This window comes from Oncorhynchus clarkii, chromosome 30 (assembly GCF_045791955.1).
Source record: "Oncorhynchus clarkii lewisi isolate Uvic-CL-2024 chromosome 30, UVic_Ocla_1.0, whole genome shotgun sequence".
Lineage (NCBI taxonomy): Eukaryota > Metazoa > Chordata > Actinopteri > Salmoniformes > Salmonidae > Oncorhynchus > Oncorhynchus clarkii.
In genome coordinates, this window is record NC_092176.1 from 998424 (window position 1) to 1142602 (window position 144179).

Sequence of the window (144179 nt, forward strand, 5' to 3'; positions counted from 1 at the left end):
GTGGCTGACTTTGTTAGTGAGTGCACTGATCAAACTTCTGTTTAAATAGATATTCTACACTGTCAAGGCAATTAATTATATGCATTGGCAATAATTAAAGGAAACTAAGAAAAGATAGCATTTTAAAATACATATTTCTATATTTAATTCTATATTTTGATTTCCCCATCCCTAATAATCAATGGTCCAAGGTGCCCCAGTACTGATGAAAACAGAGATGTGTAATTCAATCACTTACCACAGTGGACATGAAACTGGACCCATACGATTTTGCTTAGAGAAATAGCTGCAGCATCTGATCCTCAAACACATAGATCAGTCACAGACCTATGCCAAACTAGATTTCTCCTTCGCTTTCAACACCTTCCAACCCTACATCCTTCAAGCCAAAATGCAACAGCTGTACAGTGGACATTTAATCCATACCCCATTTACTGGTATCACTCCTTACGTACTTAGAGCTTCCAACAGTTGTTCGCTAGTAAAAGCGAACAACAATTACAAATCCCTCCTGGTCTGTATCCATCAACTCTGAAGCAAAGCAGGGCTGATTGAGCTCTGTTGTCCTTTTCATTTTACACACCAATAACTAAATGGGTTTGACCACCAATCATGATATCATGCATGTAGCTCTCAGACGACACCTAAAAGGTGCTTCATGTTCCTCAGGGCCAACCAGTTTTAAAACCTTGTGCTCAATTATCCAACTTAACAGGCATTAAGGAGAACAGTGTAAGGTCTATAGGGAGTGTTGATGAATCATTCTGTATCATGACACAAGCCGAAACCCAGATGCAGACACAGGAGGCAGATGGTTGGTTGGAGTCTTACAATATGTATTAATCCAGTAGGGGAAGGCAAGAGAATGGTCATGGACAGGCAAAAGGGTCAAAACCAGTTCAGAGTTCAAAAGGTACCAAAGGCCAGGCAGGATGATCAGGCAGACGGGAAAGAAGTCCAGAGTCAGGCAGGGGTCAAAACCAGGAGGATTATCAAAAAGAGAATCGTAAAAGGAGTACATGGGAAACCACACTGGTTCTCTTGACGAACATACAAGACAAGCTGGCACAGAGAGACAGGAAACACAGGGATAAATACACTGGGGAAAACAAGCGACACCTGGAGGGGGTGGAGACAATAACGAGGACAGGTGAAACTGATCAGGGTGTGACATTATGGCGTGTGCAATGTACAGAGAATTGCAATTACTGAACACTGACTATAAGGTGTGTGCAATATACAGAGATCACGTGTGGGTAATGTGTTAATTAAGAACATACATACAAAAATAACTTAAAGTTATAAGTTAAAGTTATTAGTGCAATAACTGAAAGTGATGGACTGTATTTGTAGGGGAGGAGCAATAATGAGCCAGATGTGTTTCTTGTTGTTCTGGCTCTGTTCAGTTTGTCACAATACACTTTTGTACGCAAAGCAAATTTAAATCACTATAAATATCTAATCTAATGTTATGTAAATTAAGGTTCCAACAGTATAATGTCTGATAAAAGTGTTAAATAAAGAGCATGTTGAACCCATTTTTGTACATTTGTATGTTAAATATCATACACAAGAGGGCAGTGTTGAAACATTAAAGTACTTCAGTGTCAAGAACTTCCTGGCTTTCCAAAACAGTTGAGCCTCAGCCTCTAAACAAATGTTACGCGTAGTGGAATATTCCCTTTGAAACAGGACAATTCTCTCATGGAAAAAGTTTGTTTATGGAAGTTGTTCAAAGGCCATTGGCCTCAATGTCTGTCGTATCATTGTTTGAGATCTCATTGTATTAGAAGTAAAGCAAATTACAATATAAAGTGTTGTTAATCAATGTGGTTCTCTTTCAGGTTCCATACACTGTTCCCGTTAGCATTAGGAGGTTGAACCATTCATAATGCATAATCCAAGGCTTTTATTTCCTCTCCTCTTTGAAGTGTTTTGTGGCGTTATTATATCCAGGCTTGACTAGTAACAACGTTGATGTCTTTTGCGAGCTATAATTACTGGATCAGAGGTAGGAGGGCAAAGCCAAAATGTGCTTGAAGTACCAGTGTGGCCATCCTTTGATGTTTGAGGAACAGAAATGCAGCCCTTCCACAAGAGAATTTCCACAGAAATATCTGAGAAAGCCATATGCATCAAACCTTAATGACACATAATGGCAAATAAAACAGTCATTATTTATAGAGTGAACCATTAGCATTTGGCTCCAGTAATTGTAAAATGGTCAATTATATCATTTTGGTGAATTAGCGTTCTTTAAACACCCCTTTAATGGTGAGCTTTGTTCCTGACATGCATGTGTGAAACTGTCCTCACTCAGCAACTACAGAGGACTAGGCCAACCGTACCATGATGATGACATTGCTTTTGTTATCGCCATTTTTGTTAGATTGTGTGAGTTTTGAATTCATCTTCTCTTTGTTATGGTTACAGCAGTGTCTGCCGCATGTGTTAATGTCCTAAGTGAAAGCGTCCTTGGCTGCTTTTGTTGTTGAGTCACCTGGAGGTGTCTGTGTGCACTTCAAGTGCAGCATCCTGAAAAGGTGATTGGGGCTGTGGGAACAGTTACTGTATGAGGAAGAAGGGCTGGCAGCAGCAGGATATCCCATCACATTGACTGCACCCAGTTCCTGAAACGCTTCCCAGCAGCAGCGTCCAGGAAGAGGTCGCCAGGGGTCAAGCAGCCTCCTCCCACTGTCATTATCCTTCCATCACCTGCCTGACATCCTTGTGCTGACAACAACAGAACACTAAATGTAGGATCTTTATTTGATCACCCTGTTGTTGCAGGAAATGCAAACATGTAGTGTATTAAAGGTTTAAAAGGCTTCTAAAGTTTGTAATTTCCTCAGAAAAATGTCAGACTTGATTTGCCCTAACAAAATTTTTTATCAACCCCTACAAAAATTGTAAAATTAAGATCCTACACCTGTACTCTTTCACAGAGGATAGCTCAAGTACCGTCTGCTGCTTACTCTTTTTGTTATTCTGGGTAGTTACTTTGTGGCTGTCTATATCTGAGACTTAAATAAATAACACATCAGATGATTTGATTAATTAATTTTGACACTGAAGTTCCATTTACATTTTAATTCAAATGAATGTTGGTAATTAACAACAATATGGAGTATAATTAAGTACTATAACATATGCATGTTGTATAAGGTTAGCCATCCAGGTGAAATGTTGTTAAATGATCATTTTCAATTATGCAAATGTATGTAAAAATTAATTATTTCAGTCTTTACAGCACTAACATACAGTAGGAGCTGTTACTCCAGTGGCAGATGTCATTCTTTATCTCTAAACCACATTGGGTTTTGTTTTGGCACCAACTTGGTTTCTAACAGGTTAAAATATTTTTGAAATTCAAACGTTTTATGGCTAAATTTCACAGCACTCTTCGCCTATGGTTATACAGTCTGTATACCTTTTGAGTGGAGCTATGACTTTGTTGATTTTCCAGTTCTTCAAATGCCTTTGTGTCATTCGTTGTCTGGCAGCCTCCCTCTTGTCTCTGAAAATGCAAAGTGAACAAGGCTTAATGAGAAGAGGAGAATATTTTTACATTATTTAAAAATAGGAGATAAGCAGATGCTCTGAGCAAATCTTACTCAGATACTGCACTCTCACCAACGTATCTGAAATCTAGTCGAGAATGAAAGACAGATGTGCAGAGAGTATTTCATTCGTGTCCCTTCTCTAGATACTGTAGATATTGTTTGATTCATACATTTATTCATAAATGTATTGCCTCAGCGATAATATGAGGGAGAGAAAAGGTGATTTTGTAAATTAACTTATTCTGATGAAAAGCAGTAATAGGAACATTAACTGAAACGACTTTCTGATATATCAAACCATTGCCAGGGAATATAAATATCTCAAATATAGTGAAGATGAATTGATTTCCTTTGGCACCAAGCTGTTTGTTGTCTGTTTACTGAATATGGAGCCATCACGGTAAATCATTTGATATCAATAGCCCACTACAGCACAAAACGGTGTATACCATAACAGTAGATGTATCCTTTACATCTTAAAATGATCACAAATGTTTCTGTCCTAAAGGTAAGTGACTATATAATGACCGTTTTGTTTTGCATTATGGACCTTGAATGCACCTCAAAATGGTCTAGTGGTCCATTATCTTTAAGGTTAGTTGGTTATTATCCTTGGTGATTTATGCTGTCCATGTAGACCCTCACCCACAATGACCTACCTTGCTTTCATCTGACACATCAATCATTAATCAGTTCAAAGTCAGGTCTGTCAAAAGCCTAATCGTGATGTTTAATCATGGGTGGATATCAGTTTCTGCAGACCTCTACTCTTGATTCCTTTGGTTAATTTAAAACATTGTTGCAGTTAATATACAGTAGAGGTCTGCAGATAGAACATGGTGAATGTGCACTGATTTCAGAGCAGAAACCCATGCTTTCCACACGTAGCACCTTCACCTTAGTTTCAACCATGGGCAAAAAGCACAAAGCTGCAGATCATGGAACAAAAACAACAAGCTCCCTAGACCAATGAGAAAGAATAAATGACTCCATAGACAGTTCCTATGATGATAAAATATGCAGTGGCTCTGTTGAATGGGTGGAACACACTAGCCTTACATGCACATTCACATCCACGTTGAGAGAGTGACAGAAAGGAATTGGCTGAAAAATGTATGAGCACAATCGTGTGTTTGCACTGGCAGGATTATTTATTCAGCAAGGACTGAGCACTGTTGTCATTTAATCAGCTGGTTTACCCACAGCTAGCCTCCCATGTGGGGCTGAGACTGGAGATGAGGCTACTGGAGACTCCCTAACCCAGGGAGTCAAAGATGCACATGACACACAGAACCAAGGCAGGACGGGTCCTGGTCCAGTTACCCAGTAATCTGAAGCATATGCTTATTTTCTGCACAAGGTCCATTTTGAGAGTCATGATGGCAGGCAGGTGCCACTGTAGTCCAAAACACTGGCCTCTTTAACTGTCACTCCTCATTATAGGGACTCAGAGCAGAAACACTGACTTATTCATGCTTCTGCCAGCCTTGGTGCATGCTCTAGCTCAGGCTCAAGGTGCAAGTTTCTGAGTGAATGTCTACCTCAGCTTTAAATCGTTTCACCATTATAGTTCACCAGCATTTCATTAATTTAATATGCTGAGGTAGATGTCTGCAGCTTTGAGTCAGAACTCAGAGTTCATCTCCGAAAGGGCTGTTTTGCAAACTGCAACATTCGTCTAAAATGATGATAGGACAATATATAGTGACTGGAATAGCTGTACATACAGTAAAACCATCGACAGTAGGCATAATTGGAAAAACTAATCCTGGATCATCATCGGCAAGATCCATTTGACAGATGTGTAAAGTACTTAAGTAAAAATACTTTCAAATACTACTTAAGTCATTTTTTGGGGGTATCTGTACTTCACTATTTCTATTTTTTTACAACTTTTACTATACTCTGCTACATTCCCTATGAACATAATGCACTTTTTACTCCCCACACATCCCTGACACCCAGAAGTACTCGTTACATTTTGACTGCTTAGCAGGACAGGAAAATGGTCCAATACACTCACTTATCAAGAGAACATCCCTGGTCATCCCTACTGCCTCTGATCTGTTGGACTCACTAAACGCAAATACTTAATTTGTAAATTATGTCTGAATGTTGGAGTGTGCCCATGGCTATCAGTAAATTACAAAAACAATAAAATTGTTCTGCCTGGTTTGCTTAAGATAAGGAATTTGAAATGATCTATACTTTTACTTTTGATACTTAGGTATATTCTAGCAATTACATTTACTGTTGATACTTAAGTATATTTAAAACCAAATACTTTTTTAGACTTCTACTCAAGTAGTATTTTACTGGCTTTCACTTTTACTTGAGTCATTTTTACTTTTACTCAAGTATGACAATTGGGTACTTTTTCCCCACTGCATATTGGTAACATACTATTTATCACTTTCAACACATCACTTGCACACACAGCGGGTAGCTGTTATGGCTTAGAGGAGAAAATGATCATATTGGGATTTAGTAGAATGTATAAAGATGGTAAATTCTTATTACCTGTGCAGAATATAAATGGATTGATATCTTGATATCCTGTTACTGAGAGTATGGTGGCCTATGTGTTGATGAGAAAACGTTTTCACTGCAATTTTCTCCGAGACCAATTAAATGTTGTGAAGCTGAGAGGGTGTTAAATAATGTCATCGAATGAATATTTTTCCTGTCACAATGAGATGACTGCTCTGATCATCGTCAAGTGCCATTTATACGTGTCTGTCTGTCTGTCTGTCTGTCTGTCTGTCTGTCTGTCTGTCTGTCTGTCTGTCTGTCTGTCTGTCTCTGTCTGTCTGTCTCTGTCTGTCTGTCTGTCTGTCTGTCTGTCTGTCTGTCTGTCTTTTCAGAAGATCCTCCACCTGTAATTCATAACTTCATTTCAACTTGTCATGCATGCTGTGCTCCAATGTTTGTTATACACATAAACTGGAAGCTGACACATCCCCTTGTGAAGTAACACAAGACTATTATTCTAACTATTCCACAGTAGGCAAAAATTAAATATCTAAAAGTCGTAATTGATGATCACACATCATTGTGTAGTTTGTTGAACCAATATGTGCTTACTCAGACAACAGTAAGATAATAATGACTGGCTCTTGGAGCATGGGTGAATGTTTTTCTCTTGTCTCTAATACTGCATCTGACAGGGCCCCATACAGTTCCTACATAAACTCAGCAAAAAAAGAAACGTCCTTGTCTTTCAAACATTATTCGTAAAAATCAAAATAACTTCACAGATCTTCATTGTGAAGGGTATAAACACTGTTTCCCATGAACCATAAACAATTAATGAACATGCACCTGTGAAACAGTCGTTAAGACACTAACAGCTTACAGACGGTATGCAATTAAGGTCACAGTTATGAAAACTTAGGACACCAAAGAGGCCTTTCTACTGACTCTGAAAAACACCAAAAGATACCCAGGATCCCTGCTCATCTGCGTGAATGTGCCTTAGGCATGCTGCAAGGAGGCATGAAGACTGCAGATGTAGCCAGGGCAATAAATTGCAATGTCCGTACTGTGAGATGCCTAAGACAGTGCTACAGGGAGACAGAATGGACTGTCGAACGTCCTCGCAGTGGCAGACCACGTGTAACAACACCTGCACAGGATCAGTACATACGAACATCACACCTGCGGGATAGGTATAGGATGACAACAACATCTACCCGAGTTACACCAGGAAAGCACAATCCCTCCATCAGTGTTCAGACTGTCCGCAATAGGCTGAGAGAGGCTGGACTGAGGGCTTGTAGGCCTGTTGTAAGGCAGGTCCTCACCAAACATCACCGGCAACAACGTTGCCTATGGGCACAAATCCACCGTCGCTGGACCAGACAGGACTGGCAAAAAGTGCTCTTCACTGACGAGTCACGGTTTTGTCTCACCAGGGGTGATGGTCGAATTCGCGTTTATCGTCAAAGGATGAGCGTTACAACCAAGGCCTGTGCTCTGGAGCGGGATCGATTTGGAGGTGGAGGGTCCGTCATGGTCTGGGGCGGTGTGTCACAGCATTGCAGGCAATCTCAACACTGTGCATTACAGGAAAGACATCCTCCTCCCTCATGTGGTACCCTTCCTGTAGGCTCATCCTAACATGACCCCCTAGCATGACAATGCCACCAGCTATACTGCTCGTTCTGTGAGTGATTTCCTGCAAGACAGGAATGTCAGTGTTCTGCCATTGCCAGCAAAGAGCCCGGATCTCAATCCCATTGAGCACATCTGGGACCTGTTGGATCGGAGGGTGAGGGCTAAGGCCATTACCCCCAGAAATGTCTGGTAATTTGCAGGTGCCTTGGAGGAAGAGTGGGGTAACATCTCACAGCAAAAACTGGCAAATCTGGTGCAGTCCATGAGGAGGAGATGCACTGCAGTACTTAATGCAGCTGGTGGCCACACCAGATACTGACTGTTACATTTGAGTTTGACACCTCTTTGTTCAGGGACACATTATTAAATTTCTGTTAATCACATGTCTGTGGAACTTGTTCAGTTTATGTCTCAGTTGTTGAATCTTGTTATGTTCATACAAATATTTACACATGTTAAGTTTGCTGAACATAAACACAGTTGACAGTGAGAGGACATTTCTTTTTTTGCTGAGTTTAGCTGTCTCATTGCCACAGCAGCTAACAAAAAGGAGGTCCAGACTTAAATCTAACCAAAGCCTGAGCAACCTGATACCAGCCTCATGATTTAGATTAACAATGGCCAACTCCAGTATCCTGGGATCTAGCCTCTGTCAAGAAGCTGATGCATCAGTGGCTGTGTCTTCCCAGAGCGGCACCATATCTTCCATGCGTAAAACTCAGGATTACTGTAACTAGGATGGCTGTATCTTCACACAAGATAAGCTTTGATACTGTACTGTACATGGACATATTTTAAGAGTTCAAGCTAGCCCAAGTGTATAACCTACTGTAAGTGTATTCATACCCATGCAAAACATGTGGACTGGGAAATGTTCCGTGCAGCCTCAGAGAATAACATCGATTTATACGCTGATTTGGTGAGTGAGTTTAGAAGAAGTGCATTGGAGATGTTGCACCAACTGTGACTATTAAAACCTACCCTAACCAGAAACCATGGATAGATAAAACTGAAAGCACCAACCACCGCATTTAACCATGTAAAGATGACTGGGAACATGGCTGAATATAAACAGAGTAGGTATTCCCACCCCAAGGCAATCAAACAAGCAAAGTGTTGGTATAGATACAAAGTGTCGTCACAATTCAACGGCTCTGACACGAGACGTATGTGGCACGGTCTACAGGCAATTACGGACTACAAAAAGAAAACCAGCCCCGTCACAGACACTGACGTCTTGCTTCGAGACAAACTAAACACCTTCTTTGCCCGCTTTGAGGTTAATACAGTGCCACCGACATGGTCCTCTACCAAGGACTGCGGGCCCCCCCTCTTCTTCTCCGGGGCCAACATAAGTAAGATATTTAAACGCGTTAACCCTCGCAAGGCTGCTGGCTCAGACGGCATCCTTAGCCGCATCCTCAGAGCATGCACAGACCAGCTGGCTGGTGTGTTTATGGACATATTCAATCGCTCCCGTGCTTCAAGATGGCCACCATTGTTCCTGTACCCAAGAAGGGAAAGATAACTGAACAAAATGACTAGGTAGCACTCACTTCTGTCATCATGAAGTGCTTTGAGAGACTAGTCAAGGATCATATCACCTCAAACTTACCTGCCACCCTAGACCCACTTTAGTTTTCATACCGCCCCAATAGGTCCACAGACGATGCAATCGCCACCCCACTGCACACCGGTGCCCTATCCCATATGGACAAGAAGAATACCTATGTAAGAATGCTGTTCATTGACTTAAGCTCAGCATTCAACCCCATAGTACCCTCCAAGCTCATCATTAAGCTTGAGACCCTGGGTCTCAACCCCAGTGGTGTCAGGAAAACAACCTCTCACTCAACGTCAACAAAACAAATCAGATGATCGTGGACTTCAGGAAACAGCAGAGGGTGCACCCCCCTATCAACATCAATGGGACAGCAGTGGAGTAAGGTGGAAAGTTTTGGGTTCCTCGGCGTACACATCACGGACAAACTCAGGAGGCTGAAGAAATTTGGCTTGTCCCCTAAAACCCTCACAAACATTTACAGATGCACAATTGAGAGCATCCTGCCTGGTAGGGCAACTGCACCGCCATCAACCACAAGGCCCTCCAGAGGGTGGTAAGGTCTGCACAACACATCACCGGGGGCAAACTACCTGCTCTCCAGGACACCTACAGCTCCCAATGTCACAAGAAGGACAAAAATATAATCAAGGACAACAACCACCCGAGCCACTGCCTGTTCACCCCGTAGCATTGGATAGAAAACACTCTGAAGTTTCTAAAACTGAGAAAATAATGTCTGTGTGTATAACAGAACTGATATGGCAGGCGAAAACACGAGGGAAAAAAGTTTTTGAGGTCACAGGCTATTTCAATGCTAGCCTATGGGAAAAAAACAAACAAAACTCCATATTGCAGTTCCTATCGCTTCCACTAGATGTCAACAGTCTCTAGAAAGGGTTTCAGGCTTGTTTTTTGAAAAAATGAGTAGTAGTAGTAGTAGTTTCCAAGGTGTACCTCATTAGAAAAGGAGTCTTGTTGCGCGTGTGAATGCGGTGTGCGCTCTTCGTTATTTATCTTCCCTATTGAACATACTATTTTCCGTCTTAAATTGTATTTTTTATTTAGATATTAGAGTACCTGAGGATTAATTTGAAACATCGTTTGACTTGTTTGGACAAACTTTACCTGTAACTTTTTTGATTCATTTGTATGCATGTTGAACGAGTGGATTACTGAAATCAATAATGCCAACTAAACAGACTTTTTGGGATATAAAGAGGGACTTTATCGAACACAAGGACCTTTCATTGTGTAGCTGGGACCCCTAGGATTGCAAACAGAGGAAGATCTTCAAAGGTAAGTGATTTATTTTATCGCTATTTGGGATTTTGTGATGCCTGTGCTGGTTTGAAAAGTATTTTGATGTGGGGCGCTGTCCTCAGATAGTCACATGGTATTCTTTCGCCGTAAAGCCTTTTTGAAATCTGACAACGCGGTTGGATTAACAAGAAGTGAAGCTTTTATACGACGTAAGACACTTATATTTTCATGAATGTTTAATATCACAATGTTTGTATTTTGAATTTCACGCTCTGCAATTTCACCGGATGTGGTTGTAGTGGCACTGTCACGCCCTGGTCTTAGTATTTTGTGTTTTCTTTATTATTTTGGTCAGGCCAGGGTGTGACATGGGTTTATTATGTGGTGTGTTTTGTCTTGGGGTTTTTGTAGGTATTGGGATTGTGGTACAGTGGGGTTGTCTAGAATAGTCTATGGCTGTCTGGAGTGGTTCTCAATCAGAGGCAGGTGTTTATCGTTGTCTCTGATTGGGAACCATATTTAGGCAGCCGTATTCTTTGAGTGTTTCGTGGGTGATTGTTCCTGTCTCAGTGTTTGTTTGCACCAGAATAGGCTGTTTAGGTTTTCACTTTACTTTTATTGTTTTGTATTGTTCGTGTATCATCTTCATTAAAGATGTATTGAATTAACCATGCTGCATTTTGGTCCTCCTCTCCTTCGATGGAAGAAAACCGTAACAGAATCACCCGCCACAACAGGACCAAGTGGCGTGGTGACAGGCAGCGGCAGCAGGAGCAGCGAAATACAGATTTCTGGACATGGGAGGAGATATTGGATGGTAAAGGACCATGGGCTCAGCCTGGAGAATATCGCCGCCCCAAAGAAGAGCTGGAGACGGCGAAAGCGGAGAGGCGCTGGTATGAGGAGGCAGCACGACGACGTGGATGGAAGCCCGAGAGTCAGCCCCAAAAATGTCTTGGGGGGGGGGCTCACAGGGAGTATGGCGACGCCAGGTAGGAGATCTGCGCCAACTTCCTGTGCTTACCGGGGGGCTAGAGAGACCGGGCAGGCACCGTGTTATGCTGTGGAGCGCATGGTGTCTCCAATGCGGGTGCATAGCCCGGTGCGGTACATACCAGCTCCTCGTATCTGCCGGGCTAGAGTTGGCATCGAGCCAGGTAAGGTTGGGCAGGCTCGGTGCTCCAGTGCGCCTGCACGGTCCGGTCTATCTAGTACGACCTCCACGCACCAGCCCTCCGGTGGCAGCTCCCCGCACCAGGCTTCCTGTGCATGTCTTCTGCCCAGTACCACCAGTGCCAGCACCACACATCAGGCCTACAGTGCGCCTCGCCTGTCCAGCGCTGCCGGAGCCTTCCTCCTCTACAGCGCTGCCGGAGTCTCCCGCCTGTCCAGCGCTGCCAGAGCTGCCAGTCTGCATGGAGCTGCCAGAGCTGCCAGTCTGCATGGAGCTACCAGAGCTGCCAGTCTGCATGGAGCAGCCAGAGCTGCCAGTCTGCATGGAGCAGCCAGTCTGCATGGAGCAGCCAGAGCTGCCAGTCTGCATGGAGCAGCCAGAGCTGCCAGTCAGCATGGAGCAGCCAGAGCCGCCAGTCAGCATGGAGCAGCTAGAGCCGCCAGTCAGCATTGAGCAGCTAGAGCCGCCAGTCAGCATGGAGCAGCTAGAGCCGCCAGTCAGCATGGAGCAGCTAGAGCCGCCAGTCAGCATGGAGCAGCTAGAGCCGCCAGTCAGCACGGAGCAGCCAGAGCCGCCAGGCAGCCAGAGCCGCCAGTCAGCCAGGATCCGCCAGAGCCGCCAGTCAGCCAGGATCCGCCAGAGCCGCCAGTCAGCCAGGATCCGCCAGATCCGCCAGTCTGCCAGGATCCGCCAGATCCGCCAGTCTGCCAGGATCCGCCAGTCAGCCAGGATCTTCCAGATCCGCCAGTCAGCCAGGATCTTCCAGATCCGCCAGTCAGCCAGGATCCGCCGGTCAGCCAGGATCCGCCATTCAGCCAGGATCCGCCAGTCAGCCAGAATCTGCCGGAACCGCCAGTCAGCCAGGATCTGCCAGAACCACCAGCCAGCCAGGATCTGCCAGAGCCATCTACCTTCCTGAGCTTCCTCTCAGTCCTGGGCTTCCCCTCAGTCCCGAGCGTCCCCTCAGTCCCGAGCTTCCCCTCAGTCCCGAGCTTCCCCTCAGTCCCGAGCTTCCCCTCAGTCCCGAGCTACCCCTCAGTCCCGAGCTTCCCCTCAGTCCTGAGCTACCCCTCATTCCGGAGCTGCCCCTCAGTCCAGTGGGGCCCTTGGTTAGGGTTACTAAGCCAAGGTCGGTGGCGAGGGTTGCCAATCTAAGGACGCGATGCATGCGGACTAAGACTTTGTTGGAGTGGGGTCCACGTCCCGCGCCGGAGCCGCCACCGTGGACAGACGCCCACCCGGACACTCCCCTATGGGTTTAGGTGTGCGGCCGGGAGTCCGCACCTTGGGGGGGGGTTCTGTCACGCCCTGGTCTTAGTATTTTGTGTTTTCTTTATTATTTTGGTCAGGCCAGGGTGTGACATGGGTTTATTATGTGGTGTGTTTTGTCTTTTGGTTTTTGTAGGTATTGGGATTGTGGTATAGTGGGGTTGTCTAGAATAGTCTATGGCTGTCTGGAGTGGTTCTCAATCAGAGGCAGGTGTTTATAGTTGTCTCTGATTGGGAACCATATTTAGGCAGCCGTATTCTTTGAGTGTTTCGTGGGTGATTGTTCCTGTCTCAGTGTTTGTTTGCACCAGAATAGGCTGTTTAGGTTTTCACGTTATGTTTATTGTTTTGTATTGTTCATGTATCGAATTAACCACGCTGCATTTTGGTCCTCATCTCCTTCGACGGAAGAAAACCTTAACAGGCACGCTAGCGAAACTCCGATCCCAAAGAGGTTATAACCGCTGCACCAACGTATAGGTACTCACACGACCAACGGACATGGGAACAATAACTGACAAAGACAGAGGGAACAGAGGGCACATATGTAACATACTAATTAGGGGAAATGGGAACCAGGTGTGTGTAATCAGACAAGACAGTCCGGGGTTGGTAATAATGAATCCCGTTCAGTGAAGCCTAGAAAGCCAGTGACGTAGACCTCCAGATCTGGTGAACAGAATGAGCAGCAGTACCGGGGGGTTCCGTGACATGTAGTTGTTGGGGAATTGTTAGATTACTTGTTAGATATTACTGCACTGTCGGAACTTGAGACACAAGCATTTCACTACACTCACATTAACATCTGCTAACCATGTGTATGTGACCAATACAATTTCATTTTATTTGATTTAGATTTGATTGGATATCTAAGGGTTTCAAGCTAGTATAAGCATATGTTTTGTTTTGTTTTATTTGTCCTGTTATTTCCATTTAGTGATGTCATCCGTATGGTTATGTCATGTTTGTATACATTGATTCTGTAATGGTGGCAGCCATGGTATAAATAATATTACCACACATAATTACAGGTGTGACATCATTCATAATCTCGTTAATTTATGTAAAATGCACTTGACCTTTGCAGCATTATACCATTTCATAATTAAAATCATTTTTTATGTTGTCCACACTATCAAATAAATGTAGGCCGGGAACAAATGGCACAACAACTTGAAAGAGACAACAGTCTGTAGGCCTACTCATTTATCTGGGATAATAGTTTATAATCTTTTGGCCATTGACACACACACAATGATCCACCTGCATTGTAATTATGTAATAGTGAGTTACTCAAATTGCAGACTTGAATTTGCCATAATTCAAGAAGATAAAGGCGAAATGCTGTCATAAATCAGTTTACATTACTGGACTGGAACCATGAGGAAGGTGTACATTGTAAATTATATCAGCATGTCTAAATACAATTTGTTGCAGCAAGCATCTGTCCAAGTGGCTATAGTTTATTAAGGGGCATAACTAATGCAGCCACCCCCATTGGGCTGTTATTTCATAAAGCAAACACTCCTGATATGAGCATGAGCCATTATGAATCCTTGGCCTTCTAGCTGTAAGCACCTTGTAACATATAATAAGCCTGATTTCAGTGTGTCTTGCCTCAATCTAGAGTATGACATGTTTTTGTTTTTCGTGTAGTAGACATAAAAACAAAAGTAGCTGCAACTTCAGAGGGATTTGCTGTTATTCTGATAATTGTTTTTAGGTATTTGTATTTCACCTTTATTACGGAACTCGCAAAGAAATGGGAGTACGATGCGTAACTGTGGGCATCATCATTGTCACAACAATATTGTTTCTGACAGTTTCCGTGCAAGCCAGATAGGCTTGTGCTTCACGTTTCCATTGCCTATATAAATGTAATAGATCGTTTGTTGTTATTTCTCTTAAACGAAAATCATTATCTGTGCATAATTATTCTATTTGGTCATTTAGGCTATAATGATTCGATTTTTGCATTTATGTCAATGTCTTTTCATGGAATACCAGTGTACATCTAAAAAATACAGTCGTCATAAGAGGCACCCATGAAACAAAAGATCCTATTCCACCAGCACGCTCCAGTCTAGGGTTTATAGCTCCTCCCTGTGTGTAGCGGGTGACAGCTGGGATCGCTGTGCACTAGTAAGAAGGCTTCATCTCCAAATAGGATGACCAGCAGCTTTTGTTAGGGGACTGAGTTCGGTTGCCACGAATGGTTCGGGAACGCTCCATTGTTAATTCTTGAACGCCAGGTTGGTCCTGCTCAGCTTTCTCAAATGAGTTTTTAAAACCGCTGGATATTCCGATTTGAAGAGGTGCGTAGCCTACAAGAGCGGCATGTAACAAAAAAAACCAAGAGGTTTAGAAAAGTAGCGTTCGCATAGTTTTTTTTATCTCTCGAAATGAGCACTGTCTGAACTGCTTTTTGAGCATTCGTTTTAATGGATTAAAGGACGAGCAATACATTTACCCCAAGGCATATCCATTCATGAGCTGAAGGTATTGTATTATGATTTTTAACCTTGGATGTGCATAATAGTAGCCTATTTCCATAGAGCCTATAAACTATAGCCTGTTTTCCAAATCACTATAGGCTATTACAAGTGCACAACGCATGTATAACGAGGTAGTCTAGGTCACTTCAGTAACTTTATGAAATATCTGTCTGTTGCAGTTAATCAATAACCATTCATTGGGAAAGTGTAGGATTATCTTGTAAAGATAATAGGTATTTTGGCAATTTAAATATAGAATGTTTGTGCGTAAATAAGCATTTACACGAAGCCTATTATCCAAGCTGTCACGGGTCCATTCAATATCATTTGGAAGAATTTCGACGTGCCTGTAAAGCTTCAGAAATTATAGATTATTATTGACAAGTCTCCGACAATTTTCCCTAGGTGGTGAAATCGTCTATAATTACAACGCCTGTCAATTATGGAGACAAACTCTCCCTTGCTTTTACTGTGCTGTGAACTTAGGCTAGCAGGACTCAACATTATAGTCTACTTAAATCATCTGAGCTCTCCTTCGTTGTTGGGCTCTCCATGGCTGCGCAATGAGATACAATTGTCATGTGTGAGAGGACAGACGGGATTTTAGATTGTCAGTGTTGGCTAAACGAATATCACCTGTGTCTTTTCATGTGGAAAATAAGGTATTTTATCGCAGCAGGTTATTTCAATGTATTGGCCTTTATCATTCTTCAACACATCATACATTATTTATTGATGTGGATTTAAATATACAGTAGCTATTTCATAAATGTATTTTCACTTTTATTTTACCACAATTGGGTCCAACTGATTTCTGACTGACATTTCTTTAACTGATGTACTGTAGATGGTTGTAGTTACACCACTTGTCTCTCTGTCTCTCTCTGTCTCTCTCTGCCTTTCTCTGCCTTTCTCCTCTCTCTCTCTCTCTCTCTCTCTCTCTCTCACTCGCCCTCTCTCTCTCTCTCTCTCTCTCTCTCACTCCCTCTCTCTCTCTCTCTCTCTCTCTCTCTCTCTCTCTCACACACACACACACACACACACACACACACACACACACACATAGAGAGATTAGGAGTGAAGCGTTGTCCACAAAGGTTGTGTTTAGTGACTACAGGATTTATGGGCCATTTCAGGGATGGTCATTGTTGTAATTCCTCCATTCGGCATCAAATATGTGTTACATGTATGTCATGTATTTCCTTTAGAAAGAGATATAACTGGTGTGAGCAGCCATATATACTGGATGCTGAGTTTACCCATTATTTTTTACTAGGTGGGCAGGGAGGCCCCATGCAACATGCTAACACCTCAGCTCTCTCAGCCAGTTTGAATATGTCTGGGGTTGCTGTATTTACAATGGGAATCTAGTCAAGGATAAGGGATGTTTCTCAATATGTTGAAACCTCCCATTTCCTGTGTGTTTATAACAACACAATTAGGAATAGTGCTAAATGGCTGTGATATTTTGGGGGAATTATTTGTAAGATGGGATGGTCTTGTAAAAACATTGATAGGAAAAAGAATAGTCTATGATCCATTATTTCATGAAATCACTGGAAAAAATAATTGATGCGTTCCCATTCTCGGCACTTCCGCATGGATATATAGTGTAACAGTAAAGTTGAGATGAGATACTGTAGAGGATATGTACTATGGGTATCTCTGTGAGATATACACTACAGCATTCTTACAGTGATGGGCAATAGTCCTGGAGCCATTTTGAAACACCTGCCATGATACATTGTTTACAAGACATACTCTGAAAGCAGATCATCCTGCCATTGATGTATGTGTACATGTGTGTCTGCCACTGTGTGACTGACTACATTTGGAGAAAGCATTGTTTTTTCTTCAAAGCAGACAAGAGGAGAAACCAAAACACCAGCATGCATTGTGGCGCCTCTATTTGGAGCAATGCTCTGTGGGACATTTGATCTGCAGCTTCCCAACAATAGCAATGAGGTTGGCATTGTGTGTGACTGATGTGGATTTGTCACACTTGTGTGCTTGGATCCGCTGTGCAGGGGTGTAGGTTGGTATTTACATTTGTCAGTCAAGGATAGATAGACGTGCTTGGTCTTGAATAATTGATCAATGGCATGCCTATGTGTAATGAATTGAACTCAATTACTCAAAGCGAGGCCTTGTTAATCATTGTGTTCTAATTTAGTGACAATACTATAGGTCCAACAGAGTTGTCTATATCTTTTATGATTGTATGTTTTATTAATGTGCAGCCAGTGTATTTTTTGTTGTTTAAACAATTTGTGTATGAGAGCATCATTAAAATCCTCACACTCGTCAACATGTGATTTATTTATGATTAACCCTTTATTTATTTATTATTTTTATTGCAGTTGTCTTTATACTTTAATCATTTAAAATTAGGCTTTCATCGCATTTTAGACGGGCTACCATAGTAGTCCACAGATAGCAAAATAATATACATTTTAATACCATAATCCTTTGGGGAAATTATATCCCATGTAGCCCATATTTAACTAGGCAAGTCAGTTAAGAACAAAATCTTATTTACAATGACGGCCTATCCCGGAAGACGTTGGGCAATAGGACAGCGCACAATGACAGCCGGAAGTGATTCAGTCTGGATTCGAACCAGGGACTGTAGTGACACCTCTTGCACTGAGATGCAGTGCCTTAGATCACTGTGCCACTCAGGGGTCCAGTGGCAGGATATAGGCTAAGTTTCAATGTGACATGAACTGTCTTTCACTGTAGCAACTTTCACCTTCTTGACAAATGGAAAATTATTATTTTTTGTGTGTCTGTGGGGATATTTTCCAATAACTCTATTTCCATGAGCAGCTCTGTGTGTGCCTCCTACTGATAGAAAATGTTAAACACCTTGCATCCTCCATCCACCCCCACAATAGAATGGTGTCAAGCTCAGATGAAATAAATAGCATGCTGGTGTTCAGAAGCTGCATGACATTCAGAGAAAGTTTTTTTTTCCCCACACATTATTCCCCATATTGCAAATAACATGACATTGGCATCATATTTAGTGGTAAACCTCCACTCAAAGGTGAAATAGCAAAACCCATCCCATAGTATCAAACACTTGACCATTGCTCTGACAATAATATATTCAGTGAAATCCAACCCCCCCCCCCCTAGCATTAACCCCCCCCCCCCCCCCCCCCCAGCATTAACCCCCCCCCCCCCCCTAGAATCTCAATGCACTATTTATTTTTCTTGAAGTAATAGGCCTTGTAAAATTCCCTTCCCTTAGGCTTGTTAAATTAACAAAATGGAGGTCCTTATTAGTGTCAGAATAGCCAAGGATGTACAGTATGGAGCTGATTTTTGACAGAACCTCTTAAGCCAATGGCTGAATTGGAAGAGTGCCTTTTGACATGCTCACTGTTGCTCTTAAGCAATACTTTGTTCATAGAAATGAATGTGATTGGCAATCCTAGGAGGAGAGTTGATGTAGCCGACCTGCCTGTGTTTCATAGAAGTTATCAGAGATGATCCACCTCTCTGGGATATGTGTTTGCAAACACAGTATAAACTGGCTGAGATAGACAAGTGTTGATAAGGCACCTAATCTGATGCCAGACAACACAGTTTATAGTATGTACAGTTGAAGTCGGAAGTTTACATACACCTTAACATTTAAACTCATTTTTTCATAATTCCTGACATTTAATCCTTTTAAATATTCCCTGTCTTTGGTCAGTTAGGATCAACACTTTATTTTAGGAATGTGAAATGTCAGAATAATAGTAGAGAGAAAGATTTATTTCAGCTTGTATTTCTTTCATTACATTCCCAGTGGGTCAGAAGTTTACATACACTCAATTAGTATTTGGTAGCATTGCCTTTAAATTGTTTAACTTGGGCCAAACGTTTCGGGTAGCCTTCTACAATCTTCCCACAATAAGTTGGGTGAAATTTGGCCCATTCCTCTTCACAGAGCTGGTGTAACTGAGGCAGGTTTGTAGGCCTCCTTGCTCACACACGCTTTTTCAGTTCTGCCCACAAATTTTCTATAGGATTGAGGTCAGGGCTTTGTTGTCCTTAAGCCATTTTGCCACAACTTTGGAAGTATGCTTGGGGTCATTGTCCATTTGGAAGACCCATTTGTGACCAAGCTTTAACTTCCTGACTGATGTCTTGAGAGGTTGCTTCAATATATCCACACATACTTTTCCTATATCTTGCTGTTGTTCTGGGATTGATTTGCACTTTTCCTACCAAAGTACGTTCATCTCTAGGAGACAGAAAGCGTCTCCTTCCTGAGCGGTATGATGGCTGCGCGGTCCCATGGTGTTTATACTTGCGTACTATTGTTTGTACAGAATAACGTGGTACCTTCAGACGTTTGGAAATTGCTCCCAAGGATGAACCAGACTTGTGGCTGTCTACAATTTGTTTTCTGAGGTCTTGGCATATTTATTTTGATTTTCCCATGATGTCACGCAGAGGCACTGAGTTTGAAGGTAGGCCTACAGATACACCTCCAATTGACTCAAATTATGTCATTTTGCCTATTAGAAGCTTCTAAAGCCATGACATAATTTTGGGGAATTTTCCAAGCTGTTTAAAGGCAGTCAACTTAGTGTATGTAAACTTTTGACCCACTGGAATTGTGATACAGTGAATTATAAGTGAAATAATCTGTCTGTAAACAATTGTTGGAAAAATTACTCTTGTCATGCACAAAGTAGATGTCCTAACTGACTTGCCAAAACTATAGATTGTTAACAAGAAATGTGTGGTTGAAAAACGACTTTTAATGACTTCAACCTAAGTGTATGTAAACTTCCGACTTCAACTGTAAATAGTTAAATGTGTACTGTACTTATACAGGTGAGTGACCATGAGTCATAAACGGCACTTGCTGTGAACACTCATTATGAACAACGGTGGCTTCCGGTTGTGTTTAGCTCATTGGGTGCTCATGAGGTGTGTATCGATGCTTGCATAGGACTACATGGATGCTCTACAGCAGCTTGTCCTGGGAGAGTTCCATGACACTGTGTTGACGGGGTGCTTGTTGCGTGCTTTGCAGGCCCTCCTTCCACCTTCTGTGCCTCGGTGTGTGGCAGTGTATCACAGAGAGGAGCGTGCATCTATCCCCCTCCCTAGGCCCATCTCGATTGGCACTGCATTTCTCATCTATTAATCATTGAGGCTGCTCTCTTATTCGGTTGCCATAGTTTCAGGGCCTGATACGGTGTTGGGGTGCCCAGAGAAGGCCAGGAGAGATTTCAGGGCAGCACTCGGATCAGCACTCTCCATGGGTGTCTGCTTGAAAAGGCTAAATGGTTTCCACTTTCATCTCACAGCGGTGCGCTCCCTCTATAGAAGGAGGAAGAAAATGTAAGGAGGCTTTCACAGTAGGCCTTATCCCTGGAATCATGTGTCTTTCACTGAAGAGGCTGATGCTACTGTATGTTTACTGGCGACAATATGGGTCTTATTGTCCTCCTGGGTTTGCAATGGGTGATCTCAGAGATAGAATTGGCCTCCATTATTACACAGAATGTGTTTGGAGAGATTCATTTTGTTGTCTGGTATCACTCTCCACCAAGAAAGATATCAGTATGTTGAGGCTACCAGTGTGTTGAGCATTTGTTTTTCATTCCTCTAAGATGGTCTTTCTTGGCCGTGTTGTACCTCCCAAATGAGTCTGTAATCTATGTTTACTCTTGTAATGGTTTAATGTGGCCATATTGTTGCTGTATCATATTAAACTTTGCCTGTGGTATTTTCAGGGGAGCTAGTGGGCAAAGCCCTCTAATCATGGGACTTTCTTCTTGGCCTTTCATGTGGGCCAAATTAAGAAGAAAGAACCTTGTCATTGTTAGTGCCATTGGGATGTAATCCAAGCCTGGGTGATTTAGACACTGCAATTCTCTCATCTGGGTGACCTTTCTGGAGGGAATCCTACCATGGGTTTATAATGGAGAATTGGCCTGTTTGCTCAATTTACCCATGCAGACGTTTTATGGCTTTAAAGTGATATGATTGTAAACTCAGTGACATAATTTTTTTAGGTGCAGGTGACTGGCGAGGGGGCAGGGCTTGTGGACTATTGTTAGTCTGTTATTTATGTGGAGAAATGCACTGTGTAAAGTGCTATGTGAGGGATGCTGCTCTGAGGCAAGGTCTATCTCGAAAGCTTTGATCAAAGTACACCCGTGGTTAGTAAGTGTTATTTAATAGAGCAAATGTCATTTGTAATGTCCTCCCAAGTCATGTAACCTTTCAGAAGATGACAGATTTTTTGCAATAGTGCTTTATGAGGTACAGTATTTCCAAATTCCTTATTTTACCTATATGAAAGCAATCTCATCAATTGACGGCTTTTACACATTAGTTTATTTAAAGATAAATCAAATTGACATGTATTTTTCATTAGCTCTAAGTAAGGGATGTTACTATAGACATACAAGAAAGAAGGATCAGTCACTGTTGCTGGCTACAAATTTTAAAAAACTAGAGTCTTTTTCCATTTCTGAATCCAATCAGGACAAGAAAGTGAACAATAATACCTCAGTGTGTACATTTATGACATACCTAATGAACAAATTGCAGTCAATGTTGCGTGGTCGTGTGGCTGGTAGGAGACGCACACGACCACAGGGCCCCCAGTGTTTCAGCACTCCTGCCTATCCATCAGCTCAGGTGGACCGGTGGGCTGGGAACACTTATCATCACTCTCATAGAGGCCACACAATGTCCCCCTTGCTCACATTTCACTCAACCCTGATTAAATGTATGGCAGCGGATGCTGCATTGTTCCATGCATAGTGATGTGTTCATTATCTAAATTCTCATCTTATTAGGCAAGCAGCACAAGGTTAGTGTGTGCAGGCGGAGGAATACGCTGTTATTATGAGGCATGTTGCTGTGATTGAGCTCTACATTTTATTGAGAAATGCACAAACAGTATTCACAACACTGTTGACGACTACCATACTTTTACTATGCATTTCAGATGAATGTGAATGCTCTGGCTGCACTAGCCATTTGATGTGTTTAAATGGTAGTATTTCCATCAACTTGGCTCTTTATTGATTATGCTGCTAAGGTAATTGAACACTTGATTATTTAATTGCGTTTGGAGACCGTATTAAGATGCATGGCCCTGTTCTCAGGCGCAGCAGTCGCTGAGAATATGGTTTGACTTCACAAATGCAGGTTTTTCATGAATCTTGTTCTGGAGGCAGCTCTGCAGAACGGTCACTAGCTGGCACAGTCACAAAGTCATAAAATCTGATTTAAACCTAACCTCAACCCTAACCTTAACCGCACAGCTAACCCTGATGCCTAACCCTAACTTTAAATTAAGACCTAAAAGCACATTTTTATTACCATTAATTTTTACAATTTAGCCAATTTTGACATTGCAGTTGGCCTAGGGATAAATCACCCAGTTCTGCCTCCAGGACAAGACTCGTGACAATAAGCATCATCACGCTTCACAAACAGTCTGAGAATCTGTTAGAGCATCCTCCCATTTGTTTTCTTCCACATGCCATTTTTTTATGCGTTCAAACAGGTTCCTCAACGACTGTCCATTTTAAGTAGGTAGTTAATTATGAAAAATTACCATCAGCAATTCATTAGTCACCCCCTCTTAGGTTTCGGTTGGCTCCCCTGTCAGTCGGTTAGTGCATGTGAGCTGATGCAAGGTAACCAGAGAGGAAGGGAGGAGACAATCTACAGGCAGCGCAGCACAGCTCCTGTTCATCATCTGACCTACATAAGAGAAGGATCCTCTGGTACTGTTGTTTCTGGAACAGTATTTCTTTCTACCTGACTTTGATCTCCACTCCTCTCAGGGTGATGCTGTGTGGATTTATTTCCCTCTGTAGGCCCATTGAGGTGTAGCCTTACTGCCTGCATCCATACTGGGCCTATGTCCCAGTGCCAGCTAGCCAGCTAACTAAATTCCCCTGCATGGTGTATGTAGACACTATCTAAAGCAAACACTATTTAATGTGGCCTCGGTAGATAAGATGGGTCATTGCTGTTAAATGGTGGCGCCGTTGTGCAATCACTCAATTCTCACACTAACAGGTGAATGGCTTAATGTGGCCTTGTGTTATACAGGCTGGCTGCTCCTGACTGTGGTTGAGTCAGGAGCTGTAGAAAAGGTCATGTTGTTGAATCAGGGTTTCAGTTTCAATACATTGTTTGTGCAAAAATGACTATAGAAGTAATTAGCCAATGATTGGTGTAAGAGTCACTTCATCACATTCGATGAAAGCGGAGATCATGTCACGTTCTGACCTTTATTTCCTTTGTTTTGTCATTATTTAGTATGGTCAGGGCGTGAGTTGGGGTGGGCAGTCTATGTTTGTTTTTCTATGATTTGGGTATTTCTATGTTTCGGCCTAGTATGGTTCTCAATCAGAGGCAGGTGTCATTAGTTGTCTCTGATTGAGAATCATACTTAGGTAGCCTGGGTTTCACTGTGTGTTTGTGGGTGTTTGTTTCCGTGTCTGTGTTTTTCACCACACGGTACTGTTTTGGGTTTCGTTCATTCCACGTTTATTGTTTTTGTATTCAGTTGTTCATGCGTACATTTTCGTATTAAAAGAACCATGGACACTTACCACGCCGCATATTGGTCCTCTGATCCTTTTCGCCTCTCCTCTTCGGAAGAAGAGGAGGAAATCCCTTACAGATCAATTGAGTTAGTGATTTCTATTTTTTTTTTCAAAAAATCATCTGTTTAACAACTACCTCAAGAACTACCTCAGGAAAATCAGAACTCATGGTAGTGCCAACTACAGTATCTCTTAGGGATGGCTGTGATTGTTCCAGAGTAACAGACAGCCAGAATTAAATACCCAAGGACCCCATATTTCTCAGCTCCACCATGAGTGCAGTAATAAGGTGTGATTTTTCTATCCAAAGTGCTCATTGCTTTCCCTTAAGGCAATGTCGACAGTTATTACTGCATCACGGTAATTTCCATGGCTATAATGCTGGACTAATTGATAGAGTAAATACTACAGCTGCATCGCTCTAAAATATTTCCTGAATGGAAGTATGAATGGAGCGTGGCTTTATTCTTTCCCCACTGTACAATTCCCCACACAGTTTTAGTTCCTAATTCTTCACGCCACCATATTGAAATTGAAGAGAGGTTGCGGTTGGAGGAATATTGATTTTAGCCAATCGAATGTTAGCAGAATCTTGGGTGCTTTTTATAGCCATTAGTAATGATTATTTATTCACGTGGACGCATTGTATTACATCTTGGAGGTTATTGAGCGGACACAGAGATACTAATCAATGAAAGCATTAATACTCCTGTTTGTCCTGTACTCTCAAACAACTGCCTCCTCCCTCCCCCAGAGTCAAAAGCTTTGACAAAGAACTCATGTTGTTCAAATGGGCCAATGTGTTTTGTCATCGTCATGTGGGTTGGTCATAAGAACGGCCTTGCCCTAGTTGCCAATAAGATTGGAAAGAAGAAATCGGCCCAAGAGGAGGTTATTATTCAGAAGGCATGAAAAGTCGAGAAAAAAGGGCCTAACATAGAATAATTAAGGTCGAGTCACATTTTACTTGAAAACAATCGCAAACTACCCGGGGAATAGATATACTGTACGTGTGTCTTGGTATTGGATAACATGGATATAGAACTGAATCCTCAGTCTCTAGAGTTGGGCCCTGATGTTTGACTAGATACCAGAGAATGCTAGTGATAACATAAGCCTTTTATGGCATTGTGACGGTTGAAACTCAAGATGGCAAACCCAGTTATAAAACAGTTGTTGTTGCTGTTTTGCTTAAGTGCCCTTTGGGTGGGTTATGGCATGGTCTGGGTATGTGAGCCACTCTGGTGTCTAATGGGCAGGGCATGGCGTATAAAGTATCTGTTGGACATGTACTGTGGGTCAGATATCCTAGTGGTCAGATGAGTGGCTGATCCTGTGGAAGACAGAGTGATTAGGTTTCCTTCGTGTTGTTGGGGTCCGATGTCTGCTAGAACTCCTCAATCAGTGCCATGTTTGACTATCACATGTATGCAGTATATGAAATGGTGTATCCTACATGTGATATGATGAACAATGGAACTACAACTTGATTAAAGTTCTCCATTTCAGGTTATGTTTCCACCCACCCCATAGGTGAGAATGTAAACTAGAAGTTGATCATAATAACCTATTCACCAACCCCAATAGGCCCATGTTGTGTATAGGGTCAACAACATGATATTTCCTGTGTTCAGGATATGGATGCTGTTGGATGTGGTGGATTATTGTGTCAGAGGATTGATATGATAGAGAATCAGAACAAGGTGGTGGTATTGCATTCACCTTTACATTCTCAAGTGTGGATAAGGAATGGCATCGTTACGTAAAGAGATCTCCATGATTATGCCTGGCCTCTCAGTGCACAGTATGGTAGGTAGTTCTTTGGGTGTGTGTGTGTGTGTGTGTGTGTGTGTGTGTGTGTGTGTGTGTGCGCGCCCCCCCTGTGAACCAACAGTGCTTGCATCCTGTGCATACAGCAGCAGGGCACACAAGCACTCATTGTACACTTCAAATAGCAGTGCTTGAGTACAGACAGTTTTGTCCCCGTGGAGATCTGTCAAGGTTATACGTTATTCCACAGTTTTCATATGGTAATCATTTCTGGACTTTTCAAATGGAGTTGTTTTAATGAAAGTAGTCGTTCATTGTATGCTCCTTAATGGAATGTGACAGCCTGTACTGTTTAGGTGGCTTAATTGGCCCTCCATAGAGATTGAAGGGTAGAAAGGTGAAAGGAAGAGGAGCCTTCCTTATAACACAGCCAACACGCTTCACTGGCAATTCTAGTTAGTATAAAACCCATTGTTTTATTGGCAAACACAGAACAATAGACGGATGCACTGAACTTCCCTCTTTTAATGAGGACATTGTCAAGAACTATCATCATTATAATGACATTTCTGTTGATTTCCTATTTACTGTATACAGTAGCCATTACAATGACGGGGTTGAGGAATATTTCTGAATTCGTTTTTTTTGTTGCCAGTTATGTTTGTCTGTGTGCTTCATCCAGTGAGACATCAGCTGTTTATGTGAGGTTTTCGAATCATTGTTATTAAGTCCTATTTTCCTGGAACCGAGAACACTGATTGACCCCGGTAGGTTTTGTTTATGACACCAAGTCCTAAGTGGATGTGGTTATTGTATGTCTATGCCAGATTAAAGCTATCTTGGCTGCAGAGACCAAGTTAAAAGGCGAGGTGCAAGGCCACAGGAAGCGAGACCTTCCCAGACCTTGCTGAATAGAAAGGTTTTCCTTTATTTGACTTAGTGGCCCTAAATCTCTGTAGCTATTTTAAAGTGATGCTCTGGAACTTTTGTTTAATTTCAACCAGTAGTTTTGGAATTTGTGCCCGTTTTTAGTGTACTACATCATTCAATTGTGTAACGACGTTCGTCTGAAGAAGGAGAAACGGACCAAAAAGCAGCGTGGTGGTTACTCATGTTTCTTTAATGGAGAATGAACGATACATGAAATAACTTAAATCTACAAAACAATAAACGGAATGTGAAAAAACCTATACAGCCTATCCTGTGACAACAAACACAGGGACAGGAACAATCACCCCCAAACACACAGTGAAACCCAGGCTACCTAAGTATGATTCTCAATCAGAGACAACTAATGACACCTGCCTCTGATTGAGAACCATACTAGGCCGAAACATAGAAATGCCCCAAAACATAGAAAAACAAACAGACTGCCCACCCAACTCACGCCCTGACCATACTAAATAAATACAAAACAACGGAAATAAAGGTCAGAACGTGACAGTACCCCCCCCCCCCCCCCCCCCCCCCAAAGGTGCGGACTCCGGCCGCAAAACCTTGACCTATAGGGGAGGGTCTGGGTGGGCGTCTGTTCGCGGTGGCGGCTCTGGTGCGGGACGCGGACTCCACTTCATCATTGTCTTAGTCCGCCTTATTGTCCGCCTCCGTGGCTTTCTCACCATGGCCACCCTACTCAATAACCCCACTGGACAGAGGGGCTGCTTGGGACAGAGGTGGGGCAGCTGCTCAGAACAGAGGGACAGCTCGGGACAGAGGTGGGGCAGCTGCTCGGGACCGAGGGGCGGCAGCAGCTTAGGACAGAGGGGCGATAGCAGCTCGGGACAGAGGAGCGGCAGCTGCTCGGGAGGCCCCTGGCTGACTGGCGGCACTGGCGGCCCCTGGCTGACTGGCGGCCCCTGGCTGACTGGCAGCACCTGGCTGACTGGCGGCACTGGCGGCCCCTGGCTGACTGGCGGCACTGGCGGCCCCTGGCTGACTGGCGGCCCCTGGCTGACTGGCAGCACCTGGCTGACTGGCGGCACTGGCGGCCCCTGGCTGACTGGCGGCACTCGCGGCCCCTGGCTGACTGGCGGCCCCTGGCTGACTGGCGGCCCCTGGCTGACTGGCGGCACTGGCGGCACTGGCGGCCCCTGGCTGACTGGCGGCACTGGCGGCCCCTGGCTGACTGGCGGCCCCTGGCTGACTGGCGGCACTGGCGGCCCCTGGCAGACGGGCGGCACTGGCGGCGCTGGGCAGACGGGCGGCACTGGCGGCGCTGGGCAGACGGGCGGCACTGGCGGCGCTGGGCAGACGGGCGGCACTGGCGGCGCTGGGCAGACGGGCGGCACTGGGCAGACGGGCGGCACTGGCGGCGCTGGAGAGGAGGAAGGCTCTGGAGGCGCCGGACTGAGTAGCTCTCGTAGCGCCGAACAGGCGGGAGACTCCGGCAGCGCTGGAGAGGAGGAAGGCTCTGGTAGCGCCGGAGAGGCGGGAGACTCCGGCAGCACTGGAGAGGAGGGAGCCCCTGTAAGGATGGGCCGGAGAGACCGCCTGGTACGGGGGGCTGCCACCGGAGGGCTGGTGCGTGGAGGTGGTGACGGATAGACCGGGCCGTGCAGGCGCACTGGAGCTCTTGAGCACCCGAGCCTGCCCAACCTTACCCTGTTGAATGGTCCCGGTCGCCCTGCCAGTGCAGCGAGGTGGAATAGCCCGCACTGGGCTATGCAGGCGAACCGGGGACACCGTGCACAAGGCTGGTGCCATGTAAGCCGGCCCAAGGAGACGCACTGGAGACCAGATGTGTAGAGCCGGCTTCATGGCACTTGGCTCGATGCCCACTCTAGCCCGGCCGATACGCGGAGCTGGAATGTACCGCACCGGGCTGTGCACCCGCACTGGGGACACCGTGCGCTCCACAGCATAACACGGTGCCTGCCCGGTCTCTCCAGCCCCCCGGTAACCACAGGAAGTTGGCTCAGGTCTCCTACCTGGCGTAGCCATACTCCCTGTTAACCCCCCCCCCCCAATACATTTTTTGGGGCTGACTCTCAGGCTTCCATCCACGACGCCGCGCTTCCTCCTCATGCCGGCGCCTCTCCGCTTTCGCCGCCTCCCGTTCTTTCTTGGGGCGGCAATATTCTCCTGGCTGAGCCCAGGGTCCTTTACCATCCAAATCTTCCTCTCATGTCCATTTCTCCAAATAGTGCAGCCTCTCCCACTGCTGCTGCTGCTGCTCCTGTTGTTGCTGACTCTGTTGCGTCTCCTGCTGCTCCTCTTGCCGTTGCCCGTTACAACGCCGCTTGGTCCTGTTGTGGTGGGTGATTCTGTAACGACGTTAGTCTGTAGAAGGAGAAGCGGACCAAAAAGCAGCGTGGTGGTTACTCATGTTTCTTTAATGGAGAATGAACGATACATGAAATAACTTAAATCTACAAAACAACAAACGGACCGTGAAAAAACCTATACAGCCTATCCTGTGACAACAAACACAGGGACAGGAACAATCACCCCCAAACACACAGTGAAACCCAGGCTACCTAAGTATGATTCTCAATCAGAGACAACTAATGACACCTGCCTCTGATTGAGAACCATACTAGGCCGAAAACATAGAAATGCCCCAAAACATAGAAAAACAAACATAGACTGCCCACCCAACTCACGCCCTGACCATACTAAATAAATACAAAACAACGGAAATAGAGGTCAGAACGTGACAAATTGTGAACAATGTCATCCATTTCGTATGTTACCTCCTGCAAATGTACATTTTCTGGGCATTTTGATTAATATGTTATGAATCCAATTCGTACAATACTGTATGTTACAAATTTGTTGTGCTTAAGATCTCGGACTTCGTTTTTAAGGCACCCTGAACTTCCCATGCTGTGGGAACATTGAGTCATTGATCTATTGCAGCCCGCTCTGACTGTGGGGATCGACAAAGTGGTGGTTTCACCTTCATATTACAGGTCAATATGAAAGTACATCATGGGAAAAACTTTTAAATTACACCCTTAACCAGGAGTGAAAGTAGATTTAATTTCTTACCGGTACGGGATACCCAAGTTTGAGCACACATTTGTTTTTAATACTACATAACGTACACGGTAGCCTACTCTGCTGACACTGACAAACAGATCAATAAAAACAATGTTGTCCATATAATTGGTCTTCGAAAAGGGCACACACAAATAAAATACGACGTCTATCTAACCTGGTGGAGGAAATTATTATCCAAAAACAAACAAAAGTGACACTGACCCAATAATAAAGTCTGCATATGCACACTCATCGGAATATGGCCAATGTTCTCCGCTGGTGCCAATAAGATAGGCTACTGTTTGCTCAATTAAGATTGGAGTCTTTTCATTGTTATCTCTTTAAAGCAATAGCCATTTGCTTACCTAACAGTTTTTTCCCCCAGTTGTATTTTGAAATATTGCGATATGCCTGGCTGGGTCTCTCTGCTTTTCACTGACAGCCGCAACTCAACAATCATCTATTTGGTATTTGCAGCGAGCGCTGCCCAAGCTGCGGGCCCTTTCCGACAGTAGGCTATGCGATTTTAAAACAATCCACAGCTTTCTTTTTAAGAAGTTAATGATCCTCTGTACCAAATCATGCTTTCTGATGTAGTGGCCTATTTTGAATAATTGTATTTATTTATGTATATACGGGAGTAAGCTAATTAGGATATCTCATTTTGGCAATTTAGTTCAAATTACTTTAGGGAAAGCTTAGCTTCCCCTAGCCTTATGGACGCGCCACCTCCCCCGTTTAATGTGGCATAAACACAACCAGTCATGACAATCAAACAATCACTTAAGAAAGGCGCTCCTGTAGGCTACCCGTCCACTCACAAAATCATTTCACCATCCAAACCACAACAGTGCACTGTGCACCCGCATTTTGATTAAAGGAAAGAGACATCTGTTAACAAACACCAACGTGTATTGTAATTACATTATGTGATAGTCATTAGGCTTACACTTGTAGCCTGAGTTGATGCATGCACTGTTGTCCACTCGCGCCTCGATCTCGGTCTTGTCATCTCTGCCTTGTCCCGTGAGCATCTCGGCCACTCATCTCTGCCTTGACAAAATGTAAGTGTTTTTTCTCAAACCACAATGCAATTTTGAGAGTATACCACTCGGTTTCCAGTCAATTCGCAAATGTTTCATATGGCTGACATACAGAAATATTAAATAATGGTCTAATAGCCTATAGTTTATTGGGCGTGTTGTATTAATTATGATAGGCTCACGTTTTACTGGCGTACCCCCACTATTTATTTTGCCGGGACGCCGTACCAGACCGTACCACCTTACTTTCACCCCTGCCCTTAACTTCATACAGCCCTGTCAACCTTTTCACTCAAGAACTCGCTAATCTCCACATGAGAAGATCATGTTGAATTAGGCACTCTGAATCTGCATAACTCCTCTGGCTTATACTGTTGCAAAATTCAGGTCGGTATTTCTCTGGCGTGTTGACTAAAAGAAGGATACAATTCTCACTGACTGACCAGTGGTGCATTAAATAGCCTGCCTGAGCACGGTTGATTATGAATAACAAAACTGTATGTGTGTCACTTACCACGAAGATAATTATTTTTCACCAAGTGTTTTTGCATCTCTGAGATTTAAAAAGGAGAGGAGAACGTTTTTGTAATGACTTTTTCCGATGTTTATTTTCCTCAGAGTGGTGCACACAGGTCTAGAGTGTGGTATAGTTTGGGATGATGTTACTGGTGTGAGTTAGTACCAGCGACAGTTCCACAGTGGGAAGCCAGCTCTGGTGGGGAGACCTCATGTCCAGATTTGGCCTACATTCCAGACACTCAGTGGTCCGTCTGAATTCTATGGCCTGAGGTGAAAGAACCGGGGGAAAGAATCGAGGTTAGTCCTGGGGTCAGTTTGTATGTGGCTGTGGATGTGTGTGCATATGCCTGTGTAGAAGTAATTTATTCAAGATAGATGTACCAAAAATTAAAGGATAAGCCTGTGGTGCTGTCGGTATTGCTGTAGTGGATATCCAGGTGTATTGAAGCACTTCTCTGAAGTATGATGGAGAGCAGATTAGCTATTTTGGATGTTGTAGGAGGACTGTTTGGAAAATCTACAAATGAAGTTGCGGCATTGTAATTAAAGGATGTCTAAAATGTACAATACTATTAGGATGGATGTGGCACCACAGCAAATATGGTTGTAGGTTGAATTCAGAGTAATGACTACTAAGACCTTCTCTTTCTCTGAAAAGGTTTGAAGTCAAATGGCCATAAAAGCTGTCAACACATTTGATTCTATGGCTTGTCCATCTTGTCCATCTGCAGGTTACGTCACCAGCATGCTGCCTTGTTTATTTAGATAATGGATGTTAAGCACTGTTGTTGTTAGCGTCACTTGGTGATTGATGGGGAAAAATCCACCTCAACTGACCTGGAAAGTCAGCATGCACTGCTGTTTACCTTGTGAGACATACCGAGACAAACAAGGTATTGAATTTCATAACAACGTGTAACTGTGGTATCCAGACGTACAGTATACTGATTTCAAAAACTAGAAGCATTACACTGCACTGTTAACAGTTAAGGCTTCATAGGCATAACTGAGGTTATATGCATGGACTGTTTGGAGGTCCCTCTATTCATTGGTCATGTCCCCCCCCCCCCCATAGTGGTTGGCTAATTGGTCGTCCCGGCTAGCTACTTTTTGTCCTGGGCTCTCAAAAAGGTGTGTGGATGGAGTTATAGAAGGCACACATGGGGGAAGAGGGAAGCAGAGTTCCTATACAACGCTGTGCTGGGAAGAGCTGAGCCGAAGGGGGTCTCACCGGTTTGGGGGAACAGATCCTGCCAGTTGTTGGCCTCCACAAGTTAGCCTTGACCCACATAGCCACCCATGTGTGAGACGTTTCTTTATAGAGCTCCTCTCACTTGAAACATTGAAATATGGGTGTTCCTGAATCTCCCTGCTTGTTTTCTCCACTGGGACCGAGAGGAGGCCCCATGTGGGCTGACATTGTTCCCCCCGACCCAAGGACAATAAGCCAGTTGGCTCTGCCAAGCAGAAGAGTGCTTCATTCTGGGAGAGAGTATTGATTGTTCTATAGGCTGAATGTCTTCAGCTGCGCTAGGATACAGGGAGAGGTCGTTATTGCTCCTGAATCATGGAATCATAGACGTTAGTGGGTCTTTAACATACTCCATGTTGATTACGCTGGTAGAAGAATTATATGTTTTTTGAGGATAATGTATTCTGTGTAATTAGCACCTGGCCTCTAAAAGCACATTCAGAGACATTACAGTGGCTGTGTAAGGGCTGCAAAGCTATGTGATTCAAGAAGGGATATGCTGAATGAGAAAATGGCTAAATTCTCTACTGTTGATTTTATTGTCTCTTAGGCTTTTTACCCATTTAGGAGTAAGTGCTTTAGTGCTTTATTTGTGTGAAGAAGCCAATGACCTAATCTTGATACTTTATCTTAAAGGCATAAAGACTATGAATCAGTGAATTGTGAGCGATGAGTAGGTCATGGATCATTATAATTTACCCCCTTTCCATTTGGCCATGATTAGTGTTCCTGTACAGTCTGAGAACATATAATTGAAGTAAGTCAAGTGATTGTGATGATAACTTAGGCAACCTATAACCCCTCACCCGTTTTACCACCAACAAACCACACACACACACATGCACGCACGCACGCACGCACGCACACACACACACACACACACACACACACACACACACACACACACACACACACACACACACACACACACACACACACACACACATACAGAGGGTTGTGTAGGTTACTTTCTAAATGTAATCAGTTACAGTTAGTAGTTATCTTTTTGGATTACTCTGATTACTTTCAGTTACTTTGAAATGACTTTCCCCTTAAGATGCATTAGGAGAAGACAAAAAATGTATATTACCAATTGAACAACATCTATTGAAGGATAAATCAATGTTAGAGTTTACATAGCTGGCCATAAATGGATGTTGTATTTTACTTTATGGGTTATGTGGGATTCTTCTGACCCATTGCTTTCTACCTCAATACAGAATATAATAATAATAGTCTATACAGTGCCTTGCGAAAGTATTCGGCCCCCTTGAACTTTGCGACCTTTTGCCACATTTCAGGCTTCAAACATAAAGATATAAAACTGTATTTTTTTGTGAAGAATCAACAACAAGTGGGACACAATCATGAAGTGGAACGACATTTATTGGATATTTCAAACTTTTTTAACAAATCAAAAACTGAAAAATTGGGCGTGCAAAATTATTTAGCCCCTTTACTTTCAGTGCAGCAAACTCTCTCCAGAAGTTCAGTGAGGATCTCTGAATAATCCAATGTTGACCTAAATGACTAATGATGATAAATACAATCCACCTGTGTGTAATCAAGTCTCCGTATAAATGCACCTGCACTGTGATAGTCTCAGAGGTCCGTTAAAAGCGCAGAGAGCATCATGAAGAACAAGGAACACACCAGGCAGGTCCGAGACACTGTTGTGAGGAAGTTTAAAGCCGGATTTGGATACAAAAAGATTTCCCAAGCTTTAAACATCCCAAAGAGCACTGTGCAAGCGATAATATTGAAATGGAAGGAGTATCAGACCACTGCAAATCTACCAAGACCTGGCCGTCCCTCTAAACTTTCAGCTCATACAAGGAGAAGACTGATCAGAGATGCAGCCCATGATCACTCTGGATGAACTGCAGAGATCTACAGCTGAGGTGGGAGACTCTGTCCATAGGACAACAATCAGTCGTATATTGCACAAATCTGGCCTTTATGGAAGAGTGGCAAGAAGAAAGCCATTTCTTATAGATATCCATAAAAAGTGTCGTTTAAAGTTTGCCACAAGCCACCTGGAAGACACACCAAACATGTGGAAGAAGGTGTTGCTTTTACGTTATGTTTGGCGTAAAAGCAACACAGCTCATCACCCTGAACACACCATCCCCACTGTCAAACATGGTGGTGGCAGCATCATGGTTTGGGCCTGCTTTTCTTCAGCAGGGACAGGGAAGATGGTTAAAATTGATGGGAAGATGGATGGAGCCAAATACAGGACCATTCTGGAAGAAAACCTGATGGAGTCTGCAAAAGACCTGAGACTGGGACGGAGATTTGTCTTCCAACAAGACAATGATCCAAAACATAAAGCAAAATCTACAATGGAATGGTTCAAAAATAAACATATCCAGGTGTTAAAATGGCCAAGTCAAAGTCCAGACCTGAATCCAATCGAGAATCTGTGGAAAGAACTGAAAACTGCTGTTCACAAATGCTCTCCATCCAACCTCACTGAGCTCGAGCTGTTTTGCAAGGAGGAATGGGAAAAAATGTCAGTCTCTCGATGTGCAAAACTGATAGAGACATACCCCAAGCGACTTACAGCTGTAATCGCAGCAAAAGGTGGCGCTACAAAGTATTAACTTAAGGGGGCTGAATAATTTTGCACGGCCAATTTTTCAGTTTTTGATTTGTTACATTTTTTTGAAATATCCAATAAATGTCGTTCCACTTCATGATTGTGTCCCACATGTTGTTGATTCTTCACAAAAAAATACAGTTTTATATCTTTATGTTTGAAGCCTGAAATGTGGCAAAAGGTCGCAAAGTTCAAGGGGGCCGAATACTTTCGCAAGGCACTGTATCTTTACATTAAAAACCAAAGTCTGTCAGATTTCCAGTCATATGGAAATATAAATTAGCCAAATTGTTTTACCTGAGCATAACCCAAAAACAAAGAATTTATTAGCCTACTCTGTTGTTTATGATTTTGTTTTCATGGAGGACTGATTGCTTCGTGTTGAAAAATAAATTCTGCTCTCATGGACTGGCATACTTTGAGCACTATGGGGAACGTGCTATTTAGATGTGAAAAATGAATGCCATTTGCTATAGGCCTATCGTTTATGTATTTATTGGTGACACTTTGAAATCTCGACAATTTGCAGCCGTTTAAGTCTATCAAAAGTGTGTGAGTTTGCGCATGTGTCCATTAGGCCTATGGATTTAAAAAAAATAATCATCACAAATTAGAATGAGCAATAAAAGCCCCACTCAGGGGTCTTCTTAAATTAAACTTGTTTTTGACAGTATGGAGCACAATACCACAGAGTTTAGAAGGGAGGAACTGTTGCAAGAGCTAATTTTTTGCTTACTGCCCACCGGTCGCAAAAACAGTGATTGAAAGGCAGCTTTAACTTCCCCAAGTCAACCATTATTGGGTTAAAATACACCTATACATTCATGAACAGCCATCCACAACAACCACAAATAGCTAAATGAGAGAGCAGTAGTGTGATTCACATCATTGGGCTATGTAGATCTCAATAATAAGTGATATCCGTATGGCCAGTAGGCCACACCACTGGTGTCATCCTAACCTCCAAGCGTTTATTCAAATTGAATGTATAATCTTTGGATGTCGACAGCAGTCGCACCATTGGAAGACATAGCTTGCTTGGATTGTAGCCTACAAAAGCCTATTCTTGCTCTTTTCCCATGATCCATCAAAACACATTTGGTGTGTCATCATAGTAGTCTCTGATTGTGGTCAGAACTGCAGATTCTTGTCAGCTGCCATGTTTTTGGGGTGACTGTGAAGATCCAACCATTTTCAACGGAGAGTAAAGACTGTGGTTGGGTACCACTTTTACACCATAGAAGCTTAGAAGGACCTTTAAAATCTTTTTACAATGGAGATTAAAGACAGTGGTAGGGTACTACTCTTACAGCATAGAAGCTTAGAAGGTCCTTCAAAAGCTTTTTGCTTTGAAAAATATGTTCCTCACATTGGTTTTCAGTTTTTTTTAAATAGGGGGGGGGTATAAAAACAGGCTTGCAGCTAATACTTTTTTTTTTTTATCTAGGATGATGGGGCTCCAGTTTTCTTTTCCCAAAACACACTCATATATAGCACACATATTCAAACACACGCGAGTTTGTACACACGCAAGCTTGCACACACACACACGCACACGCGCGCACACGCACACACACACACACACACACACACACACACACACACTAGCATGGAATCAAAAGCTTAGAATTAAGCTGTGTGTATGCTGCTTCCCCTTCACTGAAGCCCATTTTGGGGGAGGAAACCACATGAAACAGCCTGAGCCCTCCCACTCCCACTCAGCAGTCATTAAAAGATTAGACAACTTTACTGGATCTTATAATCAGTGATGAAATGCCCAACAAAATGCATTTTGATATCTCAACAAGAAGCCAGAGCCATATGCAGGTCATTACAGACTCTCAAAGCCAGCTGTTGTTTCTAGACCTGACTGAAACTCAAGCATACATTTAAAGTAATTACCATGTCAGAGATCAAAACTGGTCTGACACCACTTTTTCAATTACTCAGAAAGGTTGTTAAAATGCAAATTCAACTAAATGGCTAAACCCCCTGAGAGGGATATAGTTTCTAACATTTCCTTATCTCGTCTTTAAGGGTGAGGGCTGCAGACTAGAGGAATTGACTGTGCTATTCCTCTTTACCCTGTATGAAAGCTGGCTGAGCTTCAGAATCTTGTAATTACAAGGCTGGTACTGGAAATTTCCTTCCCCACACAATTTAGTGAAGATTCCAGAGTCTGCCCTTTTTGTGGAGAAGGAGCCATCTGAGATGTATTGTATAAAATTATATAATGTTATTCTTAAAGATGAATGCTGTATTCTTATAATTGACCTCTTTATGGATAACCAGCACAGCTCTCTCTGTTTATTTAAAAGTTTGTTTTCAATGTTCTAGTATTTGATTTATATTGATGATGTCTTGTAATGTCTATGAATTATGCACGTTTCTCTATGTCTCTTGGCAAATTGATATTACGTAATGATGTTATTTTGCCTTGAGCACTTACTCAGACATGCTATACAAGTTAGTCAGTGCTATTTCTCCAGCCTTAACACCCAGGTGTTTGACTCCACAACAAGATGCCCTCAGATATTGCCACCACAGTGGCACCGCAGTTACAGTGACATCATCACTAGTGGACAGATCCTGGAAAGGTTCACTGGCAGGGCTAATCAGGGCTACTGTATATCCTGGCAGGAGAAAGCCAACTTGGAATCAAGCAGGGAGACGGGGGAGGTGGGAGAGGGAGGAACGCAACGCTGACTGGAGCAGGGAATGCTCTGAGGTCATGCCATAGGGGCCAATCCCGTGGGGCCCACCCTGAATCCAATGGCAGCTATCCTCACCACTCTGGGGGGAATGCCAGATAGCTGGGTCCTGGAGACTCCACAAGCCTTGCACAATGAATGGCTGTATATTAGCTCTTCCCTCTCTCCCTCTGTCTCACCAGTCACCACAGCCTTGAAGGGCATGGCGAGGGTAGTATAACTCTCAGGGAGTTCTTGTGTCGTGTGGAAGAGTGTAGAAGGATGTAAGGAATGTGTCCCCTCAATAGGGAGTTTAGAAGGGTTTTATTTACAGTTTAGAAAGTAAAGGTTTGGTTAACACTTTCTATGAGCCTCCTGTGTATAATGCATTATGAATGCGTTTATATTGTCTTCTATCACAGACACTATCCTCCTTTAATCTGAGTGAATGACAGCTTATGCACAACGCTGCATGTCCTTGTGTTAATTGAACTCAGACTTTGCTGGCATTTATTTGCACTTCCAAGCTTCCATGTTTCAGTGTCTCTCCTTTGTGTTAAGTTAAGTAAACATGAGTGTATATCCCATGTGTCCTGTCCCCCTTCTTCTCTCGTTCATTCATGCCATTGGAGCAGTATAATGAGTTGTAATCAGCAGCAGCCCTGCTGGCCATATTTCATTACACTTTTGGCATGGTTGTGCGGGCGTTTTTATTGCAGCGCCGAGCTGCTCTCAATGAGCTTATGGCAGACCTTGATTAGATGGAGAGCTTGCCGAGCAGCGATGGACGTCACCTTTTTTTAAATAGTTAATCTGTTCCTAAAAGGACAATGACTCCTTTAACCCCCCTCCTCACCGCCCCCATCTTCCCCTGGCCTGGAGTAGCTCATGGCTGAGGCACGCCGTGGATTAAACTCTGTTATCCACTCCCCTTCTGCCTCATATCACACATAGGGAATACTGTTGCCATTTCTTTTGATAGAGCCATCTTATAGGGCCAAAAGCAATAACCATATGTTCCAAAGCAGTCCAAGACAGGAGTACTTCTCCCCCATAGTTACTTTCTCTGAGCCACCACACGATGCAATTAGAATGCACAATGTTCCACGGGACGATTTTACAGCGGCATCATTTCAGAAGCCTGTAGGAATTAAATGTTTAAGATCGCTTGCCCTGAATGAATTCGTATATGAAACAGACAAATATCAACTAGAGAGTAGCAGAGTGTTAGTTCTAAATGGAAAATGTTAATTCATTCAGGCATTATGGAGGTGGCTTAATCTTGTACAGTTGAATAGAGAGGAGCTACTTTGATTTGTTGTGCTGGGGGGAGGGGGCGGGGGGGTCTGTTCCCACCAGATAGAGCCGTATCTTGCAGCCTCTAGAGTAAAGCTTTCACTAATCCCCTCAATGAGCCACTCCAAGGAGGATTCACCTGAAATTCTCGATACTGAAATGTGCCCCTGCATTGTTTAACAATTTTATGCAGTAATATTGATTTCTCCCCCCAATTTCTCAATTTACCCCTTATTTTTATTTGTCAGGCCCACTTTCTTTCAACAGTACTTTCTTGAATAGGAAAGTAATCCCTAGATTATTTGTACTTACTCACAGAAAGAGAAGTGACTTAATGTTGTATACTGTCCTACAGTGAATAAAATGGCCTTAACGCAGTCATAATATTTGCATAGTACAGGAATAATGTGTTTCTTAAGCTGTCACCTTTTAATAAAATAAGTAATGTTGACGTATGTACCACTATGCAAATACCACACTATTATTGCTGTGTATTCAAAGCCCCAGGAAATAATATGTAGCCTGGTAACTTCAGAAGAGTACTCTAAGCCAGCGTGAGTAAAGGACTTGGACAAGGTATTAGGCCTAAGAAATGTCTGGCAGGATGGCTGCTTGTCCATTGTTTCCCCCCAAATTCGCATGTCTCCAGTATTAAATGCACAAACAGTTAAATGTTTTAAGGCAGAGGATGAGCAGGCTTATCTTCTTAAGTCTTAGGGCCTGACACTGCCAGTAAAGCAGACACAGATTTCATTGTTACTGCTAGCAGACAGTAATTGCTATCTGCCCTCCTGGATGCAAGGCTTGTCTTTGGATTAAGCATGTTGGTGGTATGGTGGGGGCGGTTGTTGCATAGGCTGGTTATTACCTCATTGGGGGGAAGAAAGAATGCCGTCTCTCCAAGGACAGTATGGCAGGAGATAGCAACGGATAGCAGAAGATAGCAGGGTAGAGCAGCAGAGGCACAGTTGCTGTTGCCATTAGTTGAGTGGATATTTTGAAACTAATCTGTCTCAAAGAGATAGTCGCTGTGTGTCTTCAATTCCATTAAGTTGATTTACATTATCTACCTTAGGCTTAGGCGGTACACTCTTGGAAAATTAGGTGATATCTAGAACCTTAAATGATACTTCGGCTGACACCATAGAGGAACCCTTTGCAGAACCCTTTTTGTTTGCAGGTAGAACTGTTTTGGGTTCCATGTGGAACCCTTTTCACAGAGGGTTCTACATAGAACCGAAAAGGGTTCTTTCTACCTGTAACCAAAAAGGGTTCGACTTGGAACCAAAAAGTGTTCTCCTATGGGGACAGCCAAAGAACCCTTTCGGAACCCTTTTTTCTAAGAGTTTATATTGTATATTGGAGTATTTTGAAGTACAGACCGTATGATTTCCAATACCGTCCCAACAAATAAAATAAATACATTAGACTTTTTTTTTATTGTAAAAAAAATGTATTGAACCAGTCACAGGGCATGTTTGTTCACGAAGAGCAAATGGCGAAATGATTATCCACTGTTGAGAACCACAAGATTGGTGATGAAGTTACACTTCAAATTCACTACTACTGATTGCCAGCTAAATATTTTATAACTATAAATGAGCTATCTAAGATGTGCCAAATACATTTTCTCCAGCTCAGGGCTCCAGCTACAGTATGCATTTTGTTTGCTAACTTGCTAGCTATAACGTTAGGTGGCTAGTTTGCAATATCAAGCTTCTTGATTACAGCAGAGACAAGTGTGAGTAGCCTTTTGAGATATAACTTAACGCGCTGGGTTGTCTGTTCTTGCATTTAGTTTATGTTCACTTGCGCTTGTTAGCATTTAGCTAGCGACCGCTATGGGAATTCACTAGTACTCTGTTAGAAAAAAATAAATAAAATAGAGCTCCTTGTGTGCACTGCAGATAATACTGTATACAGCAACGGTATGAAGGTATGAAAATCTGGATACCGCCCAACCCAAATGTTCCCCCTGATTTAAGTTGCCTGTCAACCAGAAACATGCAAAATAAAGGGAGCGAGTGAGAGAGAGAGAGAGAGAGAGAGAGACAGACAGACAGACAGACAGACAGACAGACAGACAGACAGACAGACAGACAGACAGACAGACAGATGGAAACTATTCTGTCAGAGTGCCTTAGACAAAATAGCCTTAGTTGGTGCAGTTCACTGAGATTGTGCTCATCCTTGTGGATATTGTGTCTGCATGAACAAACCCAGGCCAGTGTGTTTATCTCAAGGCCCAGACAGGGAAGCCAGCATCCAGCCAGCGATGATGAATCACATTGACAGAGGGAATCAGGATGAAATGTTAATGGAAGTCTACTCGTGAACGTAGCTCCCTATGGAATAAGATGAGGATGTATTCCACGGGGAAAACAATTTATGCAGAAATTGGAATTCATATTGTATTTGTTGGCTGTCGGTTCATGGCGGGATTTATATTGGTTCATTATATGCAACAGCAAGCTGTGAAGTGTATTTTGTATATATGTTGTCAAGGAAACAGCTATATGTTAACCCTTACACAAAAATAGGTGATATTTACAGCATTATTGACATGATACTATACACAGCATTTCCGTTGTCTGGCATCTTTCTTACAAATGAGCTGAATGCTGGTGTGATGACCAACACATGCCTCATCTCATTCATGCACCGTTATGAACTGATACTGTGTTCCTGACATCTATTGAGGTAGTTTAACCACTGAGCTTTCCCCTATGTAGTGTACCTAAATGATTGATCAAACTCTTGAGAAAAGCGCTCGGCCACAGTGTCTATCTTCTAAGTAAATACTTTTTACGTATTCGTCTGGTATACATAAGGGGATACTTTTTAAAGTTTCTCTCCCTCTTTTTCTCTCTCTGAGATATCAAAGTACAGTTTACAGAAGTTGGTTTAAGCTGCTCCATGCCTGGTGTTTATTTGCTGGCAGGCTGGGTTTCTGGCTGAAAGGAGCGGTAATCCTGGCATTAGGCAAACATCACAGAGTGAGGCTGACAGGTTCAGTCTCCTCCGCGTCTCCAGACTTAGGCCTGGGAGCTGCAGGTAGAACGCTGACACTGATACTCCCCATATGCAGGAACGGTCTCTTTATCCAAGAAGGATCTCCATCCTTCATCTTCACTCACTTAGACTGGTGTGAACCCACAGCACAGAACCTCTCTCTCTCTCTTTCTCTCTCTCTCTTTCTCGCTTCACTTTTATCTTCCATACAGTCTGGTCAGACAGGAACTCGAAACGGGATGTCTTTAGATCTAACGCGAGAAGGAGGTAATGGAGAAGGTTAAAAGGTCAACATGAAAGCAACAGGAAGTTGTTGAATTCGGAGGTGGAGCTTGTAGGTTTACAAGGAGGATACCAACAGCTAAAATACGTTTTTTGGGGTGGGGAATAATAGTTTTTTTCAGTGAACGTATCTGTGAATAGTGACGTTGTTCCTGTTAAATGATACCACGATCATTTTTGTTATGGTGTCATGAGGATGTCTTTGCCAATTATGCATAGTGATTGTAAACTACAATCAATTGTTTTTCTGTCAGTTTACCGATCTTCCCCCCTGCATATTATTTCTTTACTGTTCCAGTTATGTACATGTTACTGCCTGCCTTGGGTGTTCCTTGAAAGCAAGGCTAAAGGAAACACACCCTCCTCAGGCCCTTCAGGGAAATGTATGGCCATGATCTATTGCCCCGGCGACTGAAATAATGAAAGATTTCCATTAGAAAAATTTTATGACACGGCCGATATAAGAAGTTATCAATCAAAAATGTCCTGTGACACAGCAAGGAAAATTACTTATTGAAGAACTGTCAATCGTGCTTAGGTAACACCTGTGATGGGAGGGGAGATAAAGTGTATCAGTTCATCCCACCGGGCCATCCGTGTGATTGAGTTGCTGCAAGGGAAGCTTGTATACCCTGCAGTATTCACTGGTTCCAACTAGTAGGGGCCTCTTACTCTGGTGGGTTGCTGCTGTTTATTTTATGTGATAAAACTGTTCACATCACAAGATTCACATTCTGGCCAGGGGCCATGGTCCGAGATGGGTTGCTGTAGTGTAACTTCAGTCAACAGCATGCATTATTAGTGTCACACACGGTTACATTTAGAATTAGCTGGTGTCGTTAGTAGTGGGATAAGCAGCCAAGCATGCAATTAGGCTATGTGCCCGTGGACTTGCACTTGCATTACATCAGTTTGTCTACAATCCTGTAGAATATCTGAAGGATGTTCTTGTTTTTGAAAATGTCACTTTATCTGCTTTTCTCCTCTGACTTTTGTAGTGTAACACACAGTACATGTACGTTGGTGAAACTTCACGATCGATTGCTCTTTGTGGACTTTTCACTCATTTAGAGGAAGCATACACCAGCATCAGTAATCTGCTATTTCCCAAGAAAATACATGCCAAGCTGCTCCCAGTTCCTATATTTGCCTCAACAACACGATGCAGGGTATATTATCGTATTGGGAATGACTGAAATCATACAGCTTAAACAAGTGTTGACTGTAACAATGAAATGGTCTTAACCAATATGAACCAATAATTTTAGCCCCATATACGTACGCTTAAATGGTTTCACTGTATTGCTAATGGCTAATGGTACAGTACAATTGCATCTGCAAATGTTGACATTCAGTGAGCTCTGTGCCCTGATTGGCTTGGCTTGGGCCTAATCAGTCAAGGTTTAGTTCAGTAGTAGAGACACTGGTCTCTAAAGCACAATATCCAATTAGGTGGAGCAAGGCTAAGTCACAGAGCAGGTGAGGGGGTTTGTCTCGTCAGTGCTCTCTCCCCTCCCACCTTAGCAGTCTCTTCACGTCCAGACGTACTACTACAATAGGCTAGGCTGCACCATTCCCACGGTACACTCTTAGAAAAAAAGGTGCTATGTAGAACCTAAAAAGGTTATTCGGCTGTCCCCATAGGAAAACCCTTTGAAGAACCCTTATTGGTTCCAGGTAGAACCCTTTTGGGTTCCATGTAGACCCCGTTCTACATGGAGCCCAAAAGGGTTCTACCTGAAACAAAAAATAGTTCTATCTTGAACCAAAAAGGCTTCTCCTATGGGGACAGCAAAAGAAACCTTTTGTAAACCTTTTTTTTTCTCAAATTCCATTAGGTTCTGTTGTTTTCATTGCAAAGATTGGATGTCCAGTTGTCCAGAGTGCTAGCTGCCACGCTATCTCATTTCCCCTGGCCTGCCTATTAGCTTGAGGAGATTAGCATCGTACTTGTTCAGATCAGATTGCTCTGCTAGAGCAGCCAGCCATTTGCCAAGTCTGTGGGAGTGCTCATGTAGAAAGGGAATAATCCAGGGTTGAGAATCCTAGACAAAAGTCAATATCACACCCATTATAACCACGAGAGAGTGGGCAAAATGTGTGGTCCCCGGTCTTCACACACACAGATGGATGCAACAACTGCTCGTTCGCACATCCCTCTTGAATACTGTGACAACCTGTTTGTTAGCAAGACAAGTGACAGGAAATAATATGAAAAACATGGCATTGAGCTTGTGGAAGTGTAGTTGTGCAGATGTGTTTGTAAACATGGACACATGGTTGGGTTAAAGTTGTTTGCTTGAATCACTCTGATGAGGTTTCTCATCTCAACATTTCATGTTGATGGAGCTATTTTCAGGTTGGAAACGTTGCACACCACACAAGTATATTTCCTCTCTAACTCTATTACTTCGTGGTCAAGGGCTGAGGATGGGTGGCATAACATCATACCTTTCCACTCCACAAATCCCTCATGCATTTATACCAGTCAAATTGATAAATGTGATCTCGCAACTGTATTGATGTGAATACTTTACTAATTTAGGCTTTTGCCTCTGAGGGGAAAAGGCCTGTGAATATATAATTCCCACTGAAAATGAATGTCATTGTTTTATTGTTTTTTCATTTATCTACTGTGAGAGCTCCCTCCAGAACTGACCCATCCCGCAGACTCTTCTCCGTACTCAAACTCATTTTGGGATTCATACCTCGTAGAGTCAACACTTTCAATGAGCAGTGCTCAGCAGTGCTTATTTATTTTGCACTAAACCACACAGCTTGTCTCAGTTACTCGATTGATTCCTTGTGCATGTTTACTCACATGAAGCAGCCGTTCTTGTGCATGTTTACTCGCATAAAGCAGCCGTTCATGTGTTGTGGGGTTTTATTCATTACACAAATTCTGTTGCAAAACGTTTTGGAACAGAAACCGTTTACTCCAAACGGAAAATGTTTTGCAACGAAAACAAGAGTTTTCAAAACAGTGCTTATTGGACATATTCAGGTAGGTCCGTCCCCGTTATTTTTTTTTCTGTTTTCTTCTGAATGATTCTTAAACGGTAAACGATTTATGTTGCATTACGTAATGAATACACCCCTGCTTGATATTGTGAGGTGATGTCGTAGCCCTAGTTTGTTTCCGGACCCTTTGTATTTTTTGGGGACATAGATTTGAGTGTGATGTGAAAAAAATCTACTCTCAGTGCTCAGGTTTAGTCACAGGCACACAACAGTTAGCATCAAATGGTTTGCCAGCAAATTGGAATTATTCAACGTGACAATTCAGAGCCCTATCACATTTACACAGTGTGCTAGGCTGTCAGGGTGTCATCTTTTTAGGTAATTTGACATTTAGCTTTTGTGAATATTTTTGCCATTGTGCCGCGGCTCAGTAAGAGGCTATATTTTCACCCTGCCCTTCTGAGTTGTGCATTTGTTTGGTCAAACAGAATATCAGAGAGGGCTGATGATCTTGGTTGTGCCGCCACATTTAGCTCACTCTCCAGATCCAGTTCCTTAAAAAGGAATGGAATGGAAATACATGGGTTAACAGCATGATTACAAGAATGGCATACATCAGAGAAGAAGACGGAGCTCTATCAGAGGAGGTAGATAATTGGATCAAAAGGGAAAAGTCGTCTGGTACCAAGCAACCTTATCTGTAATCATTTTCCCTTCTGTCCGCCGTCTCAGTATCAACCCGCTCCAGATTGATTAAGTTGTGTGGCCTGTATCATCTTGCGTGATTGGCAGCACTGGGAAAGGTTCTGATATTTAAATGTGTAACCTCATTCTTTTTGGGGCCAATCTTTAAAGCACCAGCCTTCATAAATGATTTTCCAGGCAGAGTGAAGAAGCATCTTGCACCGCGGACCGCTTTTTGCCGCTCCGCATCGGGAGATGAAGAGAGCAGGAGACATGAGAGTGGGTTATATGACACATGGTATTTAATACTGTTTGCTGTGCAGTGCAGTGCTGAAGCTCCCTGGACTGTAGCTGACCCTGTGTTGTCAGTGACCGTCTTGGTTATGTTTACTTTGGCGACGCTCCTGTGGAAAACGCCAAGCCTGCCCTGTTCGGTTCAGTTCAAGACATCCACCTCAGGATGTGTTGAAAGGCCTCAGTGGTACAGTACTGTCAGATCAGGAAAAAAAATCATTGTTTCAGTTTGCTAGAAATTCTCCTCATCTGTAATGTGCAGATCAGTGCTATTGGACTTGAAAGAGAGCCTACAAAGTGTTTACTCAGCCAAGGATCGCCTAATTGTTGTTTTCGATCATCTTTAGAATTAATTTACCCTTGTTGGACAACAGTGAGCAGCAGTGCCAGTCATTATAATGTGTCTTGATCAAGAGGTATACTGTACACTACAAACCAGGCTAATGAGAGGCGGACTGAATTGTGCAAGAGGAAATGGCTGCAGTTTTACGGGCTCCTAACCAATTGTGCTATTTTGTGTGTTTTTTGTTGTTGCGTTGTTTGTAACTTATTTTGTACATAATGTTTCTGCCACTGTCTCTTAGCTTCTGGATATCAGAACAGCGATTAATCACCTCAAACTGGATGAAAATTGTTTCCTTAACGAGGCGGACGTGAAGGATTTACTCCAGATACCGGATCAGACCCAAATCCCTGTCATTCACATGAAGAGAAGCTGCCGATACATGGGATGCAGGTCTGTGTGCCTTGTGAGAATTTGTTGGCGAGTGTGTAACCCGCCTCTTTCATCAGTCCTATTGGTCAACCTGCAATCATTGGAGAATAAACTGGATGAGCTCCGTTCAAGACTATCCTACAAACATGACATTCAAAACTGCAATATCTTATATTTCACGGAGTCGTGGCTGAACGACCACATGGATGATATGCAGTTGGCTGGTTTTTCCGTGCATTGGCAAGGCAGAACAGCTGCCTCTGGTAAGACAAGGGTTGGCGATCTGTGTCTATTTGTCAATAATAGCTGGTGCGCGAAATCAAATATTTAAGGAAGTCTCAAGGTTTTGCTCACCTTAAGTAGAGTAACTCATGATGTGCTGTAGACCACACTATTTTTTCACACAATTTTTTCATCTATATTTTTCATAGCTGTCTATTTACCAACACAAACCGATGCTGGCACTAAGACCGTACTCAACCAGCTGTATAAAGCCATAAACAAACAATTAAATGCTCATCCAGAGGTGGCGCTCCTAGTGGACGGGAACTTTAATGCAGGGAAACTTAAATATGTTTTACCTCATTTCTACCAGCTTGTTTCATGTGCAACAAGAGGAAAAAAACTCTAGACCACCTTTACTCCACACACAGAGATGCGTACAAAGCTCTCCCTCGCCCTCCATTTGGCAAATCTGACCATAATTCTATCCTCCTGATTCCTGGTTACATGCAAAAACTAAAGGAGGAAGTACCAGTGACTCGCTCAATACGGAAGTGGTCAGATGATGCAGATTCTAAGCTACAGGACTGTTTTGCTAGCACGGACAGGAATATGTTCCGGGACTCATTCGATGGCATTGAGGAGTATAACACATCAGTCACCGGCTTCAAGAATGACGAAATTTGGCTTGCCACCTAAAGCACACACAAACTTTTAGAGATGCACAATTGAGAGCATCCTGTCGGGCTGTATACGCCTGGTACGGCAACTGCACCACCCACAACCGTAGGGCTCTCCAGAGGGTGGTGCGGTCTGCACAACGTATCACCGGATGCAAACTATCTGCCCTCCAGGTCACCTACAGCATCCGATGACACAGGAAGGCTAAACAGATCATCTAGGACAACAACCACCCGAGCTACTGCCTGTTCACACCGCTACCATCCAGAAGGCGAGGTCAGTACAGGTGCATCAAAGCTGGGACTGAGAGACTAAAAAATTGCTTGTATCTCAAGGCTATCGGACTGTTAAACACCCATCACTAACACAGAGAGACTGCTGCCTTCATACAGACTTGAAATTATTGGCCATTAACAAATGGATCACTAGTCACTTTATTAATGCCACTGTAATAATGATGTTTACATATCTTGCATTACTCATCCCATATGTATATACTGTATTTTATACCATCTATTGAATTTTGCCTATGCCGCTCGGTCATTGCTCATCCATATACTGTATTTATATGTACATATTCTTATTCCATCCCTTTACTTAGATTTGTGTGTATTAGGTAGTTGTTGTGGAATTGTTAGATTACTTATTGATATTGCTCCACTGTCTGAACTACAAGCACAAGCATTTTGCTACACTCACAATAACATCTGCTAACCATGTGTATGTAACCAAGAAAATGTGATTTGTTTTAAGTGCATCGATGACGTTGTCTCCCAGTGACCGTACGTACATACCCCAACCAGAAACCATGGATTACAGGCAACATCTGCACTGAGCTAAAGGGTAGAGCTGAAGCTTATAAGAAATCCCACTATGCCCTCAGACTAACCATCAAACAGGCAAAACGTAAATACAGGACTAAGATTGAATCCTACTACACCCGCTTCGACACTCGTCGGATGTGGCAGGGCTCAATGCTGTTCATTGACTACAGCTCAGCGTTCAACACCATAGTGCCCTCAAAGCTCATCACTAAGCTAAGGACCCTGGGACCTCTGCAACTGGAGCCTGTACTTCCTGACAAGCAGCCCCAAGGTGGTAAGGGCAGGCAACCATACATCTGCCACGCTTGCGTGGCCAAGCACGACTCCAACACCATCATTAAGTTTTCCGACGGTACAACGGTGGTAGACCTGATCACCAACAACGATGAGACAGCCTATAGGGAGGAGGTGAGAGACCTGGAAGTGTGCCAGGACAACCTTTCTCTCAACGTGCTATTTAATTTTTAACTTTAGTTCATGTAGTAAATATTTGTCTTAACTTAATACCCCATAATGACAAAGCAAAAACTGGTTTGTATAAATACATTTTTGCAAATGTATTACAAATAAAAATGGAAATATCACATTTACATAGGTATTCAGACCCGTTACTCAGTACTTTGAAGCACCTTTGGCAGCGATTATAGCATCGAGTCTTCTTGGGAATGATGCTACAAGCTTGGCACACCTGTACTTGGCAGGTTTCTCCCATTCTTCTCTGCAGATCCTCTCAAGCTCTGTCAAGTTGGATGCCGAGCGCTGCTGCATAGCTATTTTCAGGTGCTGCCACCACCATGTTTCATCGTAGGGATGGTGCCAGGTTTCCTCCAGACGTGATGCTTGTCATTCAGGCCACAGAGTTCAATCTTGGTTTCATTAAACCAGATAATCTTGTTTATTGAGAGTCTTTTGGTGCCTTTTGGCAAACTCCAAGTGTACTGTCATGTGCATTTTACTGAGGATCGGCTTCCGTCTGGCCACTACAATAAATACCTGATTGGTGGAGTGCTGCAGAGATGGTTGTCCTTCTGGAAGCCTCTCCAATCTCCACAGAGGAACTCTCTGTCAGAGTGACTATTGGGTTCTTGATCACCTCTCTGAAGGCCCTTCTCCCCCTGATTGCTCAGTTTGGCCAGGTGGCCAGCTCTAGGAAGAGTCTTGGTGGTTCCAAACTTCTTTCATTTAAGAAAATTGGAGGCCACTGTGTTCTTGGGGACCTTCAAAGCTGCAGAAATGTTGGTACCCTTCCCCAGATCTGTGCCTCGACACAATCCTGTGGCGGAGCTCTACGAACAATTCATTCAAACTCATGGCTCGGTTTTTCCTCTGACGTGCACTGTCAACGGTTGGACCTTATATAGACAGGTTTGTGCCTTTCCAAATCATGTCCAATCAATTTAATTTAGCACAGGTGGACTCCAATCAAGTTGTAGAAACATCTCAAAGATGATCAATGGAGAGAGGATGCACTTGAGCTCAATGCCAATTCTCATAGCATAGAGTCTGAATACTTATTTAAATTAGGTATTTCTGTTGTTGTTTTTTTATAGATCTGCAAAAATTTTGAAAAACCTTTTTTCGCTTTGTCATTAATGGGGTATTGTGTGTAGATTGCTGTGGAAATGTTTTTATTAATCCATTTCAGAATAAGGCTGTAACGTAAAAAAAATGTGGACAAAGTCAAGGGGTCTGAATACTTTTCGAAGGCACTGTAGGGGTACCGTAGGGTGTATAGTAAGGTGTCAAATGATTATTCTGTTTATTATACTCTACTAATCAAGCATTGATTGACTGAATAAGCAGCAGTTTGTGGAAACTGGCTGATCATTAGCTTCCACTGCTTTGGCATCCACCCTGAGGTCTCCCTCCATAGGATATTGGAACACAACACTTTATTTGCCCCATCATCAGATAATAGATGCCATCAGTGGATCCTTCTCACCCTGGGTGGAGCTGTTCAGTTTAGAAGCCTCTCTCTCTCTTCACTACTTTACTCAGTGCTGGGTGTTGTTAGTGTGGTGTGTTCCTGTGTTCACATCGCTGTGTACAGTCCATGTCTGGTCTTGCCAGGCTGATGTCAGGGCTATTCCCACCCTGCGAGAGCTGCAGAGGCTGATGTAAATGACCTAACTGTCAGTCAGTCACCACTGAACTGTTTATCTGTTGGACTCTCATTGGGGCTTCAACCACTACCACTGCTGCACATCTGCAGGTATTTCGTTAAATCCCAGCCTCCTCCTTGCCCATTAGACAACTCGATGGGTAGTGTAGGGTATGCTGAATATGAATGAGTAGGTGTTTAATGGTAGACATGCCACATCTCAGGACTCTGAACAAGATAAACACGCGCAGGAGCTGTATTTTCATGGGGCCCTCTCGTGAACATTGTAGATGAAATACATGTCTGTTATTGTTCATGGTCGCCGCATGTCCCTTGCTAACATGTTGATGCAACAGCAAAGATAATATTGTTAGGCTGGTAATGTATTTATGGAGGAAGTTAAGGGTGTTTGGGACTATGGGCCTAAACCTGGATTGGGTGTGTTTTACTCACAGTGGAGCGGTAGTAATTCCTAGCTATGGCTAGAGCATGGCAACATTTCTTCACTCTGAGAGGGTTCTCTTGTTGTTTAGTATCTGCTGCTGGCTCTCTGCCAGTGTTGGTCTTGATTAGCCCGCCATTATGTTCCACAAAAACAAGAGACACTTTATAATTTAAAGTGTGTGTATAGGGTGTAAGCTTTCAGAATGTCCACATGTATTAGTACTTACAGTAAGAAAAATACCGGACACCTCTGTGCTTTGTTTGTGGTCGTTTTCAGCAGGGATTTTGAGGGATTCTAAACTTCAACCCCCCCATTTGGTTCGGAGGCAAAATAATAATTCACTCTGAAAGTTTGCACATGTGTAATCATTCATCTCAGTCAGTAGTCAGAGGTGGAGAGATGTCATCAAAAGAGCATTTGACACCAAGACTGAACAGACTGAAACAATTTAGTTGCCACAGTGACTGCAATTCAGCAAAGACCACATTTCCCTGGGTTTAGTCGTGTGTGTCGGAAGGTAATGAAAGGGCTTTGAAGAGCACGCTGTAGTTAAATCATTTTGTGCTCAATTTCTTTTCGCTATTATATGATGCCCTGTTGGTTGGTTTTGATGTGACGAAGAGATTGGTTGTGAATTGAGCTCCTCTGTCCTGTGACATGATTTATGACGACTAAGATTAACTATCAAACATTAATTTGTCAGAAAGAACTGTCTGCAGTTAGGAGGCACAACAATGCTGCATTGTGCCCTGTAGTGTCTAAATTAGAAATGTTAAAGTTGTTTTCTGGAACATCATAATCGATTCAGTTCCCATGTATCATTTCATAGTATATTATTCAGTTAGCAATTCTGTGTTACTTTTCTATGTTTGTTGGCTCTGTCGACTCCATTTGTCATTTACAATAGACAGTTCCATAGGAACACTGGCATGTCTCCTGCCCCATCCTGCTCATCAATCAATTATTGCTCGACTTCCTGGTCAAGGTTCATGAAACAAAACAGCCCCCATAGTGGTATATGTACAGAATCTCATATTGGTTTGAAAAAAGAAAATGCACAGGGCTAACAGAGATTCCAAGGGCTTATACCCAGGCCTTCTGTCTATTGTTGTGCCAGCATGTCTATAAAGTAGGTGAGGTGAGGGAAAAAATAGCCTTAGCGAGAAGGAAATTCAACAACCAAGGTCGTTCCCTTGGTTTTATTTGTATTCTCCTCGCTGTTAAAGTGAATCTCCCAGTGAATAATGTTTTCACTCTCTTTCTCAATGAGATCCACAGGAGCATGGAGAGAACCCCCCCCCCATCCCTCCCTCCCTCCCTCTCTCTCTCTCTCTCTCTCTCTCTCTCTCTCTCTCTCTCTCTCTCTCTCTCTCTCTCTCTCTTTCCCTCTTTTTCTCCTCCAACGAATACAGAGCCAGTGAACAAATGTGCTGGGGATAAACAACTTTTATCATACAACCCCCCAAAAAACATCTACCGTTTGGCTCAGGATAAAAGGTCTCTCAATGAAATGCTTATACTCGATTAGATTAACGCTGCAGTAATTGTCAGGGTTGATTTATTGAGGTAATTTGTTGCCACAACACACAAGAAACATCAGCATGGTCACGGGCTGATGTAAATACAGTTAGCAATCAGGGGCCAACTCTTAGATGCTGATAATTATGTACAAAAAATGGTGCTGCCCTATTAAGTCTGCCCCGACACCAGGATCCAATCATATAAGCTCTCCTATTAATTCAGCATATTGGCCAGGATGCAGTCCAGTAGAACTACCACTCCTGATGCTGCTCAGTTAATCACAACAGGTCTACTTCAATAAGACCCAGCCTGCCATCGTTCTATGAAGCATATTACCCTGCTAATCCAATTGTTGTTTGATTACTTGCAATGCAGCTCTCTTGATGTATATATATATATATATATATATATATATATATAGATTGCAGATTGCATATTACCCTGCTAATCAAATTGTTGTTTGATTACTTGCAATGCAGCTCTCTTGATGTGTATATATATATATATATATATATATAGATTGCAGATTGCATCGGCTTTAATTGTTTCATAATCTTTTTTCTTCTCTGTCTTCTCTTTGCAGGCTAAAGTAAAGAAGTTATCGAGGAAGGAACCAGCAGTGCTACAATGAGGTCTGAGGCCTTGTTGCTGTATTTCACGCTACTGAAGATTGCAAGGGCTGGCTTCCCAGAAGACTCTGAGCCAATCAGTATTTCACATGGCAACTGTGAGTACCCCGAGCTGTTTCCAACTCCCCCCAAACACCCTGCTATCCAACCACTACCACCCTCTACCCCCCCTCCCCTTTCACTCTGAGTGCTTTTGGAAGGTAGAATGTAGTTTGGTGCCCAGGGAATAAAAAAAAAAATAGGAGTTAAAGCAGAATCTGAAACGGAGCCCACCCTACATCAAAGGATAATCCTGTATTTTCCTGTTGGGGCTTTCATGCAGTGTGTGATAATGTAAATACCATATGAGGATAAGGTTTATTGAGCTTTCTCTCTGTTTGGGTAGACTCTATATTCCTCCCAGACATGCATCCTCCAGCAACTTCCAGCAACCTTTCTTTGTATCAGGATTTTTAAAAACATATTGCCTTGTGTGGGAGGGGGGGGGGGGGGGGGGGGTTGCTTCTGATATTTATTGTTTTTGTTCCCCCTTCTCACAGATACAAAGCAGTATCCGGCTTTCTTTGGACACAAACCTGGAAGAAACAATACACAACGGCACAAACTGGATATCCAGCTCATCATAATAATGAACCGAACGTTGTATATCGCCGCCAGGTCAGTTCCTGCCCTTTTTCTCGCAGGCCACTAGCTCTCATATCGGTTCGAGTTTTTGATATTCCACACAAAGTCATATCAGATGAGATTACAATGAATTGGGAATATGTGATGCTATTTTAATCCAATAATGTGAGGCCGTTCCTTGTGTAATGTCAGGTAATTTCATTGTACTCTATGTGAATGTTATTTTGATTTCATCATTGAAATGTATTTGGGGGGGGGGCAGGGTGAAGTAGCATATTAATAATAATAATAATTTTGTACATCCCATTTCTGTTTAAGTGGATACGCACACAAAGAAATGGTATAAAATGTAAACCCAAAACAAGGTATACCAGTTCAATTCAATTAAAATCAACTAGATTCAAATCCACTGAATACAATTCCATTGATTTCATGTAAATCAATAAAACAATTTTTTAAAATGTGTGTGTCGAAGAGGCTTAAAAAAAGACACTGACTTAGCCAGACTGGTATCTTTCGGCAGACAGAGGTGCACAGCGGATAAACTATATTCTCTTTTAAGTATGATACTGTTTGTGGCTATTTCTCTTTGTATTATTATTGTGTCTTATTATTATAGTCCATCAGTCTTGCTGTAAAAGTTATTCCAAGCACCTCAAAGAACTTTCTTGCAACCTTGTGGCCCCACTGAACACAGGCTATAAATAACGGGTCTAGGGCTGAAACTGAGGTTGTCTGACGGAGATGCCAGAGTCTGCATCAATAGTTTTCTCCATGGGGAAAGGATATTGATTTCATTTAATTGTGTATCATTCTTTTTCTGAAACTCAAATGTACTAATCAAATCAAATTTATTCATATAGCCCTTCGTACATCAGCTGATATCTCAAAGTGCTGTACAGAAACCCAGCCTAAAACCCCAAACAGCAAGCAATGCAGGTGTAGAAGCACTAGCTTGCTTGGACATGGGAAAAAAAATAATAATAGACCTTACATGTTACAATGTGAACAAAGCCACAGCATTCTCCACTGCATTGGAGGATACAGATGATACGGATCTGTGTCATTTTTTGTATTGGCCTAATTACATAGTAGATTGATTGGATGCTTTTGAAAGCAACAATGGGTTGCGTTGTTTTCTGAAAGCGCAACAAAATAAGTGGCCATTGAAGCCTGGTTTCTAAGTAGCAGGACTGTTTAACACATCTGTGGTCATTAAGGAGGTGTTGGGCGCTTTGGAGTCCTAGCCTTTGGTCTGACTGCTGCCTCCCACCTGCTCCATACCAGGCCTGGGATAAATGAGAAAGGGAGGGTTTTTATTAGTGGGGGTGGCTTGAGGACAACAAGGTGTGTCTCTCAGTAGCGTATTTAAAGGAGACAGGAATTCCGACGGACACATGGCGAGGGGGGAATGTGACACAGGGATTGTTGGAATTGCTGTCGTTGAGAAGAGTAGATTGATTATAACTGGGAGAAATGTTTGAATCGATAGAATTATGTCACCGAAGCAAAGTGGACACCGAGATTGCTGAGCACAAACGGATATTAACAACTAGATGACCAACAGTATAAAGCAAATAGTTGGATGGTCATTGCAAGAACAGAATTCAGAGTAAGGCCAACCGTACAAACCATACAATGAAAACTTGACCTAAACTTGACCTAATCAGATCTCAGTTGAGGCCCATAAACTGCCTTTACACAGGCAGACCAATTCTGATTATTTTTCCACTAATTGTGACTCACCACCTTCGGTCTTATGTATCAAAATTGTTAATGTTTTTTTGTTTTTTTACATTGGACAAAAGTAGAGACTCAGAGCTACAAAATGGTATATCATACATAGCATTTTTGAAGAGCAAAGGGAAAGCATTTCTACTTTGAAAGTTGATACACTTGTAAACTCACTTTTGAGAAAAGGGCCTTTGAATGTTATGGTACCTACTAGAGAGCTCTCCTTTGTCTACACCCATTCAGCATTGTCTACACCCATTCAGCATTGTTCACGCGCTCTTAAGCCAGCCCCACCCATCTCTTTAAGGATTCACATGAGGTCATGTGCTAAACATTGAGTAGTGTGGTAAAGATCAAGACTAAAAGTGGCATTAGGCTCCAAAAATGAAAAATGAAAGAAAAAATATTAGATGACGCTTACCCAGACACACTTGTCTAAATTGATGTGAAAGAAATGCTTTAACCACCAGCCGCATCCAGTGGTGAAAAAGTACTAAATTGTCATACTTGAGTAAAAGTATAAAATTTCATATTCCTATTAAATCAGACGGCACAATTGTACTTTTTTTTATTTTATTATTGACGGAAAGCCAGGGGCACAATGTTCTTCAGTATCAAAAGTAAAAATATAAACCATTTCAAATTGCTTACATTCAGCAAACCAGACGGCACAACTTTATTCTTTTTAGTTGATGAGCCAGGGGCACGCAATTGTGTTTTGTGAGTCTGCCAGGCAGTAGGGATGATCAGGGATGTTCTCTTGATACATGTGAATTGGACAATTTTCCTGTCAAAATGTTACAAGTACTTTTGGGCGTCAAGTGTATGGAGTAAAAAGTGCAGAATTTTCTTTATGAATGTCGTGAAGTAAAAGTTGCCAAAATTATTAATAGTAAAGGAATGTACTAATTCAACAAAAAAATACTTAAGTAGTACTTTAAAGTATTTACTTAAGTGCCTTCATACCAGTACATTAGCATACTTTATATACTGTTACACATGCACTTATCACATAGTATTCCATACATAAGTTAAGGCCATGCAAACTGAATTGAAACCTGAGTGAGGTGCACATGTACAGTACATAAACATGGGCATGCGCCACCCATTTATGTGCTGGACACTTGATACGATCACATGATATTGTTGTGGTATGTCACAAAATCATGTTATGACCACACATATCAATATTCATTTTATATATCAATATTTTGCTGTCTGGCTATGTGGATTGTCTCTACAGAAGGTGTAAACGGTACAGCCAAATGGTTACTTGCATAGTAGCAATATCAGAAATAGATAGTGTCAACACAAATACAATATACAGTATGTACAAGAACAATATCAATAACGATATCAGTGATAGACGAGGTAGTTATATGCATACAATCAGAAAGTGGCTGAGAAGCAGGATAAACAAAAAAAAATAGTAGCAGCAGTGTATGGCGTGTGTGGTAGGTGAGTGTCATGTGAATAGAGGCACTGCAGATAGTGCCGATGACTGGTCCGTCCAAACCACACATGAAGGGAATCTATATTCGGAGAGCATGTTTCTGTCCTGTCCTTGACTTTGGTGCAGGGCATGTGATGTCCATAGCCTCTTCGTTGCAAAACTCCCTGATCTTCTCAAAATGATAGTTTGTCTAGCTGTGTCCAGTCCAGGTGGTGATTTTACAGGCAGACCATCTATGAGAGGAAGGATGTCAGCATTGCACAGCAGCTGAAACCTGGTCCAGACAGTCCAAACGCTCCTTGGGGATAACACCAGGCTCCAGAGTGTTGAATCTGTAAAACAGGGAATAACAAAAAAAATCTGAAGATAGCTGTGGGATGTTGACCCCTGCCACAGTGCCGTCCTTCACAACACCAGCAATCTCAGACAAAGTGTTCACACTGGTCTTTCTGAAGCGCTGCTTGATGAGGCCGAAGCACCAGTCGGGGGCAAACCACTGCCGTTATCACAATTCAGGTCCACACGTGTTTTCCCAACTCTGTAGTTGGTGAAGAAATGGTGCATGTAATTGATGACTGCGCTGGTGCCTTTGGTTGTGCCAGCTCTCTTATTGTGGACTGTATGACTGGTAGATTCGAGTCAGGTGTGTTCTACTGATTGATGCTGAAAGACAAATTCCAGATACAAATATATTAGCATTATTATACACTGCTCAAAAAAATAAAGGGAACACTAAAATAACACATCCTAAATCTGAATGAATGAAATATTCTTATTAAATACTTTTTTCTTTTCAGAGTTGAATGTGCTGACAACAAAATCACACAAAAATGATCAATGGAAATCAAATTTATCAACCCATGGAGGGTCTGGATTTGGAGTCACACTCAAAATTAAAGTGGAAAACCACATCCAACTTTGATGTAATGTCCTTAAAACAAGTCAAAATGAGGCTCAGTAGTGTATGTGGCCTCCACGTGCCTGTATAACCTCCCTACAATGCCTGGGCATGCACCTGATGAGGTGGCGGGTGGTCTCCCGCATCCGCCAACTCCTGGACAGTCTGTGGTGCAACGTGGCGTTGGTGGATGGAGTGAGACATGATGTCCCAGATGTGCTCAATTGGATTCAGGTCTGGGGAACGGGCGGGCCAGTCCATAGCATCAATGCCTTCCTCTTGCAGGAACTGCTGACACACTCCAGCCACATGAGGTCTAGCATTGTCTTGCATTGGGAGGAACCCAGGGCCAACCGCACCAGCATATGGTCTCACAAGGGGTCTGAGGATCTCATCTTGGTACCTAATGGCAGTCAGGCTACCTCTGGCGAGCAAATGGAGGTCACAAAGAAATGCCACCCCACACCATGACTGACCCACCGCCAAACCGGTCATGCTGGAGGATGTTGCAGGCAGCAGAACGTTCTCCACAGCGTCTCCAGACTGTCACGTCTGTCACATGTGCTCAGTGTGAACCTGCTTTCATCTGTGAAGAGCACAGGGTCTGGTAAATGATAAACGTCTTGTACGGTGTTGGGCTGTAAGCACAACCCCCACCTGTGGACGTCGGGCCCTCATACCACCCTCATGGAGTCTGTTTCTGAACGTTTGAGCAGACACATGCACATTTGTGGACTGCTGGAGGTCATTTTGCAGGGCTCTGGCAGTGCTCCTCCTGCTCCTCCTTGCACAAAGGCGGAGGTAGGGGTCCTGCTGCTGGGTTGTTGCCCTCCTACAGCCTCCTCCATGTCTCCTGATGTACTGGCCTGTCTCCTGGTAGCGCCTCCATGCTCTGGACACTACGCTGACAGACACAGCAAACCTTCTTGCCACAGCTCGTATTGATGTTCCATCCTGGATGAGCTGCACTACCTGAGCCACTTGTGTGGGTTGTAGACTCCGTCTCATGCTACCATTAGAGTGAAAGCACCGCCAGCATTCAAAAGTGACCAAAACATCAGCCAGGAAGCATAGGAACTGAGAAGTGGTCTGTGGTCCCCACCTGCAGAACCACTCCTTTATTGGGGGTGTCTTGCTAATTGCCTATAATTTCCACCTGGTGTCTATTCCATTTGCACAACAGCATGGGAAATTTATTGTCAATCAGTGTTGCTTCCTAAGTGGACAGTTTGATTTCACAGAAGTGTGATTGACTTGGAGTTACATTGTGTTGTTTAAGTGTTCCCTTTATTTTTTTGAGCAGTGTACAATAGATGCGAAATGGCGTTCTGAGATATCACTACACACAGTTCACACAGGTAATGTTAGTTACTGTAGCTAGCCAGACATCTAACATCAGCTAGCTCACTAACAGCAAGCTTTAACTAGTAATACAAACAGATTGTCATAGCTAGCTAAAGTTAACCAATATTTTCATTGTTAGCTAGCAAACATTAGGCTAAATCTAGCGATGCAAAATGGCATTCTGAGAAAACATCACTAACGTTACATACCCCTCATACACATAAGTTAATGTTAGCTAGCAAGCCAGCCACCTAACCTCAGCTAACGTTAGCTAGCTAACAGCAAGTTTTAACTTGGGATCTGTCGTTTAAACATGTTATGTTAACGTTAGCTAGCTAAAAAATGTACTATAATCCCAATCCATAGAGTAACGTTACTAGCAATTCAAACCGATTGTCATAGCAAACTAAAGTTAAACAAATATCGTTAGGTTTAATGTTAGTTAGCAAGCCAGCCATCGAACTCCAGCTGGCTAGCTAACAGCAAGCTTTAGCTTGCAATGAAAATAACTTTCTGACAAAATTAGAAACGTATAACGTTAATATCTGAATCCTTAACTAGATTCTTACTGGTATACATGGATGAAAGCGTCACTGCAGACTGCAACCCCTTTTATAAGACATCCTGTATTGTTTCCATTTAGTTTGCACAGCTTGTTTGGCCCTTTGTGTTGCACTGATTTCGAGTCAGCATTCGTCGTCCAGAAAGTAGTCCATCACAACTTTTTCCCACTGACCTTTGTCGATAGTGCCTGATAAATTCAGGGCAGCAATGCTATTGAGAGCAGAAGAAGCATATTTGCAGGTCTCCATGGCTAACATTATATCTTTCAAAAACACTATTACGAGCAGCTCATTTTATAGACACAAGATGTAACACCACAGACCAATCCAAACTCATCTTTCGGCATGTCCAGCCCACTCATTATTTCAGCCAATCATGGCTAGCGGGAAGGTTGCTGACTTTCTCTGTGGCTAAACCAACTAGGCTCTTAATTAAAAAATTGTATTCGTATTTACAGATGACATACACGTTTGATATTAAGGCACATGAAAGTTCACATGTTCGAGAAGGCATTTTTGGCAAAAAAACGAACACATTTTTTAACATTTCTTAAAAATACGTTCAAAAGGCTCTCATGTGAAGTCGTGACTTGAGACGTACGCCTAGTTTCCTGAATCGGGTCACAATTGGTCTTTTGACCAATCAGATCAGCTCTTTTGCCAGAATTGGGCTGCCGGTGTATAGTCATAACCCAGTGAAATGTGTCTGTTGTGGGCCAGTGTTGAGGGCCCAGTGTTGAGGGCCCAGTTTTGTGGGGACAGTGTTGATGGCCCAATGCTGTGGGTCCAGTGTTATGGCCATTATGCCATGCCTGAAGACCAGAAATCTCAGTGTGCAGCCTGCAGATGGTCAGTGGAAACCGTGTCCAAAACCAAACTCTGTTTCAGGCCATTTTGTGAATGGTATAAATCCTTTTGGTTCTTGTTTTACGCTAGCAATAACACCACAAGCTCTTTTAGCAGCAGGACATGCAAACATATCCACTGCCAAAATTGTAAATAGACGAAAGTGTCTTAATCTGGAGAAAAAACGTAATCTTTGGCAATGCTGGAGCTCCAACATATGCTGTAATTGACATTATTTGGTCTTTTTGGGAGTAGTTTTAAACAGTTATCTTGATTAGGTCATTCTCTTTAGTCATTTGTGGCTTGTAATATGTTAATTCTTCCATAGTTATGCATTCAGTTCATGTCTGTTGTGGATTGGTTTAATATTCTGTATAATTTTCTCAATTCCTTTTTATTAAAGACATAATCCACATGCCAGGATATTACACGTTTATCTCCTTTGAATCAGTCATGTTCTTTGACTAGCTGTTAGTCTAATATCTTAATGGGAAGAAAACCAAGTCGTTTACTTTTGAGTAATATCTTTTTAGTCTATTTTATTTTGATTTATGTAACCTTTATTTAACTAGGCAAGTCAGTTAAGAACAATTTGTGTCATAGGCCTATCTAGTAATTCTCATGGTGATGAGCAATGACATTATGAGATAGCTGTAATATTTGTCTGCTTTAATTTACCATATTTCTAAGCTAAAGTATGTATACATCAATGTTGTCATGAATTCTAATAAAACTGGGAATTAATGTCACCACCCAGTGAGCACAAGATGTTGAAAATACATATTTCCACGTCTTTTCAACCAAAATGATTTATGTTCAACGTCTTGTGTTCATAGGGCAGTCTGGCTCCTTCTGTGCACTGCCCATACTCAGCCTGGCATCGGTTGTCAGAGGCCTACTCCCTGCTGTATGTTGAGTGTGTTCTTGTGGTGCTGCTGTGTGGGTGTGTGTTTGCTAGCCCTGTCCAGGGCCGACTCTGTGATCAGATGAAGAGCAGACACTGAGGCTTAGCCCAGACTTAAGCTCTGTCCTGGTGTCTGCCCGCAGAGACGATCAACCGGCCACTGCTAGCCTGCCAATAACAGCCAGCAGGTACCCCAAGACCCAGGTCATGCCGCATGCTGGGCATAGTCACCATTCCCTGCCCTCAACTCCCGCTAACCATGGCAACGGCACCCACCCTCTGTTTACGCCCCTCAAGAAGGGTGGGAATGGTAAAGTCTGCCTGCGTGCATGTGAAAGCATGTCCCCGGTCCTCTTGAAAACCCTGGGTATCTTTGGGCTGCCCCACTGGAGGCGCATGGGTCTCAATTATTCTAGTCGCCATCAAATCCTGTTAAAGCCTGTTAATGATGCGGATTACACTTCCTCTGCCTCTCTCAGAACCAGGCCGTAATTTTTTCCACTGCAGTGTTCTGCCTGTACAAAATGTAAATAAGACTCGGCCAAAAGGACAGCCAGAAAATACTCAATGAGGCTCCTCTTTAAGCCACTCCTGAGTGTAATCGTGCCCATTTTTCTCTCTACCCTCCCATACACTTGTGTTGGGATGTGAGCGAAACAATGTACAATGCCCCCCTACCACACATAATCTAGTTATGAAGAGGGTGGAATATGGGGAGGGGAGTGTTCCATTTGGAGGCGATAGGTGTGGGATGCATACTAATCAGGGCCCCCTTTCTGCCGTCCGAGCGCGAGATTGTTTCACAAAGGGTCACCAGATGGACTGCACTGGCCTGCAGTTCCCCCCAGAAGAAATGGGGTGTTATGAAAACGACATTCCCTAGCACAAAGCCCCTCTGTTCTCATGGTTGGATGTCCAAGTCCTCCTCTTTCCCCCTAGACACACCAAAGCGTTACTTTCAACTTTCAATGTTTAGAGCCGTGTAGATATTTACATACCTTCCATCCAACTCACATTCTTACGCCCCTATTTTCGGGAAGTACAGAGCCCACTCCGCAGTGATTAATATCACATTAAAAAAAACAGGCTGGGCGAGCCCTGAATGCTGATTGGCTGAAAGCCGTGGTACTGTATATCACACCGTATACCATGGGTATGACAAACAATGGCTATATAGCAATAAGGCACCTTGGGTGTTTGTGATATATGGCCAATATACCACAGCTAATAAACTGTACCATGGAAATTTAGAAGATGTATTTTAGAAGTTACACTACCACATAGAGCGCAGTGGAGATGAGAGGCGATCTGGCCTGCTGTATATTTAAGAGCTCGACCATATATTTAGTGGAGGAAATGAATGGGGACTTGATCTGACATGAGCCCAGGTGCAGACAGTGTTTGACTGCTGGTGTTGACACAGAGACAGCTCCAGCATTGTCCTGCCAGGATGTTTGCATGACACTTGGCTTGGCTCTGTCTTATCTCTGCTGGAGCTCTGCTCTGATTCGACTGCTAGAGTCACTAGGCTCTGAAACACTGGCCACATCACCAGGAGGGAGCAAATGATTGTAAATATGGACTTTTTGGAACAACGTCTCCAATTTGGATCAATTAGGCAAAGCATGTGGTGGAGAGAGAATCCAGAGAATCTTAATGAAGAACATTTTGAGGAGGATGTCTGTGGCCTGAGCTTGAATCAGGTTTTTGTCGCAGCTGTGCAGTGCAATTATTTGCCATAACAGTGAACTTTCTCCCAGAAAGAAGATACTTTTGTATATATAGTGTATGTGGACACCCCTTCATATTAGTGGATTTCTCTATTTCTGCCACACCCGTTGGTGACAGGTGTATAAAATCGAGCACACAGCCATGCAATCTCCGTAGACAAAAATGAAGAGCTCAGTGACTTTCTAGTGGCACTGTCATAGGATGCCACCTTTCCAGCAAGTCGGCTTGTCAAATTTCTGCCCTGCTAGAGCAGCCCCGGTCAACTGTAAGTTGTCTAGGAGCAACAATGGCTCAGCCGCGGTGGTAAGCTATACAAGCTCACAGAACGGGATTGCCGAGTGCAGAGAGAGAGAGAGAGAGAGAGAGAGAGAGGGTGGAGCTTCTCCAAATGCTACGCTCTCAAGATTAACGATTTAATTTACGACGTAGCTCTGATAACATAACTTAGTCAGGTTTTATCCTCTTGGACAGGCATTCCCAAACCAGGGATACGTGCAATGCCGTCGGGGGTACGCCAAATAAAAATGTGATTCCCATTTTTTTTTAAATATATATTTAAAATATATATTTTTTGTTAAAAACAATTGCTTCACATTTTCAATACATTTGGGTGAGTTTTTTTTCTTGACTGAGAAGCCTCGTTTCACTGCAAAATTAAAATTAAACCATATAGTGTTCAGCGAATTTACAACACAATGTCAAATATAGATAGCCTAGTCAAATAATTAACATCCAATCACATTAAGTTAGTTAGTTTCTCACACGACTGACCTATCTGGGTGATGTTTTTCTCGCCTGGATGATCTGAGTTTACGATTACAGGGACTCTCCTCAACTATATTCAATGTGCGGGACAACATTGAGCCTATGATTAAGAAGTTGGAGCTCCACTCTGTCTGCATTGTCAAGGACAACACACAGGTCTTTCCATCATTGTATGATTTTTTTGTGTGCAAATTAACTCAAGCTTACAGACAATGTCAAATGTGATAAACCGAAGCACCTGAGTGAGTTGGGTGCGCAATTACACAGGTACTTTCCCAAAACAGATGACACAAACAACTGGATTCGTTATCCCTTTCATGCCCTGTCTCCAGTCTCCAGTCCACACACTGATATCTGAACAAGAAAGCTTCATCGAAATTGCAACAAGCGCTTCTATGAACATTTTATCAGAAGCCACTGCCAGATTTCTGGATTGGGCTGCGCTCAGAGTATCCTGCCTTGGCAAATCGCGCTGTTAAGACACTGATGCCCTTTGCAACCACATACCTACGTATGTGAGAGTGGATTCTTGGCCCTCACTAGCATGAAAACTAGATACAGGCACAGTGTGGTACAGGCACAGACTGTGTGGAAAAGTATTTAAGACTGAGATTCTCTCCAATACAACCCAACATTGCAGAGTTATGTGCATCCTTTCAAGCACACCCTTCTCATTAACCTGTGGTGAGTTATTCACAATTTTCAATAAACAAATAAGGTTTTATATGTAAGATGGTTAAATAAAGAGCAGATTATTGATTATTATTATATTATTATTTGTGCCCTGGTCCTATAAGAGCTCTTTGTCACTTCCCACGAGCTGGGTTGTGACAAAAACTCACACTCAATCTTATGTTTAATAAATGTATCGTATAGTGTGTGTGTGGCAGGCTTACAATGATGGCAAAAAACGACATTTGAGAGTGCGCTGACCCTGGTGCTAGAGGTGGTACGTGGCTGGAGGTTGAACATTTGAAGCAGTACGGGGCTATAAAAAATTTGAGAACCACTGCTCTCTAGGAGATGCTCATTGAAGTGGATTAATTTCAGAATTGCTGGTCCTCCAGACTCCAGCAAACTTCTGTGCAGGTTGAGAGTCATAATCAAAGCCCAAGTCAGACAGCATCTGTTTCAGACTTTGATTAAAACTACATTCACACAGTCGTCTCAAAAAAATGAATCTCAAAAGTGGTTGCAGAGTTGAGCACAGTCACCTTTCCCTCCGCAAACAAGCCTGTCAATCACTCTCAGAGCCTTTCTTCACGGTCAGTAAACACAGTCTGGCAGAAAGGTAGTTAACTCCTGAGTTTATGTGTTCCATATGCGGGTAGGAAAGTCTGGATTACCAGTGAAACGCATAGGTCTTGTCTGCGCTTTAATGAGTGTTAGTATAGATTTCCTATGGCTGAACATAATGCTTAATTGACCTGAACAGCATCGAGTGACTTGGCAAACCCCCCCACCTCCCACAAACCTTTCCCATGAACAAAGAGGCTTTTGTCTGGGCGGCAGCAGCACTGTAAACTTTTGTTGACTGCTTCTGTCTGACAGAGTAAATAGCCCCTTTGTATATTATTATTTTTTGCCAGTTTGAACAAAGTTTAGACAAATATGAACCGTTTAAGATTTACTGGTGTAGAAATGGTTGAATTGTTGTTGTTGAGTGCCTCTCTTATTTCCTCTCTTTCAGGGATCACATATACACGCTGGATACAGACACCGCCAACTCCGAGGAGATCTTTTTCAACAAGGTGAGTTTTTGGGGGGGAGAAGACGTGTTGTTCTGCGCCGTCCTCCGGGTGACCATACCGAACACTCGCCTAATTACCTGGCGGACCGTCCTGTCCAGTCCCTCTCCAGCGGCTTGTCTGGCGTGAGACACGGCAACGCCGTGACCCCACTAAGCACGTTTTCCTATCAGGCACCAACCCACATGCGTCATTGCTGGTCAGCAGGACGGGGCCAATGAGAGAAACCTGAGATGTATGGACATATGTAACAACCTCCAACCTCAGTGTCTCCTCAGTGTCTGTGTGATCCACCTAGTTGGGGCAAATAATAAGAGCAAGCCGGAATCTCTCTGTCTCAAAGAGACTGAGACAGAGAGATTGATCACTGAGAGCCTGTTTAGCAGTAGTCTTTAATCAGTGGCCAGGCTCCAAACACTAACACTGCACTGTAGCTGTAGTAGAGGCTACTCTGCTGTGGAATGGCAGCTCGCTGGCTTCAGAGCAGCCTTGAGAGGACCCACAGGGCACAAGCAGAGTGCAGCCAATCGTGCGAGGTGACTGCCTGGTGCTCCGTGCTGGGCTCTGGCTCTCTTGAGGAATGATGACCACGGTAACTAAGCAGAGATCTCATCAATTTACTCTCCACAGAAACTGACATGGAAGTCCAGACAGGCAGATGTGGACACCTGCCGAATGAAGGGGAAGCACAAGGTACAGACTACTGATCTACTTATTCTCCCTCTCCTCAATGTACTGAAGGTCACAGAATACATAATAATAACTAGGGCCAGGAGGTTTTCTTGCCCATGGGACCCTACCGATGAAAATGCATGTGCATATTCATTTAAACCTACTTATGCCACCTCAGAATGCCTTGCTGTCTCAAATGCTTCTATATGAATACTCTATCGTGAAATGAATATTTACCTGTTGTTTTTTTATTATGGCATGGACAAATCCACCCATTTCCTTTATTGTGTAATTCATGTTATGTTTTCCGTGCATTTGACATTCTCATCAAATAATATACTGTACAGTTAATAGCATTCCAGGAACGTAAACTAGTCAGTCGCCATCATTCATCATTCATAGCTGTCAATGTCGTTTCGCTCTCGTTTCTATTCAGCACAAGAATGAGACAAGACAATTAACATTTTTTTCCCCTTTCTCCCCAAGGATGAATGTCACAATTTCATTAAGGTCCTCCTGCAGCAAAACGATGACACCTTGTTTGTGTGCGGAACAAATGCTTTCAACCCCTCCTGTCGAACTTACAAGGTACAGCTCGCATTGCTCCCTACTACCCATGCTCTGACTTCACCTGTAAAGAATATGCCACCAACACAGTGCTGTATTTCACCAATATGGGTACGACGTAAAGGAGAAGATGTGTGGAGAGATGGACATTGATGGATTACTTTCAAAAGCCCATGGTCAGATCTGTCCCTTTTTATACGTGTAGTTTGTCATGTTTGATTTAAAAGCAGGTAAACCTATGCTGACATGTAGGCATAGCAGTTATATTGAAATAAGATGCTCTAATCAAGACAAGACGGCCACCTCAGTTGTCAAGGCATTTTTGGAATAGTTTCAAGATTTGGCTTTGGCTTTGGCAGAATTATTAAGCCTGTCTTCTTTAGAGAGGAGCACCATCTGATTAAGGCAGCCCCCCGCAACTCTCTGAATCAGAGGGGTTGGGTTAAATGCGGAAGACACATTCAGTTGAATGCATTCAGTTGACTAGGTATCCTCCTTTCCCCTTACATGTCATCCTTAGGAAAGGTATCTCTAGGAGGCAGTTGTTGTTGGCATGTTGGGAAATAAATTGGTGCCACAGTAGACTTGATTTGAAGGTGTTGTTGAGAGACATCAGGGATTTGTTGTTTACCGCTGAACAAGACTCTTTTGCTTCATTGGGTTTTTGGTTTCAACGAAGCACAGAAAAGGCTTGTGTTCTCACTTGAGCATTCTTTAGAGAATGCAGAATGTATGCCCAAATGTTATAGACATGGTTAGTTTTACAGTTCCTCTGCTCCCATTTCAGACCCTTTTAATTGTTATTACTGGTATATTGTCTGCGAAAAGCTGACATCCTCACTGACATACCGTAACACTTAACGAGTGGCGCTGTAAAATGTGTAAACGTTATGAGGAAGAGGTGAAATGAACAGGCTGTGCCTGTCGGCTGTGGGCCGTTGGCAGGCTCTCCCAGCTGACCGATTCCAGGCTTTTGAGGTGCATCCACTCCTCAATGATCAGCCTGGTTTTGATTTAGTGGGAGAGAGTATGTGTGCGCATGCATCCACCTTGGCTACAGTTTGCCTCACCATCTCGATGACCTGACAGGCCTGAAAAGAGCTTCTGTTTCGGGGCCAACCTCATCCCACATTAATCAGAGCCACGGGGAGGGGGGAGGGCTATACAAATGTTCCTGTCGACGGCAGCTACATCCCATGCCCCCCCCCCCCCCCCCCCCCCCCACCCACCCCCCACACACACTCCTGAGGGCCGCTCAGACAGACACCTTGGCAGCCATAGGCCGCTCCCCTGAGCTAAGGCCCAGCTCGCTTTGTGCAATAAAGCCTCCCTCCCTAGCTGCCTGATATTCTATGGGTGTCCATTACGTCACATGTTGCCGGGCGGAGCAGGGGAACAGTCCTGAGAGGGCCCAGGTGATATGGATCAGCCATGGTGTAAAGCCTCAGACCTAGCCCGACAGGCAGCAGAGAAATGGAGTGTGACTGTCTCAGTGGGAGAGTCATTGCACTGAAATTGTGCACACTATGATTTCCCATAGCAGTGATAAACCATATAGGATAGCAACATAGACATTCAAGGCCCCTTTCCACTGTGGAAGCAACTACCCGAAGGCCATGCTAGAGATGTCCTTATTTTCTATTTGTATTAATAATTTTCATATCGGGCCTTAATGATTGAGTTAATTAATCAATTAACATCCTCAAGGTTAGGTATAGCTTTCCATGTTTCTAATTGTTTATGGAAAAATAAAAGAATGTCTTCAGGAGCAAGAACATCATTGTGTATCCCTTTTCTCCTTGCTGTTTGATAGTGGATTGACCTCATATGTCTCCCAATTGCCTTGGAGTCTCTTCCTCCTATTCAAATGGCAGGAATATATCACTGACAGAGAGCCAAGCCCACAGTAGACAGAGGTCATTGCCACTGTGAAATTAAACAGGCAGAAGGGGGGCCTCCCTCCCTCCACCAATGCTGCAGCAGAACCCAGTCCAAGTAACAGATAGTCCAAGAGACTCACTCAACACCCACAGTGACAGCATAGTGCATCAACACCCACAGTGATACAGTTGAAATGAGTGCCCTCAGACTAGCTACGCTATATCTTTAATAGAAAATAAATGTAATTGGAATTTCCTGTCTCAAAAAATGTGTATCCTTTAAAGGGTCTCTGTTTATACAATTATTCGTATCTTGATAGCCGAGAGAAAAATCCACTGCTGGTGTTAGTTGTCTCAATAAAAGGTCATGAGTAATTTTCACTGCCAAAACAACTTCATCTATTTCTCTGGCAGGGTTTTCTGCACTTAGTGAGAGTGTGTGTGACCTTTTTAGTGGCCAGATGATAGCTGTTTCCACCGAGACAGGAATAGAAAATAAAATGACCTGTTTAGAGACCAAAAAGGGCAGTGTAAGCACTTCGCCTTTCTTGGCAAGCTGCAGTCTTTGTGAAGAGTATGCTAACTTTGTTAGCTTTGTTAGCATACAGCGATCTTGACCTCAGCCTATGAAAGACTCATGCCTACTGGGGATGACACGGGTACCCATGGGGGAGGTAACTGACCTTTCACCCGGATATGATACTCAGCCACTGCCACTACTGCTGCAATGTTGTGTGAAATATGGTGCCATATTTAACACAATAACATCATTTTCCAATGAGGATAGGGTTGGGTTGGGGTTTGGATGGGTTGGGTTGGGTTGGGATGGGGTGACTGGAAGCTTTTGGGTGGATTTTCCTCTGACCTTCTTCCCTTCCCCCACTGTAGATGGACACCATGGAACATCTAGGGGAGGAGATCAGTGGGATGGCACGGTGCCCATACGATGCCAAACACTCTAACATCGCCCTGTTTGCGGGTGAGAGACCATAACTAATTTGTTACTGGAATGTGGATGTGGCCTGGGAAAATATAGGGTACACTTTAGCCTAATGACGTAGCCTTTTAAAGCTTGTATTACCACATCAATATGAGTGCAGTATATATATTATGTTGAGTGTGTAATGTACTGTGTTTATTTTGTATACAGCAGTACCATTGGCGATCGGTGCCGTTTAATATGAGGGAGAACGATTGTTTTTTCATGAGAATAGCCTTATTTCTATTACAGCATATCGGATGACTTTCATTCATATTCCATTCACCCAGTTCAATGTAACAGAGATAGGTTTAGGCTACTACATGATACTCAAATTTTCTCTATACCCATTATGAGGTTTCTACAACCTAGCCTATGAATGAAAGTTTACAACGTAGATGCACACAGGTCGAGGGACAAATTTGAGTTCACAGACAGTGACACATGGACAGACATTGACTTTCAATACCACCTTGCACACTCTTGCCTGCATCTAGCTGATATAGAGTGTAATCATTAGTCCAAGAGTTGCACACAAGAGTTTCTATTGGACAAATTCAGGTATGTTTATCCCCATTTTGTTCCATTTGCTTCCATTTAAGAAACGTTTTTCAACAGAATCGGTGGAATGAATACACCTCTGATCACGCGTTAACACAGTTCACTTTGATAGCAGCCACTTTGTATTCCTTGCCTCATCTATGCGCTATACTCCGCTCACCTCTTCCCTTGCCATGCTTGTGTGACAAGGCGAAAAAACCTTTCCAAGCCAAATCGCTACACACAGCCTACATCGTTGTCACCATATTATCTAAAGTAACGTCATAGTCAGCATAGCTAATAGAACTCATGCGTTAGTAAACCCACGACAATCATGCAGTAACTTTACAATGTACAGTAAGTAAGCAGTTACACTGGCGGGCCCGGTGGCAATAAATTAGTAAAACCAAAAGCTTACCTTGACTTGGAAGAGTTCCAGTGTTGTGTTGGAAAGTCATAGCCAGCTAGCTAACATAGTATCACTCTGTTTGAGCAGGGTGTTTCAGTAGGCTAAACTAACTAGCTGCATTTGCTAGCTAAGTAAGTGAAACTGAAAAAATGACAATATCTCTATTTCTCTCTTGCTTCACCTTCATTTTGGAAGATATGAATTTGTTAAAAACTGTTCAACTATTGTCTTTCTCTCTTTGAGTCAACTACTCACCACATTTTATACACTACAGTGCTAGCTAGCTGTAGCTTATGCTTTCAGTACTAGATTAATTATCTGATCCTTTGATTGGGTGGACAACATGTCAGTTCATACTGAAATAGCTCTGGTAGGTTGGAGGACGTCCTCTGGAAGTTGTCATAATTACTGTGTAAATCTATGGAAGGGAGTGAGAACCATGAGCCTCTTAGGTTTTGTATTGAAGTCAATGTACCCAGAAGAGGATGGAAGCTAGCTGTCCTCCGGCTACACAAGACTTTGCAAATAAATTATTTGGTGACGTGACAGGTCGAGAGAGGTTTAGTATAGGTTTAGCTAAAAATGAGAACTTTTTAAATGTTTAGCCATTTAAACATTTTATGAAATTCACTGAGGAGGATGGTCCTCCCCTTCCTCCTCTGAGGAGCCTCCACTGAGCAGTACTGTGTGTCTAAGACAACTTTCCTCTCGGGGACATTAAAGTTCTTCATATTATATCCAATACTAAGAGAAATTAAACCACTTGTATGAATGCTATGTCAAGAATGTGTATTTATTTACAATGTATCAATATGGCTCACAGTAATTACTTAAATGTATTATGCAAATGTTCCTTTCCTCTTAGTCGTTAAACATTTGCTAGATAGGAGAATCTTTCTCTATTTTAATGCAAGATTGCATTAGGTATACTACCGTATATTTAATACTTTGTGGCCCATTTTGATATCAATATACTAACAGTACAGTATGTCAGGAATAAGTGGCAGTCTGTTACATGCTGTTGAACTCTGGGAAGACAATTTTTCTTGGCAGATGTAGATTGTGGGCAGCTTGTAAACGCAATAAGTGGTTTTGCACCCCCAAAAAATGGAATCTTCTCCTGAATGTGGGGATTAAAAATGAATCAAAAAGACGAAACCCCAAATGAGTCAGATTTCCGTTGGTGGGTTTCAACTCCTCCAACCGAGGAGCTGTTAGTGATTCATTCCCATTGATATTCACTGTGAACCGATTTATGAGGTTTTTGTTCAATTCAACCAGGTCACAGGGCATTTCATATTATTCTGTATGTAAATCCAAACCCTCCATTTAGTATAATATGTTATGTTTTGTTTGGTATGTATTAATTTGTGGATGTCCATCACTCATTTTGATATGTTACGAATTACAAGTCGTATGAAACATTGTATATAAACTCAGCAAAAAAATAAACGTCCTCTCACTGTTAACTGCGTTTATTTTCAGCAAACCTAACATGTGTAAATATTTGTAGGAACATAACAAGATTCAACAGCTGAGACATAAACTGAACAAGTTCCACAGACATGTGACTAACAGAAATGAAATCATGTGTCCCTGAACAAAGGGGGGAGGGGGGGTATCTGCCACCAGCTGTATTAAGTACTGCAGTGCATCTCCTCCTCATGGACTACACCAGATTTGCCAGTGCTTGCTGTGAGTTGTTACCCCACTCTTGGCATTGTCCCTAGCCCTCACCCTCCGATCCAACAGGTCCCAGACGTGCTCAATGGGATTGAGATCCGGGCTCTTCGCTGGCCATGTCAGAACACTGACATTCCTGTATTGCAGGAAATCACTCACAGAACGAGCAGTATGGCTGGTGGCATTGTCATGCTGGAGGGTCAAGTCAGGATTGGCCTGCAGGAAGGGTACCACATGAGGGAGGAGGATGTCTTCCCTGTAACACACAGAGTTGAGATTGCCTGCAATGACATTCGACGATAAACACGAATCCGACCATCACCCCTGGTGAGACAAAACCGCGACTCGTCAGTGAAGAGCACTTTTTGCCAGTACTGTCTGGTCCAGCGACAGTGGGTTTGTGTCCATAAGTGACATTGTTGCCGGTGATGTCTAGTGAGAACCTGCCTTACAACAGGCCTACAAGCCCTCAGTCCAGCCTCTCTCAGTCTATTGCAGACAGTCTGAGCACTGATGGAGGGACTGTGCGATCCTGGTGTAACTCGGGCAGTTGTTGTTGCCATCCTGTACCTATCCTGCAGGTGTGATGTTTGGATGTACGAATCCTGTGCAGGTGTTGTTACACGTGGTCTGCCACTATGAGGATGATCAGCTGTCCATCCTGTCTCCCTGTAGCGCTGTCTTAGGCATCTCATAGTACGGACATCGCACTTTTCTGTCCTGGCCACATCTGCAGTCCTCATGCCTCCTTGCATCATGCAAAAAATGAAAAAGGGACATGAGTTTACAAAAGTATGTGGAAACCCCTTGAAATTAGTGGATTTGGCTATTTCAGCCACACTCGTTGCTGACAGGTGTATAAAATTGAGCACTCAGCCATGCACTCTCCATAGACAAACATTGGCAGAAGAATGGCCTCACGGAAGAGTGATGGCACCGTCATATGCTGCCACCTTTCCAACAAGTCAGTTCGTCAAATGTATGCCCTGCTAGAGCTGCCCCGGTCAACTGTAAGTGCTGCTATTGTGAGGTGGAAACGTCAAAGAGCCGCTAAGTGGTAAGCCACACAAAGTCACAGAATGTATCGCCTGTCCTCGGCTGCAACACTCATTACAGAGTTCCAAACTGCCTCTGGAAGCAACGTCAGCGCAATAACTTTTCGTTGGGAGCTTCATGAAATGGGTTTCCACACACAAGCCTAAGATCACCATGCGCAATGACAAGCGTCGTCTGGAGTGGTGTAAAGCTCGCCGCCATTGGACTCTAGAGCAGTGGAAACGTGCTCTCTGGAGCGATGAATTTCGCTTCACCATCTGTTAGTCCGACGGACAAATCTGGGTTTGGCGGATGCCAGGATAATGCTACCTTCCTCAATGCATATTGCCAACTTTAAAGTTTGGTTGAGGAGGAATAATGGTCTGGGGCTGTGTTTCATGGTTCGGGCTAGGCCACTTAGTTCCAGTGAAGGGAATCTTAACACTACAGCATACAGTGACATTCTAGACAATTGTGTGCTTCCTACTTTGGGGCAACAGTTTGGGGAAGGCCCTTTCCTGTTTCAACATGACAATGCCCCCGTGCACAAAGCGAGGTCCATACAGAAATGGTTTGTCGAGATCGGTGTGGAAGAACTTGACTGGCCTACACAGAGCCCTGACCTTACCCCCATTGAACACCTTTGGGACAAATTGGAATGCCAACTGCGAGCCAGGCCTAATCACCCAAGATTAGTGCCCGACCTCACTAATGCCCTTGTGGCTGAATGGATCCCGGTGCCCGCAGCAATGTTCCAACATCTAGTGGAAACCATTCCCAGAAGAGTGGAGGTTGTTATAGTAGCAACGGCGGATCGACTCCATAATAATGGCCATTATTTTTCCTCTGACACTGACTGGTATAGAGGTCCTGGATGGCAGGAAGCTTGGCCCCAGTGATGTACTGGGCCGTTCGCACTACCCTCTGTAGTGCCTTGCAGTCGGAGGCCGAGCAGCTGCCCTAACAGGCAGTGATGCAACCAGCATGCAATCCATGCTCTCGATGGTGCAGCTGTAGAACCTTTTGAGGATCTGAGGACCCATGCCAAATCTTTTCAGTCTCCTGAGGGGGAATAGGTTTTGTCGTGCCCTCTTCACGACTGTCTTGGTGTGCTTGGACCATGTTAGTTTGTTGGTGATGTGGACACCAAGGAACTTGAAGCTCTCGTCCTGCTCCACTAAAGCCCCATCGATGAGAATGGGGGCGTGCTCGGTCCTCTGTTTCCTGTAGTCCACAATCATCTCTTTTGTTTTGATCACTTTGAGGGAGAGGTTGTTGTCCTGGCACCACACGGCCAGGTCTCTGACCTTCTCCCTGTAGGCGGTTTCATCGTTGTCGGTGATCAGGCCGACCACTTTTGCGTCATTGGCAAACTTTATAATGGTGTTGGAGTTGTGCCTGGCCGTGCAGTGATGAGTGACCAGGGAGTACAGGAGGGGACTGAGCACGAACCCCTGAGGGGCCCCTGCGTTGAGGATCAGTGTGCCGGATGTGTTGTTACCCCTTCCCACCTGAGGGCGGCCCGTCAGGAAGTCCAGGATCCAGTTGCAGAGGGAGGTGTTTAGTCTCAGGGTCTGTAGCTTATTGATGAGCTTTGACGGCACTATGGTATTGAACGCTGAGATGTAGTCATTGAATAGCATTTTCACATAGGTGTTCCTTTTGTCCAGGTGGGAAAGGGCAGTGTGGAGTGCAATTGAGATGGCATCATCTGTGGATCTGTTGGGGGGACATGCAAATTGGAGTGGGTCTAGGGTTTCAAATCAAATCAAATTCAATTACATTTGTCACATACACATGGTTAGCAGATATTAATGCGAGTGTAGCGAAATGCTTGTGCTTCTAGTTCCGACAATGCAATAATAACCAACATGTATCTAACAATTTCACAACAACTACCTTATACACACAAGTGTAAAGGGATGAAGAATATGTACATAAAGATATATGAATGATTGATGGTACATAACGGCATAGGCAAGATGCAGTAGATGGTATCGAGGACTTTATATACATATGAGATGAGTAATGTAGGGTATGTAAAACATAAAAGTGGCATTGTTTAAAGTGACTACATGTATTACATGTATACATGTATTACATAAAGATGGCAAGATGCAGTAGATGGCATAGAGTACAGTATATACATATGAGATGAGTAATGTAGGGTATGTAAACATTATATTAATGTTTAGAGTGGCTAGTGATACATGTTTCTGGTATAATGGTATTGATGTGAGCTATGACTAGCCTTTCAAGGAACTTCATGGCTACAGACGTGAGTGCTACGGGTTGGTAGTCATTTAGGCTGGTTACCTTAGTGTTCTTGGGCACAGGGACTATGGTGGTCTGCTTAAACATGTTGGTATTACAGACTCAGATAGGGAGAGGTTGAAAATGTCAGTGAAGACACTTTCCAGTTGGTCAGCGCATGCTCACAGTACACGCCTTGGTAATCAGTCTGGGCCTTGTGAATGTTGACATGTTTAAAGGTCTTACTTACATTGGCTGCGCAGAGCGTGATCACACAGTCTTCCGGAACAGCTGGTGCTCTCATGCATGTTTCACTGTTATTTGCTTCGACGCGAGCATAGAAGTAGTTTAGCTCATCTGGCAGCTCTCGGCTGTGCTTCCCTTTGTAGCCTGTAATGGTTTGCAAACCAAATCAAATCAAATCAAATTTTATTTGTCACATACACATGGTTAGCAGATGTTAATGTGAGTGTAGCGAAATGCTTGTGCTTCTAGTTCCGACAATGCAGTAATAACCAACAAGTAATCTAACTAACAATTCCAAAACTACTGTCTTATACACAGTGTAAGGGGATAAAGAATATGTACATAAAGATATATGGATGAGTGATGGTACAGAGCGGCATAGACAAGATACAGTAGATGGTATTGAGTGCAGTATATACATATGAGATGAGTATGTAAACAAAGTGGCATAGTTAAAGTGGCTAGTGATACATGTATTACATAAAGATGCAGTAGATGATATAGAGTACAGTATATACGTATACATATGAGATGAATAATGTAGGGTATGTAAACATTATATTAGGTAGCATTGTTTAAAGTGGCTAGTGATATATTTTACATCATTTCCCATCAATTCCCATTATTAAAGTGGCTGGAGTTGAGTCAGGGTGTTGGCAGCAGCCACTCAATGTTAGTGGTGGCTGTTTAACAGTCTGATGGCCTTGAGATAGAAGCTGTTTTTCAGTCTCTCGGTCCCAGCTTTGATGCACCTGTACTGACCTCGCCTTCTGGATGATAGCGGGGTGAACAGGCAGTGGCTCGGGTGGTTGTTGTCCTTGATGATCTTTATGGCCTTCCTGTAACATCGGGTGGTGTAGGTGTCCTGGAGGGCAGGTAGTTTGCCCCCGGTGATGCGTTGTGCAGACCTCACTACCCTCTGGAGAGCCTTACGGTTGTGGGCGGAATTTCTTCAGCCTCCTGAGGTTGAAGAGGCGCTGCTGCGCCTTCTTCACGATGCTGTCTGTGTGAGTGGACCAATTCAGTTTGTCTGTGATGTGTATGCCGAGGAACTTAAAACTTACTACCCTCTCCACTACTGTTCCATCGATGTGGATAGGGGGGTGTTCCCTCTGCTGTTTCCTGAAGTCCACAATCATCTCCTTAGTTTTGTTGACGTTGAGTGTGAGGTTATTTTCCTGACACCACACTCCGAGGGCCCTCACCTCCTCCCTGTAGGCCGTCTCGTCGTTGTTGGTAATCAAGCCTACCACTGTTGTGTCGTCCGCAAACTTGATGATTGAGTTGGAGGCATGCGTGGCCACGCAGTCGTGGGTGAACAGGGAGTACAGGAGAGGGCTCAGAACGCACCCTTGTGGGGCCCCAGTGTTGAGGATCAGCGGGGAGGAGATGTTGTTGCCTACCCTCACCACCTGGGGGAGGCCCGTCAGGAAGTCCAGTACCCAGTTGCACAGGGCGGGGTCGAGACCCAGGGTCTCGAGCTTGATGACGAGCTTGGAGGGTACTATGGTGTTGAATGCCGAGCTGTAGTCGATGAACAGCATTCTCACATAGGTATTCCTCTTGTCCAGATGGGTTAGGGCAGTGTGCAGTGTGGTTGAGATTGCATCGTCTGTGGACCTATTTGGGCGGTAAGCAAATTGGAGTGGGTCTAGGGTGTCAGGTAGGGTGGAGGTGATATGGTCCTTGACTAGTCTCTCAAAGCACTTCATGATGACGGATGTGAGTGCTACGGGGCGGTAGTCGTTTAGCTCAGTTACCTTAGCTTTCTTGGGAACAGGAACAATGGTGGCCCTCTTGAAGCATGTGGGAACAGCAGACTGGTATAGGGATTGATTGAATATGTCCGTAAACACACCGGCCAGCTGGTCTGCGCATGCTCTGAGGGCGCGGCTGGGGATGCCGTCTGGGCCTGCAGCCTTGCGAGGGTTAACACGTTTAAATGTCTTACTCACCTCGGCTGCAGTGAAGGAGAGACCGCATGTTTTCGTTGCAGGCCGTGTCAGTGGCACTGTATTGTCCTCAAAGCAGGCAAAAAAGTTATTTAGTCTGCCTGGGAGCAAGACATCCTGGTCCGTGACTGGGCTGGATTTCTTCCTGTAGTCCGTGATTGACTGTAGACCCTGCCACATGCCTCTTGTGTCTGAGCCGTTGAATTGAGATTCTACTTTGTCTCTGTACTGGCGCTTAGCTTGTTTGATAGCCTTGCGGAGGGAATAGCTGCACTGTTTGTATTCGGTCATGTTACCAGACACCTTGCCCTGATTAAAAGCAGTGGTTTGCGCTTTCAGTTTCACACGAATGCTGCCATCAATCCACGGTTTCTGGTTAGGGAATGTTTTAATCGTTGCTATGGGAACGACATCTTCAACGCACGTTCTAATGAACTCGCACACCGAATCAGCGTATTCGTCAATGTTGTTATCTGACGCAATACGAAACATCTCCCAGTCCACGTGATGGAAGCAGTCTTGGAGTGTGGAGTCAGCTTGGTCGGACCAGCGTTGGACAGACCTCAGCGTGGGAGCCTCTTGTTTTAGTTTCTGTCTGTAGGCAGGGATCAACAAAATGGAGTCGTGGTCAGCTTTTCCGAAAGGGAGGCGGGGCAGGGCCTTATATGCGTCGCGGAAGTTAGAGTAACAATGATCCAAGGTCTTTCCTCCCCTGGTTGCGCAATCAATATGCTGATAAAATTTGGGGAGTCTTGTTTTCAGATTAGCCTTGTTAAAATCCCCAGCTACAATGAATGCAGCCTCCGGATAAATCGTTTCCAGTTTGCAGAGATTTAAATAAAGTTCGTTCAGAGCCATCGATGTGTCTGCTTGGGGGGGGATATATACAACTGTGATTATAATCGAAGAGAATTCTCTTGGTAGATAATGCGGTCTACATTTGATTGTGAGGAATTCTAAATCAGGTGAACAGAAGGATTTGAGTTCCTGTATGTTTCTTTCATCACACCATGTCACGTTGGCCATGAGGCATACGCCCCCGCCCCTCTTCTTACCAGAAAGATGTTTGTTTCTGTCAGCGCGATGAATGGAGAAACCCGTTGGCTGCACCGCTTCGGATAGAGTCTCTCCAGTGAGCCATGTTTCAGTGAAGCAAAGGACGTTACAGTCTCTGATGTCCCTCTGGAATGCTACCCTTGCTCGGATTTCATCAACCTTGTTGTCAAGAGACTGGACATTGGCAAGAAGAATGCTAGGGAGTGGTGCGCGCTGTGCCCGTCTCCGGAGTCTGACCAGAAGACCGCCTCGTTTCCCTCTCTTTCGGAGTCGTTTTTTTGGGTCGCTGCATAGGATCCACTCCGTTGTCCTGTTTGTAAGGCAGAACACAGGGTCCGCGTCGCGAAAAACATATTCTTGGTCGTACTGATGGTGAGTTGACGCTGATCTTATATTCAGTAGTTCTTCTCGACTGTATGTAATGAAACCTAAGATGACCTGGGGTACTAATGTAAGAAATAACACGTAAAAAACCAAAAAACTGCATAGTTTCCTAGGAACGCGAAGCGAGGCGGCCATCTCTGTCGGCGCCGGAAGTGAATTTTTTTGAGTGTTTTTTTTTATTTTTTTGAGTGTTTGTTTGTGTGTTTGGCCCATGACTGGTATGGCGGTTGACTTCTTATCCCTCTCCCTCTCTCTTCTCCCTCCAGATGGAAAGCTCTACTCCGCAACAGTAACAGATTTCCTAGCGATTGATGCTGTCATTTATCGTAGCCTTGGAGATAGCCCAACTTTGCGCACTGTCAAACATGACTCCAAGTGTCTCAAAGGTGAGGAGAGCCATCGGATATTCTAGACCTGAGGGTTTAATGAGGTGATAACATGGACAATGAATGACTGGTTGGAAAACAAATCAGAGTTAGAGTGAAAGGGGGGTGATTTGAGGGATGATTTGCTATTGCAACACACTTTATTTGAGGCTGTCACTCTCACAACCAGTCCCATAGCAGTTATGTACTCAGGAAATTGGCTGCCCCTTGGGAACGAAAAGAACATGACCAGGTTGTCAAAACTGAATGGGGAGAACCCTCATTCCCCCCAACATGTAAATAGCCCCCTAATAGAGATGATGGATTGAGCTACTCCCTGTGCTGTACCTGGGCTGTGCATCCCTGCACACTGTGATTGATACTTTAGGTATTGGGTGTAAAATGGGGTGTCTGATCTGTTTTGTGATGATATGCCTTCTTTTTTTTCCAGAGCCGTATTTTGTACAGGCAGTTAACTACGGTGACTTCATCTACTTCTTCTATCGAGAAATTGCCATGGAGTACAACACAATGGGAAAGGTAAGCTGATTGGGGTTGTCTGTCCCTTTTCTTCTGCTCGAATAGGGGCTACTTCCTGCTGGACAGGAGAGAAAGGAAGTGCTTTGGGAAGTAAACAGGAAGTGGGTGTATCAAGTATCTGGAAGGGCGTTCAGCAAGACCAAAATGGTCAACCTTTTTCGATACAGAAAAACATTTGCAGGATGTAGGCCTAAAAATAGTTGAAAAACAAAACCGTCTGGAAAGTCATTTTGAAGTCTAAATATATTCTCTGACTTGCATGTCCGTGCTACTGTTTGACCTGTTGCTCACTCGTGCTGTTTCCTCAAAGCATTTCGAAGTTTTTCTCCGAAATGAGACAGACAGGAAAAGAGAGGAAAGGAAAATTACTTTATTCTTCATTCAAGGTTTTAAACCAGAGGGATATGAAAGATGTTTGGATTATTTCTTTCATTTCAGTCTGCATGGAGAAGGTTTAATTGGGTACCTACAAGGAAATTATATAATTATATAAACATTATGTATTTTTGATTAAATGGGGGCGGGGGGGTGTATTCACCCAATTTCGACTGACATATTGTACTGCACATGAATACCAAGTGAAATTCTCTGGTTATTTTGAAAGGGATATCAATATAACGAAGCATGTGGAGTAGAGCGCAAAGTGGTTTGGTTGATAATTTGTGGTAGAGGAATAGTACTTTTTGATTGATGAACTGGAGTTTCTTTTGACAATCTGAAATGTAAGAAGTTCCACAGTCATTAATAATGTGTGCTATTGTATATTTATGCATGATTCATATTTACAAGACCATGGCTCTGGTCTAAGAGATTTGCCTAGTTATGGAGACCGAATAGTAAGCTGTACCTTCTGTGAGTGAGCTGGTTGGGGAATAAGGAGAACAGCCAGACAACAGGTGTGTGGTGTAAATGTCAGCAAAACATAGGAGTTGATTATTGACTTCAGGAACCAGAGGAAGGAACATGTCCCGATCCACATCAACGGGACTGCAGTGGAGTGAGTCAGCAGTTTTAAGGTCCTCGGTGTCCACATCACCCAGGACCTGTCATGGACCACTTTGGTCAAGAGGGCGCAACAGCGTCTCTACTTCCTAAGGCGGCTGAAGAAATTGCTACCCTGGGTCCTCTCTAAATACTACTGCTGCACCATCAACAGCGTCCTGACCAGTTGCATCACGGCCTGGTACGTGACCACAAGGCCCTTCCTGGAACCGTGCTTCCACCTATCCAAACGGTGCCTGAGGAAGGCCCGCAGGATCATCAAGGACCCCACACACCCCAGCCACGAGCTGTTCACTCCCTTGCCATCCCTTACCATGAGGTCTGATACCAACAGGCTCAGAGACAGTTTCTATCTACAAGCCATCAGACCTCTGAACACTTGAACTGGACTGACCACCTGCTCTGATTCTCCATTCCATAGCACACGTGCACTCACTGCACAATTTAAAACTTGCCCCCAATCCCCCCTTCCCCAAAACACGTGTAAATGTTGGACTATAAATTGTCCCTTCCTGTATTATGCTTATAATTGTTTATTGTTTATTCTATTCTACTGAGCCATTTACTTTATTTTCATTTTCTTACCTTTTATTATTTCTTGATGATGTCTCATTGTTGACAGGAAACTGCAAGTAAGCATTTTGTTGGACGGTGTATGCCATGTGTATCCCGTGCCTAAGACTACTAAAACTTAAAACTTGAAACTGGGTGTGTCTGAAATATCCACTGATGTGTGTGCGTTGTGCAGGTGGTGTTCCCCCGTGTGGCCAGGGTGTGTAAGAACGACCGGGGCGGCTCCCAGAGAGTTCTGGAGAAACAGTGGACGTCCTTCCTCAAGACCCGTCTCAACTGCTCCATCCCAGGAGACTCCCACTTCTACTTCAACATTCTGCAGGCCGTCACCGACGTCATCCACATCAACGGACGCGACGTTGTCATGGCAATCTTCTCCACACCTTACAACAGGTACGAGGGCCGGCAGACACACAGACGGAAATCAATTTCCCAGGCCACCCCAGCGCGTAATTCACTGTCACAATAGTTGTGTGCCCTTTGGTCAGGTGCGTAATGTCATTCCTGCGTTATTCATATTGAGAATGTAGAATCATTTAAGTGTGGGTTTTTATCTAAATTGAAATTACAAATGAGCAGTAGAGCTGCTACATATTGTAATTCCCATTTTATGGTGGTTTTTAGGCAATAAGACAATTGCTTGTGACAATGCAATTGAGCATGGTTTAATGGGCATTAAAAGTCAATGAAGCGGCTTGGAATTTCTATAAGCGAATTTGATCCGGGCATGAATCGCAGTTAGCGAGCGAAATGAGAGGGAACAGATTTTGACTAGAGGTAGCATTCAGGATTTATTAGCCATTCATTTAACCAAGTTCCTTGGCAGCATGGCTTGCCTCTCGCTCTGTACATAGCCAACGCTGGCTGATTACTAAGATGTACAGCCTTGGCCACGAGGTTAACAGAATAACAGCTCTGTAACCATCACAATCCTGTCCTTGTATATGCTGTCTCTTAATGCCAAGGCAGCTGAAATGCCCATAAGAAATGACTGGGAAATAGTGATTCAGAGCTATGCTATGCACAGTTTGCACAGAGTGGTCCTAACAATCGGACTGAGGATTTTTTTTGTTTGTTGGGGTGGGTGGGATGTTTATACAGCATTCCTGGGTCGGCCGTCTGCGCCTATGACATGGCTGAGGTGGCTAATGCGTTCATGGGACGTTTCAAAGAGCAGAAGTCCCCTGATTCCACCTGGACACCTGTTCCTGAGGATAAAGTTCCAAAACCAAGGTATGCCCCCCCATCTCCCACACACAAACAAAGCCACACCCGCAGCATGAAAGACGCTCGATATCAGCAAACAAAGCATGAGATCATATTCCAGATGGCTGCCTACTTCTACAAATGCACCAGCTTGATAAATCTCCATCTCTGCGTTCCTAATTACCCGGCAAAGAGCAGCTCTTTTCCTCTAAAAACCGAGATCTGTGGAGGGGGATCGTAAGTGGTGTAAATCCCCCATATGGCTGATGATGTGGAGAGCAACAGGATACCACCCCTGGTGATTAGCATAAAATGATGTGTTTGTGTAAAACAAGGTCAGGTGTTAATGAGATCGGAAATCCACGTCTCGTTTATTCAATTTCATTTCTGTCAACGTTATCAGCAGACAAACAGAAGGGAGTTTTCACAATGTTGCCCAGTTTTTTTTCAACTGTCTCTTCTGCAGCAGCAGACATGCCATGTGTCATCGTCTCCCTGACTGATCTGCCTCTGGTGCTCTCTTTATGTACTGTAGACCTTATTGCATTCTGCAGTGTCTACCATGGAAAAGAGATTGAATTCAGTGTGGATAACCTGGTGGAATATTTGGCCTGGGTGTCCCGTAGTACAGTAAAACCCTTTTTTTATGGCTGTCGAGAGGTGAGATGTCTTTGAGCGGATCTCCTATCAAAGGCAGCTTCACTTTTACAGGGCCCTCTCCTCTGCTCCTCTGCCCTTATAAAGAGATCAAATGGCCGCTCTCGGACTCTCACCTGTTTGATTCCCTGCTGCTTTCATCCACTTCAGGCCCGGGTGCTGTGCTGGCACGCCGTCCTTAGAGAAGTACAAGGTGTCCAACGAGTTCCCTGACGACACCCTGAACTTCATCAAGCAGCACCCTCTCATGGATGAAGCTGTGCCCTCTATCGCTAACAGGCCCTGGTTTCTCAAGACCATGGTGCGGTGAGTATAGCATCACTAGCTAGGATGGTACGCCAGCTAGCTTGCTAGGTAGGTCTGGGTTGTGGGTGGAGTTCATCAACGTCATGCGTGCATTATGCATTACTATTTGTAATAACCGGTGGAATCTTTACATAAATACATCGCCGTAACATTTGTGATTTAAACGGCAGGGCACATAGCAAAGTGTTATGTTACATGCAATGTCAGCAGTTAAAAGCATTATACAAGTCTAAAGCAGTCACTTTTATGAGGGCATATGGTGGAGAGGCGGTTTTAGTATCTATGTCACAGCCTCTGTGTGTAGTATGACTCTGACACGGGAAGTCAACTGCAAACTGACTCTGTAATAGGACTTTATCTCATCTATTCCCCAAAGGGACATCTATGAATTCAAGCTTTTGTTACAAATTGGAGTGGACTATCAAATCCTATCAACTATGAAAACCTATTCCGTTCCCTGATGTACAGTAGGTTCCAGCACCTAGCCAGTCACAATCTGTAGATTGTCCCTCTTAAGATTTCCCATTAGGGACAAAATCATGGGCATAGTTCTTGAGGTTGTTGTTATTCTTAATAGGACAGAACCATATAATACTTGATGTTATTGTTTATGGTACAAAAGCATGGGCATAGTGAACACAGACATTCAATGTCATTTCAAACCAAACAGTCTGAGTGGGAGAGAAGGCCTCTTCTCATTAATTTGATTGTGATGTGCGCATTTACTCCGGTAAATGTAAAATCATCTTGTGCTCTCATTCCAGCGTTCAGGCATTGTTTTCTATCTTCCAGCGTTCAGGCATCTGTTTTATATCTTGTGACCCTGTGTAAAGAAGAGATGTCTTTAAACAGCCAGATGGAGAGGATGTGGAGTCCTTAAGTTACTGAATAATGTCTTTAATCATTTCCATCTCACTGAATGAATAGCTATGAAAATGCATTTGCATATGGATCTGCAAATTATACATCCTTGTGATAACACTAGGAGCTCCATGGTCGAAATGTAATTGGATATTTTTCTAGATAACACTCGGTGGAGTTCAGCCCCAAAAATTAAATCAGGAAATCCATAAATGTGTTATTCACGGTACTTCATATCCCTTCCAGATACCGGCTCACCCGGATCTCCGTGGACAACGCTGCGGGACCCTATCGGAATCACACTGTCGTTTTCCTGGGCTCGGAGAAGGGGATCATTCTGAAATTCCTGGCCAAGATGAACAGCGGTTTGCTGAATGACAGTCTCTTTCTGGAGGAGCTCAACGTGTATAACCCGGAGAAGTGTGTATTCCATTAGCCAGCCATGCTAACTAAACCAGCAGCACTACCCCAGCCCACCACATGGCTACTCTATCATTTAAAGCATTTCATCAGGTTACACTGCACTGACCACAGCTCTTAAATTAAAGAGCCGGCCCTGGAGCTTCAGTAACGGGGGCTCAGACCGCAAGGCTTTACTCTTACAAATGCAGGATGATTAAAGAAAACAGAGAGGGACTGGGTTAGTCTTTAAAGCCAGACTGAGATATCTCCTTAATATATTATAAAGGGGCTTTTGAAATATTTGGAATGGAAGTAAATGAGAGAAAAATCTGCCTGGGCCTTGCCAATGCAAATATTTACTTGACAGGCCTGATGATGGGGTAGAGTTAGTGAGCGGGATGAGAGGCAGGGCTTTCAAGGTGACGGGCGTTTGTTATCCAACATCATAGCGTCACGTGACATGGGTGGGTCTGGAATAAAGTACTAGCCCTCTCTTTCCTTCTCCCCCTGTCTTCGTAGCATGGGCAGAGCAGTCTCTGGCCCGCAACCATCTGGTCTGAGTGGATAGCGCTGACTTTCTGGGTTGGATCAGGATCTGGGCTTGCCCACCGCTCATTACATAGTGTAGATGGACTATAAGCTCTAATTGAGGGCTCTAATGCAGGGCTGGAGGTAAATCCCTCCTCTGGGGTAGATGGATGCTCTGCACAGGGGGATTAGCGTGGGGCTCTCTTATACCCCGCAGACAAAGATGCTTGGGTGGGGCTTTGAGCTCCTATCAACAAAGACTGGAGCTGTTTTAAGTGCTCTGTTAGTGTTGACAACTCATGCCATTCATCTGTCTGTCTGTCTCTCTCTCTGCCTTGTCGCTAACTCTAACTCCTCATCCAGGTGCAGCATCGATGGTGTGGACGACAAACGTATCGTCAGCATGCAGATCGACAACCAGGGCCACTCTCTGTTTGTGGCCTTCACCTCCTGTGTGGTCAAGGTGCCGCTCTCTCGCTGTGAGAGGCATGGCAAATGCAAGAAGTAGGTTCAGAAATAAAACCCTGCATCCATCCATCCTCTTAGATTCAGGGCTTTTGTAATGCATTTGTAATGTCATAACTAATCAGTCATCAGGAAAGTAAAAGAAAGGCTGTTAAGATACACACTGTGATCACAGCTGTGTGTGTCTGTGGTGTGTTTCCTCCAGATCATGTATTGCCTCCAGGGATCCCTACTGCGGCTGGGTGTCCGAAGGAGCATGCAGACAGGTGGTGCTCAACCCAAAGTATGTTCCTGCTCATTCCACTATCATATACAGTAGTCATAATACGATCTGTGCCATGTGTTGACTGGTGACCTCAATGACTTCACTCTATCTATACAGTTGCAGTTTCTATGATTAGTCACATTTTTTGTGGTGCTCTATATTTTCTTCTAGCTGAAATGGCCATTGGAAAGGCTGATGGAAGGAAAGGGATATTTGCTCTGGCGCTGAGGCTGGGACTGGGACTGGATCATGGGTTTGCGAGGAGGGGGTTGATGGTCACCATAATTTGTAGCTATGTTTATGACACAGAACAAGATGCATTTTGAACAAACAGCATGTGAGGTTTCTGTGGGTGGAAACCAATTTTACAGATGAAGTCATAATGAAGGAACAGCTTTTGATGTTAAATTAATTTAATCCCAGCCAAATGATTGGTCTCGCATGCTACATTACGATATCCTAGTATAATTTCTAAAGCCAGGGCCTCTCGACTGTTCTGATTGAGTTTCCACTTTGGAAATTGAGTAGACAGAGGCATTAGGAGGTTAGATGACCTCACTTTTTACTGTACAATATTTCGAAGTGAGTGAGTGGGGATTCGAGAGCTATTATCTGTTGGTTTTGTGGCGAGCTATGGATAGCATTTGGACGGACACGTCCCAGTGTTTAACAAAAGGCCTTAATACAAACAGGCCCTGGAGAGACTCAGTTTCTCTCTCTCTCTCTCTCTCTCTCTCTCTCTCTCTCTCTCTCTCTCTCTCTCTCTCTCTCTCTCTACCCCCCTCTCTCTTACCCCCCTCTCTCTTACCCCCCCTCACACCCCCCTGTCACGCGCTTACTCTCTCTCTCTTTCCCCCTCTCTCTCTCCCCCTCTCTCTCTCTCTCTCTCTCTCTCTCTCTCTCTCTCTCTCTCTCTCTCTCTCTCTATCTTTCTCCCTCTCCACAACCATCTGGACTTGGGGGATGATTTTCCAGCTCTTTCATGTCAAGATGCCTCTTTTAATGTCTGAAAACAGATTGGTCCCTCGTCACCTGCATATTCCCCCTGACCAGCTTGCATATGATGTGGTTCTGCTGTTGACTATTCCTCCCCATGCTAACACCTGTACACCTATAGTATAATAACAGGTTCCCACTTGCACCTCCCTCTTGCGTATTCCCTGAGAAAGCCAATGCTAGATAAATCGAGATCAGATTAAAAACTATGCAGAATGTGTGTGGAAAGATTTTAAGGTTTTGTTCATGCAACTGTGCGTCTGGTTCGAGACTATGAGTCTATGATAGGCAAATCAGATTAGGAGATACCAAGAGATGGATTTTGTTGTGCATTTCAAAATTATTTGATTAAGATCCTTCTTCTGGTTTGAAGCCTTGTAGACTGGTCTGTGTATAGCATGATCCACGTTCTGATTGTGAGCAGTGATTTACGGAGTGTGGGCTGTCATCCGTGACTGTAATCTCTCTGACAGTTGGCTGCTCTGTTTCACTGCATGGTTGGTGGTCCTTCAGGAAAGTCGGCTCTGAGCTGAGCATGGCTGGGAGAAAATGGCATCTCTTTCACTAGAGCTTCCGCTGCCCTAGTGTCCACCTTCCTTCCTCCTCATTGGCCTGGCCGCTGGTCCCGATGTGTGTGATTAGATGATTGGACCGTAGACCTATATCGATAGTGATGGTATACAGTACGGTTGTCCTCCTGGCTGATTGTGCCTGTGCTCATCCTGTGTGAGTCCAGATCTGTCCAGGCCTGTGCTCAGTATTTCACCATGATGTCTCTGTTAATTATGCAGATCGGCCTTCGAGCAGGACGTGGAGCATGGCAACACAGATGGACTGGGAGACTGCCAAAGTAAGCAGGCCTCTTCCCTCTGTTGATCTGGGCTCAATGTGCCTCTGTCCTACAGGATAGGGACAGGTCTTTCACCCCACCACAAACAGCAGAAAATACACACATCACACACACACACGCACACACACACACACACACACACACACACACACACACACACACACACACACACACACACACACACACACACACACACACACACACACAGCTCCATGCCTAGTTAAATAAAGGTTAAATAAAATAAAAATACATCACTAAAGAGGCTTACACAACAATTGTTTGTATAGACTAGAGTAGAGCACATAGCTCTGTGTTAGTTTCTGGTTAATAGCAATTAATTACAAGAAAACAAGAAAACAAGCACTTCACAATCCTTTAACCAGAGAAGCACTATAGATCACAATGGATAATAATGCCTATCTTCAGTTACGATCTCCAATTACTTTAAAGAGACGAATGAAAAGCTATTGAATGATCATGCCAATGTATCATTCATCTTGCAGGTTTAGCTTTTGCTCTTTGAAAACATTGACACATCTTTCCTTTGACTTTTTAGATACGTTTGTGGCCCTCAACGGTAAGTAACCACACTAAATTAACAAGATGATACCTACCCTCAACCTTATTTATTTTCAGCTCTTCACTTCTATCAATTCTTTGCTCTCACCCCGAAATTATGACCTGCCCACTATTTCACAGGTGACTAAACGAACTGAGCTTTAATTGAATTCATTCCTTTTCTTTCTGTAGATGTTCAGTCCAGTCCTCATGGTCATGAAAGGGCTCGCCATGGTCAGTTTACTTTTGTTTTCCCCCAGTCTGTTTTAACGTGTAGTACTGTAGCTTCTAGCGCCCTCCCTAAATCCACTCCCTAGTGTTCAGAGTCCAGACCTTCTCTCCCCTCCACCCTCCTCCTGCCCTGGCCTGCTCTACTGTGAAAGATCCCTAGACTGCAATGCAATAGTATTGATTTGTCCTGACCTTTTTTCCCTAATTGGATGGATCTTGTTGTTAATAGAAAAGGCCTCCGATGTTCACTGTGGTTGACTAGCTAGACTCATCAGGGCACATGGAAAAGATGGAGGGTTGTTGACAAAGGCTAACATAAGAAGCGGCAACATTTTTCATACAAACCCACAGCTGCACAATACCACTAGTTTAGGCTACAGCATGAATACACACGCAGACAGACTGCACAATTAAATTCCACACTTACACGATCGAGTGTGTTTATGCTTGATTCTTGGTGCTGGTTGATTGAAACCATTTACCCCCCATGCTTATGAAGAAAAATGATAAACAGTCTTGGTTAGCCTGCAGTGATGTCACAGTCTTCCATTGCACCTCACACATCACACTTGAGCTGTACAAGATTCACACTCCCATAAGGAATGACAAGAATAGCAATTCTTTTGAAGTCATTCCAGAAATACCCCTCCACACTCCTTCTTTTCAGACCCCATGTGTTTCTCCCCCATTTCCCCCATTTCTTCCTGTCAGATTTCGGGTAAAATACAAATTGTTTGCTCTTTCAATGCAGCTCAACAGTAGTGTGTTTATTCACCCCAAGGTCTGACTGTGTTTTTGAGGGAGTCAAACCCAAGCATTTCAGGTTCCGACACAGACTGTTGATATAATATTTAAATGTAACTGCAAATGCCCCCCCAGACAAGCCACTGCCTGTAATTAATTTATAAAAAAGGTATCAGCACAAGTCGGCAGTTTAGGAATTTATTTTCCAAGGAGCTGATCCTCCGACTCCGTATGTGTGTCATCTGCCTGAATTGCACTTCCCCTGGCCGTGGAAAATGAATTATAAAATAGTCCTGTCACGCTAATCTCTCAGCCCACGGTGCATTGTTAAATAAATCATTTTAATGATTGCCACGCGGAGGCTGCGGGGCTGTTGTGCATGGAAGACCAACAGCAACAATCCCGGCCCCCTACCACTGCTCCCCCTCCCCCACCAGCCTCTCTATCCGCAACCACTACTCGTGAGAAAGCGTGTTAAAATGGTTTACTGTGAGCTGGCCTGATTAACATACGAGCTGTTGATTACAGTATGGCCGCTCACCGCCTGGGAGTAGCCTCAAATTATTGCTCTAAACAGGAGCGACGTGGGGATGGTAATGTGATAATGTGATTTATATGGTTTTATTTTCAGAGGCGCCACCAAAATATACAGACTGGAACTTAAGGCGGAGGTGGAACGAATATTGATGTTGATACAACATAGAAAAATAACGGAGTATGGTAGGGTCTAATTTTAGTCCTGTTTAAACTGTGGCCAGCGATAGGCCAGCAGTGCAGGGTTTCATTAAGGAGTGTAATCCGAAGGGTAATTTAGGTTAGAGGACATTAATATCTTACCCCTCGTGATTAATTTGGTCTTGAAGTTGGGCTTTTTACAAAGCGCTCTACTAAATATAGCTGATAGATTGACATTGAAACGTAACGGGTAGAGGAGAGCCTGGGACGTGAAGAGAAGGGAGGATTGTTAGGGAGGGATAGGGCTTTTTCTTATGCTTCCCTGAGGTGATTGTGTGAGAGGTGGTTCAGTTCTTGCCAGCGGCAGCATGACATGTGAGTGAAGGAAAGGAAAGGTTCTCCTCTCCTCAGAGACTCTCTATCTCTCCCTTCCTGCAAGGCCACAGCTCCCTGGAGATACAGAGTCCAGTAATCAGTTGTCCAGGGTCGCCTCACTAGGCAGGCACACTGTCTTGTAGCTTCGCACAGCCCATCTGCTCCTCGAGTGTGTGTGGGTGTGTGTGCGTATGCACATCTGTGTGAGAGAGAGTGTGAGGAGAGTTTAACATGTGTTGTGCCCGGCAGACCATCCCACCCTCCCATTCCCCACCACGGCCCATCCCCCTGCAGGAGGACCACTGGGTCGGGGCGGCATGGTGGAGCAGGCGGACACCCCCATGCCCTCAGATAACAGGGACCCCTATATGGCAGTACCCTCTCAGACCCAGCAGGATGCCAATGGTAAGCCTTGGAATAGAAAAGTCCATTTCTCCTGTGGCAGGGATGAGATTTACTGTGTCTGCTTCCAGCTGACTAGCCCAGAACTGAAACAGTGTCAGGAGAGAACAAATTGCCACACCCCGGAGAGAGAGATTTATTAAACAAAGACTCTAATGTCCCTGAGGAAATGTAATATACAGACCATTACGCTTCAGGAAAAAAAGGAAGATTTCACTGTATTTATTTCCACAAGAAGATGGCCCCAGTTTTATCTTGTGCAGGGACATGACATTGAATGCCCTTTTTTTGCTGTCTTAACATCCCAGCTGGCTCAAGGTCACTTTAAACCCAGACACATAAAGATGCCTGGAGAGAACACAGCCATGATTACACTGGCATGATCAATGTCATGTACCGTAATAGAGCAGGAAAACCATTAGAAGTTCCATTACCTGAGTCATCTTATTAGATGAGTGGTTACCATGAGTAGATATTGATAATCAATAAGGATGATTAGAGGTGACCGGTGGCCTCATAGATATCCACAAAACACACACACACCAATGAGGAGTACAGCTAGAGGACTGTGTGTGTTAGGGCGAGGTCATCAGGGAGGAGGAGTCTATCTCTCTCTCTCTTTGGTACGTGGCAGTGTGTGAGGTCTCTGGGGTTGTACTGTAGGGATGGGTCACAATTCTCCACCCTTCTCCTGAAGTGAGCACTTCCCATCACAAATTTGAACGCATTGGTGAAATATTGACTGGAGGGAGTTTCCTCCATTATCATTGTCACCATCCATGATGGAAATTGTGAGAAAAGACTGGAAGGGTGGAGAATGGTGATGCAGTCTAGATGAAGCTCAGTGAGCTAGCTGTCTCTCTCCTGTCGCTTTCCTCTCTGGAAGCTGGAAGCAGACACCTGTATAGGCAGACCAGACAGACACAATGGTGGCAGAGAATACGGCATGCTTAAACAGCATCACTGTGGTGTTGCTACCCTCGTTGCTGTTACCTGGGTCCTGGCTGGCCCCGTCCATCATGGCAACCGAGTTAACAGCAACAAGGGCTCACATTCAAACTCAAGCTTCTCACAGTATTTTTCTCTATTTTCTTTTCAACGTCACTTTTGCAGCTTGTCTCTCTGTATTATGAGTTCAGTTTCAGCTCTAGCTGCTTTTTTTTTGCTATGAAAGTGAGCTCTGATGATATTGTCTGTTTTGGTTCTGTGACTGTTTTCATGGCTTGGTTTTTAAACTCTGGCTTGACTATTTATGTTCTTGCAAGGATTACTTTGATGTATTAAGCTCCATTTTGCCTTCATGCAGCTTAAACCATCGCTGCATGGCAATTGAGCACCCCTTTCAACAGTACTCATCTCCTTATGTCCTTATCCCTCTTTCCCATGTGCAGGTGCACTTCTCTTCTCATTCCTAGCTCCAGGTGCCAAATGTACTGTGAAAACATAGTGCTGAGTGCCAATCTAACACATTAAGGTTATAGGGTATGACAGCCACTGTCTCAAAGCATAACCATAGAGTCATCAAACCTCCATCTTAGCCAAATGAACATGAATACTGTACATACAGTACAGGGAAATCTGAATTCTTCATCACCAGATGTTTTGATCAAATGTAGTTGCATTGACATTAATTAAACAAATTAAACTATAAATATTGCAGATGTATAACTCCCCAAATTCTGAGCCCCCAGATTAATCCTTGCTTGCAATTAAAATGATATAAAATTCCAACTTTCTATTTTGAAGCTCACTCATTTGTGGGATCTGTTAATGAATATTACAGTACCAATATGTATTAGGGCAACACATTGGAATGATTAGAATGGTAAAATAATGAGTATCCGCACTGTGGATATTTAATAGTTCACCCTCTGCCAGAAAAGAGCACCAATGTTGCTTGGTTTGATGTCCCAGTACATTTGAGCACCGTTGTGTCTGGGCTCATCTATCCGTGTGATATCCCACCTCTCTCTCCTGCGACCCTCCCTCCCCCTCTACCTCCCCCCGCACCACCATCTGCTACCATTGTGAACAGTCTCCCTTCCACAGGACCTTTCATCTGTCGAGATGGAATGTTCCAAGGCTGTACCTTATGTAGTGCAAATGTATTACTAACCATATTTATAGAGCATCCTACCCTCTACCAACTGAAGTCATATCTATCTATCTATCTATATATATCTATCTATCTATCTATCTATCTATCTATCTATCTATCCCCTGCCCTGCCCTGCCCTGCCCTGCCCTGCCCTGCCCTGCCCTGCCCTGCCCTGTCTGAGGCAATGAGTCCCATCCTCCCCCTCTCTCCCTCTGCCCCGCCGACCTGTGGCCATTTCTGTGTGTCTCTCCAATTTATAGGTTCATTACAAAAGCTATCCAGACAGGGCGAGTGGGAAGGGGAGGGAGGGAGGGAGGGAGGGAGGGAGGGAGGGAGGGAGGGAGGGAGGGAGGGAGGGAGGGAGGGAGGGAGGGAGGGGGAATTCTCTCCCGTCGCTCTGTGGCCTTGGTCGTCTGTTGCACAGTCACTGTTCTAATCCCTCCATGGATACATATTTTGCGTTGCATTGTTTAACCCCATGAAGTTACACAGGAACATCATTGGATATGTTTAGACAGGCAGCCCAATTCTGATGTTTTTTCACTACCTTCAGTGTTGGCAATTTACACTTGGAATAGACAGACAGTTAGCAAGTTGCATCTAGATCGGTTATTTTCAGCTTCAGTTGACTGGCACCTGTGTACCAAGAAGAGTGGCATGATAGGGGCACAACCTTGGATTGGTGCCAATTACTGTGCCAAAATGTAATTTCAGTTTGAACACTCACCATTATCAGGCTGGAAAGTCTACTAGGAAATTCTGAATAAAGGGAATAATAGAAATTAGGTCCACACTGCTCAGCGATCTAATTTACTGTATTGTAATGTCTAAATAACATAATTACTCAGGAAGCCTCTGATTGTATATACTGCAATGTAATATTTAGGTGAACTGGGGGAAACAATGGTATTCCGTCTCCTATTGAGTCTATATACGGTACGAGTCAAAGTTTGGACACACCTACTTATTCAAGGGTTTTTCTATATTTTACTATTTTCTACATGTTAGAATAATAGTGAAGATATCAAAACTATGAAATAACACATACTGAATCATGTAGTAACCAAAAAAGCGTTAAATAAATCAAAATATATTTTAGATTTGAGATTTTTCAAAGTAGCCACCCTTTGCCTTGATGACAGCTTTGCAAATTCTTGGCATTCTCTCAACCAGCTTCATCAGGTAGTCACCTGGAATGCATTTTTCTAACCTGGATAACACTCGCCAGTCCAGCTTCCCTGCCCCATCCACCGCTGCCCCTTGGACACTGATCACTTGGCTACATAGCTGATGCATGCTGGACTGTCCATTAATCACGGTAATCCATTCTGCTTGTTTATGTTTTATCTGTCGGCCCCAGCCGCACTTAGGCTCTGTGTGTAGTTAATCCGACCCTCTCTGCCTAATCAATCGCCATTCTACCTGCTGTTGTTGTGCTAGCTGATTAGCTGTTGTCTCACCTACTGTTTTAGCTAGCTCTCCCAATTCAACACCTGTGATTACTGTATGCCTCGCTGTATGTCTCTCTCATATGTCAATATGCCTTGTATACTGTTGTGCAGGTTAGTTATCATTGTTTTAGTTTACAATGGAGCCCCTAGTTCCACTCTTTATACCCCTGTTACCTCCTTTGTCCCACCCCCCACACATGCGGTGACCTCACCCATTACAACCAGCATGTCCAGAGATACAACCTCTCTCATCATCACCCAGTGCCTGGGCTTACCTCCGCTGTACCCGCACCCCACCATACCCCTGTTTGTGCATTATGCCCTGAATATATTCTACCATGCCCAGAAACCTGCTCCTCTTATTCTCTGTCCCCAACGCCCTAGGCGACCAGTTTTGATAGCCTTCAGCCGCACCCTCATACTACTCCTTCTCTGTTCCGCGGGTGATGTGGAGGTAAACCCAGGCCCTGCATGTCCCCAGGCACCCTCATTTGTTGACTTCTGTGATCGAAAAAGCCTTGGTTTCATGCATGTCAACATCAGAAGCCTCCTCCCTAAGTTTGTCTTACTCACTGCTCTAGCACACTCTGCTAACCCTGATGTCCTTGCCGTGTCTGAATCCTGGCTCAGGAAGGCCACCAAAAATTCTGAGATTTCCATACCCAACTATAACATCTTCCGTCAAGATAGAACTGCCAAAGGAGGAGGAGTTGCAGTCTACTGCAGAGAGAGCCTGCAAAGTAATGTCATACTTTCCAGGTCCATACCCAAACAGTTCGAACTACTAATTTTGAAAATTACTCTCTCCAGAAATAAGTCTCTCACTGTTGCCGCCTGCTACCGACCCCCCTCAGCTCCCAGCTGTGCCCTGGACACCATTTGTGAATTGATCGCCCCCCATCTAGCTTCAGAGTTTGTTCTGTTAGGTGACCTAAACTGGGATATGCTTAACACCCCGGCAGTCCTACAATCTAAGCTAGATGCCCTCAATCTCACTCAAATCATCAAGGAACCCACCAGGTACAACCCTAACTCTGTAAACAAGGGCACCCTCATTGACGTCATCCTGACCAACTGGCCCTCCAAATACACCTCCGCTGTCTTCAACCAGGATCTCAGCGATCACTGCCTCATTGCCTGTATCCGCTACGGAGCCGCAGTCAAACGACCACCCCTCATCACTGTCAAACGCTCCCTAAAACACTTCTGTGAGCAGGCCTTTCTAATCGACCTGGCCCGGGTATCCTGGAAGGACATTGACCTCATCCCGTCAGTTGAGGATGCCTGGTCTTTCTTTAAAAGTAACTTCCTCACCATTTTAGATAAGCATGCTCCGTTCAAAAAATGCAGAACTAAGAACAGATATAGCCCCTGGTTCACTCCAGACCTGACTGCCCTCGACCAGCACAAAAACATCCTGTGGCGGACTGCACTAACATCGAACAGTCCCCGCGATATGCAACTGTTCAGGGAAGTCAGGAACCAATACACACAGTCAGTCAGGAAAGCTAAAGCCAACTTCTTCAGGCAGAAGTTTGCATCCTTTAGCTCCAACTCCAAAAAGTTCTGGGACACTGTGAAGTCCATGGAGAACAAGAGCACCTCCTCCCAGCTGCCCACTGCACTGAGGCTAGGTAACACGGTCACCACCGATAAATCCATGATTATCGAAAACTTCAACAAGCATTTCTCAACGGCTGGCCATGCCTTCCGCCTGGCTACTCCAACCTCGTCCAACAGCTCCCCCCCCCCCGCAGCTACTCGCCCAAGCCTCTCCAGGTTCTCCTTTACCCACATCCAGATAGCAGATGTTCTGAAAGAGCTGCAAAGCCTGGACCCGTACAAATCAGCTGGGCTTGACAATCTGGACCCTCTATTCCTGAAACTATCCGCCGCCATTGTCGCAACCCCTATTACCAGCCTGTTCAACCTCTCTTTCATAACGTCTGAGATCCCCAAGGATTGGAAAGCTGCCGCAGTCATCCCCCTCTTCAAAGGGGGCGACACCCTGGACCCAAACTGTTACAGACCAATATCCATCCTGCCCTGCCTATCTAAGGTCTTCGAAAGCCAAGTCAACAAACAGATCACTGACCATCTTGAATCCCACCGTACCTTCTCCGCTGTGCAATCTGGTTTCCGAGCTGGTCACGGGTGTACCTCAGCCACGCTCAAGGTGCTAAACGATATCATAACCGCCATCGATAAAAGACAGTACTGTGCAGCCGTCTTCATAGACCTTGCCAAGGCTTTCGACTCTGTCAATCACCGTATTCTTATTGGCAGACTCAGTAGCCTCGGTTTTTCGGATGACTGCCTTGCCTGGTTCACCAATTACTTTGCAGACAGAGTTCAGTGTGTCAAATCGGAGGGCATGCTGTCCGGTCCTCTGGCAGTCTCTATGGGGGTGCCACAGGGTTCAATTCTCGGGCCGACTCTTTTCTCTGTATATATCAATGATGTTTCTCATGCTGCGGGCGATTCCCTGATCCACCTCTACGCAGACGACACCATTCTATATACTTCCGGCCCGTCCTTGGACACTGTGCTATCTAACCTCCAAACGAGCTTCAATGCCATACAGCACTCCTTCCGTGGCCTCCAACTGCTCTTAAACGCTAGTAAAACCAAATGCATGCTTTTCAACCGTTCGCTGCCTGCACCCGCACGCCTGACCAGCATCACCACCCTGGATGGTTCCGACCTTGAATATGTGGACATCTATAAGTACCTAGGTGTCTGGCTAGACTCTAAACTCTCCTTCCAGACCCATATCAAACATCTCCAATCAAAAATCAAATCAAGAGTCGGCTTTCTATTCCGCAACAAAGCCTCCTTCACTCACGCCGCCAAACTTACCCTAGTAAAACTGACTATCCTACCGATCCTCGACTTCGGTGATGTCATCTACAAAATTGCTTCCAACACTCTACTCAGCAAACTGGATGCAGTTTATCACAGTGCCATCCGTTTTGTCACTAAAGCACCTTATACCACCCACCACTGCGACTTGTATGCTCTAATCGGCTGGCCCTCGCTACATATTCGTCGCCAGACCCACTGGCTCCAGCTCATCTACAAGTCCATGCTAGGTAAAGCTCCGCCTTATCTCAGTTCACTGGTTACGATGGCAACACCCATCCGTAGCACGCGCTCCAGCAGGTGTATCTCACTGATCATCCCTAAAGCCAACACCTCATTTGGCCGCCTTTCGTTCCAGTTCTCTGCTGCCTGTGATTGGAACGAATTGCAAAAATCACTGAAGTTGGAGACTTTTATCTCCCTCACCAACTTCAAACATCTGCTATCTGAGCAGCTAACCGATCGCTGCAGCTGTACATAGTCTATTGGTAAATAGCCCACCCATTTTCACCTACCTCATCCCCATACTGTTTTTATTTATTTATTTTTCTGCTCTTTTGCACACCAATATCTCTACCTTTACATCTGCATAATTGTAATTATTTGCCTACCTTCTCATGCCTTTTGCACACAATGTATATATAGACTCCCCTTTTTTCTACTGTGTTATTGACTTGTTAATTGTTTACTCCATGTGTAACTCTGTGTTGTCTGTTCACACTGCTATGCCTTATCTTGGCCAGGTCGCAGTTGCAAATGAGAACTTGTTCTCAACTAGCCTACCTGGTTAAATAAAGGTGAAATAAAAAAAATAAAAAAAATTTCAATTAGCAGGTGTGCCCTGTTAAAAGTTCATTTGTGGGCCTCCCGGGTGGCGCAGTGGTCTAGGGCACTGCATCGCAGCACAGGCTCTGTCACAGTCGGCCGCGACCGGGAGGTCCGTGGGGCGACGCACAATTGGCCTAGCGTTATCTGGGTTAGGGAGGATTGGAGGAGATGGTGTGATGGTGTGGGGGTGCTTTTCTGGTGATGCAGTCTGTGATTTATTTAGAATTCAAGGCACACTTAACCAGCATGGCTACCACAGCATTCAGCAGTGATACACCATCCCATCTGGTTTGCGCTTAGTGGGACTCTCATTTGTTTTTCATCAGGACAATGACCCAACACACCACCAGGCTGTGTAAGGGCTATTTGATCAATAAGGAGAGTGATGGAGTGCTGCATCAGATGACCTGGCCTCCACAATCACATGACAACCCAATTGAGATGGTTTGGGATGAGTTTGACTGCAGAGTGAAGGAAAGCAGCCAACAAGTGCTCAGCATAAGTGGGAACTCCTTCAAGACTGTTGGAAATGCATTCCAGGTGAAGCTGTTTGAGAGGAGAGTGTGCAAATATTTCATCAATGCAAAGGGTGTCTACTTTGAATAAAATATATTTAGATTTGTTTACCACATTTTTGCTTACTACATGATATGTGTTATTTCATGGTTTTTTCACTATTATTCAACAATGTAGAAAATAATAAAAATGAATGTGTCATGATAGTCGTAATGATGAGACCAAGGTGCAGCGTGAATAGAGTTCCACATATTTTGAATGAACTGAAACTCACCAAAACAAAACAAACAAGCGACCGACCGACCGACCGACCGAAACGTGATGCTACTAGTGTGCACACAGGCACCTAACTGGAGACAAGATCCCACACCAGAAAGTGGAGAAAAGGGCTGCCTAAATATGATCCCCAATCAGAGACAATGATTGGGAACTATATCAGGCCAACATAGACATACAAAAACCCTAGACATACAAAAACCCAGATTACCCACCCTAGTCACACCCTGACCTAACCAAAATATATAGAAAACAGAGATATCTAAGGTCAGGGCGTGGCAGAATGAGTTGGTGTGTCCAAACTTTTGACTGGTACTATATGTTTCATTTCTTTAGACTTCTCAGAAATATTGGTTGCAGAAGTCTGAAAAAATAATCTGACCTGTTACTTTTCTATTTGCGCACTTCCGCCTTTTATGTCAAGCTTCAAGCCACGGGTTTCCTTTCTCCCAATTAGCTTGCATTATGTTGCCCCGCTAGGTTGTCCTTTTCCTTTGCGTCAGAGACCACACACAGTACAGTGCCTCTGCAGCCTCTTTGTCTTTTTCTAAGGTGGTCTTACATTTAAACCCAAGTCTCTCTCTTTAAATTATTCACTGTAAATTGCACTGCAATTAAATTAATGAATAATTTCCACAGCATAAGTTTGATCTGAATAGATCTTCACATGCTTAGCTTGAGCACAATGTTCTTGATCATAAATCGGTGGTCTTTCAGTTGTAATTGCTTGACAAATTTAGTCGTTATAGGTGCATATGTGCATGTAGCCATGACTCCAAGGCTGATGTGAAAATATCTGATGTGATTGGTTAAAAGACCAATTAGTTGGAAAAAAAAATAAAAAATTGGGCTGCCTGTGTAAACGCAACCAACAGAGAAGGATATATGCCCATTCAACTAGAGCACATGTGTCAAACTCAAGGCCCATTCAATGCGGCCCGCTAGGGGTTAAAAAAATTATAATTGGGACAAAAAACAAATGGAAACTGAAGAAATTTGATTGGACTTACATCTCTTCACTCTTTCCAGGTTGCTAAGAATCCCGAAACAAAAGCTGGATAGTCAGGGAGCATCGATTATAAAAAAATGTTTTATAGATTACTATTGTTTTGCTAATTTTGACAGCAAAGAAATGTAAAGAATTTTCAGTGCGGCTCTCCGGACCTCTGTGAAGACCGAATACTGCTCACAGGCTAAATGAGTTTGACACCCCTGAACTAGAGAGATAGCCTTTCCGAGGCTCCGACTAAAGAGTTACATATACATAAATAATGTGGCTTTGAAGAGAAAATATATAAATACAGTCATATTTGACTGTATATAGGTGTACAGTAATTGTGTATGAATTCAGTGAAGTATCCAATATGCCCATAACAACTCCTATCATGAATCGGTTTATGGTCAATGGTGTTCCCTCTTACATTGGCTCTTGGTGGATAAAGCATGTCTTCAGGGTATGCTTGGATGTCGAAAGGGTTGGTATACCAGAAGGCCAGCATCCTGGAGTCGCCTCTTCACTGTTGACGTTGAGACTGGTGTTTTGCTGGGACTATTTAATGAAGCTGCCAGTTGAGGACTTGTGAGGCGTCTGTTTCTCAAACTAGTACTTGTCCTCTTGCTCAGTTGTGCACCGGGGCCTTCCACTCCTCTTTCTATTCTGGTTAGGGCCAGTTTGTGCTGTTCTGTGAAGGGAGTAGTACACAACGTTGTACAAGATCTTCAGTTTCTTAGCAATTTCTCACATGGAATAGCCTTCATTTCTCTGAACAAGAATAGACTTATACGAGTTTCAGAAGAAAGTTCTTTGTTTATGGCCATTTTGAGCGTGTAATCGAACCCACAAATGCTGATGCTCCAGATACTCAACGAGTCTAAAGAAGGCCAGTTTTATTGCTTCTTTAATCAGAACAACAGTATTCAGCTGTGCTAACATAATTGCAAAAGGGGTTTTTAATGATCAATTTAGCCTTTTAAAATTATAAACTAGGATTAGCTAACACAACGTGCCATTGGAACACAGGAGTGATGGTTGTTGATAATGGGCCTTTGTACGCCTATGTAGATATTCCATTAAAAATCAGTCGTTTCCAGCTACAATAGTCATTTACAACATTAACAATGACCACACTGCGTTTCTGATCAATTTGATGTTATTTTAATGGACCAAAAATGTGCTTCTCTTTCAAAAACAAGGACATTTCTAAGTGAACCCAAATTTTTGAATGGTAGTGTATCTGCATAGAGGAAAAGGTCACATGTACAGGCAGATTTCATGTTGTCAAGGCCAATTCCTTTGGAATGGTTCTTTAGCACAGTTGACTCAGACACTTTTTCGATTAAAACTCGAAACTGCTAGAATTTACTCTCCCCATCCAGGCTGTACCACATCCTGCCATGATTGGGAGTCCCATAGGGCGGCGCACAGTTGGCCCAGCGGCGCCCGTGTTTGGCCGGGGTAGGCCATCATTGTAAATAAGAATTTGTTCTTAGTTAAATAAAGGTTAAATATATATATATTTTAAATAACAACCTGATTGACAAGGTAACTTAGCTATAGTTGTTAGGTGCAACCATGGTCTTGTCTGATGTAACCTTTCCTCCAACTTCCAGGCTAAGATTTCGAGCTTTGTTCTTTAATCTGTTAGTGTAACCTAACAGCTTCAGACACATCCATATTTTACTCAGATTGTTGCTGTTCTCACCTATTTTGTCATTAAAACAATATTTCTTGGCCTTCTCTATCATCCTGTTAGCCTCATTTCATAATCTGCCTTGGATTTCCTGAACTCCAGAAAGAGTTAATTTCTTAGCTTAATTGCCTTTAAAATATTATTGCTTAGCCATGCTTCTGTTCTTTGCTTAATTAAAATTGTTTTTATCTGGAACCAGCTTGTCAACAGCATCTAAAACAATTATTTAAAATTTCCCCAGGCATTTTCCACCTCATTGCATTTTCAATACAGTAAACCAGTCCAATTTGCTCAAACAATTAACAAAAGCATCTGCACTATAGTTCTTCATAGACCACATTTTTATTGAGTTATGACACTTAAAAAACTGTTTTCTGAACCTTCCTACTACAAAAAAAGGATGGAATGATCACTGAGCACATATTTTACATCCCCACTGTTTGACATCCTTGATCTATCCGACACCAACACAAGTTCAATGATGGTTTGGGTAGAAGGGCAGACCCTGGTGGGCTCATTAATCAACTGGTGTAAGGCAAACAGATTCAAACCATTCTTAAAAGCTTTAAAAGTAAAATTGTCCTTTTTAAGCATGTCTGTATTAAAATCACCAGTAACAATAACCTCTGATTTACCAAAATCTGTACAGTTGGAGCAAGTCTCCTCCAACAATTCATAAACTGGTCTTGTAGTCTGTAACAGGTTCTGACTATAATGGGTTTGCATTTTGGTAATAGAATGTCCAGCAACACAGCTTCAGTCTCATCATGGCTTAAATCTAAATCTGTAGTTGAACCCAATCTCTGATTTTACATAAGTACAAACTCCCCTGCCTTTGCGATTGCAGTCTATTCTAATTACTATATAATTGTTTATCTTCAATCTCAGTGTTTTTTATCGAACCATCTAGCCATGTTTGAGTAAAGCAAAGCACTTTCACCTTACAGTTACTGGAGAGTAGGCAAATTTCCTTGATCTTGGGAGGTTAATACATTGGTAGTGCCTGAGTTGGGTGGTGAGATAATAGCATTAACTCGTTTTTGCTGATTCATCCATATAATACTAGCAGATGCGGAATAGATCCAAATGGTGTGAACATAGTTAGCTAGATGTGATGGTCTGCCTCTTCCTCCAAGTTGAAAAGACAACCATGACCACAACCGTAATCTTTGAACACAGAAATGGGTTCTCTCCAAGGCATGGTAGATGTACTGTAACCTCAAAGCATTTCCTTTCATCCTCCCTTCCAGTCAACGGGGTATGTACTGTGTTTTGTGTTCGCACCGTTTAGTCTTTCAGCGAGTGGCAGTTACACATCAATGAACACATTTCAGTGAGATTGAGATTTTATCATTTTCAGACAATGCCTGTGTATGTAGAGGTTACAGCTCTGGACAACGATGCTATGAAGTACAAGTGGCTTTGAAGTATGCCCAGACAAAGCAGGCAGTATAAGCAACAACTGGGTTCCACTAGCTACACAGATTAAAAGACTGTCTATGAGAATGTTCACACATCTCTGTCAGACTAGATGACAATGTTTCTCATTTTACAAGGAAGTGCTGGGTTGTTTTCACACGTAGGAATGCGTATTAAATATCTGTGTTAAGGCTTTTGGAGGTATGAAATTCTAATTAGATTGTTGGACAGGAAATGTATTCTCCTGGTGGCTATTCACACTGCAATCTGACAATGAGAGTCAAAACTAGATGATATTAGATGATATAAGAACACATTTTTAGGCAATGAGTAATTACAATTGCTTTACAGAGCCTTCAGAAAGTTTTCACACCCCTTGACTTTTTCCACATTTTGTTGTGTCACAGCCTGAATTTAAAGTGTATTAAATTGATATTTTATGTCACTGGCCTACACACAATACCCCATAATGTCAAAGTGGATTATATATTTTTTAATATTTACAAATGAATGAAAACTGAAAAGCTAAATAAGTTTTAAACCCCTGTGTTATGGCAAGCCTAAATACATTCAGGAGTAAAAATGGCCTTAACAAGTTACATAATAAGTTGCATGGATATAAAGGAAACCACTCAGGGATTTCACCATGAGGCCAACGGTGACTTTAAAATGGTTACAGAGTTTAATGGCTATGATAGAAGAAAATTGAGGATGGATTAACAACGTTGTAGTTACTCCGTTTCTAACCTAAATGACAGTGTGGGAAGAAGGAATCCTGTACAGAATACAAATATTTCAAAACATGCATCCTGTTAGCAAGTAAAACTGCAAAGAATGTGGCAAAGAAATTAACTTTATGTCCTGAATACGAAGTGTTATGTTTGGGGCAAACACAACACATCACCGAGTACCACTTATCATATTTCCAAGCATGGTGATGGCTGCATCATGATATGGGTATGCTTGCCATCTGCAAGGACTAGGGAGTTTTTTAGGATAAAAAGAAACAGAATAGAGCTAAGCACAGGCAAAATTCTAGAGGAAACCCTGGTTCACAATGCTTTCCAACAGACACTGGGAGACAAATTCACTTTTCAGCAGGACAATAACCTAAAACACAAGGCCAAATGTACACTGGAGTTGTACATTTTAATGTTCCTGAGTGTTGCTGAGTGGTCTGGTTAAAGTTTTGACTTAAATTTGCTTGAAAATCTATGGCTAGACTTGAAAATGACTAGCAATGATCAACAACCAACTTGACAGAACTTGAAGAATTTTTATAACAACAATGTGAAAATGTTGTACAATCCAGGTGTGCTGTAATCACTGCCAAAGGTGACTCAGCTGTTTTTATGTTAGATTTTTTTCTCCCACTTTGACATTAAATAGTATTTTGTGTAGATTGTTGTCAAAGAAAATACAATTAAATCCCTTTTAATCCCACTTTGTAACACACCAAAATGTGGAAAAAGTCAAGGGTTTTGAAGTTACTGTAAATGTCGAGCCTCAACACTGTCCTTGATACTCTGGGGCTCAAGGTCATCCAAGACCATTCTAGTAGTAAAAAGTTGATCGTCAGTTTCCTTGATGAATGAGCCCTTCAAATGAATAAAGCCACCTTGATTTAGAAGACTGCCATCTTCTGATTTGTCTGAGGCCTAGTGTCCTTTATGGTTGCGCCCTCTTTGTAGTTAAGATGAGAAACAATTGACTTCATACATGAAAGATATAAATCTTCAAAGGTCTCAGGAGGCCTTGGGGTTGTTTTTAAATCCCCCCTAGTTGCTCTAGGCAGGGGAGCTATGTTTGATGGAGACCAAGTCACTGCTGGTTGAGAAATGCCTTAACCCTCCTCCTACACTGTGAGAAGACGAACTGCCAGCTCCATAGCACTCCTCTCTCAACAATGGATGCTTAGGTCTGACATTCTCAGCCCTCTGACTGTGTTGTTCTCAAGTCAAATCCAACTCTTTGAACTGCACAATTGTGGACGATTAATATGCTTCAATTCAATGTAACTAAAGTTTTCTAACAAAGTTTTCCATGCCCTTCCAAAAGTAAGCAAGTGAGCCAGAGACATATGTATTTATGTTTTAGAAGGATTATAATGGAATGAGCCAGTACTGCCAGAAAACGGCACACACATTTTTTTGGACAAAATATTTATCTATAAGTCAAACGTTTCAGTCCAACACTTCTCAAATATAACAACATCTCCAGATGTAATTTCAGTCACAAGACAATAACTTAGAGACCACAGGCCTAAATTGGAGTGGGATGATGTTTTTAGAATGTTTTACAAATTAATCAAAAATGAAAAACTTAAATGTCTTGAGTCAATAAGTATTCAGCGCCTTTGTTATGGCAAGCCTAAATAAGTTCAGGAGTAAAAATGTGCTTAACAAGTCTCATAAGTTGCATGGACTCACTCAATGTGCAATAATAGTGTTTGAAATGATTTTTATGACTATCTCATCTCCGTACCCCACACATACAATTATCTGTAAGGTACCTCAGTCGAGCGGTGAATTTCAAATACAGTTTCAACCACAAAGATCAGGGAGGTTATCTAATGCCTCGCAAAGAAGGGCTCCCATTGGTAGAAAGGTACAAATAAAAAAAGCAGACATTGAATATCTCTTTGAGCATGGTTATTAATTACACTTTGGATGGTGTATCAATACACCCAGTCACTACAAAGATACAGATGTCTTTCTTAACTCAGTTGCCGGAGAGGAAGGAAACCGCTCAGTAATTTCACCATGATGCCAATGGTGACTTTAAACAGTTACAGAGTTTAATGGCTGTGATAGGAGAAAACTGAGAATGACTCAACAACAACATTGTAGTTACTCCACAATACTAACCTAATTGACAGAGTGAAAAGAAGGAAGCCTGTACAGAATTAAAACATGTGGCAAAGCAATTCACTTTTTGTCTTGAATACAAATTGTTATTGGAGGCAAATCCAATACAACACATTACTGAGTACTACTCTCCATATTTTAAAACATTGTGGTTACTGCATCATGTTATGGGTATGCTTGTAATCGTTAAGGACTGAGGAGTTTTTTTTATTTTATTTCATTTATTATTATTATAATTTTTTTAGGTAAGCACAGGCAAAATCCTAGAGGAAAACCTGGTTCAGTCTTCTTTCCACCAGACACTGGGAGATGAATTCACCTTTCAGCAGGACAATAACCTAAAACATAAGGCCAAATCTACACTGAAGCTAAGCACAGGCAAAATCCTAGAAGAAAACCTGGTTCAGTCTGCCTTCCACCAGACACTGGGAGAACAATTCACATTTCACTAGGACAATAACCTAAAACACAAGGACAAATCTACAGTGGAGTTGCTTACCAAGAAGACAGTGAAAGTTCTTGAGTTGCTGAGTTACAGTTTTGGCGTAAATCTACTTGAAAACATTTGGCAAGTCCTGAAAATGGTTGTCTAGCAATGATCAACAAACAATTTGACAGATCTTGAAGCATTTTTTTTATGAATAATGGGAAAATGTTGCACAATCCAGGTGTGGAAAGCTTACCCAGAAAGACTCTCAGCTGTAATCATGCCAAAAGTGCTTGTACAAAGTATTGACTCGGGGGTGTGAATACTTATGTAAATTAGATATTTTTGTATTTCATTTTCTATAAATCTGTTTTCACTTTGTCATTATGGGGTATTGTGTGTAGATGGGTGAAAAAAATCTATCCAAAAATGTATTTTGAATTCAGGCTGTAACACAACAAAATGTGGAATAAGTCAAGTCAAATCAAATTTTATTGGTCACATACACATTGTTAGCAGATGTTAATGCGAATGTAGCGAAACGCTTGTGCTTCTAGTTCCAGTGCAGTCATATCTAACAAGTAGTCTAACAATTTCCCAACAACTACCTTATACACACAGATCTAAAGGGGTGAATGAGAATATGTGCAAATAAATATATGGATGATTGATGGCCGAGCGGCATAGGCAAGGTGTAATAGGTATAAAATACAGTATATACATATGATGTGAGTAATTCTGGTAGTGGTAGTTCTGAAGGCTCTGTAACTCTAGGAGCATGGATGGGCATTGGGTAACACTTTCATCAAGGAGTTGGAGGTTATCATTTCGCTCTCCATGTTTATAGTGAAGAGGACTTCTAATGGAGCTGGCCCATTTTTATTAAAAACAACCCTCTGCCGTTTCACTTGATGCAGTATCTTCTCCCTCCCTTTCTTTGCCAAGATGCTTGTCATCTCTTCTGCTGCACTTTTATTGAATCATCACTTTAGTAGCCCATAACCGCCTGTCTTTTTTTCTCTCCTCTTTTAAAAAAAATTGATTGTCCTGGAAAGTGACCTCTAAGAAATTTATGACACAGCTCCGTTGATTTGGAGGTCTAATCATAAATGCAAGATATTCTCTGATATATGAGATTGTATCGCAGCCATATAAAACGAGTTTCATTTGCATCAAAGAAAATAAGCTTTCCCTTTGAACGTTCATTTATCTAATATATCTTTTTTCATTTCAGCTGCCGATGTTTAATCTTTTAATTCTTTGTAGAAGCCATAACATCATTTTTGCCAAGTGTAAGACTGGATTTAAGCGGATAACATTTTCTCAAAAACAAGAGTCTACAGTCCTGCTGCAAATAGGACAAATTAGATAGGACAAATGCTTCGTTATTATTTGTGCTTTATTCGTCAATTAATTGAGCCATTTGATTTTCACCTGTATCATTGATCACTAATTCATTTGCTGATATATTTGAAATAATTTCATCCTTGTCTTTGCAGGAGTTATCCGTGAGAGTTACCAGAAGGGGCGTGACCAGCTGGTCCCTGTCACACTGCTGGCCATCGCTGTCATCATGGCCTTCGCCATGGGTGCCATCTTCTCTGGTATCCTCGTCTACTGTGTGTGTGACCACCGGCGACGAGACATTGAGCTGTCTGGGCGTAAGGACAAAGACCACGACAGGAGGGGCTCCATGAACAGCGTGACCAAGTTGACCGGCCTGTTTGAGACCGGGGCCAAGGACAGTCGCCCTGAGGCCATCCTCACCCCGCTCATGCACAACGGCCGCCTCACCAATGGTAAGATTCTGATCAAAGCCGACCAGCACCACCTGGACCTGGCTGGCATGCCCACCCCAGAGTCCACCCCCATGCAGCCCCGACGCAAGCCCAGCCGGGGAAGCCGCGAGTGGGAGAGGAACCAGAATCTGATCAATGCCTGCACCAAGGACCTGCAAACCATGGGCTCCCCAGTCATCCCCACTGACCTGCCCCTGAGGGCCTCTCCAGGCCACATCCCCAGTGTGGTAGTGCTTCCCCTGCCACAGCACCAGCATCAGCAGCCCTACCAGCATGAGTATGTAGAGCAGCCCCACCGCAGCGACCTCAGCCAGATGAGCCTGGGTGACCAGGGTGCCACACTGGAGTACAAGTCCCTAAAGAGCCCCTGCCACAGCCTCAACCTGGTGGAGAGCGACGGACTGCCGCCCCGAGTGCCCCAAAGGGAGGCCTCCCTCACCATCCCCCCTGCCGTGCCCCAGATGGGCAAGCGGCTCGAGGTGCACTCCTCCGTCTATGGCCATGAGTACAAGCGGGGCTACCCGATGAGTGCCCAGAAAGGCTCTGCCCTCAAAAAGCACAACACCAACTCGTCCAACTCCTCTCACCTGTCCAGACACCAAAGTTTTAACCACGTGGAGTCGCCGCCCCCCGCCCCACAGAGGGTGGACTCCATGCACATGAATTCCCAGGGGATGTCCCACTCCCGACAGCCCAGCATGAGCTCTTATGGTTCATTGCCCCGGACCGGGGGCAAACACCTCAAGCCTGACGTACCGCCCAAACCCTCTTTAGTGTCCCTCTCAACGAAAGTCAATTCCAATGACTCCTGCACATAATCAGCACGCTAGGAATACAGAACAGGAAACACAATTGCATCTCCTTTTGTCCAGGTTCCAAGGACAAAAGTGTACAGCAAACACAACACTGCAAACACAACACACTTTTTAAAAGTTTTTTGTTTCTTTTATATATGTGTAAATATTCCACAAATGGTTGATGTTGAGCTCAGGCTGTTGACTCCCAGTTCCTCAGAAACACGGAACACTTGCTACTGAGAAGAAAATTACTTTCATGAATATTTAATTGACAAGCAACATGTCACCCCTGTAGCATTCAAGACGGTGGCTGTGTTGGACTTTTGAACACTATGACTTGACTGATGTTTTGTTTTCTTAACTGACTGCTAAACGCACATAAACAGTGAGAGTAAAGGGGAGCAATTATATAGTGAGGACTGGGGTGTTCTCCCAGCAAGCACTTGGGCACAGCGAGCTCTGACTGGAATGACAGCTTCAGTTTACGTGGAAAACTGTGAAATGCCTCTCAGTGTTACAGCTACTGGACACAGCAATCAAGTTCTGCGTTGGTTGAAAAAAGCCTTGGTCTGAGAATCTTCTACTGCATTGGTTACTGAATAACACATGACTGTTAATAGTAATAGCTTGTTGTATTTATTTTTAATAAGTGCTTTTGAAGAAAATACTGACATTTTAGGCTCATAGAGAAGAGTTATTTAAATATGAATTAATCAAGAATGAAATTATTTAAAGTCAATCAACTGGAGCCAGTACAACTTTCTTGACACAAAAGGTCCACCAGGTCTTCTAGCGCCTTGGGTTTTTGAAGCTTGGGATATATGTGACCTCTGTATGGAGGATATATTTATTTAACTGTGCCAGATGGGACCTACATGATGGAGCAGAACCTCCCATGTTAAAGAAGTCAGAAAAATACAAAAAACAGAACTCCTGAAACTCACTCCCTCGATCACTCCTCCATGGGCATCTACATACGTTTGGCACTGTGGTTTTGCAGTCAGTCTCTCTCTCCCGGTTGGCTTCTGGCTCACTGTGTATTAACAAGGTTCACTCTTGCATATAAAAGTGCAAAGGGAATAAAACGTGGAATTCCACACATGAAAAAGAGAAGCGTGAGGATGTTGGGCGCTCTGCCAGGTGTGGAGAGCGGCCATTTTGGCAGGTACTGAAATGTCTTGTTTTCTCTTGGCGCGTCACGCAGTCCTCTGATTGAATTATATCTGTTGATAGCCTGTTTCTCTTCCACATGTAAAGTTGTGCCTTACACCCTGAGTAGTGACATTTTCTTTAGCTGGTAACTATGTATCCTCTTTGTATTTTCTTATGTCGTCTTTCACTGGTTTGACAAAGGCAAATAAAGAATGTGATCTTGTTGTAATTCTGTTCCCTAGAAATATACAGACATATTCTTCTTTGTGGTTCATTTCAGATAGTGCCAATGATGCGCTTAAAGCAACCCTTTTTGCTGTGCTGGCAGTGTCGATGATGTTGTTGTGTGTTGAATTTTTTACTTTGCTGTTTGATTGGAGGGATTAATGTTTGTTCTTGAAATGGCCTCTTAGGATCTTGCTGGTGCACAGCAATAATCAAACACTAACATATGAAAAACACACCAGTATACTGTACAGACATGGCACCAGGTTCCTAGTGTACATGACAACACTTCAGTTTCTAGGCAGTGAAAAGCAGGCTGGTTCCTGTGATAGAAAAGAGTAAAAAAAAATATTAGGAGATGTTTTTTAAAAACACATGTTCCAGGACGATTAGAGTAATTTAATTTGTACTAACTCTCTTTATCAAGGTCTTATGAATGACAGTTCATTGACCAATCTGATCACATTTTTATTGATCACATCTCCCCAAATCAACAGAGCACTCCTTTAGTATTGTGTGTAGATAGGTGAGTTTCTTGATCTCAAGCAGATTTCCATTTACAATGGAGGAAAGCCAACTATTTCTCATCCACAGCCAATGCAAGAAGAACGAGTAGGATATTTCCACTTTTGAGGCATATACAGTATGTGTTAATTGAACTAGCGTGTACATAGATGCTTATAGGGTTCGATTGCAGCGACTGCGGCATACATCATGATCAGATTAGGTTTAGTAAAGGGAAGGTCATTTGAACTTTCCACCCCAATAGTGCAGATTGCATCTCTAGCCACGGTCTACATGGCTACTGTGGACAGCGTGTCTCTTTGGTGTGTGTGCCTTTGTCTTTCACCCTTGCTATACACTGCTAGATGCAACTGAGACAGACTCTTTGTAAGCTTGTAAGATATTGTGATGTCACAAGGTTTTTTGCCCTACTCCATTTAACATCTGATTCACAGCTTAATGTATGTTGTAAAAAACATTCTCTTTAATAAATGCAAAATGTAATAAAAAAAATATATATTGTCATGAAGATGGTTGTATTTCCATGATTTGAGAGCAAAACATGCTATAAAAAAGATGCTTGCTCTGATAGTACAACGGAACAGATAAAATGCTTTTAACTTTTAACTTTTAACGTTTTTAAAAAAGGACACTGGAACAGCTCCATATCATCACAAATTCAAAGCAAACATTATGTTATGTATCTACCATATGTCTTTGTGTTTGTTAAACCAGTTAAACAGATAGGTTCAGGAACAACAAAGCTTTCGGAAAAAATACATAGAGAGAGATCAGGGGCCTGCTAATAAACAGACAAAGTGCTCACAGGCCATTGCTGGAAATAAAATGACAATGTATCCAAACGTAATGTAAGATCATGTATATGTACACTACATGTCCAAAATTATGTGGACACCTGCTCGTTGAACATCTCATTCCAAAATCATGGGCATTAATATGGAGTTGGTCCCCACTTTGCTGCTAATGTTAGAACATTGCTGCAGGGACTTGCTTCCATTCAGCCACAAGAACATTAGTGAGATCAGGCACTGATGTTGGGCAATTAGACTTGGCTCGCAGTCGACATTCCAATTCATCCCAAAGGTGTTCGATGGGGTTGAGGTCAGGTATCTGTGCAGGCCAGTCAAGTTCTTCCACACCAATCTAGACAAACCATTTCTGTATGGACTTCGCTTTGTGCACGGGGGCATTGTCATGCTGAAACAGGAAAGGGGCTTCCCCAAACTGTTCCCGCAAAGTTGGAAACACAGAATCGTCTAGAATGTCATTGTATGCTGTAGCATTAAGATTTCCCTTCCCTAGAACTAAGGGGCCCTAGCCCGAACCATGAAAAACAGCCCCAGAACATTATTCCTCCTCCACCAAACATTTGGCACTATGTATTCGGGCAGGTAGCGAAACCCAGATCCATTCATCGGACTGCCAGATGGTGAAGCAAGATTCATCACTCCAGCGAACAGGTTTCCACTGCTCCACAGTCCAATGACGACGAGCTTTACGTCACTCCAGCCGACGCTTGGCATTGTGCATGGTGATCTTAGGCTAGTGTGCGGCTGTTTGGCTATGAAAACCCATTTCATGAAGCTCCTGACGAACAGTTATTGTGCTGACGTTGCTTCCAGAAGCAGTATGGAACTCGGTAGTGAGTGTTGCAACCGAGGACAGACGATTTTTACTCCCTACGAGATCCAGCACTCGACGGTCCCATTCTGTGAGCTAGTGTGGCCTACCACTTCGCGGCTCAGCCGTTGTTGCTCCTAGACATTTCCACTTCACAATAACAGCACTTACAGTTGACCGGGGCAGCTCTAGCAGGTAAAAAATTTGACAAACTGACTTGTTGGAAAGGTTGCATCCTATGACGGTGTCAAGTTGAAGGTCATTGAGCTCTTCAGTAAGGCCATTCTTCTGCCAATGTTTGTCTATGGAGATTGCAGGGGTGTGTGGTCATTTGTATGTTATGCCTGTCAGCAAAGTGGATAAATTTGAAGGGGTGTCCACATTCTTTTGTATATATAGTGCATCTGATAATGGACAAAGAAAAATAGGCATGTAATAACATTTGCTGCATGTTATAAATACTCTCCTGGAAGAAAAAAAATCTATGGGAATTCTGTTTGGATCGTGATCTACTGTGACACAACGGTGGGACTACTCGATAGCTTCAGTGTTTGCCAGTAAATGCACAAGCGCAGACATAACACCCCACCTTCCACCACCACGTCTCCAATTCCTGCTGGCAAGGCTCTGTGCTCATGTTGAGTGCTGCTGCCCCACAATCTGTGGTCACAACAAGCTTAGTGGAGTAATCCTTGACCTCTCATCCAGCTATCAGTTCCCCCTTCTGATACATCTCTTAATGCCCTACATCCTCTTATTATGTGTGACATTCCCTGCCACTGGTCCACTGTTTCAGCCAAAAGAGTAACCATCACAGAGACTATACAGTACAACAATGTCCCTCTTAATGCACTTTGAATTAATACAGTTCAACAAGTCATTAACCACCAATGACCCCTTTAATGATAATTATCACTGGTTTGTTGTGGTTTATTTCTCATAATGGTATTGTGTGTCTATTTTACAGTGTATGATTGTGAAGCACGGCCTCTTAAGTCCTCTACCCTATTCTACCTCCTGCTAGCCCAAACCACAGGAGGAAAACCTAACACAAAGCAAACCTGAGAATGGAATGTAAAACAAGAATCTATGATGTTGGTGGCTGGCACATAATGATTGTTTATATGAATTCCTATGTCATGCGTACTCAAGACACAACGTCCCTGAGAAATCTCTATCAGAATCACACAAAAGAAGAAGAGCATGCCCCTTGACAATTAGGTACTACTACTGTGGCATTGAGATTTTAGAACACAATTATTAAGAGGGAAGGTTGATGTAACATGTGCAGGACAGGGCTGTTCCATGGTTTAATTTGAGGGCTTCATGGTGGTGGTGGGAAGAGTGGAATGAACTATGGGAATGAGGAGAGAAGAGGCATTCAGTGCAAATCTTGAGCACACATGTGGCTTAGCATAATGGTTGGCAGGGGGATCAAAACAATGCCCACGGGTGACGTGAGGGAGTAGAGCAGAGCAGAGCAGGGGGACTTGGACATGGTCCTCCCCCTCACTCAGAAGCCACTGCCTAGGACTGGGAGTGACTGACTGGCTCTATCTAACAGGAGCAGGGGGTAATCCTCGGAATAGGTTTATACGCTGAAAGCTGACTAGGAGCAGCACAATGTCCTCATAACACTGTCATGATTAAATTAAGACCCTATTCTATTGAATATAAAAGGGGCCCAGAGTTCTTCCTGGTAAGGTTGCATGGTCAGGAAGAACTCAGACCTCAAATCATGACAGTGTTTTCTGGGTATTCTGATGGCCACTCCAAGGGTCTTTCACATGACAGTCCATTTTGTAGCATGATCAGGAACAAGCACCTGGTTTGAGAAGTGTGAAATAATAGATCTTAATGATTGTTTCATGCCTCAGGATTATGGGTAATAGTCAGATATCTGGTTTGACTGGGATTATTGTCGGTCATCCCAATGGCAGTTTGCATTATGATGACCACTCTGATAAATTGTGACTGAATGTTGTTAAGGGTATGTATAGCTGGAAAGCGCAGACTGACCACTGTTCCCCTTCCTGTTGTAATTAAGAGTGGTAGAGTGGGAGGTCAAAGGAGCGATGTGGAGAAACTTTCACCTCACTCAACTGACACAAAACTAAAAGAAACATAGAAATGTGAAAGTTATCACGTAACTGAAAATTGGTTGTGAAAATTACATTTCCTACACTGGTTTTATCACATTGTTTCCTTTTCTCTGATTTCAAGATGTATGTTGTTCTATGGCTTTGTCATTCCATGATTTATTTATTTTATATAAAGGATAATTTCATATTTATTTGGTATAATTTTTTGCCCTACACTTTTCAGAGAACTGCGTCAGCTAGAGCAATAAAGTACACTGACAAACAGTCACGGAAATTATTAATGAGCATGTCACCAGCACGGTGGCTGTGCGTGCCTTCAAGGCTATGGTGAAATGGATGGCAATGACAAAGGACTATGAACACATTATCTGGCATGGCATATTAAAGTCAAGAAGAACTGGCACCAGAATCATTCATCCACCTGTCTTGTCCGAAAGTCTACCAACATGGCCGTTCATCGAAGGATACCAAATACCATTTGAGATACAGACACATAGTTGGAGCTGATATGATTGTTAGGACACAAACACATGCAGGGAAACATCTCACCTAACTTCAGATAGGGCCACAAAAAAATACTCACGACTGCCTAGGGCAAAACATTTGTCTGCAAACAAAATTGACACAAAGAACTCCACGTCAGACACATGTGGTTTGCACTTCCATGCCATTATCTAAAACTGACAAAACAAACAAAATTATACACAACCAGACACTTGAACAACCAATTACAGAGTCCTGAATGAACAGAGCTAATCCACCAACATTCCACTAATAGGAATCACTTACTGCACACATATTTTTTTTAACCTTTATTTAACTAGGCAAGTCAGTTAAGATCAAATTCTTATTTTCATTGATAGCCTTGGAACAGTGGGTTAACTGCCTTGTTCAGGGGTAGAACAACAGATTTTTACCTTGTCAGCTGAGGAATTTGATCTTGCAACCATTCGGTTACTAGTCCAACGCTCAAACCACTAGGCTACCTGCCGCCACAGTGACATCCCCTCTGCTATCAGGCCTTGTCTGATGTCGCTGTACCCAGACTTGCTGTGTGTGTGTGTGTGTGTGTGTGTGTGTGTGTGTGTGTGTGTGTGTGTGTGTGTGTGTGTGTGTGTGTGTGTGTGTGTGTGTGTGTGTGTGTGTGTGTGTGTGTGTGTGTGTGTGTGTGTGTGTGTGTGTGTGTGTGTGTGTGTGTGTGTGTGTGTTTATCTCCCAGGTGTATAGTGGAAAGATATCATTGACCTTGAATTCAATCACCTTGTGTTGATTTCTCTTCAATTCTCAGACTAAGAAAGTGAGATGAAACGTGTGGTGTGAAGAGGTCTAACAACACCAAATTGCAAAAAGCTACTTGTCAAGATGTATTGTTCTTCAATGTTGTGAAATGATTTTCAACTTGGCATCTGTTCCAAAGCTGAGATTACCCTCGCTAGCTACACCATGTACCTACCTGCCTTACCTACCTGCCTTACCTTGCCCCGTGCCACTGCCTGCCGTGCTGCTATGATGCTCTGCTATATTTACTACAAATTACAACTCATTGTTAATAATCAATCCAAGGATTACCTGGAAGTAGTCACATGATGTGTGACGAGCAAAAACTAAACTATCTGGCCAGGCCTGCACCCTGTTGGAATACAGCCCCACTGGACACGCAGACAGACATGGTGAATAATGGCCCCTCGTGCATCACCCCTCCCCCTTCCTTCTCTGCCTGCCACCACCCCTGTCACCTGATCCTGGCGGTATGGGGAACGGCTGTCATGTCTGTCCCCTCCCCGCACACACCCATCCACACAGATACAGACAGACTCTCTCTCTCTCTATGTCTCTATGTCTCTGCTATAATCAGAGGGGTACAGCTGTGGCCAGGGTCATCCAGGGCTGAGGAGATCACTCGTGGAGGATGGCTGAGGAGCTGGAGGTCACCAGTGTCGTAATTATACGCCAGAGGTGGCCCGCCATGGAGCACTCCCATTGATTTTTATGTCACACAGGATGGAAATTCATGGATGAGATTTATTTCCGGAACCGATGAAAGATTTCAAAGTTGCCTGGTACAAGGTTAGGTATCATTGTTATGATTTTGGCACGACTATGTTTTTATGTGTGGAAATTAATTAATTCAGAGATTTTGATAGACTGTCAAGTGTGTTTGGGAGGATTTTGATTCCCAAATATGGAGACATGACTGAAGTTCAAGTAATCACAGCCCCAAATTCAAGAGCTTACAATCAAAATCACTGAATCTGAAATAATTTACTGCACATGCATGACTAAAGGATTTAATGAATAAATCAACTCTTTAGTCTCATTTGTGATTATCTGACCGCAAACCAATTGTCTTATAATAAAGAGCTTATACCACACTAAGTCCTTATTGTAATTTCTGTGTCAAACCTATTTCACGTCATTACAAGGGAGTTCAAAGGGATTCTAGGTAGATCATCAGTCACTTTTGACATTTAATATTGAGCCCTATGTGCATGGGTCAAAAATAGTGCTTTACATAGGGAATAGTGTACTATTTGGGACACAACCCTGGTCTGAGGCACATTAGGGAGCACAGACAACTCATCCTCATGACAATATGATCGGAACCAAACCCATTGGAGACGTTTATCCCAACACTTATTGCTATTTTTTCTTGTAATTATCATGGAGATTACTGTTAAGGGTTGTTCATTGTTTGCTCACAACCATTAAAGTGACAGATCATTAATAGATACAGGGGAGAATGATTTATTACCGCAATTCCATTGATTTAATACACAATGTATTGTTGAAAATGTTTCTAAGCAATCATGCTATATATATGACGAGTTCCTATCTAACTCTGAAATATCAATGTGAGCAAAAATGAACAGAAATTAGCTCATATTTCTTACACATTGATTTTGCATATCTACATTAATTCTGCACAATTCTTTCCAGAATTGATTTACTATTTTTTCAAAATATGTCACACACCTCCCTCTCCATGCACTAATGCAGGTCCATGTGAATCATAATGCGTGAGTTCTCAGATGTGTTGCTGTGCTGATGATGTGTGATGTGTGAGATAGTAGGGCTGAATACCATGACCAGGGCATGCGTAGGTTGGTTCCCAGCTGTGAGCTAGCTAGGGTTCTGTCTCGTCCTCCGTCCCCATCTCTTCTTCATCCATAATAGATGAGGGGGTTAAACCTCCCAGGGGTCTGTCCTCTCCCTCCCCATCTCCCCAGCTGTTCTCAGCCAGGGCCCCATTTGCATGCATGCTTGTCCACTTGCATTCATTTTGCTGACAATGCAGCTGATCCACTACGGCAAAGCACACATCACAGCCGCTCTCACCAGGTTTCTATGGTACATGTAGGCTAGTAGCACAAGGCCTGAATTGACTCCCTTCAGGAAGTGAAGTAGTGTATCTTTAGACAGCTTTGCACAGTACCGCGAAGATCACCTTCTAATGGGCCATCTCTTCACGCCTGCTATCCGCACACATCATGATAAGGCCGGGCAGGCTGGCTGTACATCTCCTACTACACCCAGATAATGTTATGTATTTCCTCCGCCCTGACTAGATGGAACAGTCAGAGAGGTGCTTTTTTTTATTTTACATTTTTTAGACCCTTTTTCTTCCCAATTTCATAGTATCCAATTATTAGTAGTTACTATCTTGTATCATCGCTACAACTCCCGTACGGGCTTGGGAGAGACAAAGATCGATAGTCATGCGGCCTCTGAAACGCAACCCAACCAAGCCGCACAGCGCGCATCCAACACGGAAGCCAGCCGCACCAATGTGTCGTAGGAAACACTGTGCACCTGGCGACCTTGGTTAGCGCGCACTGCGCCCAGCCCGCCAACAGGGGTCACTGGTGCGCGATGAGACAAGGATATCCCTACCGGCCAAACCCTCCCTAACCCGGACCTCCTAGTAACGGCAGCTGCGACAGAGCCTGGGCGCGAACCCAGAGTCTCGGGTGGCACAGCTAGCGCTGCGATGCAGTGCCCTAGACCACTGCGCCACCTGGGAGGCCCAGAGGGATGCTTTTTAATGGGGCTGGCTAGTGAGGTTTACAGCCATGCATAATGAAGTAACAAATACAGCTAGGATTATAGTGCATCCAGGGATACCGTTGTCTCGGCTGGTGGACTGGAGATAGAGACCCTTGTGTCATCATCTAGGCTGATCTAGAGTGGTGTCGTGGAAGATTCAGAATTTGTTGGTAACATTTGTAAGATGTTTTATATTCATCAAATGTGTGTAAGTTACTTCTCATCAGAATGGTATTTTTGTATAATTCTGTGGCGGGGTTGCAGTTATCTGTTCTATGTCGAGACTAAGTTGCATGGGCTGCAGAGAGGGGAGAGGTCAAAGTGTCATCATGTGTAAACATATCTTTTACTCCCTACCTTTCCCAGTGGGGAAAGGAGGGTGGCAGTGTCTGGAATCATTCTATGCTCCCTCTAATGTTGTTTCTATCTTAACCTATAGCCTCATTCTCCTCTCCGTGAGTTTGTCCAGGATTGGTTGTATTTAGGGTTGGTTGTATGTAAATGACAATTTGATATATGCCTGTTGATATGGAGGATTGGTTTATGGTTCCGGGGTTTGAGAAAGGAGACAAAGCTGAACGATGAATTATGTCTATGCTGTCTGACTATGTGTGTTCTTTGCTATTAAAAGATCTCAGTTGCATTGTAAGGGGGCTCTCAGAAAATTCATTGAGAGACACTGCATTTATCTGAGAGTCACAGAAAATGCTATAGAGCTTATATAATTAAAGATGGACTTTGATAACTAACTCTGACTTGTGTTTGTGGTTTGCTCCCATGATTTGGTAAATAGAGGAAATTTCCACGACAGTGGCCATGGATGATGTCTGGTGGGGGGCCTCGGAGGCAGCCCTTCAGCCCAGACTGAGTCAATGTTCCCTGGGGTCAATCTGCCCTCCTCCCCCCTGCAGATGGTAGAGTCCTGGAGCTTTTCCCTGAAAACAACTAAATAAATGAAAACTTCACTAAATAGTCTGAATTAATAAAAAATGTGACTCTTGGTTGACTCCATGTTAAAATGTGCATCAGAAAACATGTTTCCATTCATAAAGTTAACCTCTCTAAGCAGTCTGAGAATATCTATGGTATTTCTGTAGTGCCTCCTCCTTTTTTTATATATATATAATGCTTGTCTATTAATATATTTTTTCTCAGTACAGTGAATTACTGGTGTCATAAACTTCTTATCATAATCAATACATGTTTTGCCCTCAGAACAGCCTCAATTCGTAAGGGAATGGACTCTACAAGGTGTCGAAAGCGTTCCACAGGGACGCTGGCCCGTGTTGACTCCAATGCTTCCTACAGTTGTGTCAAGTTGGCTGGATGTCCATTGGGTGGTGAACCATTCTTGACACACATGGGAAACTGTTGAGCATGAAAAACCCAGCAGCGTTGCAGTTCTTGACAAACTCAAACCAGTGCGCCTGGCACCTACTACCTACCATACACAATACATGTCTCAATTGTCTCGTCTTCATCTTTTTATTTAACCTTTATTTAACTGGGCAAGTCAGTTAAGAACAAATTCTTTGTACGCTCAGTGTATATTGCAATCTAGTTCTCTGTATCTCTATTTCTATACTTCAAACTGCTTCTCTGGATCTCTATTTCAATTATACATTTCAGAATACAAATCTGTACTAGGCAGATGAAATCCTCCCAGTGGTTTTTTCACACGATTGGAAAAAACATGTGGTCTTTAACACGAGGGGCACGCTGAAGAATGTACCCTTGCTAGGGATGGGGGAAAAGTATGACACCAATCAGGCCCCCGAGGACTGGAATTGCCCAGGCCAGTTCTAGACGATTCTGTGCTTCCAACTTTGCGGCAACCGTTTTGGGGAAGGCCCCTTTACCTGTTTCAGCATAGCAATGCCTCCGGGCACAAAGTCGAGGTTCATACACTTTGACATGTTGAGTTGATATTTTTGTTCGGTGTGGATTCACAGTTGCCATCGAAGTCATTGTAAAGGGTAGGTTTACCAGAGAAAATTAAAGTTAACCATACTCTATAAGCCATATATCCTAATGATACTATTTAGTCCTACATAGCATTTGCAAATGTTAATATGATATCCGAATGAGAGTGAATAACAAAATCAATGAGGGCCCCCAGGAAGTCTGGGCCCCTGGGCACGTGCCCCCGCATGCCCGGTCGGTAATTCGGCACTGATTACTACAAGTTTATATAGCTGGCTAGACTAACTACACTAATTTGCCAATCTTAAAACTGCCGTGGGCTCATTAAGTGACTGTCAGTGAGTGACATATAAGAGGTAAAGAGGTAACTCTCAAAGGTAAGTTTAGACCCCGACTGAGTCCCTACATTTTATTTTTACTGTTGTTATTTGGTGTCCTCATACTCTATGTAGCTAGGGCCCTGCTTGCACTACGTGCCTTTGATGTAATCTCAACTGCATTCCAGGTCATTTGGTTGTTACTAGATGAAGCACAGTGAGAACACTAAGTTATTGTGCAGATACAACATATCTGACATTGTATTCCCATTTGAACTTTGTTGCACAGTGATAACACATTTAACACATTTAAATCAGACATAGTTTTTTCCACTGGAATTTTTGATGATTCCAGATGGTTGAAAGTATAGTGATAACACATTGGGGAATTCAACAAACTTCTGGGCGTCGCAACCAAATATTACCCACATTTCCATGTCGAAATCAAGTGGTGTTCCCAGTGGAATGGTAGTTCACATTGGCTGAATGGGTAGTAATCATGCTCGCTGGAAAGCGTTCTCCATCATGCACGTTAAGTTACTCACACCTCACGCAGCTGCCGACCCTGCAGTGCCTCAGCCAAGCACATTATGGCATTATGTAGAGTAGACTGTAAGCACTGCAGAGTTTATGTGTTGTCAGACTTACTCGTTTAGCAGAGAACTGTGGCTCTTGTCTCGCACACATGCTTCAAACCTGTTAATATTGTGACATGTCCATGAGGCGATCATAGCACAGTAGCATCACAGAAATAGGAATTAACTCTTCTGCAGTAAATGGATGATCCTTTTACTGGTGCACAGTAATATTTAACCATAATCGCCACTGCAGCATTGAGAGCACGCTAAGCTATAACTTGCTTTAGCTTGACAGCAACAAAGCTCTTTTATCCACTGCGTCAACATGTTACCGGAAAATGTTCATCAGACAATATAGCCTACTTTAGTAGCTATTTATTTACCACAATTCAGTATTTTATTAGTAGTGTAGGCAAAACGTGCAATTTGCATGATCTTATTGTGATGACCCTCCCACTCTGTCTGCCGTATTCTTTCTCGCTGCTCTTGTTTTCCTTATTAGGATGTCAGTGGGCGGAGCTGGAAGGGTTGTCAGCGAAATGGGTGTGTCCCGGGGATAAATATACCTTTCCCCCATACATCGAGGAGACTCTCCACACAGACACACATTTTTGTGGTGGCATTTTAGGGCTTCTTTGTGTTCATTTGTTTTGGCACCTCGTAACACCCCTCATTATCATCATCTATGCACTCATCCACTCACTTACACTACTGACTACACACACCATTGTCACTTGTATATAGCTTATATATATTGCTTAATAAATATATTTTTGTTATTTCTTCATCTCCGCTTTGTCTCACTCATTATTACGGGCTACGAGCTGGTTCGTAACATTATGCAACTTATTAACTCAAAGTCGATGAGTTGTGTCGCATCTATAACATCAGTGAAATACTGTAACAGACCATGACCGTAACAGTTAAAGATCATGACCATTAGAGACCATGCCAAAAACAGTCATCAAATTCTAGGACTACTAATTTGAAGACTAATATTTTCTTTGCATGGTCTAACATTCAAGTCTACAGAAGTGTAATGAGATGAATACAGTTCTAATTGCCTGTTTCTGAGAAGTCCCAGTAAAATAAGGTTATAAGGGGGATGAGAGTAGGGGTTAGTGAGGGGGAGGGCTTGGCTGAGCTGGGCTGAGGGAGGTAGTGTGTCATGTGTGTGAGCACAGCAAGCGGCATGGCTCCTAACCAGCATTGTCAATCTCATTAGCACACTCATGCACATGCACACTTCCCTGCTAAGAAGCAATGACACACCTCCTTAATCTGCTCTTCATCCCACAATATCCTCCCACATACGCACAAACATACACGCAAACACAAACAAGGAAGCATGCAATCGCATGAGAGCTACAGTACAGGCAAGCAAATACGCAAGCACAAACAGGGACACAGGCAGAAAGAATGACTGGCACACACAGGCACAATTACAGGCACACACGCACGCACGTACGCACACTACTTAATAAATTGCGTTTGGCACAGCAGTCCTGTAACAGCTGTCCTTCCACTTTGGGTGAAGACGGCATCATCTGGCTATTGAAAGATTTGTTAATTTCCAAATTAGGAGACACACTCATATTACACAGGACAGAATAAAGACCCATAAATACTTAATTCCTGCATAAATAAATGAACAGAATAATAAATAAACAAGCAAGTTAGTTACAGCAAACAGCCAAACACACAGACTCAAGCAAAGACTATGTATGTGGGTGTGCAAGGCAGGCACTGAACAGCAGGCCAAAATAACAAGTAGTAAAGTTGGACAACATTTTCATTTAACCTTCATTTAACTAGGCAAGTCAGTTAAGAACAAATTCTTATTTACAATGACAGCCTACCGCGGCCAAACCCGGACGACGGGACTCCCAATCACAGCCGGTTGTGATACAGTCTGGGATTAAACCAGGGTCTGTAGTGATGCCTCTAGCACTGAGATGCAGTACCTTAGACCGCAGCGCCACTCGGGAGACCATGGTATGGGGTAGATTTCAGTATTAGGAAGCTGCAGAAAGACAAAGATTCTGGAGTGAAGGATTCTTTTATGGTAAACAGGTGGAAAAAATGTGAGGATTTGGCAATAGGATTTTCTCTCTGGAACCATAGGTACTTGGATTTGTGAAACAGGATTAGTTGGTGTGTAATAATATGGATGCTGTGGGGGTAGACTAAACTCTGGTGTTTGTGAGTGAGAGAGTGAGAGAGAGAGAGAGAGAGCGAGAGAGAGAGAGTTGAGGATGTTGTTTCAACGTAACGTGGCGACAATGTGATCTGGAATCTTGGTTGGAAAATACATTGGATTTGGAGAAAAAATGATCTACATAAACTGTTGTTTTGAGGGTGAAATTTCTACCACAGGATTATGTCATCATGGTAACTAGCACGTCGAACTGGCCTCACAACCACAGACCACGTGTATGGCGTTGTGTGGGCAAGCGGTTGGCCGATGTTAACATTGTGAACAGAGTGCCCTATGGTGACGGTGGGGTTATGGTATGGACAGGCGTAAGCTACGGGCAACAAACTATTTGAATATACAGAGATACCGCGGCAAGGAGATATAAGAAAGCTCTGGAAATATTGTAGTTTTTTGGACACATATTTTTTGTTTGAACAAAACTACCTCCATACTTCCATGCTTCCATTATTATTATTTTTTACCTGTACCGGGTAACCTTTAGACGAGTCCCGTGACACTATTTTGTTCATGAGAGACTAACCTTTCCATATAGTCTTCACATTAGTTAGCATAGGCTTTTCGGATGCTACAGCCGTTTTCATGAGAAGAACCATTTTTGGGATGTCTCCTGGTCTGACAAACAGCAGTGTAGCTCTGCCACTTCCACCACTAATGCGAAATACTGAAATAGGCAGTTGTGGTGGATTGAGATGCAGCCCATGCAAAAAAACAAATATCTCTAGCTTAAATTGATGGATTTTGATGTGGATTTTTTTATTACCTTAATTCAATTGACGCAGGGGTGGGTAAATAACCTCTTACAGGACAAATCCACCCAAAACCATAATTCCTTTAATTTACAGTGTTAAATAACAATACCATGTGTGAACAATATTCTTTGTGAACACATTTTTATTTTGTTCGTATAATAAAGTTGGATAGCAACATGGAAAATCATTGTGGACATTTTTGCAGCTCAAGTTGACTGCAACATCCACAGTGCAATGCTCTCTCTAATGGCTGGCTGGTTTGCTAGGTAGCAAATGTAGCTACACACAATAATACAAAAGACAATATCAGCATGTAACATAGCTGTAAAAACAAAATGTACTATCAATTTAGGAGTCTACAATCTCACCATGTTCAACCTGCAGATCACATAGTGAAGTCTAACATTCGTATTGGCAGATCTACTTTTGAGGAGATGGGAAACATTGCCCTTGCTACATCAAGCTCTGAGAGCTCTCCTTCAAGGAGTGAATGGGAGTCTATTGGGCACTAGCTCAAAAACACAACATTAGAACAAATTTCGTCAACAAGAAGTACAACATTGCACATATTTTCAAAGATATGAGATAATGAACTTATCTGTAGTATCGTATAGCATTGGAATCGTGACATTACATACTTTGACTTTGAGAAGGGTTTGCTGTGACGATAAGCTTAGCAACCGTGTGTCACAGCATGACAACATGAACGCCATTGGTCACCAGTCTGCTGGGTGGGGCGTTACACGTTGCACTTGCAATGCCAGGGTTGTGGATTCAATTCCAACAGGTGACCAATACTAAAAAGTAAAAAATAATTAATATATTTTTTCTTTATTATTCCCCGCAAACCCTACCACCGCTCCCCTAATTGGAGTAAACTATTAAACAACAACACTTAGGCTTCTACTTTCAGCTTATACATACTATATACAGTTGAAATCTGAAGTTAACATACACCTTACCAAATACATTTATACTCAGTTTTTCAACATTCCTGACATTTAATCATAGTAAAAAATACCCTGTCTTAGGTCAGTTAGGATCACCACTTTATTTTAAGAATGTGAAATGTCAGAATAATATAGCAGAGAGAATTATTACTTTCAGCTTTAATTTTGTTCATCACATTCCCAGTGGGTCAGAAGCTTACATACACTCAATTAGTATTTAGTAGCATTGCCTTTAAATTGTTTAACCTGGGTCAAACGTTGGGTGAATTTTGGTCCATTCCTTCTGACAGAGCTGGTGTAACTGAGTCAGGTTTGTAGGCCTCCTTGCTCTCACACGCTTTTCCAGTTCTGCCCACAAATGTCTATAGGATTGAGGTCAGGGGTTTGTGATGGCCACTCCAATACCTTGACTTTGTTGTCCTTAAGCCATTTTACTACAACTTTGGAAGTATGCTTGGGGTCATTGTCCATTTGGAAGACCCATTCGTGACCAAGCTTTAACTTCCTGACTTATGTCTTGAGATGTTGCTTCAATATATCCACATAATTTTCCTGCCTCATGAAGCCATCTATTTTGTGAAGTGCACAAGACCCTCCTGCAGCAAAGCACCCCCACAACATGATGCTGCCACCCCCATGCTTCACTGTTGGGATGGTGCTCTTCGGCTTGCAAGCATCCCCCTCGTCATAATGACGATGGTCATTATGACCAAACAGTTATATTTCTGTTTCATCAGACCAGAGGACATTTCTCCAAAAAGTACGATCTTTGTCCCCATGTGCAGTTGCAAACCGTAGTCTGGCTTTTTTATGGCGGTTTTGGAGCAGTGGCTTCTTCTTTGCTGAGCGGCCTTTCAGGTTATGTCGATATAGGACTCGTTTTACTGTGGATATAGACACTTTTGTACCTGTTTCCTCCAGCGTCTTTTCAAGGTCCTTTGCTGTTGTTCTGGGATTGATTTGCACTTTTCACACCAAAGTTGATCTCTAAGAGACAGAACGCGTCTCCTTCCTGAGCGGTATGACGGCTGCGTGGTCCCATGGTGTTTATACTTGCGTACTATTGTTTGTACAGATGAACGTGGTACCTCCAGGCTTTTGGAAATTGCTCCCAAGGATGAACCAGACTTGTGGCTGTCTACAACTTTTTTCTGAAGTCTTGGCTGATTTCTTTGATTTTCCTATGATGTCAAGCAAAGACGCACTGCGTTTGAAGGTAGGCCTTGAAATACATCCACAGGTACACCTCCAATTGACTGAAGCTGTTTAAAGGCACAGTCAACTTAGTGCATGTAAACCTCTGACCCACTGGAATTGTGATACAATTAATTATAAGTGAAATAATCTGTCTGTAAACAATTGTTGGAAAAAATACTTGTGTCATGCACAAAGTAGATGTCCTAACCGACTTGGCAAAACTATAGTTTGTTAACAAGAAATTTGTGGAGTGGTTGAAAAACGAGTTTTAATGACTCCAACCTAAGTGTATGTAAACATTCGACTTCAACTGTACATTTTACGGACACAATATATTTTTCAATAGTTATATTTTGTTTGTTTTTTTCCTGGCCTTCTTCTATGTTTGATTTTTATTTGCCATGTATTTGTAACTGTGCTATTTCACAAAATTTCTGAACCAAAATACATTTTACAGACCCCGTATGTTATACATTTGTTATCTTGTGGATTTTGTTCCTACCCTTCAGCTCCATTCAACCCCTTCCATCTATCTCTTAACACCATCCATATTGGATCTCTATTTGCCATATATTTTTCAACTGTGCTGTGATGCTTCACAAAAGTTCTGAACCTTTCTATTGTCATAGTTTCTGCAGATTGTAAATTAAAGATAATAAAATTAAAGATAATTAAAAAATAATTATTGCATTATTGATCTTTTGCCTATGACTTTTCAAATCACCCATTATTGCTATCTGCAGCGTTAGTTCAAGGTAAATGTTGCAGTTCTTCAGCCATCGCTGGACCTGTGACCAAAAATGAGCTACATATGGACAGTACCAAAATAAATGATCTAATGATTCTGCCTCCTCGTAGCAAAATCTGCAGAGCTGGGAAGGTTGTATCCCCCATAACATTACATTGGTTGCAAAGAATTTTGTATAATAATTTCAATTGAAAAATTAGAAGTTTTGAATCCGGCGTCATTTTGCATGTCAATTCATAAACCATGTGCCATGGAATCAGTACATTGAACATCTCTTCCCATCTATTTTGCAAATTATATGTCACATCTGTCCATTTTTTGTCCTTAAAAACGGGTATATATTTTTTATTCATCACAATTTTCTTTAACAAATTTTGGTCTTTAATACAGGGCCGGCAGATAAGTTCCTTACCTTTTCCCCCTTCCACTTGCCTCTTCCATTTTTGCGGTAATGCCGCAATTAGTTGGTTGTAATATTGGGTAGAGCAGACATTTCCATATATCTGTGTTAGCTGCGTGTGTGACATAACTCCACCAATCCTATTTATGATATAATTTACAAAGATTATACCTTTTTATAATAAAATAAAACATTTTTTATCCATTAGTATATTTGAGTTTAACCACAATATTTGTTGTATTATTTGTTTGGTCTTTTCAGGTGGATTAAACCGAAATTTCAACCAACATTCTATGGCTTGTTTAAAAAATAACAATATTTTGGAGATTATTTTGTTTTCAAATAACCGAAAGAAGAGAGAAAAAGGCCTAAATAGCCTATTAACTTGTTAACAAATTATGTGTTGGATTAACGCCTCCCATCTCAACCAAAATTTTTATCTAAAAAATACAGGATTAAGCCAGTGGTTTAGATGGAATTATCCAAGCAGTGGATACATCTCCTTTACATTTTTATAGTTATGTATTTATATTTATTTGTATTTAACTAGGCAAGTCAGTTAAGAACAAATTCTTATTTACAATGACCACCTACCAAAAGGCAAAAGGCCTCCTGCGGGGACGGGGACTGGGATTAAAAATTCAAAATAAAATAAAATATAGAGCAACACACACATCACGACAAGAGAGACACCACAACACTACATAAAGAGAGACCTAAGACAACAACATAGCATGGCAGCAACACATGAAAATACAGCATGGTAGCAACACAACATGGCAGCAGCACAACATGGTAGCAGCACATAACATAGTACAAATATTATTGGACACAGACAACATCACTATGGGCAAGAAGGTAGAGGCAACAATACATCACACGTAGAAGCCACAACTGTCAGTAAGTGTCCATGATTGAGTCTTTGAACGAAAAGGGGGAGATAAAACTGTCCAGTTTGAGTGTTTTTTGCAGCATGTTCCAGTCGCTAGCTGCAGCAAACTGAAAAAAGGAATGACCCAGTGATGTATGTGCTTTGGGGACCTTTAACAGAATGTGACAGGAAGAAAGGGTGTGGAAGATGAGGGCTGCAGTAGGTATCTTAGATTGGGAGGGAGTCCTAAGAGGGTTTTATAAATAAGCATAAACCAGTGGGTCTTGCGATGGGTATACAGAGATGACCAGTTTACAGAGGAGTATAGAGTGCAGTTATGTGTCCTATAAAGATCATTGGTGGCAAATCCAATGACCGAACATCTAGCCGCTCGAGAGCACCCTTACATGCCGATCTATAAATTATGCCTCCGTAATCTAGCATGGGTAGGATGGTCATCTGAATTAGGGTTAGTTTGGCAGCTGGGGTGAAAGAAGAGTGATTATGATCGAGGAAACCACGTCTAGATTTCACCTTAGCCTGCAGCTTTAATATGTGCTGAGAGAAGGCTGCGTTGTCAACCAAACACAATTCAATACTACTTTTGCAAGACAGTAAATAAATAGCCTTGTTAAGGCTATCTTACAAACTAATATAACAGTATTTATTCAACCTTAAAATGACTAACACATCCATGGCCACATTTTTTGTTTGTCTTCTTGTGTAATCATAGAAAGCGTCCATGCTCAGGGTCGCAGGGCTGCAGAAATCTTCACAATTCCTATAATAATCTGCACTGTATCTCAAACGGCATTGATCACTTGCACCATGTACTCTACTTGAATGTAATCTCAACTAACTGCAATCCAGGTCATTTGTTTGTGCTATTAGATCAAGCACAGTGATAACAAATGAAGTTGTATAAATAAACAAAATACCGGCCAAAATATCTGTTATCCCATTTGAACTTTGGTGTGCCTTTAAGTGGTTGAAATCGCAGTGATAACACATTTAAGGTGACAACATTACCAAAAATCAGACAGTGATTTTTCATTGGAATTTGGTTGTGCTTTTATGGTTGAAAGCATACTGGTAACACATAGAGAACTCAACAAACTCATGGCTGTCTTTTTGAGTTGGTGAAAATAGGTTGGAAACTCGTTGATCAACGTATCTACCAAGTATTACCCAATTCTCCATGCTGAAATGGCAAGGTGTGCCCAGTGGGTGGTAAAGATTAGAAGATCTCAAGGATTAAATGGGTTTTAAGAATTTATTTGACTCTCCTAATTTTAGGACTTTGGCTGTGGTAAAATATGAATGAGCAGGTTATTTTTGTAGGCCCCTCTCACACAGCATTGACACTGTACTGAAAAGCAAAAAAAACTATGTCCCCAGACAACGACAGCTACAAATTACACAGGAAGATCATGGCAGGAGGTCATCCCTCTCTCATGTCACTCCTCTATTACTGAGGAAATGGCAGCTTCGCTCGTAACTCCACAAGTGCTATCTAGACAAACATTATTTTGCAGTGATATCAACAGTCTTGTCTTTCGGCACTCGGACACAGCCTGGTCCCATTTACAAGCTATCTTTTAAATGTGTTAGCTTTCAATACATGTCTCACAGCATGATCACAAACACAAATTAATATTAAAAAAAAAAAAATTGAAAATGAAAATAAAGCGAGGACTGGTTGTTTGATGGAGTGCCTGCGGGCTGAGCAGTATGTTTGCGCTGACGGCCACCACTCAATGTGTTAGCAGAGGGTGGAGAGGGCTCTTCTCTCCCTGAACCTGCCATGTGTACCACCACCACCTCCCATCTGTGCCTCAAACTATTTACCCAATGTACTGCAACAAAACGGAGCGCCGCCACACTTTATGCAACACACAAACAAGGACATCTGCAGCAAACCGAGAGAGAGAGAGAGAGAGAGAGAGAGAGAGAGAAAGCAAACGACTTAAAGCAATGATCTAACAGAGTGGAAGAGAAAAGACAACGGTTGAAGAAACAGGTGAGGAGAAAGAAGAAGTTACTGTGTAGTGACACTACTGTCATGGAGCGGCGCTGCCAAGAAGACTGGAGACGTCCTCAGCAGACACTGGCCTCCACTCAGACAGCAACAGTGCAGCTGCAACAATGGCGCTTGTTTTCCAGACCCTTGGGATGATTCGGCCCCTACTGCTGATTTCAGGCATGAGCGTGTGTGATAAGGGAGCACTGGGTCTGATATGAGGAGGCATTGTTGGCGAGGCTCAGGGCTCGGGCTACAGTACAGTAAGTGGGCTGATGAGTCTGGCTTCATTGGAGGGGTGGATGGTGCGGTTATGGGGCTGTGTGCATCCTCAGGGCTGGTGATGCCCCCGGTCCCAGCTGGATTGGATCCACTGCACCCCACCCCATCCTGGCCCGCCGTACCATTACATCACATCGTCCATCACAGTGGAGACACCATATAGATAGAACACTTGTTGTATTGTCTATGGGAAACAACTGTCTCTCAGCACGCACTAGCTCACTGTTAGCCATGCAACTCACACAGACTAGGCCTAATACGGATTGCATAACTCCACACAGAGATCTGTATCAAAAATGTATAAAAAAGAGCAAATTGTGTCCTATTATCTGCCACTAAAAGCAAGATTTGACTTTAATATAGTTGCAATGATTGTTCTGTGAAGCATTAGCCTGGCGCCCCAAAGACTTTTCCATCAAATCTGCAGTTCCTTCGACACACTACAGATTTTTCCCTATTCTGTTCTCCATGTTATTGTCCATCTCTATGGTTGATGTGGTGATCGTGTACAGACCATTGAGGTTTTTTTTCATTGTCAGTTTGTGATTGGGTTCAAATGTCTGTCTGCGTCTTCTTGGTCCATTCGTACCAGAGCTGCCATTATCTCTGCCTATTATTTCAGGGCCAGCATTCTTTGCACAGCAGTCAACCAGTCTTATCCAGGATTAGTGCATTATCCACTTATTTGAGTTAGTTGGTTCAGGCCACCCCTGACACTTGCCCATAAAAACCTGACTGCTTCATGTTTACAATAAGGTTAAATAAAAATACAAATAAAATAAATACTGTTCAACAGGCCTCCTCGGTGTCACAACACGCACATGCACAGACACTCGAGAAGGACTCTCTGTTCTGTGTTTTGCTTTCTCTCAGTTGGAGACTTTTAGCACCAATACTTTTTTCCATGGCAGGCTGCGATATGCCATCTGTTCCTCGTGCTGTGGAACACACAGCTCCCTCAGGCAGTGACTTTGGTGTTTTTTTCACATGGTGGCAAAACTGTAAAATTAGGTAAAATAACAGCCATTACAGAACACTAGAGAGGTTTTCTAAAGAGAGGTGACTGCCCAGGTAGCAACAAATGTTACCAAAACTCATTAGGTCATTAAACGTTTTCATAGGAATGTTCCCATGATGTGCAAGGAATGTTTCCAAGAGACCGTTCCCTTAATGCAAGGATGGGCAACTCTAGTCCTCGAGAAACCATGTTCTATGTATGTTTGATGTGACGTTGATGGAATATTCTCCCGACCCTCAGAAAACTGGACACATGAATGTTCTTGCAATGTCCCCTAAAATGTGTCTAGAACATGAATGTTGTATATTATGAAAACATTGTAGCCACGTTCTCGGTGAGTTCTGCTTGACATTAATTAAGGTAATGTTCTCCTTAGTTTAACACCAAAACATGCTAAACATCTACTCAGAAGGTTTTTGCTAACATAGTTCCGGTAAGTAACAGAAAACTGGACACTCAAACATTAGGGGAACATTTCGGGTAACATTACAAAAATGTTCTCTCTCCCAAGAATTGTTAACTAGGTGGAGCCTTTTTTGCATTTCGACATTGGGTTCAGAGTGTTTACCGCCTGGCATCTTCACTTCAGAGTTCATTCAAAGAGGAACAATGTACGCAAGAGTTTAAAAAAAAAACATGTCCTGCCTGTGGCAGAAGAATCATGGATCAGCTGTCAGAACCTACTCTTCAGTGAGTGACTAACTCATCCATTTTACAACAGCTATAGATCCCATTCTACATGCTTATTATCCCATTAACACAAATGCTGCCTGCTAAGTTTGATACAAAAACAACAGTCAACAACCAAAGGCTACTTATTTCTTAAGTAGGAAAGAGCTAATTGAAATGGTAACTTCTCTCAATAAAAATCTACTTCATAAATGTGAAACGAGGCCATAAACTGTTTTATTGGCTTTCTAAAGAGGGTGGGGAATACAGTTTCACTCGTCTTTTGTTCGGAGTGCTGTCAACTTGACAGGAGAGTCATTTGAGATTAGGGAGGAGAACCTGTAGCTGTTAATCTGTAATCTGTTATGGTGAAACCTTGACCATTGGATAATTCAGATCATTGCACAACTCAATTGATACTGCTCCATTTTGTAACGCTTATTGAAAAGAATATACTGTATCTGGGAACCTCTCTTCTGCAAACAGTGGAGGCGAGGGATTTGTATAGTGTCTCTGTATCCCTATCTGGTGAAACCAAAGGTGGGGTAGGATGAGAAATAATGAAGAAAGGTCTTTTTAGATTACAAAATGGTTGTATTCATCTACTGCTAAAGATTACATATACCTAATTTCTTGACACGTTCGTACATTAGTGACATTTCATACAGAAATATTCCTAAATACACATTACCTGCGTTTCACAATTAAAAAACATTTGTGTCGCGAATCAAAAGACACAGGTAGAAAAAGACAACTCAATTGAACGATAACGTGAAGTTGGATGACAGTCTTATATGCACATCCTTCCCACTCTAAAAACAGGGACAAAAATAGATATTTCCCATTATACCAGCACATTATCAGGACAGGGGTCTTGTCAGTGGGAATGTTAACGACGACACGTCTTCTTGCAAAGCCGTCATCACACAAACATGTAAAAATAGAATGGGACCCGCATCAAAAGTGAGTCCAACTGTTGCCATCTCTAGCTGCAGGGAGACAGATAATGTTTGTTTGACAATTAGGAGAAAGGCAACATGGCTGAGGGTGTTAGGCAGTCAGTCATGTGGAACTTGCAGCACTGACCTTGTTGTAGAACTCAAGCAGCTCCTGGTGGCTAAATTCCAAAAACACGATCTCCACACTCTGGAAGACAAGAGGAGAAAGGCTCACTGTGAGTCAAGGGACGTCACGGCCGACAACACTCCCTCAGCTTTCTATAAAAAACATCACTCTCATCAATTATTTGTGCACTTCTGTGCAGTGAAAGTAAGTACACAGTCATAGAGATGGTACATGTACTGTCTAGTACATCTCTGAAATGATTTTCACCCAAAACCTAATAGCCATGCTCCAACTATCATGATTCACCAAAACGTAAAACCACAATTTCAGTATCAGAGGGTTGTTTGGTATTCACATTTTCAATGAAATGAAGACACTTCTTTAGCTCAGAAAAGGGCACTTACAGTATAAGACAAGACATATCTTGTGATCGGAAATAAACATACATTAGAATGAATAATAATATACCGTTAAGGATTAAGAGGAAAGCAAGACATTGCTGTGAGAGTTATCCCAGTGTTGGTCTGTGCACCAACCAACACTTCTAGCCGGTGCTGTGGGGCTGAAGGCACAATGAAGGAGGGAATGTGTCAGAGCACATTAATGACAGGGATATTAATTAGAGCCAACATTATCATCCATAATTAAGAGGAAAATGGGAAATGTTATCTCTTGCCAAAGCCCACTTGGCATGTGCTAACATGAAATCTAGGGCACACACACCCATCCACCCACACTTGAATTGAGATTTGACAAGGTAACAGCTTTGTGCAACCATATTTGCACATTACAAATATAATAAGACACAGATCAAATATGATAAAGTGGCAAATTAATAATTGGAATGAATCAGAAAGATAAACATCCACATGAATCGTAAAAGATGACAAAATGCCAGAGCGTATTGACTTTATAATTGTCCATTCAATCTTAATCTGTTAAAGGGATAATTTGCGATTTTGTCAATGAAGCCCTTTATCTACACTGAACAAAAGTATAAACACAATTTAAAAAAATCCTTTGCCAAGATAATCCAGCCACCTGACAGGTGGGGCATATCAAGAAGCTGATTAAATAGCAGGATCATTACACAGGTGCACCTTGTGCTGGGGACAATAAAAGGTCACTCTAAAATGTGTCACACAACACAATAACACAGATGTCTCAAGTTTTCATTGAGAGTGCAATTGGCATGCTGACTGCAGGAATGTCCAACAGAGCTGTTGCCAGAGAATGTAATGGTAATTTATCTACCATAAGCTACCTCCAACGTGATTTGAGAGAATTTGGCAGTACGTCCAACCGGCCTCACAACCGCAGACCACATGCATGGTGTCATGTTGGGGAGCGGTTTGCTGATATCAACATTGTGAACAGAGTGCCCAATGGTGGCGGTGAGGTTATGGTATGGGCAGGGCAGTACACAATTGCATTTTATCCATGGCAATTTGAATGCACAGAGATACCGTGACAAGATCCTGAGGCCCATTGTCGTGCTATTCATCTGGCACCATCATCTCATGTTTCAACATGATAATGCACAGCCCTATGTCGCAAGGATTTGTACACAGTTCCTAGAAGCTGTAAATGTCCAAGTTCTTCCATGGCCTGCATACTCACCAGACATGTCACCCATTGGCATGTTTAGGATGCTCTGGATTGGAGTGAACGACAGCACGTCCAGTTCCCGCCAACATCCAACAACTTCGCACAGCCATTGAAGAGGAGTGGGACAACATTCCACAGGCCACAATCAACAGTATGATCAACTCTATGCGAAGGAGATGTGTTGCCCTGCATGAGGCAAATGGTGGTCATGCCAGATACTAACTGGTTTTATGATCCACACCCCTACCATTTTAAGCTATCTGTGACCAACAATTTAATTAAATTGACTGATTTCCTTATATAAACTGTAACTCTTTGAAATTGTTGCATACTGCGTTTATGTTTTTGTTCAGTATACTTCCCCAGAGTCAGATGAACTGATGGCTACCATGTTTTGCAAATTATCCCATGTTTAATGAGAGTTCACTGTCAAAGTGGCAAAGTGCCTATCCAAGATTGCACCCATGTCACCTGACAGCTCACCTGACGAGTCAGGTGATCACCAAATGACTGATACACATTCACCATACCAAACAATTCATTGTCTGGCAGTCATCATCCCATGATACTCCAGTATAGTGAGGTCTCTACTTGAATATCTGATTGAATATCTGATTCAATATTTTGTTACTATGTACTGTGGTGGAAATTCAAAACCAGGGACACCTGAAGTCAATATTAACCAATTTCAACTTCCTGCTACTCATCCCCAGAATATAAATCTGCATATTATTAGTATATTTGGATAGAAAACACTGTGAAGTTTCTAAAACTGTTTGAATCATGTCTGTGAGTATAACAGAACTTAAGTAGCAGGCAAAACCCAGAGGACTAACCATTCAGATTTTTCACTGTCACTGTCTATTCAATGAGTTTTCACTGGGCAACTAGATATCTATGGGACTTGTTGACTGGTTGTCGCCAGTCTTTAGAAATTGGTTGAGGTTATTCCTTTGTGTAATGAAGAAGTACGGCCATCTTGAATCTGTGTCACGTTATGTGTACTGTTTGAGAGTTGCGCAAGACCAGAAAAGTAGCGTTAGTTTGTTGTCGTCCTGTATTGAAAACAGATAGACCCGTCTTCAATTTGATCGATTATTAACGTTTAAAAATACCTAAAGTTGTATTACAAAAGTAGTTTGAATTGTTTTTGGCAAAGTTTGGGCAAATTGGAAGCTGTTTTTTTCTGGATCAAACGCGCCAAATAAATTGACATTTTGGATATATATCGACGCAATTAATCGAACAAAAGGACCATTTCTGATGTTTATGGGACATATTGGAGTGCCAATAAAAGAAGCTCGTCAAAGGTAAGGCATGATTTATATTTTATTTCTGCGTTTTGTGTTGTGCCTGCAGGGTTGAAATATGCTACTCTCTCTTTGTTTACTGTTGTGCTATCATCAGATAATAGCATCTTATGCTTTCGCCGAAAGCAAAATCTGACATGTTGGCTGGATTCACAACGAGTGTAGCTTTAATTTGGTATCTTACGTGTGTGATTTAATGAAAGTTTGATTTTTATATAATTTTATTTGAATTTGGCGCTCTGCATTTTCCCTGGCTATTGGCCAAGTGGGACGCGACTGTCACGCCTATCCCAGAGAGGTTTAAACAGCTTGGAAAATTCCAGAAAATGATGTCATGGATTTAGAAGCTTCTGATAGGCTAATTGACATCATTTGAGTCAATTGGAGGTGTACCTGTGGATGTATTTCAAGGCCTACCTTCAAACTCAGTGCCTCTTTGATTGACATTAAAGGCAATGCTACCAAATACTAATTGAGTGTATGTAAACTTCTGACCCACTGGGAATGTGATGGAAGAAATAAAAGCTGAAATAAATCATTCTATCTACTATTATTCTGACATTTCACATTCTTAAAATAAAGTAGTGATCCTAACTGACCTAAGACAGGAAATTGTTACTGTGACGACCCTCCCACTCTGTCTGCCGTATTCTCTCTTTGTTGTTTCCTTATTAGGATGCTGGTGGGCGGAGTTGGGAGGGTCGTCAGCTACATGGGAAACACCTGGGCCCGGTGTGTCCCAGGATAAATACACCACGTCCCCATTCATGGAGGAGACTCTCTCCATGCAGACACCTTTATGGATTTTGTTGTGTTTTGTGGTGGTTTTTGGGTTGTTTGCTTTAACAACTTTCAACACCCTGCATTATCACATTCATGCATGCAAAACACTCACTTACACTACTGATTACACACACCATTGTATATTTTCCTTAGTTGCTTTAGTTAATAAATATATATTTTGTTACGCCTTATCTCCACGTTGTCTCCCTTTTGTTACGGGCTTTGAGCCTGTTCGTGACAGTTACTAGGATTAAATGTCAGGAATTGTGAAAAACTGAGTTTAAATGTGTTTGGCTAAGGTGTATGTAAACGTCTGACTTCAACTGTACCTGCGTTTTCTGTTGACAGTTTGTCTCGTCAAGTCCTACCAGCATGTTCCTGTGTTTCCTGTGCTCTAGTTTTTGTTTTTCTTAGTCTTCCCATTTCTGATCTTTCTGCCTGTTCTGACCCTCATCCTGCCCGCTGTCCTGTACCGGCCTGACTCTGATTTGGATTACGACCCTTTACCTGTCTTGACCTACCATTTGCCTGCCGTCCTGTACATGCCTGACTCTGATTTGGATTACGACCCTTTACCTGTCTTGACCTACCATTTGCCTGCCGTCCTGTACATGCCTGACTCTGATTTGGATTACGACCCTTTACCTGTCTTGACCTACCATTTGCCTGCCGTCCTGTACATGCCTGACTCTGATTTGGATTACGACCCTTTACCTGTCTTGACCTACCATTTGCCTGCCGTCCTGTACATGCCTGACTCTGATTTGGATTACGACCCTTTACCTGTCTTGACCTACCATTTGCCTGCCGTCCTGTACATCTGATTTGGATTACGACCCTTTACCTGTCTTGACCTACCATTTGCCTGCCGTCCTGTACATGCCTGACTCTGATTTGGATTACGACCCTTTGCCTGCCTTAACTTTTGCCTTCCCCTTGAACTATATTAAACTCTGGGACTCGTACTATCTGCCTCCTGTGTCTGCGTCTGTTTCTTAGCCTGAGCCGGGGATATGTTTTAGAGGGAGAATCAAAAACCAACTGTCCTTATTTTTCGATAGTGTGTCATTGTATTTAACTAAGTTCTCTCTCAATTCCAGGACCACCCGCCAGCAATATATATTTTTTGCCTGATGCAGGACTCTAGTGCCAGGGAAGAGAGACTCTCAGACTGAAACATTCACAACTTCATTAATTTATGGAAATATAGTCAATTTGTTCCACAGTTTAGACTACCAATAGCTCAGTGTTCTAACTCCCCATTGTGAAAGTGTGGTGCACTGCCCCATCATCCGGAATGGTCACAAATCTTGAGATTCATTTCTCAAGAGCACCGGAACCACCTTCAGGAGAACCCAACCAACTTGGTTGAGATGAGTGAGGAACACTCTGCAATTAGAGACTTTGATTTAGGAAGCAGATGGTTCCTGCTGGGCCACCTGACGAAACACCTGTAAATGTGACAGAAAGGAAAACAGAAAGGAAAACAAAGTAGTAATCAGAGACCTGGAGGGGGTTGCAGTGAGATTAGTAGGTGAACAGCCTACTTGAGTGTCCAATATGCTAATCGTTAAATGCTACAACAATATAACATGACTGTTCTGCCCTCACAATGTGTATGCTAAACTACAAAGCTTGGCAGACAGTTTACACTCTTCCAATAAAGAGTCAGGAGGCATTGGTACAACCTCTTGAAACTCTGGGGGCAGTATTTCATTTTTGGATGAAAAACGTTCCCGTTTTAAACGGGATATTTTGTCACGACAAGATGCTCGACTATGCATATAATTGACATCTGGTTTCTCATGAGAAGCGAATGGAAAAATGGCTACTTCTGTACTTTACGCAAGATTTTCTGCGGGAGACACCATGTGACCACTTGCTCAATGTGGTCCCTTACGGCTATTCTTCAACATAAATGCGTAAAAAGACGTCACAATGCTGTAGACACTTTGGGGAATACGTAGAAAGCGTAATCTCATTCATAGCCCATTCACAGCCATATAAGGAGTCATTGGCATGAAGCGCTTTCAAAAAATGTGGCACTTCCTGATTGGATTTTTATCTGAGTTTCGCCTGTAAAATCAGTTCTGTTGCACTCACAGACAATATCTTTGCAGTTTTGGAAACGTCAGAGTGTTTTCTATCCAAAGCTGTCAATTATATGCATAGTCGAGCATCTTTTCGTGACAAAATATCTTGTTTAAAACGGGAACGTTTTTCATCCAAAAATGTAAATATCGCACCCTAGTCGTAAAAGGTTAACAGAGAAAGGGTTAGTAGAAGCAGGAACTGCTGCCATCTGTTGGAGGGGGGAATCAGAAGATGAAGCAGCCAATTTAGCTGCACAGTCAGCCTTTGCGTTCCCCAGAGAAATGTTATCTTTAGAGGAAGTATGTGCCTGACACTTGGTTACAGAGATAGAGGAGGGCAGTTGGGCAGACTGTAACAGAGACACAACAAGATTACTGTGTGCAATTTGTTTTCCAGACGTCAAAAACCTTCGAATCTCCACAGTTACCAAAATAGTCACAACAGCATAACCAACCAATGGTTCCCCTTTTTCATTTCTCTGAGCAAACCCATCTACAAAAAACTCAAGGTCCGGATTGTCTAATGGGGTGTCTCTCAAGTCCAACCTAAGACTACAGTCAACTTCAATAGCTAAGTCACAGTCATGATCTTCACCGACATCTACAGTAGGGAGAAGAGTTGAAGGGTTAAGAATTGTACATTGTTTCAGAGTAACATGTGACATTGTCATCAGAATCCTCTGATAGTCTAGCAATCTCGCAAGCGTTCTTTCTTGTGTAATAATTGCATGCACAGCATGGGGCACATGTGCGGTAAGAGGAGAACATGCCAAAACAGCTGCTACCGATCTCAAACCGGAAACCATTCCCCTGATTACAATATCCAGTCTTTTAGAATAATAACAAACAGGTCTATATCACACCCAATGGTACTGTGCCAAAACTGCTAGCATTGTTTGGCAAACCAAGCAAGGGGTAGACATTAATGTTTGTTTCAATTTTACAGATGCCACCTAAGCCTCATTAGTCCAGACCACAACTTCACTCGCCTCCATCTTTCTCCCATAAATACAATCTGTTAATAATGACATTGTTGCTCTGCAGGCAAAGGCTAATGCATCAGAGAAACAAACGCACATGGTCTGGATGCTCTAATAAAGACACCTTGGGTGTATGGCTGGATGAGTGGAGCAGACCAGCCATGCCCCATTGTACTTTCCAATTCCTTGCCAAATTGTCACATGGTCAAGACCATGTGTCAAAAGGAGGGATGGTGGATCTTGTAAATAAAAATTGGTGTACAGTAGGTTTTACTGTGTTTGCAGAAACGTTCTGCAAGAAATGTTTGATTTGCATGACTAACAATGAAGGACATTTTGAGCACTTAATGATGGACTTCATTGAGTTGACCCATTGTGAGGGGAACAAGTATTGTTTGGTGATCATTGACATGTTTTCTAAATGGATTGATACTTTCCCTTGCAGGAGAGCCACAGTGACTGTTGTGGTGAAAGCACTCATGAGAGCGATCATATCCAGGTCGGGTCTGCCATCAAAAATCTCTTCTGACAATGGTCTAAAATTTGTGAATGAGATTGTTCAATCCCTGTCAGAGGCTTTGTAGATTGATTTAAGAACCCATTGTGCCTATCGTCCTCAATCTGGGAGTGCAGTTGAATGGGGGAACCAAACTCAGAAACAAAAATGATTAAACTAATTGGTGAAACAAGCCTGACATGGGTAAAGGTGCTTCTATTAGCACTGATGAGTATGTGAGGCAGAACCCACACATTCACTGGACACACGAGGTGCTAACTGGCTGTGCCATCAGGATGACTAATATACCTTTTCCCCAGAACAGGTTGACCCTGCAAGGAATGGAGGAAGACATGGTTGAGCATTGTGTCACCCTTAACAGTGTTCTGAAAGGCACAGTCAACTTAGTGTATGTAAACGTCTGACCTACTGGAATTGTGATACAGTGAATTATAAGTGAAATAATCTGTCTGTAAACATTTGTTGGAAAAATTACTTGTGTCATGTACAAAGTAGATATCCTAACCAACTTGCCAAAACTATAGTTTGTTAACCAGGGGGTGGAGAATTAAGGATTACGGAGAAGGTGGAAAATAATTTCCTAGGGTAGGAGGCAGAAGCTTGACATTTAATGACTCTAACCTAAGTGTATGTAAACTTCTGACTTCAACTGTATAAATACACAGGGGATAATGAGGGGAGATGGTGGGGGTTGGAGACAAGCACAAAGACAGGTGAAACAGATCAGGGTGTGACAAGAACATAAATAAATAATTCTAAATAACAAACTGGCTTTATTTACCACAGTGTGAAAGATTGAATATTAAAGTGAGTTTCTGAAACACCGAGTCCTTCTTTGCTGATGTGAAGAAGAAACTGAATGAAAGCGAGTCCAGTGAGGATAGGGAGGGGACAAATTTTTCCCATACTTTCAAGACCTGAGCTACTTCATTTATTTATGAAATGTACTATTCTATTTATGCAATTTAATATATTTGCCTATTTAGTAGGCGATTTCGCAGCATAAAGCTGTGACTCACTCTATCGTGTCTTTGGATCAAAAATAAATGAGTACCAACATTCTTTCTGGTTGTCTTTAATAAATAAATATTTTAAACAAGTTAATCTGCTCATGTGTGTGTTCAAATATTTGTGACATTGTGGTTACAATGAAGAACGTAAATTAATATACATCCTATTCATAATGAATAATCAGGTGCGTGTTGCAAGCTTGTAATTTTTGCTGATAATTTTGTTTTTAAAGATTTGATTTTATATTTTTAGACAATACAAATTCATACACATAACAACTACATAACCCCTGCCCAGACCCACCTGCTCTCACCCCCCTCTCCAGCACCCGCATCACTCTCCACCACATGGCCTCAAACTGCACCATTTTGTTTCTCTCGCCCACACGCACTTTCAACATTTAGATAATAAAGCATTTAAAGGCTGACATTAGTTGATTTTAATACTTCTGACAGCCAAATTTCTAAGTCCATCTATAACTTTTAGACTTTAACGTTCCCAGAAAATATGGATTATTATAACCCAATGAAAAATGTATCTGGTAATCTAATTTGATTTACTGCAGGCCTAAAACCTATTGGTTTAACCTTCTGAAAGAAGCCGCCTCTTAATGAGTTCTGGGAGCCGATCAGTTACCCAACAAATTAATATCAATTTATTTAGCCTAATTGTTTTTATGACAAAAGACAGTAGGCTATTATTCCTATTTTCCTCCCTGCATTAATTAAATTGTCTGCATGTCTATTCAACATTTGGCTAAAAAGAAACCACCCCATGAATTAAAGACAGATATATATTTATTTCACAATGCAATGTGGCAAATTGACAACTCAAATCGCTTTAAAGATCCTTCTAATATTAGACAACAAATAAATAACGTCAAAAACAGTCCATTCATCACTGGATTTCTTCAAATTGATGTGCAGTAAGAGGATGTCATCCACCGTGCCTGGTCGCAGGCATGCAGTTGGATTCTCTCTAAATCTACACATCCATCTGAAGGTGATGCTTTATCATTTGGAACCTCCAAATTACCAGGTGGACAGTAGACCTCTTGAAGCGATAGAGGAAAGTATTCTTTCACAATAGCTGGCAGCTGATTTTTAATGCAGGACTCTAGTGCGATAGGAGAGTGACTGACTGAAACGTTTCCACAATTAATTTACAAAAGGATAGTCTAATTGCTCAGCTACGTATGAAAAATCTCCCAATTTGTGTCACAGTTTAGACTACCGATAGATGCTGCCGTCAATCAGAATTGAGTCCTATTGAAAAGTGTAGCCTAATGGCCAAAAAATGGCAAACTTTCAATGTATTCGATACTTTAGTACTCTAAAGTTTTACATTTCCA

At 42.9% G+C, this 144179-nt stretch overlaps 1 protein-coding gene across 3 annotated transcripts; it reads left to right on the top strand.

Annotated features, from left to right (window-relative positions):
- Nucleotides 1-15084: 15084 nt before the first annotated feature.
- On the top strand, nucleotides 15085-112247 carry LOC139389347 (semaphorin-6A-like). 3 transcript variants are annotated; one of them, XM_071136024.1, is made up of 20 exons: nucleotides 15085-15445; nucleotides 53511-53654; nucleotides 54096-54213; nucleotides 66109-66169; nucleotides 66797-66859; nucleotides 67325-67426; nucleotides 70174-70264; nucleotides 80089-80208; nucleotides 80639-80727; nucleotides 82478-82695; nucleotides 83404-83535; nucleotides 84316-84471; nucleotides 85579-85752; nucleotides 86626-86766; nucleotides 86933-87010; nucleotides 88780-88838; nucleotides 89395-89415; nucleotides 89589-89630; nucleotides 91671-91826; nucleotides 108757-112247. In XM_071136024.1, exons 2-20 carry the CDS (start codon nucleotides 53555-53557, stop codon nucleotides 109872-109874), a joined length of 3039 nt encoding a protein of 1012 aa, XP_070992125.1. In that variant the 5' UTR covers nucleotides 15085-15445; nucleotides 53511-53554; the 3' UTR covers nucleotides 109875-112247. The 3 variants fall into 3 exon arrangements, with proteins under 3 accessions (XP_070992125.1, XP_070992126.1, XP_070992127.1); XM_071136025.1 differs by lacking the exon at nucleotides 89589-89630 and having other exon boundaries at nucleotides 15118-15445; XM_071136026.1 differs by lacking the exons at nucleotides 89589-89630; nucleotides 91671-91826 and having other exon boundaries at nucleotides 15291-15445.
- The last annotated feature ends 31932 nt before the right edge of the window (nucleotides 112248-144179 follow it).

Coding starts and splice junctions, on each gene's coding strand:
- LOC139389347 (XM_071136024.1), top strand. CDS start 53,555: ATGAGGTCTGAGGCCTTGTTGCTGTATTTCACGCTACTGAAGATTGCA. Junction 80,728..82,477: donor AGTACAACACAATGGGAAAG/GTAAGCTGATTG, acceptor TGCGTTGTGCAG/GTGGTGTTCCCCCGTGTGGC. Junction 83,536..84,315: donor GATAAAGTTCCAAAACCAAG/GTATGCCCCCCC, acceptor CATCCACTTCAG/GCCCGGGTGCTGTGCTGGCA.